General features: G+C 42.9%; 9 protein-coding genes, 1 long non-coding RNA gene and 4 other non-coding genes across 20 annotated transcripts in view; 5 read left to right on the top strand and 9 right to left on the bottom strand.

Annotated features, from left to right (window-relative positions):
- The first annotated feature begins 4,352 nt into the window (after nucleotides 1–4,352).
- LOC105902633 (fructose-1,6-bisphosphatase 1-like) lies at nucleotides 4,353–9,469 on the top strand. Its single transcript, XM_012830278.2, has 7 exons — nucleotides 4,353–4,655; nucleotides 5,909–6,071; nucleotides 6,774–6,866; nucleotides 7,182–7,322; nucleotides 7,464–7,601; nucleotides 8,268–8,387; nucleotides 8,979–9,469. The coding sequence occupies exons 1-7, from the start codon at nucleotides 4,486–4,488 to the stop codon at nucleotides 9,168–9,170; spliced, it is 1,017 nt and encodes a 338-aa protein (XP_012685732.1). The 5' UTR covers nucleotides 4,353–4,485; the 3' UTR covers nucleotides 9,171–9,469.
- A 1,413-nt stretch (nucleotides 9,470–10,882) lies between these two features.
- Nucleotides 10,883–16,902, bottom strand: LOC105902635 (procathepsin L-like). 3 transcript variants are annotated; one of them, XM_012830280.3, is made up of 8 exons: nucleotides 16,810–16,902; nucleotides 15,766–15,898; nucleotides 14,644–14,766; nucleotides 14,333–14,485; nucleotides 13,851–14,075; nucleotides 13,111–13,279; nucleotides 12,614–12,731; nucleotides 10,883–11,194 (listed from the first exon to the last, which is right to left on the bottom strand). In XM_012830280.3, the coding sequence occupies exons 2-8, from the start codon at nucleotides 15,883–15,885 to the stop codon at nucleotides 11,095–11,097; spliced, it is 1,008 nt and encodes a 335-aa protein (XP_012685734.1). In that variant the 5' UTR covers nucleotides 15,886–15,898; nucleotides 16,810–16,902; the 3' UTR covers nucleotides 10,883–11,094. The 3 variants fall into 3 exon arrangements, with proteins under 3 accessions (XP_012685734.1, XP_031433546.1, XP_031433547.1); XM_031577686.2 differs by lacking the exon at nucleotides 16,810–16,902 and adding an exon at nucleotides 16,726–16,770; XM_031577687.2 differs by lacking the exon at nucleotides 16,810–16,902 and adding an exon at nucleotides 16,601–16,704.
- Nucleotides 16,903–18,035: 1,133 nt separating this feature from the next.
- trnad-guc lies at nucleotides 18,036–18,107 on the bottom strand. The gene has a single exon. It is a non-coding gene; the product is annotated as a tRNA-Asp (tRNA).
- A 4,625-nt stretch (nucleotides 18,108–22,732) lies between these two features.
- Nucleotides 22,733–24,102, top strand: LOC116222889. The gene is made up of 3 exons (XM_031577969.1): nucleotides 22,733–23,693; nucleotides 23,828–23,899; nucleotides 24,008–24,102. Exons 1-3 carry the CDS (start codon nucleotides 23,003–23,005, stop codon nucleotides 24,100–24,102), a joined length of 858 nt encoding a protein of 285 aa, XP_031433829.1. The 5' UTR covers nucleotides 22,733–23,002.
- A 105-nt stretch (nucleotides 24,103–24,207) lies between these two features.
- LOC116222975 lies at nucleotides 24,208–27,646 on the top strand. Its single transcript, XM_042709449.1, has 4 exons — nucleotides 24,208–24,323; nucleotides 24,607–24,675; nucleotides 24,759–24,875; nucleotides 25,836–27,646. The coding sequence occupies exon 4, from the start codon at nucleotides 25,928–25,930 to the stop codon at nucleotides 26,957–26,959; it is 1,032 nt and encodes a 343-aa protein (XP_042565383.1). The 5' UTR covers nucleotides 24,208–24,323; nucleotides 24,607–24,675; nucleotides 24,759–24,875; nucleotides 25,836–25,927; the 3' UTR covers nucleotides 26,960–27,646.
- A 12,117-nt stretch (nucleotides 27,647–39,763) lies between these two features.
- Nucleotides 39,764–39,834, bottom strand: trnag-gcc. Its single transcript has one exon. It is a non-coding gene; the product is annotated as a tRNA-Gly (tRNA).
- Nucleotides 39,835–41,889: 2,055 nt separating this feature from the next.
- Nucleotides 41,890–41,960, bottom strand: trnag-gcc. Its single transcript has one exon. It is a non-coding gene; the product is annotated as a tRNA-Gly (tRNA).
- Nucleotides 41,961–42,402: 442 nt separating this feature from the next.
- On the bottom strand, nucleotides 42,403–42,474 carry trnad-guc. The gene has a single exon. It is a non-coding gene; the product is annotated as a tRNA-Asp (tRNA).
- LOC122133339 lies at nucleotides 42,403–48,933 on the bottom strand. The gene is made up of 2 exons (XR_006152697.1): nucleotides 48,019–48,933; nucleotides 42,403–47,105 (listed from the first exon to the last, which is right to left on the bottom strand). It is a non-coding gene; the product is annotated as an uncharacterized LOC122133339 (long non-coding RNA).
- A 5,052-nt stretch (nucleotides 48,934–53,985) lies between these two features.
- Nucleotides 53,986–74,234, bottom strand: snx30 (sorting nexin family member 30). The gene is made up of 9 exons (XM_012834115.3): nucleotides 73,956–74,234; nucleotides 69,582–69,770; nucleotides 67,067–67,177; nucleotides 65,536–65,694; nucleotides 63,918–64,113; nucleotides 61,963–62,162; nucleotides 60,300–60,386; nucleotides 59,696–59,848; nucleotides 53,986–58,617 (listed from the first exon to the last, which is right to left on the bottom strand). The coding sequence occupies exons 1-9, from the start codon at nucleotides 74,094–74,096 to the stop codon at nucleotides 58,543–58,545; spliced, it is 1,311 nt and encodes a 436-aa protein (XP_012689569.1). The 5' UTR covers nucleotides 74,097–74,234; the 3' UTR covers nucleotides 53,986–58,542.
- Nucleotides 74,235–74,428: 194 nt separating this feature from the next.
- On the top strand, nucleotides 74,429–76,065 carry LOC105906027 (ints3 and nabp interacting protein). Its single transcript, XM_012834116.3, has 4 exons — nucleotides 74,429–75,096; nucleotides 75,299–75,395; nucleotides 75,540–75,630; nucleotides 75,783–76,065. Exons 1-4 carry the CDS (start codon nucleotides 75,072–75,074, stop codon nucleotides 75,876–75,878), a joined length of 309 nt encoding a protein of 102 aa, XP_012689570.1. The 5' UTR covers nucleotides 74,429–75,071; the 3' UTR covers nucleotides 75,879–76,065.
- Nucleotides 76,066–76,416: 351 nt separating this feature from the next.
- LOC105906024 (uncharacterized protein KIAA1958) lies at nucleotides 76,417–90,332 on the bottom strand. 3 transcript variants are annotated; one of them, XM_031578300.1, is made up of 5 exons: nucleotides 89,906–90,332; nucleotides 88,195–89,242; nucleotides 80,700–80,879; nucleotides 80,158–80,358; nucleotides 78,904–79,923 (listed from the first exon to the last, which is right to left on the bottom strand). In XM_031578300.1, the coding sequence occupies exons 2-5, from the start codon at nucleotides 89,225–89,227 to the stop codon at nucleotides 79,616–79,618; spliced, it is 1,722 nt and encodes a 573-aa protein (XP_031434160.1). In that variant the 5' UTR covers nucleotides 89,228–89,242; nucleotides 89,906–90,332; the 3' UTR covers nucleotides 78,904–79,615. The 3 variants fall into 3 exon arrangements, with proteins under 3 accessions (XP_031434158.1, XP_031434160.1, XP_031434159.1); XM_031578299.1 differs by lacking the exons at nucleotides 78,904–79,923; nucleotides 80,158–80,358; nucleotides 80,700–80,879 and adding exons at nucleotides 82,188–82,950; nucleotides 83,162–83,584; nucleotides 83,852–83,977; XM_031578298.1 differs by lacking the exons at nucleotides 78,904–79,923; nucleotides 80,158–80,358; nucleotides 80,700–80,879 and adding an exon at nucleotides 76,417–78,528.
- A 209-nt stretch (nucleotides 90,333–90,541) lies between these two features.
- hsdl2 (hydroxysteroid dehydrogenase like 2) lies at nucleotides 90,542–96,774 on the bottom strand. Its single transcript, XM_012834136.3, has 11 exons — nucleotides 96,605–96,774; nucleotides 95,366–95,529; nucleotides 94,756–94,854; nucleotides 93,295–93,409; nucleotides 92,648–92,751; nucleotides 92,454–92,552; nucleotides 91,967–92,161; nucleotides 91,691–91,762; nucleotides 91,295–91,441; nucleotides 90,960–91,088; nucleotides 90,542–90,763 (listed from the first exon to the last, which is right to left on the bottom strand). The coding sequence occupies exons 1-11, from the start codon at nucleotides 96,619–96,621 to the stop codon at nucleotides 90,651–90,653; spliced, it is 1,254 nt and encodes a 417-aa protein (XP_012689590.1). The 5' UTR covers nucleotides 96,622–96,774; the 3' UTR covers nucleotides 90,542–90,650.
- A 1,403-nt stretch (nucleotides 96,775–98,177) lies between these two features.
- ptbp3 (polypyrimidine tract binding protein 3) overlaps nucleotides 98,178–123,889 on the top strand; it is a 56,817-nt gene continuing 31,105 nt past the window's right edge. For 2 of the 3 annotated variants that reach the window (XM_042709339.1, XM_031578365.2), the window contains exon 1: nucleotides 98,178–98,699. In XM_042709339.1, coding sequence (XP_042565273.1) covers nucleotides 98,696–98,699 — 4 coding nt within the window. In that variant the 5' untranslated portion in view covers nucleotides 98,178–98,695. Of the gene's footprint in view, nucleotides 98,700–115,691; nucleotides 116,142–123,889 lie in introns of those variants that run through there. The other variant, XM_042709338.1, reaches the window with a different exon arrangement.

Genomic DNA, 123,889 nt, shown 5'->3' with positions numbered 1-123,889 from the left:
GTTTCAACCGAACCAGGAGAAAAAATGCCTCTTCGCTCAATTGGTTACCTACAACCAATCAGAACAACGTAGTATGTGACCAGGGGCAGCTGATACATTACACTTTTACCGGATCCTGTAGGAAGGAAGGCAAAAACATCTTTTCGATTGACAAATGCCTTAATCGCGTTTCTCTATTCCTCTTTCAAAATGAATGCACTGTCAATGTCTAAATGGACTCGAATCTATACATTTCAGCTCTCCAGCGGCAGCCATGTTTGTTGAAAACGAATTCAACTTGTGTGTTGGTGACGTGGTTGGTTACGTTACTGTTGATCATCTGTCCATCATCGTATAAAGCCCGCCTTAACAATTTGATTGGTACGGCCAATATCTGTCCGCAGATAATTTCTTCCCAATGGAGTAATGCCAGACCGAACTTCCCAACCAAAAAATGTGTGGGCGGGGCTAAGTTCGGTCTGGTATCCAGGCTAATACATTTCAGTAGTTTGCATATATATGTAAAGAGGTAAACCTTGATAATCTTTGAACCATACATGATAGCACCATGGGGCTTGGACTATTGTCAATCTATTTGAATCTAAAGTGGAAGCAAAATGATTTCCTGAAGCATATCCTCATTATTTATGAAATGGTAAAATGTAAGCTAATAAGGTGACATGGTAACACAGACTGCGCGCACAGCGCACACATCTTTGAGCACCGAAGACCCATTTTGACCCAGGAAAAACCCTGATGGTGATTGTCTCTGGTAACATTTTATTTTCATAAACTGCCTGTACCCATCAAGCATTGCTCACCGCTGTCCTTCATACCTATGCTATCTGCTTCATATTCTTCAGTGCTGCATGTTGTTGTGCACTAATAGCTTTGATGTAATCAACCTGAGGGTTAAGTGAATTTCCCATTTCCTCTTATGCAAAGCTTTAAAGTGATTGATTTTACTGTGTCTCCACGTGTATATGCGCCAGATTACCCAATCCCCCGTCCTGTGTCTTGACAGGGAAGCTCTCTGGAAACATTGATTGGATGTTAAGGGTCTCTGTGTTTTGGTGGCTAGCAGCATGTCATCATTTATGTTAGCATCACATACCGATGGCTCTGTAGCTATTAGCAAGCTGCTGTGGTTCTGTTTAGAATGGCACATGGCTGTGGTTCTGTTTGTAATGGCATACAGTTATAGTGATGTTTTTAATGGTTCTGTTTGTAGTGGTATACTACTGGGTTTTGTCTGTAATGGCATACAGGTATAGTGATGTTTTTAATAGTTCTGTTTGTAGCTGTATACTACTGGGTTCTGTCTGTAATGGCATACTGGTGGTTATGGAGCTGTCAGAAAACACAGCTGTGTTTCTGTTGGTGGTGGTGTATTGCTGTGGTTCTGTAGTTCGTGGCTGATTCCACTCTAAACACACACAGTCAGATTTTTCCCACCTAGGGCACTATAATCTCTTTTTTTCTCCAAATTTAATCTTTGAATCCTCATTCCATGTGTTCCATTTGATTTGTGTCTGGATTTCTGTTTTATACGATGTAGTCCAATTGTATCATCAAGCATCAAAGCTTACGTCCTTTAATCACAACTTCTCAGCTATAATGCTGACTTATTGTCTCAGACATGCCTGCTTGCTTCACTCAAGGCAAGTGTGGACAAGAATGCAGAAGAAAGAGCACAGCATTTATGTCGAACATAGTCCTGTCCTGATTGCAGTAGGGTTTGGAGTTATGCTCGACTGTAAAGACTCCACTCGGATAAAAGACATCTCAGTTTCACTCAGGTTCTTTGCATTCAATACATTTGGGTTTATTTGGTCTAACTGTCGTCACTCCAGTGATCTATTTAATGCAGTTATCATTGTTTACAGTTATTATTAATGTGGGGTTTGCCGTTTATTATGTCAATAAACTGCTCAATCCTTCATCATTTAATAATGATTTCTGGTGTGTCAGACCGCAAACATGTAATGTCATGACTTGACTATAGAAATGACTATAGTGGTTGCTGATAAGTGACAGCATAATTTACTGGATTCAGATGTATTGTTTTCATATGAACTGACAAATTGTTGAGCCCTACCTACAATATCTACGTTGCTAACATAAGGCACACACACTTACACATATTTTGACCAGTTTATTAATAAAAAAGCCATAGCGAGAATTACATGGCAGACGAATATCCTGATTTATATACATGTCAGTATGTGCCAGTGCTGTCTTTTACTTTTTCTGCCCCCTTGTGGCAAAGATGTGAATTTTTTTCCCTTCCACGTGACAGGATGTCACATCACAGCTTCGAAATATTATAAACACTGAAATAGCAATGATGTATCAATTTCAACGTGTGTGCATTGTACTTATGGACATCGGATGTATGAAGACCCATTTTGATACTTGTGACTTTGTACTGTGATAAAAAAAGTGTTTTTCTGCCTGCTGTCCTGCCTGTACATGGTTATGATTATTTCGCAGACCTTTTGTCCATAATGTGATGTACGTAAATTACCTTAACATAATTGAACATAATGGGGAAAAACAGTCAAAGCTGCATGTTATATAGAACATAATGCATAATACAAATACAAGAAGTAGACATATATACATCAATACATCCATGTCTATTCAGAATTACATTTGCACTTGGTTTTCTTTTCTCCTGCCTACACCCTATTCCTCCTCTCACTTCTCAGGCACTCAGGCTCTCCTCCTTGTCCCTTGTCACTCAGCCCTTTCCCCTGGTCACTGGATCCACGGCTGGGTTCTGCTCAGGCAACTTCAGAAAGAAAGAATTGTTTATGGGTTTTCCTAAACAGATAACTTTTAAAGCATGAAGGTGCAGTCCTTGATTATCATCCATTACACTTTTTGTCGAATTCAGCAAAATTGTCTCGTCATACTCTATTCCAGCCAATCAACATGCTGCTCAGGAGCACAGAAGGTAGGGGTATCATTTGATCGACTGTTGAGCTCAAATATCAACAATCTTTCGCCAGAATGGAGGACTGTGACTTTAATTATAATGCACTTTTATTGGCCTGGCCAGTTAATATGTGATGATGGTGATATCTGCCCCAGTATTTCCCACATCTTTCATCTGTGAACATTGCCCCACAGCTCTGATAAGTTTGACTGTGTATTGTACAATCAATTGAGTTGAGTTGAGTTGACTGTTTGAAACTGTGATCTCATGCTTATCCTAAAGAGTTCAAAGTTGAACATTTAAGGTCTGATGTTGTGAAACCCCTTTGTGCTGTCTAAAGCAACCTCCTGTGGCTTGCGCAACACACAACGCAGGTCCTGTTGTTTGACTGTGCCTTCTGTCATCATGTTCGTCAACACATGACCTTTGAACTGAACTTTGTGCTGTGGGCATCACTAGGGGGGCATGCAGAGAGAGAGACAGACTGCAGTGACGGCAGGAAAACAGAGGTGCTGCAGGGCTGTTATGTAGAGTAGGCTTAATGTAATAAATCAGTAAACGAATGATTAACAAGTCCCAGATGTGCTTTAACAGGCTCACACAATCCCATGATAGTTGCGTATTTAGAAGAGGTTTCCATAGCTTGAGGGGCAGTTCCATTGCCTGTTGGTGTTGGCATTATTTCCTGCTTTTCATCAACTGAATCATTTGCTATATTCATTTTTGTTTCACAGGTTTTAATCAGTCTGCAGATGGTTCACACTGGTTGGCATGACAATAAGACAAATAGATGGCTTCTAGAACAATCAAAAAAGGCATCAGCACTTATTATCATTGAATGTAAATCATTAGATCCTACTCCACTGCCAGTGTCCCCTCCACTGTTTTGGACTGTACACAGAGCACAAATTCTCCTCTAACAACACTTCAGTACATCGGACAGCCTCAGTAATCTACACATGCTGGTTATTCATTTATATCAGTTGCTTTCCTTGCATCCTTGAACGCCCTGTACAATCTTCTACCAACTAGATTATGAATCTCCAAATGCACATGTAGTCTGTCAACACAATGAAAATGTGCATTTCAAACAGTCTGTAGTGTGCCACTGTGTGTGTATGTGAGTGTGTGTGTGTGTGTGTGTGTGTGTGTGTGTGTGTGTGTGTGTGTGTGTGTGTGTGTGTGTGTGTTTGTGTGTGTGTTTGTGTGCGTGTGCGTGTGTGTGTGTGTGTGTGTGTGTGTGTGTGTGTGTGTGTGTGTGTGTGTGTGTGTGTGTGTCTGTGTGTCTGTGTGTGTCTGTATCTGGACTTCGCCCCAAACCGACTGAAGTGTAAGCACATCCAATCCCATCAGTTTTACAAGGTAAACTCTGATTGGCTGGCCTCTTCTCACACCCCCCTGCTCCCCTCAAACTCTGAGTTTAAGTTCCTCGCCGGGCTTCACAGCAGCCTCCTCTCCTGCCGGTCTGTGTGAGTGACGTGCGTACACACAGACACACACACAGAAGTCACACACCGGCCTGGCCTCTCGTCTCTGGGACCTGACTCCACACCAGCAGCGGCATCATGTCTGACCGAGGCGCGTTCGACACCAACGTGATAACTCTCACCAGGTTCGTCCTGGAGGAGGGCCGCAGGGCCAAGGGGACAGGAGAGCTCACCACCCTGCTCAACTCCATGTGCACGGCCATCAAAGCCATCTCCACTGCTGTGCGGAAAGCAGGAATCGCCAATCTGTAAGTGCTGATTTTCTGTCATATACAACACCAGGCTAGAAGGAGAATAGGGACTATCAGTCATGTGGTTTTTGGTGGAGTATCACACAAATGGAGCCACTTCTGGTACAAGTGCCACATTTAGATTAAACCAACGTCCATGTTGTCCTGTTTGCCAGTGCAAAGCAGAGCCGTTTGACCCTTTGTAGTCACAGAGTTAATTAGTAATTGATTATCAGATGTCCCAACTCAAAACAAGTTGGTTGTAGTTTGTAAATTCTCCCCCCCCTCCCTCAATCCTAGACCTAAAGAAGTTTACTGTTAAAGACACTAAAGTAAAAGAAACTTTATTACTTTTAAAGAAAAACATATGATTTCCATAGATTCCATAGTGATAATGGCATACATGTTAGTATCTCTGCATGGAGACATTCTAGAGCTTGAAATGCTGCCTTAAATATGATTTAATGTATGTAATATGTAATGTGAATATGATGCCAGGACTTAGTATGGTATAATTCATACTTAATACTGCAGGTGGGCTCTTCAACATGGACATTCATTTTCAGATCTATGATTTCTCATGCAGAAACGAAAGTTTTTTGCAGAAACCATCAACAAAGATCGGGGTTCATTGTCAGGTTGAACCAAGCACACTAATACATTTCCACTTCTGTCAGTGTTGCCTTATACGTCACCTGGCCTTAAAGGGACACGGTGTCCTATCCTGAGAAAGTTACAAACATATATAATATACTACCTCTTTCATAGGCCAGCTGGGGACTGATACTCCCTTTAGAGTTGGGTTCTGATTAAGGTTAACTCCAGGTAAAGGGGGGTTCCTCCTTGTCACTGCTGCTATGGGTTTGCTCTTAGGGGGTTCAGTCCCCAGTGATGAGACAATGTAAAATATTAAAGGTACAGTCCATGATTGTAATCCAAGACAATACTTTGTAGAATTCAGCTAATGTATCCTCACTGTCCTCACTATAGCTGTCTTTTCTGTGTGTGTGTGTGCACTAAAAAAAAAACTCTGGTGTTCGTACACAGTTCTGGCTCTGTAAATAGGAAACAAACAAAGTGGCTCAGACTGAGCCATACACTATTCCAGCCAATCAACAATGGTGCTTCAGGAGCACTGAAGGGAGGCGTGCTATTTCACTGAAATAAAATGAAATTGAATGTCCCTAGCATGGCTGTCGTGATTTGAGCAGTTCCACATAAGGGAGATGCATATTTCAGACCACCAGTTTAACTTCAGCCAACCCCCACAGCTACGGCATTGCGGGGAGCACCAATGTGACAGGAGATCAGGTGAAGAAGCTGGACATCCTGTCCAATGACCTCGTCATCAACATGATCAAGTCTTCCTACACTTCCTGTGTGCTAGTGTCTGAGGAGGATGACAGGGCCCTCATCGTGGATCCAGATTCTAGGGTGAGTGTAACGGCTGATCCACGCTTCCACCAGAACAGTCTATAACACCCTTTGGGCCAGTTCTCTGGTAGAGGTCAGACAAGTCACTCAGAACCTAAATGATCGAAATGACTGTTCACCTCTAATGACAGATTAAATTCTAATCCAGGAGGGGGGAATTGCGGAGGGCCAAATGGTGGCCAAGTAATGGCAAACTGAGTCTGTTGCTTCTGTTATAAGTCAGTATATTTTGACTGAATATTGTATTGCAGATTCATTACATAACCTTGTAACAGCTGCAGGACTTCAGATACAATTACAAGGTCAATATCTAGAAGTTTAAAGAATTCTCTTATTCTGTTCATACTCGGAAAAATTATATTATATTACAAATGAGATATACATTTTCGTCAGAGTAGGTACTTACAGGGTATCGAACCAATGACTTTAGTGTTGTTAGTGGAGTGACACATGCCCTAGAGTAGATATGATACTGTGCGTTTGAGTTTATGAGCCTATGTTGTTAGTGTGTGTCGGGCTTTCAGCATGTTTGGGTGTATAACAGTGTCTTTGAATATCTGTACACATAATTTCCTGCTGCTGGGCCATCATTTTGAAAATATTCCCAAAAATGAAATGAACGTATGGGTGACTCACAATCAATCACATTAATTCCTGTGAAGGGGTAAGAAGATTCCAAATATTTGTGTCTGTCTCTTCCAGGGGAAGTATATTGTTTGCTTTGATCCTCTGGATGGCTCCTCAAATATTGACTGTCTTGCATCGATTGGAACCATATTTGGCGTCTACAGAAAGGTAGGAGTCAAGGTTACGGAGAAGCACACCTACATACCGCATACACCAGTGGTGCTCCTCTGACCCTTGGAGGAGCACCGTCACAGATATGTGATTAGAATGTTGCTAACTGAAGGTTGTATTTGACAATGTAATAATGAACAAAAGTGACTGTTTTTAAATGGCAGTCAATGTAAATTCTAGATCTACACGGTATAATTCTGGAATTACTTGCACATTTTTTTTTCTTCATTCCCGAGTGAGTGCAGACTTATGCACTCCAGAGAGGCGAGGAAGGTAACAGTGATGATGATGAAGGTGTTCTGTATGTTGCAGATGACAGATGATGAGCCCAATGAGAAGGATGCTCTGCAGTCAGGCAGACACCTTGTGGCTGCAGGCTATGCCCTCTATGGAAGCGCCACCGCGCTGGTGCTCTCCACAGGTCAAGGGGTCAACTGCTTCATGCTGGACCCGGTAAGCATCCGGTCAATACGGTTCAGACTTTCAGCATCACATTAAGTCGCAATTAGAAGCATTGTGCTGTTGTTAGGGTTAGTTTTTCGCAGTACGTTCAGGTTTCTGCGGTTAACTTGTTTTCCCCTGGTGTCCCTGAAGGCCATTGGGGAATTCATCCTGGTAGACCGTGACATCAAGATGAAGAAGAAGGGGAAGATTTACAGTCTGAATGAGGGCTACGCCCAGCACTTCTACCCAGACGTCACAGAGTACCTCCAAAAGAAGAAGTTTCCTCAGGTGAGCCTCACCTTTAACCTTTTGCCCACATGGCAGGGCCATGCAGGGATACTGCAGTCTCATGAGACTTAAAGGTAGGGCTGCAGCAATGTCCAAATGACCCTGCTGTATGTGTGTGTGATAGAGAGAAAAAATGTGTGTGTGTGTGTGCGTGTGTGTATGTGTGTATGTAGACTTCTGACTACTTACACAGCTTACCCACAGCTTAATAAGGGTCTGTTATCTTAACTGTATCCTCGACAGGAGTCCACAGAACTCTTGACACTACAATACACATTCATCCAAGCTTGTATTTAACCCACTCTAAATGAATACATGCAATGCATGCATAATACATGCATGTTTCTTTCATCAATTACCGTAAAAAGCTTTTTCTAAAACAAAGTGTTGGGTGATCATTTATAAATAAGGTGACCTAACAGAAGTGAGCATTTTGGATAACATAACTTTATATTAGTCGTCAGTATATTACAATGAAATCATTCATACACAGAATGTTTCTCGAGTCTTTCCTTGTTGTCACGTGTCACAGGTCAGAACTTTTATTTATTTATTCATCGTTGCGTAATTATATAAACACATTTATTATGACCTGTTTTATATGTGTGCACAGCCCTCATGCATCAGGCCCCTGTGGTCACCTGCTGTCTCTGTGCTTGCTTGCAGGATGGTAGCGCCCCCTATGGAGGACGATACGTGGGCTCCATGGTGGCAGATGTACACAGGACTCTGGTGTATGGAGGCATCTTCCTGTACCCTGCCAATGAAAAGAGTCCCAAGGGCAAGGTGAGAGAGCAGATGAGCTGAAGCAGAGTATAGGATATGATTAAGATCATATGCAAAGGTATATTATCGGCCCTTCAATTTGTGCTGGTAGTATATCAATATTGGAGCAAGGTCACTAGCAGCCAGTTGTTGTTGGGTGGATTTCATTTTTTTGTCAACAGCCTAGTGTCATTATGGTCCATTTCTAGTTATGTTAGTAAACTATGGATTCGTTTATTTTCATAGTTTATACCGTGGTAAGGCAATGAAAAAAATCAAGGAAAGTACTCTGAATTATAGCTAGTAAGTAAACCAAAACATGTTTTCCACCACTTTTCCTGTGTTCCATTTTGAGCAGATAGAATAGAATGTGCTACGCCAACTTTTACAGCACACTACTACTATTGTGTGCTGCTCCCTCAGGCTGTAGAAATAGGCACAGTAATGTAATGATCCCTCTTAGACTCTTAGTACTGATCATTCTCAGCACACAAAAACGTAATGATACATTTACATATGATCTTCATGATACACATAATGCCATTCAAATGGGAGTATATAACTGGTCGTGCAATGCTGATGAGAAGGATTGTTGTTTCTGATTGGCTGCAGCTGAGGCTGCTGTATGAGGGCAACCCTATGGCCTTCATCATGGAGCAGGCGGGTGGCATGGCAACCACGGGTAGCATGAACATTCTGGACATTCAACCACAGACAATCCACGAGCGCTGCCCTGTCGTAATGGGCTCGCCTGACGATGTACAGGAGTACATTTCCATCTTCAAGAAACACCACACCAAGTGAGGCGGAAGACAATCTCTTCCCAGTCCAAACACACCCTGGCATACACACACACACACACACACACAGTCATAAGCTGAGACAAAATACGTAAGATTAGACAGATACCTGCTTTGTAGTGTAAAGGCTCCTGACAGTGTGTGTGTGAGGCTGTTGTTTCACTCTAACATCTCAACAGGCTTGTCACCAAGGCTGTTATGAGCACTTTGCTGGCCTTGGTGTCCAGACAGCTTCTGTGTTCCTGTGCTTCTTACTCTCTAAATGAAAGATAGATGTTTTTCAAATAAAACCCATAAAAGTAACCTGGTCTGTTTAGCGCTGTTTATTAGAGTGCTGTATTAGAGTGGTGTTATCCATAATGTCCACCAGATGGTGCTGCTCTCATTGCGTGCTCACTAGAAAAGCTCAGACCGCCATTCATCAAGAAACCATGAGATTGAAGTGGTTTCATAACAGGTAACATTTTAGTTTTGATAGATATTCGGCCTTAAAGGGTATAGTCCTTTATCATCATTTGTTGTCAACTTCTGCAAAATTCTTCTCACATTCCTCTAGCTGGCTGTTGCAGTATGTGCACTCAAATCAACTCTAGTGTTTGTGCACAGTCCGGGCTCTGTAAATGGGAAACAAACAAAGTGGCTCAGACCGAGCAACACGCTATTACAGCCAATCAACAACATTGCTTCAGGAGCCCAGGATTGAGGGGTGCATTTGATTGGCAGTGGAACTCAAATATCAGCAGCAACATTTCGTGTCTCTCATATCATAACCATAAAGGTTGCTGCTTTGTGTGAGTGCAGGTGACATGTGGGGGACCCGGGATCCTGTATGAATGACTACAGTTAACAAATGGAAGCCAAAAGCACATGGATACGAGATGTGTGAATACATATGCCGATACACTCAGGTTCTGCTTCCCACCTGCCGCATAAAGCTGTTGCTCGGGTGGTTAAGGCAGCCAAGGTGACCTTCAGATCTGACCTGTGAACTGGAGTTTCATTTTGTGGTTTTCTTCTGGTCTCTCAGCGGGTCAGATCCTCTGTTAATGTCTGATTTAAGCATTCACACAACAGTCTACCACCACTACTCACCAGCAAAAGACTTACAAAGGTTCAAACTCACATAATTGGAGAATGTCCAATTAAGATTGCCAATGAGCTACATGATTTTTCAATGTTAAAGTCGGTGTAGTGTCTTCATATAAATCAGCACTGTAGTAATCAACCATTATTGCAATTATTCTATTACAACGCCAATTATGTTAAAAACTATAGATAGAAATAACCCATCACAAATCAAAGTAACCCTGACCCTCGGTACTCAAATTGTGTTCCTGTGGCCCAACTGGTTGAACAAGTAGAACACCAAGATCTAAGCTTATATAACAGAATTAATAGAATGATGCACACACATATATACAGTATGCACACACACACACACACACACACACACACACACACACACACACACACACACACACACACACACACACACACACACACACACACACACACACACACACACACACACACACACTGTTGCCAGGTGGGGAAGAAGGATGGAAGTTAATGACCAGACGGTGAATTCTTTTATATTTAATGTATAGAAACACAAATAGCTAAACAATCTTTGCTCAACAGACACACCAAGCAAGAACGAAATAGATAACATACTTATGAAGTTAACGTGTATGATTAATTTTTATAAAGCCACACTCTAATTTAAATATACCTTAAGTATGCCTAAAAGTCCACACGCAAATAACAGGTTTTATGCAGAAATGGTTCATTCCTTGTAACAGTGTTTGAATTGATCCACAGGAGTCCTCTGAATGTCATGACACTGTAAGGCAGCTCTCTTCTCATCTATGGTCTCTATATATATAAAATGTACCTAAAGCAACAATGGCAAAGATGGCAAAGCTGTGTCACACCAACGGGTAGCTGGCGGCCGTGGCGATGCCGCAGTGGTTCTTTCGGTCCTTGGCCATGTAGATGTAGCCTTTCATTCCCCACTTCTGACTCCAGCTGAAACACACAAGTGAACCTCCCTGAAGTTATGGTCACCACCTCAGAACCTTCCTTAAAGTGAGCACTAAATGACATGGCCGCCTCGCCTCATTACCTCTTTTCAGGGATGGATTAACGAACGGGCCTACCGGGCCCAGGCCCAGGGGCCCATGAGCTCAGGGGGCCCCTGGGCTAGAGCCTCTGTGTGAAGTCGCTGTTATGTATCTCTTATTTGTGGTTGAAAAAGGTGTATTTTATTAATTTGCTAATGGCTTTAATTGAGTGTACCTGTGCTGTGCTAGAAAAAGCTCGTTTAATGCGACAGTGATCAAGCATGACTTTTTTGGGACCACTGAGGATACCTTATGCTATTTATCCCCTCAAAATGGCAAACCTGTCTCTGTCATGGTTTTCATCATTTTTAGGGGGAAATAGCAATCTATAACAAAATTATATAGAAACTATTAAAAAACCGATTCAATTAAATGAATAATTTCTTATTTTCTTTGTTATTTTTGTCATATACAGATATGCAATGATGATTGCTGGGTAATATGTATCTTGTTGTCCAATGTCAAGTCTCTATTTGATCATGTGATGAGACGATACGATATAGCTAGTTTAGGCGCAGAATCTGAAAGTCAAGACCTACAAGCAGGCACAGTAGGCTACACCTGCCGAACGACGCCTTTCAAACATAAAAGTGGTGATGCATGATTTGATTTTTCAGTGGACAGGATAGCCAGCCCATTCAGCCTCTCCTGCCCCATGCTGTCCCTCAGGTAGGTCTTAATCAGTTTCAATTTGGAAAAGAATCACTCGGCTGTTGCCCTGTCACATGTAATGTCAGAAACAATAGCAGGGCAGTGCACACCTCACCGAAGGTGGATGTTACGGAGTAAACTTTGACCTGTTACAGTACAATAGCCAAAGTATCTACGTAATTCGACCGTAAAATCCAACACATTGGTTGTGTTTGTGTGTGCGTGTGCGTGCGTGCGTGTTTTGCGGGCGCACACATTTTTTTCCGCGGAGGGTGGGGGGGGGGGGGGGGGGGGGGGGGCCTTCAACATGTCCAGGCCCAGGGGCCCGTGGTTTCTTAATCCGTCCATGCCTCTTTTCAGTCACAGGCACCAACCCTCACTGAAGGCATTTCATTTCCAAACAGGAAGACCTTTGGCATAAACAGTACTTTAAATTGCATCTATGATATATGTAAGGTTAGTTGATTAAGGATATTTGTATTTACTCATGTTTATAACTATGTAGGCACTACGATCCCTAACCTAATGCAAATAAATGAAACGAAGACTAAGGTTTATTAGTAGATAGGTCGGTAAATAAGCCACCTCTACAAAGTGCACCTTGTCACAATTTTGCCTGGAATTACGGCTACTCTTAGTAAATCTGCCCTTACAGTTTTGTTTCCAAATTCACCTGTTCTTCACGATCCAGTACTTCTTGCCGTCGTCCTCTGCTTCCTCAAAGCCATAGCCCACCACCAGCATGCCATGATCCAGCTGTTCACTGCTGCAGTCCTTCTCATAGTAGATCCCTGAAGGCAAGGCAGAAGGCACTCAGTACCATACAGAACACAATAATAATAATAATGATGGTGATGATGGTGATGATGGTGATGATAATAATAATAAACTCACAATAATAAACACATCTATCTACATTACGGGGTGCATCAGTATACCAGTATGATGGTGTACCGTGATGATGACAAAAATGTGCATGACAAAAAAGGTATAAGTTATACACTTAAAGGAGGTGACTTCACCCATATCCATTACACTGAATGAGTTACAGTTTATGCTACATGTTATGAAATATATTTTAATAACACATACAATATATTACCGCTGACGCTTTCAGTTCAGACAGCAGAGAGAGAGACTGGCCAAGTAACCCTGACCTACAGAGCTCACCAGACTGATAGAACTGGAAGGACTCATGGCTGGCATCAATGGCCACAGACACAGGCCCCACCGCGGACACCGCCTTCATTAGGGCATGCTCCTTCCCGCCCGGAATGTCCACAAAGCCTGTGTCATTGGCAGAGTTGTAGTCTGGATCATAGTGGCAAGGTTGGTCATCCTGCCAAAGACATGTTGGACAGCAACTTGCATTACTGCTCTGGGTTGTCGTCAGTACTGCCATACAACTGCATAACAGCCTCCCACAAACTACCACAGTCTAAGATACTCTATTATGATTATTATTATTGATGTTAGTATTGATATTGTTAAGGAAAAATATTTTACTGCTATATAAAGAACTGCTTTATAAACTTAAAGCAGCAGAAAGATGTTTCTGTGGCACTGGCAACTCTGGGGCCACCATCGATGACCTACCACCAGCCCCAGATACTCCACACATCCTGATGTAGCCTTCCACCTGACTCTGAGTTGCCACAACGCATAAACCAAGTTTATAAAACGCCTTGAGACTATTTTATTGTTTTGGCGCTATATAAATCAAATTGAATTGAACTGAATAAAGCAGTTCTCTATAGAGATATAAAATATTAGCTTCCAAACCTCCTGGTTTTACCTAGGGAGTTTGGGTTGGGATATCCTTGTAGAGTAGCCTACCACCAGGTCCTAATGTGTCACTAATTAAGTAGGTGCAGAGTCTGGCCTTTGCCCATCCACCATTGTGACCTTACTGTGCCCAGGTAGGGGTAAGCATCCTCAGAGTCCAGCCCAGTGTTGTCCTTGATGTACTGGAAGGCCTGGTCCATCAGCCCTCCGTTGCAGCCCTGGTTCCCCTCAGCCCTGGAGCAGTCCACCAGCTGCTGCTCACTGAGGGACACCAGCCTCCCCGTCTTCCTGAAGTGCTGGCCTTCCAAGGCTCCTGTGGTGCTGAACGCCCAGCAGGACCCACACTCTCCCTGTGGTGCGACACAGAGGGAAAACACAGAGAACGGATCATCCTCTTCAACTCAGCTTGTCTGTAACGAGAATGACACCACCCTCAGCTAGTCTGTGACTGTAGTGATATAGCACTTAGCTGGTCTGTGACTGGAGTGATATAGCACTTAGCTGGTCTGTGACTGGAGTGATATAGCACTTAGCTAGTCTGTGACTGGAGTGATATAGCCTTTAACTGGTCTGTGACTGGACTGGCATTGCTCTCATTGAAGCTCACCTGGTCTTTGATTGGAGTGACATAGCCCTTCTCTCTCCAGTCCACCTGTTTAGGCACCAGAAGGAAGTTAGGCTCAATGAACAGTGAGCCTCTGACCCTTCTGTCAGGCCCGCGCTTATAGCCATTCAGCACTTGTCTGAATTCCTCATTTGTCTGTGGAACAAGATTGGGAAAGCATTAGACGTAGGAATGCGTAAAAATGGCACTTTCACATACTTGTCAAGTTTAGAAAAATGAAACATCTCACATGTTCTGTGTCTGTGTCTAAAGCTCACTGCACTCCTGCATGCCTTACCATCAAACACACTTACCATGTCACCAAAATGGTTCATGCCCAGGCGGTAGCTATGCTTGCCCAGAGTCTGCTCCAGATTGTGCAGCTCAATCTTCTTCAAATTCTTCTCCCACACCACCCTTCTCCAGCCTTCCTCTTTCTGATGAGTTTGAACATAGGTGGCAGTCACAGCAGTCATGTAAACTCCAACACAACAGATGGAGCCAGAACTCCATAATACCGGTACCCTAATCCAAATTACAAACTTGCTGACTCAGAGGCGTGTGCAACTATATATAAGATATAGATTTCAATATACTGAAATCATAAGTTATGGTTATGGTTATGGTTAAGGTATTTAGCAGACACTTTTGTCCAAAAGTAAATCTTACTACCAAGACAAGCAGGTCAAGTAGGTTTCAAACTAGGTTGAAAAACTACTTGCCTGAAGAGACCATCCTTCATTCACTGTACTCTAACTTGCCACATGCAACAAGAAAGCAACAGAGACTGTTAGCGCAGGAGACAAACTTCTAATTCTCATCTCATTTAATCACTAAGGGAGCGAGGGAACTAGGGTGTGACCTGGACTCCTCGAGTCTTTGACATGAAAACCTCCACAGCATGGACCAAAAACATGTTCCCCTTGCTTGAGCACATACCTGCCCATGCAGGCCCCACACAAGGAGTCAGTACAAAGAAAAACATGCATACATACATACATACTTACTACAAGAAGTAGTAAGAAACGAATACATACATACTTACTACAAGATGTAGAAACACTTATATACCCCTACTTCAAGTGATGTAGTTGGGCTAGTTATCAATTAAATAATTGCCCGTGTTTGGCTGAAAAGCAGTGTCATACTGGATGAAGCAATAACAACACTGATTGTCTGTTGTCATTAAAATTCAATTATGAATCTGTCAGAAATGCAGATAACCGAGCAAACATAATCATTCTTATCATTTCATTTTAATCTGACCTTTAACCAATGTTATATTAAACCTCTGCTATTATGTTACAACGATTCAGGGCGAGAAAAATCAACTGATTTACCTGTTTAATCGTTGGCCCAAGCTAAAAAAAACTTTAAATTTTTTTTGCCAAGCTGGTAAAAGTACACTTTTAAGACAATGTGATGTTGCTACTCACCGGATGGTAATCTTTACTGTGCCAGCTCTTCCATAGGTGCCACTGTTCGTCTAGTTGAGTGTCTGTGTTGGGACCAGCCAACACACTGGCGCTCAGTGTCAAGAGCAGGAGATACACCATAGTGACTGCACAGCTAAAAGCCAGAAAAACACACTATTAGTGGTATTTAGATGATAAGTGGGCTATAGGCACATCGTATCAGTCGAGAAATAGTGGAGGACACACTCAGGTGACACGAACAAACGCAAAGCAGATGGTGTGGAGACATGGATGACGAAGGCACCACTATAGAGGTATGTAGGCTACACGAAAAGACGGCCATGTGACTTCACTAATCGGACATGAACCGTACTCAGCCTTGTCACGAGTTGTCGGATTGCCCTGGAAAGCTGTTAGTTTGTCCCAAGGACATAAGTAACCCCGAAGGAACTCGGAAAAGAAAGTGGGGTAAACCAGTAAGTCCATAACCAGGTCGAAGTGCCACCCTGTCGCTCACGGCGCTGCTTCATTCTAGTGTGAAATATACCTAGCGTTGTCTGGCGTTCTGCCACCAAACATGACCTCGAACATAATTCAGTTATATTATATTTTCTTTAAAAAAAAATATATAGCGCCAATAACAACTGAAATTGTCTCAAGGTGCTGTACAGAGCCCAGAACCAGAAGACCCATAGAACAAGCACTAAGGCGATGGCGTAACAGACTACGGTACCTAAGTGCAAGCGGCGTGCAGTTAATCAGATGAAAACACAACAACAGAATTACTTTTAAATTATTCTAAATGAAAAGGCTACATAACAAATAAAATGCATAGCCAAATTTCGCGTGACTTTACCTAGACCTTCAGAGTGACTATATAGACCGTTATTCCTCTGGAATATAGGTTCAGTTGTTTTTTTGTGTTTAGGTTCAACTCTCGAATACAACTAGAAAATAGCACACTGCAGTAGCCTATATTACCCCACAAAAACGCAGAAGAGACGAGCACCTGGTTTGTTCCTAAAGCAAAGTTTACTAAAATGTTCATCGATTATTGTCACTTACCTCAACTTTATAGCGCTCGCTTGTCAGGCAGCAGTGGTCGGTGATTGGTTTAAATGAAGTAAGCCCGCCCCCAGTAAACATATCTTTAGTGGAATCCTTGTGATGGTTGACCACAGGTCACGCACAGATTCTGCAGGATGCTTGGGGACGCGCTGCAAGATGGAAAGTGTCGCACTGTATTGAAAGCGCAAGCCAACTGATTTTCAAACACAAGCGCGTTATCGCCCTATTACTTTCATGGCAAACATGCAACTCAATCATTTCTTAACGTTAAACTCTTGCTCCTACGTGATGGGCCGAACTGTTAATGCTGTGCAATTGGAGACATTGCAAAATACATTGCATTCCTTAAAGTGCATAGCATGACTTGCATTCCCAAACTTCACAAAGGCAGAGCTCAATTCATCACTGCATCATGCTCATAGAGTAGCCTCAGTATCAGGTTAATGTTGAAGCTTAATGCATTCACTTGAGAAAAAGTGCTCTGATAGGCTACTTGAAAGCTCAATTTTATGGACGCAGTCCGTGTCCTGCCTGTTCAGTTTCATCCAGTAGCTGAAGACAAATGTAGTAGAGTCAAAAGTACATTATCTCCCTCTGAAATGTAGTGGAGTTGTATACAATAAATACAAATACTCAAAGTGAAGTAAGTAAAGTACAAGTACCATACAATGATCATAAACATTTATTTTTCCTGCAGTTGTTATAGCAACCATGTTAACTCATTTTCTCACACTCTTTTTCTTTATATTTAGAGAGAACTGCAGGATGTTGTTAACCTTTGCCCATGCAGAAATGCTGTGTGGACGCTAACCCCGAACCAAAACTATTTTCAAACATTGCAAAATAACTTGTTGATGAAACTCCATGGCTGTCTATGTAGCTTTCTAAAATGACCCCAAAAAGGATATGTATTGATTTTTTTTTATTTGTATCACTTTCAGAGTACCCATTATATTTGGGTCAATATACCCTGAAGTTACTCCAATGTAGAACAAGCTATATGAGCTGCTCTGTCTCACTCAGTGTGCTATAAACGAATCAGCCCTTTCCCTCATACTCATAATTACCTGCTAGTTTGTAATAATAATAATTACCTGTTCATTTCAAGAGATGTAATTTAGCATGCTAGCTTACTAGCTACAGATTGTATTAATGTGTTCTATGATTCTGTTTGGAGACTGGTCTAATTCACCAGTCTCCAAACGGAGATCGTAAAATGTGACCTCCCCGTCGGGGAATTGAACCCCGGTCTCCCGCGTGACAGGCGGGGATACTATCCACTATACTAACGAGGATGAGCACGACGGTTCTTTGATCTTTGCTGATACACACTAATAGTTTAGCTAAACGGCCATAAACCGTTTCCCATTCATTCTCAATGGTAGTGCTAAACCACTACGGATGTAATATTCTTTTGGCCACTATTACCTTTTGACGCTGTGGCGAGTTTCTTTTTTAAAACTTTTATTTCAGGCAAACTTCTGTGGAAATGGGACAAATCACCAGCGACTGCTGAATTTCTTCACGCTAGTGTTCATTAAGATAAGTTGTTTTGGGTAAATGAAAAAATACAGGATACATTAACAGATATATCGCCAGATATTTCCATATTTCCATTAAAGTTAGCCTGCTTTGTGGTAACATTAATGTTCGCTGCTAACTCCCTTGGTTGATGTGAGAGTGTTGGCCGGTTTTCTCTCTCAGACAAAGTTGGGGGTAATGACGTGTTAAAAAATGAATGACCATGATATATATTTTTTGGTAATGTGTGTGGTTTACATGTATTTTTCATGGCACTCTTTAGAATCAGAATCAGAATCAGAATGGGATTTATTGCCAAGTAGATTTACACCTACTTGGAATTTTTTCTGGTGTGAAGGTGCATACAGTAAACATACAACATAAAAACTTAGAAACACAATAAGTACTACACATAACATAAAATCACAAATAAGTACTACACATAAGAAAAGTACTACACATAAGAACCAAAAAACACAATATATACGATACAAATATATAAACAATGAATATAAAAAAAAGTGGAAAGTAGAGTGCAAAAAGCAAAACAGGAGTGCAATGTGGATGAGCAATGTGCAATGTAATGTGTGTTAATGTAACACAGACTTAGGGTGTGGGGGTGGGATAAGAGTCCAGGTCAGGTGGGGGTCCCGGGCCTTGTTAATAAGGCCAACTGCAGCCGGGAAGAAGCTGGTTTTGTGGCGTGAGGTTTTGGTCCTGATGGACCGCATCCTCCTGAAGAACCTCAAAGAGTTTGTGACCCGGGTGGGAGGGATCGGCCACAATCTTACCTGCCCGCCTCAGGGTCCTAGAGGCGAACAGGTCCTGAAGAGATGGAAGATTGCAGCCAATCACCTTCTCGGCAGAACGGATGATACGCTGCAGTCTGCCTTTGTCATTGGCAGTGGCAGCAGCGTACCAGACGGTGATGGAGGAGGTGAGGATGGACTCGATGATGCAGGTGTAGAAGTGCACCATCATTGCCTTTGGCAGGTTGAACTTCTTCAGCTGCCGCAGGAAGTACATCCTCTGTTGAGCTCTTTTGGTGAGGGAGCTGATGTTCAGCTCCCACTTGAGGTCCTGGGAGATGATGGTGCCCAGAAAGTGGAAGGACTCCGCAGTGTCGACTGGGGAGTCTCTCAGGGTGATGGGGGTGGGTGGGGCTGGGTTCTTTCTAAAGTCTACAACCATCTCCACTGTTTTCAGAGCATTTAGCTCCAGGTTGTTCTGGTAACACCAGGTCACCAGATGGTCAATCTCCCACCTGTAAGCGGACTCATCCCCACCAGAGATAAGCCCAATGAGGGTGGTGTCATCCGCGAACTTGAGGAGTTTGACGGACTGGTGACTGGAGGTGCAGCTGTTTGTATACAGGGAGAAGAGTAGAAGGGAAAGAACGCAGCCTTGAGGGGAGCCGTTGCTTATGGTTCTGGACTCAGAGACATACTTCCCCAGCCTCACGTGTTGCCTCCTGTCAGACAGGAAGGGGAGACTGTTCCTGTGGTCACAATGGGCTGGCTACTGTCAATCCACCTGCACCTTTTGTGGAAGGCATCTTGGAGAAGCAGCAGCACCAGCCAGAACGGAAGACAAGACCGACAAAGACCTGTCTTGCCTGTGGACAGCCCAAGTCTCGATATGAGACTAATGGAACACTCACAGAATTTGCCCATGCAGAAATGCTGTGTGGACGCTAAATATTGTGTTTTAGTGAACCAAAACTATTTTCAAACATTGCAAAATAACCTGTTGATGAAACTCCATGGCTGTCTATGTAGCTTTTAAAATGACCCCAAAAATGATATTTATTTAAATTTTTTTTTTTTTATTCACTTTCAGTCTACCCATTATATTTGGGTCAATATACCCGGAAGTTACTCCAATGTAGAACAAGCTATATGAGCTGCTCTGTCTCACTCAGTGTGCTATAAACTAATCAGCCCTTTCCCTCATACTCATAATTACCTGCTAGTTTGTAATAATAATAATGACCTGTCCATTTCAATAGATGTAATTTAGCATGCTAGGTTACTAGAAACAGATTGTATCCATGTGTTCTATGATTTATGATTGGGATGAATTTATTTTTTAAATATGCTGAAATAGGAAATCCTAAATCACCAGTCTCCAAACGGAAGACGTAAAATGTGACCTCTCCATCGGGGAATTGAACCCTGGTCTCCCACGGCGCGGCAGCCGAGAATTCTTTAGCTAAACGGACCTAAACGATTTCCCATGCATTTCCAATGGTAGTGCTAAACCACTACGGATGTAATATTATGTTGGCCACTACGACTTTTTGGCGCTGTTCCGAGCGCTGTTCCGAGTTAAACCAATATGGATGTAATATTCTTTTGGCCACAACAACTTTTTGGCGCGGTTCCGAGCTTTTATAAAGACTCGCGGTCTTTGAAAAACGTTTCCTTCAGGCAAACTTCTGACAGGAGACTGTACAAGTCACCAGAGACTCGCTACATTTATTTCACGCTACTGTCCGCTGTTCCGAGCTTTTTTAAAGACGCGCGGTCTTTGAAAAACTTTCTTCAGGCAAACTTCTGGCAGGAGACGAGAGACTCGCTACATTTATTCAAGCTAGTGTCCATCTATCAAAGGTAAGATACGTTGTTTAGGGTGAATTTAAAACTACAGGACACATTACAGTTACAGTTATATCGCCAGATATTTCCATATTTCCATAAAAGTTAGCCTGCTTTGTGGTAACATTAGTGTTCGCTGCGAATTCCCTTCGTTGATACGAGAGAGCTGACGGGCTCTCTCACATCAGACAAGTTTGGGGTGATTATGTGCTAAATAATGAATGAACATCATAATATTTATTGGTATTGTGTGTGGTTTTCATGTTATTACATAATTATGTATTGTCAACGCGGTACTGACACTAATTCTGTGTCACCAATTGGCTAGCATCACTCGCTTGGTAACGATGAAGACCTGTGGTGAAATGACACGTAAAATTATGAATGGACATGATTGTTTTATATATTCATGTGTACAGTTTTCATGTCGTGAAGTTAAATAGTCCTGTCAGTCCGTTTCTGACTATGTTGTGTTGATAAGTTAACTATAACTCAGTATCGCTCGCTTGCTAAGACACTGACGGTACGGGCTTGTAGCTTGTGTTGTAATTACGTGATAAAATACAATCGTGTTCATTCATTATTATGTTGATGTTTGCGGGTTTTCATGTCGTGAGGTTAAATTATCTTTACACCATGGATCTGACTTGTAATGTGTCGATAATTCGTCAGTATCACTCCCTTGACTTGAGGTGTCTGACCAGTTACACATTGCACTTCTCCTAGTAGTGGCTTGACTACTAAGGGATTGATACCATCTCTCATTTTTTAACTTAACTTACGTTTGAAAAGTACAATTTTGTCAGGACTACAGTAGTACCAGAGCAGACTTTCAGATAATCAATTTAAATCTGTTTACAGTATTAATCAAATGTAATTTTGTACCCAGTCTTTGATCTATGTAACACCCTCTCTCCCTTCTCCTCCCATCTTGCTCTCTCACACACACACACACACACACACACACACACACACACACACACACACACACACACACACACACACACACACACACACACACACACAGAGTACTTCTTCTGCCCAGGCTCACAGAGTAGATAAGGATCAAAGAGGTGTGAGAAACTATTGTTTTCTTCACAGACACCTGCACGCGTGTAGAGGTGCACACACACACTGTGCTTTTCAACTCCTGCTGCTGCAAAGACCCTCCCACCCCCCTGTTGTTTTCACAGACACGTGCACGCGCGTAGATGTGGGCACACACACACACACACACACACACACACACACACACACACACACACACACACACACACACACACACACACACTGTGCTTTTCAACTCCTGCTGCTGCAAAGACCCTCCCACCCCCCTGTTGTTTTCACAGACACGTGCACGCGCGTAGATGTGGGCACACACACACACACACACACACACACACACACACACACACACACACACACACACACACACACACACACACACACACACACACACACACACACTGTGCTTTTCAACTCCTGCTGCTGCAAAGACCCTCCCACCCCCCTGTTGTTTTCACAGACACGTGCACGTGCGTGCACGCACACACACACACACACACACACACACACACACACACACACTGTACTTCTTCTGCCCAGGCTCACAGAGTAGATAAGGATCAAAGAGGTGTGAGAAACTATTGTTTTCTTGACCCTCTGAACTATTTGAGTGAAGTTCAGAGAGAAGATGTACAGCAGTAAGACCCTCCCACCCCCCTGTTGTTTTCACAGACACGTGCACGTGCACACACACACACACACACACACACACACACACACACACACACACACACTGTACTTCTTCTGCCCAGGCTCACAGAGTAGATAAGGATCAAAGAGGTGTGAGAAACTATTGTTTTCTTGACCCTCTGAACTATTTGAGTGAAGTTCAGAGAGAAGATGTACAGCAGTAAGATTTTTTACAGGCCGATTCTTTTTGAGTGAGGCTATTTAATGTTTTGTGAGAAATACCTACAATATCAGTATTTATTTGACAAGAATCTTCTGCATGCATCTTCTTAAAATAACCCAAACATATATTTTTACTTTATGGTAGATAGGTCAAGATGCAGAGAGTGGTGTTCTTCCCAGGGAAGGTAAGTGTTGTGTTCCGCAGGGGACCACTCGGATTTCTCAGACAGGACCCGTCTGTAGAAGCTAGACGGATTAAGGATGACCCCACTCGGCAGGACAAGTCTGCTCCTATGAGGGAGGACCTCGTGCGGCAGAATGCTCTGGCTGTGGTCCGTCAGAGAGGGGGGGATGCCTCAGACAGGACGGATGTGCTAGGAGACTACATCCTGCAGTTTGGAAAGTATAAAGGGAAGGCTTTCAGGTGGCTTTTGGAGAATGATGTAGGCTACACATCTTATCTTATCAAGAATCTCCGTAAGGAGGAGGCTGCAGGTATCTGTAGGGCCGAGGGGCATAGCAAGGATAGCCTACTGTCGTTTGTGAATTTTGCTCTCAGTTTTTCAGAGATCCAGTCTCTTCTCGCCTATGAGGCCAGTGGAGTGGGTGTTGTGGCAGCCTCATCAGAAGATGACCAGCTGGTTGGCTTTGGGACCCGGGCTAAGAGTACCTGGAAGGAGACATGGGACAGCAGATCTGATGGCTACGCAGCCTTCATCATGGGGAAGAGCTGCGTCCCAGGGACACGTATGTACAAGCTGCAGCAGTACCTACGGAAGAGGCAGCAATCCGCCTCTGCTTCCACACCTGCTGAGCCTGCCTCAAGAGCCCAAGCTAAACCCCTGAGTAAGTCACTTTAGTCCTATTTTTGTTCACATTTCTTGATGATGACAAATGTTTTTAATTCTAGTTCATTTTAGTCCTAAATCGGGCAAACTAATTGATGTTTTCATTCACTCTATTCCTTGTCTGTGCCACAGTGATGGATGAGGATGAAGAACTGGAGAGGGCGATGTTGAGCATCTCACCCTCTAAGCTACAACTGCAGAGCTGTAAGTATGCTCTTATTACACTGGTCGAATGTCAGAAGTAATGATGGCTATGTCCATTTTGTATCTGATGTCTTTCCTATTTATTTCTCTGTGTCTGTGTGTAACCAGTTGCTGTACCAGTAGCAGCAGCAACAGCAACAGCAACAGCAACAGCAGCAGCTGCCATACCAGGAGTGTCACCAGGAGCAAAGACAGGTTTTTAAATAACATGTTTCAAGACTGTACGATACTTTTACATGATGAATTGCCCTCCAAAACTGAACCTTAACATAAACTGTTATCATGTTCCAGCCATGTTCCTCTAACAATATGGTTGTATGCTGGCGTTATACTAACTGTCCTAAGGACTATGAATTGATCCCTGCTATGATGAACTGATCTATGATGAACTGATCTATGATGAACTGATCCATCTACAATGAGGGTAAGTATTCATTTTTATTCTCCATACAAAAAAAAACATTAGGCAGCATTGGATACTTGACACTTGAATGCATGCTTGTTCATTGAGTCATATTACTCCTCCTGCTTAGACTAGTGATTAGCAATTAGGATCATTTGTTTAGTGTGTGTGTGGGAATTAGACATTTAAAATTTGTGAAGCTATGAGAAGCAGGAGAAGTAAAGTATGGCTGTTTGAGTTCCTACTAATACTGAAACTTGCGTACATTGTGAATTCTGAAATGACTGATGATTTTCTCTTGTAGTTCCATCTGCGGCGCTGTCCAACCCCCCCCCTGACACAACTGTTCAACTGCAGGCATCACTAGTTTATGGTAATAACACTCTTATCCTGTTTATGTAATCAAATGTTGTGTTCATTTAAAACATTTAAAATGTTTTAATTACTTTTCCATAGCTCCAGCCTCACCAAGTGTGAAGAGGAGGACACCTGTTGCCCTTCCACCAGAGCTGGCATTCCTAGTAAAGGAGACACCTAATCTGATAAAACCAAAGAGGCCTGAGTCAACTCCAGGTATGTTTCCATTTTAGTGTTTAAATTACACATCTGCTTAATGCATAGCTGATTTAACTCAGTGTCATTTTCACAACCAAGTCACATTTTGCTATCATGCTTATAGCCTGTACAAGTGCAGGTCCCAGCACAAGTGCTGCTTACACCACTGCACGCAAAGTGCTTACTTTAGAGCATCGGTTCCCAAACTGGGGTACGCGAAGTGGTTCAGGGGGTACGCGGGGAGAAAATGTCCGCGATAACAGAAAACGGACGGAATTCGCAGAATGTACCGTTTGAAACAGAATTGCAACTTTCAGACGGAAACATAATTTTGTGCATCAAAATCGCCCAAATTCCCCTGTATTTTGTCCTGTAAGGCTGTATTTCTTTCTTATAAACACAACAACGATCGCAACGATGAACAAGCATTAATTAGAAAACATAACCACTGAGAAAATGTCACGTCTGTGCTGAACTCCGCTCCAGCCACGCCCCCCTATTCAACACAGACCTCCGTAGCCTGTCAAATGAATTCGCTCATCTTCCCAATCGCCTGCAAATAATGTTTTTTTTAGTCTTCTGTTCTGTTGATGGCTGGCAAACAACAACCTTAAGGTTTGGGTCACTTGTGGCACTTATTATTCACTCATTTTAAGCCATCAATCTAAAAAACTTCTAAGGAAGATTTATTTTTTTTTCAAACGAAGGGGGGGGGGGGGGGGGGGGGGGGGGTACGCAGCTGGAGATTAAATGTCTAAAGGGGTACGGGACTGTAAAAAGTTTGGGAACCACTGCTTTAGAGGACAGTGGTGAAGATGGTAAGAATGTACAGCATGTAGACAACCCCTCCATTTTCTGAGCTCCTGACACTAAGATGTTGTGTTAACACTGCTTTAATATCTTTCCACTACTAACTATGCAATCTATAATGATTAACAAGGCAGTAATGACTTTTTTGTCTTCCTTTTAAAATCCTAGTTCCCTCAGCTGAGGCACCCGTTCCTGTCCCTCTGCCTAGGCATGACCAAGACACAATAAACTGGAGCTGTTCTCAACACCAAAAGACGTGGATGAAGACAGAGCTTAAAGATCTCGGGCTGTGGCCTGGGTCTCGCGCAGTGCGTAACCCAGGGAACACAATTTCACTGTGGCGTCTTCCTCCACAGCCTGAGCTCATCAATACGGTGGCTGAGCTCCCATCCCCCAATTTCTTCCAGCTCCATCCATTTTTTATCTGGAAGCCTGAGAGTGACATCATGGCCAGGTTGAGAAACAATTACATCCTGCCATGTCTTCATAGCTGTCCTCATCCGCAGGTGGTCTCAGCTGGTGTGGGCAGGCCTCGGGTGATTGTTGGCACCAGTGGTCAATATTACATCTTGTCCTCACGACTCTGCTGCAAGGCTTGTCGCAGGAACTGGTTTGCTGACAGTCCGCGATGGCTGGAGAAGCTGCCCAAGCGCTTTTTCAACCTTCTGCCCGCATTTCTGACTTACAAAAAGGCCATCTGCAAGTCTGTGATGGATGAGCTGAGGCGCATTGGCAAGTCACCAAATGATATGGCAAACCAGGTGAATGAGGTCATGCATCTCAAGTATGAGCGAGCTCACCTGGCCTACCTACAAACCACAGAAAGTGTCATGAATGCGGAGGCTGGCGTGTATGGACAGAGGACCATTGGGCAGTTCCTGAGGAAGGAAAACCAGTCTCGTGCTTTTGGGCTATATGAAGATCCCAATGGCTGGTGTGGAGTCTCCGTGTCAAGTTACTATGTGAAGCACCTGGCAAAACTCATAAACACCAAATCATCTTTCAACACGAGCCAGGAAACACTTCTGCTGACACAACAGCTGTGGCACTCTTTAACAGAGGGGAGTGAGACGGTTAGTGTTCCTGTGGTCACTATGGGGCCGGCTATTAACAATCCACCTCCACCTGCATCTGCCCTGTCCACACCTCTGTCACAAGAATCGATAGACAAAATTGTGGAGGGCATCATGGAGCAGCTGCCAGCAGCAGCAACAACAGCAGCAGCAGCAACAGCAGAAGAAAAGGCAGACAAAGACCTGTCGTGCCTGTGGACAGCCCAAGTCTCAATATGAGACTGATGGATCCTCCATCCACTTCTTTCACCAGCAAGGGCCTGTGCGCTATTTTTATTGTTCTAGAAGGGTGCATCAGATTTATGCTGCTGAGGGACTCTCAGACCCCACAATGCCCTTTCAAGACTTTTCACAGACAGAGTTCTTCCAGAGGGAGCTGGAGGCCACCAGGAAACGGGTGGAGGATATGAAAGATAAAAAGAGGAAAAGACCAGAATCACAACATACAGGCCGCCTCTGCAGATTCTGCCACTTGGAACTGAAACAGGGACCAAACAGCCCACACATCCATACGGGCTTCCCTGGAGTGGCAGGGAAATATATTTACTGCCCATCGAAAGTGTACTCTCTATACCGAAATAAGGGCATGACCAAGGAGATGACCTGGACGGAGTTTCAGGAGTCTCCTTTCTATGAGGCTGAGAGACAAAGATGGGTGGAAGGAAAGAATAAATGATTTCCATGTATATGTTTTTTTATTTAATTATTGTTTTGGTTGTTTAAATAATATTTGACTAAATAAATACATTGTATATATGGTATGTAGGCTTCTGTATAGATGTAAATAGATTCTAAATAGATGTACATTTTTAAATATGAAAATAGATAGTAAATATGAAAATGTAATTTTGTTCAAGTGGAGTTGAAACTAACCAAGTATTTGTCTGTCAACCAATTTAAGAGCCTTTTAGATGCTAAGGATGTGCCTCAATGCTGTTGTTTTAAATGATTCTCTGATTTAATATTTTTACTTTATGTTATTTTTTTATATATACTTAATTTCTGAGTTGTTTAATGTGTTTTGTTTATTTATTTTGTCTGTTTTGTTTTGTTATGGTTTGTTTATTTATTGTTCTTCGGTATTATGTAGCCTCAATCAGGGCATTGCTGCAAAAGAGCCCTGTGCTCAGTCAATTCTCCCTGAATAAATAATAATGATGATGATGATATGTCTCTAGATGTAAAGGTTCTCTAGACTTTCTATATATATGTAAATAGATTCTGAAAAGTGGTAAAACAAAAAAAAACATGTACATATTCAATTTTTTCTTATTTTTTATTTATTTTACATGTGTATGAATGTATGAAATTGTACAAACTATATATTTTGCGCATAGTTTGGATTGTTTTGTTGTACTCATGTACTTAGTGCTCTGTTGTTTACAATCATTTGGATGTAAATATGTCTATGCTTCCGTCAACGCTTCTGTATCAATGAAAATAGATAGTAAATATGAAAATGTTCATATGTTATTATGTGAATTGTTCTGGATGTTTATATGTCTCTAGATGTTAAGGTTCTCTAGACTTTCTGTATAGATGTAAATAGATTCTGAATAGTTGTAAAAACATACATATTCCATTTTTTCTTATTTTTTATTTATTTTACATGTGTATGAATGTATGAAATTGTACATATGTCAGTATCTACAAACTATATCTTTTGCGCATAGTTTGGATTGTTTTTTTGTATACATGTACTGTTGTTTACAATCATTTGGATGTAAATATGTCTATGCTTCTGTCAAGGCTTCTGTATCAATGAAAATAGATAGTAAATATGGAAATGTTCATTGTGGATGTTTATATGTTCCATTTCTAAAATGCTTGTAATCTTTATGATTACAGTCCACGCTTTTACATTTGTTTAAAACGTGCAAACGTTCCAAATTGATAAATATATTTTGTTTGTTATAAATATGACTTTATCTTATGTTATATCTGTGTGATTAAGACTGTATGTTATTAACTGACATTAATGCATGGCCGGAAACATGTTTTACTTGTCATATTAACTAGCACTGTATGCACACTAACTTCTGTCCCCCTCTCCCTGTCCCCTTGATCAAGTTGCCTTCTTTTTAAACGGAAGTTTGTCCTTGTGAATAGTTGTTTGTTTGTCCTTTTCCTTTGTCATTGTATTGTGTATTTACTGTACGTCATTGTCATATTTATTTGTTGTTTAATTATCCATATTATTTCTAAATCACTTGTCTTTAATTACACACTATTCAATTTGTCATGTATACATTATTTCACATGTTGTCAATAAAACTATGATGACAAATAAAAAATGGAACTTATTTTGAAATATTACACACTGCCTTTTAGTCCTTCTTAAATGAAAACAATATAGCTTTTTCTCAGCTTAATTATACCATCTACAACAATAGGTTCTGTGTCATAAGAATGAATCCAAGTCTGCTGGTTCAGTTCATTTGAGCAGTAAAGGGGATATTAATGATAAACACACTTTGACAAACAAGGGAAGAACTAAACATTATTTATTACATTTCTACAAAGATACTGACAATCTGATGGAGTAGTAATTGTACTATGTTCAAAGTAGTAGCATTACTATACATTTGATATAAACTACAAAAAAAAACTAATTTTACATAGAAAGTTGTAATTATTTTGTAAACCCCAAGTATTTCCAATGCTTTCTACCCATATATTTCACATTCGATAACACATCAATGGGGATACGAACCGTCTATCTTGGGGAATTAAGCAATATAGTAGGCTACAAGTGCGAGTGGGGTAGGTAAGACTTTTCACAGCTAAAAGTCCGAGTTGGGATGTCCTGGGATATTCCAACTCATGGAACGTCTCTCGTCCAATCAGGAACAGCTAAATAATTCAATAGAACCCAATTGTTTTATAATCTAAAATAAATAATGAAATGCACGGACCCAGAAAAATGCTTCAATCCGATAGGCCGGTAATCCACTACAACTACCCACGGCGGTCCTTTAGCTAAACGGACCTAAACGGTTTCCCATGCATTTCCAATGGTAGTACTAAAGCACTACGGATGTTATATGATTTTGGCCACTACGATTTTTTTGGCGCTATTTCGAGTTTTTGACGCGCGGTCTTTAAAAAAACTTTTAGTTCAGGAAAACTTCTGACAGGATACTCGCTACATTTATTCACGCTAGTGTCGATCCATCAAAGGTAAGACACGTTGGTTGGGTTGAATGTAAATCTACAGGATACATTTACATCGCCAGAATTTGCCATAAAAGTTAGCCTGCTTTGTGGTAACATTCGTTTTCGCTGCTAATTCGCTAGGTTGATGTTAGAGAGCTGACAGGCTTTTCTCTCTCACATCAGACACGTTTGGGGTAATTATGTGCCAAAGAATGAATTAACATAATAACGTTTGTTTGTATTGTGTGTGGTTTTCATGCTGTTACATGATCATATGTTGCCAGCGCGGTACTGACACTCATTTTGTGTCACCAATTGGCTAGCATCGCTAGCTAGGTAACAATGAAGACTTGTGGTGAAATTACACGTCAAATTATGAGTGGACATGATCGTTTTATATAGTCATGTGTACAGTTTTCATGTCGTGACTTTAAATAGTCTTGTCAGTCCATTTTATGACAATGTTGTGTTAAGTTAACTAGCTATACCTCAGCATCACTCGTTGCTAAATGACTGACGCTACGACTTGGGTTGAAATTACGTAATATAATGAATGAACATGATTGTATTTTATATTTATGTGTACGGTTTTCATGTTGTGATGTTAACTCATCTGTACACCATGGATCTGACTTGTAATGTGTTGATAACTCGTCAGAATCGCTGGCTTGGTAAGAGACTACAGCTATTGGCTTAATACATTGCACCAACTAACAGCTTGACTACCAAGGGATTGATACCATCTCTCTTTTTACCAAAGTAATATTACAATATTACATACGTATAATGTACAAATAACGTTGTAAATACTATACTAGTACCACAGTAGACAACTGATCAACTGAAGTCTGTCTACCGTGTTAATCAAATGTAATGTAATTTTTCCTCCAGTCAACTGCTCAACTGCAGGCATCATCAGTTGATGGTAAACACACTGTCCTTTTTATGTAATCAAATGTGTTAATTTCAGTGACATAAAAATAAATATAGCTGCAAGCAGCGATGCGGATTCCTCCAAAGATTGCGAAACCAGGGGGAAATGTATATTCTTCACAATTTTGGAAAGAAGAGTAAAAGAAGGAAGGAAGAGTGGAAGAAGGAAAGAATAGAGGAAAGAAGAGTGTTGCTATAGGACGCTCCTACAGGGAATTGAACTAACAACCTTCTAATTACTAAACGCCTTCTCTACCCCTGCACCACTGACACCCAGCCTTATAGCTCAAAGATTTGCTTACATATTATCTCACTTCCTGTTTGGCGGCTTTTCTGCTGAATTTGAGTGGCTGTACCGGACAAACGGTTGTGAGGATCAAAATGGTAACTTTTGTGAGGCTTGGTCTGAAGATCATCTCTGGTGATTTTGAAGAAGATTTTACCAAAATTGTAGGAGGAGTAGGCTTTCAAAGGTACCTCATTTTTGAAAATCGGTCAAACGGTTCAAAAGTTGTGTGTGTTAACAAAAGTCCAACTTTGACCCGTTGGTGGCGCTAGCGTGGTCTAGTGGTGTGAGTAAAGAAGGGACTGTCCTTAATGAGTGTGCCAAATTTCAGAAAAAGTTACCATACGGTTCTAGGGGCTGCCATTGACTCCCATGGTACAAACATAATAATAAGAAAACCTACAATAACAATAGGTTTCCTCCTGACGGAGGAATCCTAATAATTGGTTTATTTACTTTCCCATAGCTCCAGCCTAACCAGATGTGAAGAGTTTAGCAGTGCACAAGAAGAGAGTGGATGGCCACTGAATTGTTCCAGGCCCAGGGCTGACCGGGGCAGCACAGTGGAACTACCAACGGGTGGTGGACCTTAAGCAGCCAGGTGTCATCCTCCCTGCTGTGTTTGATCCAGCTGTAATGGCTGAGTTGAAGTCTGCCTCCAAGAATCCGTTGTCCAGCCGCTCTCTGCTGGTCCACTGCTAAAGCAGGAGATGCCGCCAGACGACCACCAGGAACCTCTAGAAGTAATTGGTAAGTTAACATAAAGTTTTGGACGTACATTTTTGCATCATACTGTAATGTTACAACATGCGTGCGTCTGTGTGTCCGTCAAAGTCAAAGTCAAGTCAAAGTGTTTATTATCGCATACACCAAATTTCTTCAGCGCAGCGAAATTCTTACGACTTGGCAGCCAACATCTACGCAGTAGACGGCATACAACAGTTAACAAAAATAACATATACCAAAATAACATATACCAGAAATAACATATAACATATAACATATAACATATAACAAGTAACAACAGTTTGAAATACAAGAAGGGCAGTTTCCAGGGTGGGGAATATTAAATTAAATAAGATAAAAAAATATGTGCATATATATATGTAGCAAGTGTATTTGTATGGGTGTGAAGTACAAGGTGATGGCGACTGTTCAGTGTTGCTGATTCAGCAGCCTAACAGCCTGGGGGTAAAAACTGTTTGTGAGTCTGGTAGTCCGTGCTCGGATGCTCCGGTAGCGTCTACCAGACGGCAGCAGTGTGAATAGACCATAGCCTGGGTGGCTGTGGTCCTTGACAATGTTCCGTGCTTTTTTTAGGCATCGACTGTTGTAGATGCCCTGCACGGAAGGGAGATGGCCGCCGATGATACGCTCCGCTGTCTTCACCACCCTCTGCAGGGCCTTGCGATCGGCAGCGGAGCAGCTACCATACCAGGCAGTGATGCAGCCTGAGAGGATGCTCTCAATGGTGCATCTATAAAAGTTTTTCAGAGTTTTAGAAGACATGCCAAACTTCTTGAGTCTCCTCAAGAAGTAAAGCCGCTTCTGTGCAGTTTTGACCGCCGAGTCCGCTTGCATGGACCAGGTGAGGTCATCCTTGATGTACACACCGAGGAATTTGAAGTTGGAGACTCTCTCCACTGCAGCTCCCTCAATGTGTATGGTGTTGTGACCCCCCCTCTGTAGCTTCCTGAAATCCACAATCATCTCCTTGGTTTTGCAGATGTTTAGAGACAGGTTGTTGTCTTGGCACCATGCTGCCAAGCCCCTTACCTCATCTCTATAGGCGGTCTCATCGTTGTTAGAGATGAGACCCAGGATGGTAGTGTCGTCTGCAAACTTCAGGATGATGTTGGAACTGTGTGTTGCCACACAGTCCTGTGTGTACAGGGAGTACAGGAGGGGACTGAGTACGCAGCCCTGGGAGGCCCCGGTACTCAGGGTCAGTGAGGAGGAGGTGTGCTTGCCCATTCTCACCACCTGGGGTCTGCTCGTCAGGAAGTCCAGGATCCAGTTGCACAGGGGTGTTTTAAGACCCAGGCTCCTGAGCTTCAGGACGAGCTTGGCAGGCACAATGGTGTTGAATGCTGAGCTGTAATCCACAAACATCATACACACATATGTGTTACCCTTTTCCAGGTGGGAGAGAGTGGTGTGTGTTGCAAGGGCGATGGCATCATCTGTTGATCTGTTTGTGCGGTATGCAAACTGAAAGGGGTCCAGGGTGTTTGGAAGGGTGGAGCAGAAGCACTTCATGATGGTGGAGGTCAGTGCTACGGGGCGGTAGTCATTTAAGCAGGTGATGGATGATTTCTTTGGTATGGGGATGATGGTTGCCTGCTTGAAGCAGGTGGGGACTTCAGACAGATGTAGTGAGAGGTTGAATATGGAGGTGAATACCTCCACTAGCTGGTCGGCGCATCCCCTGAGGACGCGGCCAGGAACTCCATCGGGCCCGGATGACTTCCGAGGGTTCACCCTTTGGAGCTCTCGCCTCACAACAGCCACAGTCAGGGACAGAGTGCAGTCGTCTCGGTCCTCGGCCAGTTTTGCGGAAGGAAGGGGGTTGGTTGCCTCAAACCTTGCGTAAAAGGTGTTGAGGTCATCAGGTAGAGAGGCGGCAGGCTGATCATCACTTCTATTTCTCCCTTTATAGCCAGTGACGTTCCGCAGGCCACCCCACATGCGTCGGGGGTCGGAGCTGAGGTAGGTGGACTCCAGCTTGTCTCTGTATTCTCTCTTTCCATCTCTGATGGCCGTCCGTAGGTCACATCTGGACTTCCCCAAAGCCTCCGGATCACCAGAGTTGTGGGCAGAGGACCGTGCTCTGAGTTTGGCATGGACATTACCATTTACCCAGGGCTTTTGGTTTGGGAAAGTCCTAACACTGACCCAAGGGACGACATCATCGATACATTTGGAGATGTATGAAGAGACAGAGTCTGTGTATTCACTGATGTCCCCATCAGCTGCATCACAAAACATCTGCCAGTCTGTTGTCTCAAAGCAGTCCTGTAGAGTGCTAATGGATTCAGCACTCCAGCGTTGAACTGCCCGAAAAAAAGTTTTTTCCTGTTTTAGGCGTTGCCTGTAGGTGTTGCCGTGCCTGCCTGCGTTTGTCTGAGTGTGTGTGCGCACGTCTGTGTGTGCCTGCCTGCCTGCCTGTGTCTGTGCGTGCCTGCCTGCGTGCGTACGTCTGTGTGTGCGTGCGTCTGTGTGTGCCTGCCCACCTGCGCCTGCCTGCCTGCCTGCAGGTGTCTGCGTGCCTGCCTGCCTGCTAATCAAATGTGTTCATTCAGTGACATAATAATAATAACTGGTTTATTTTACTTTGCCATTGCTCCAGCCTAACCAGGTGTGAAGACTTTAGCAGTGCACAAGAAGAAAGCGGATGGGTGGCGGATAAAAGACCTGTCTTGCCTGTGAACAGCCCAAGTCTCGATACGAGACTGATGAAGGAGCTTTTTTTAATGTATTGTGTTCCAGAAATCTCACATGCTCTGCCCCTGATGCTGAGGTCTTCACCATAGCGAGAGTGCACATTCACATTTGTTGTACACACGCACATAGTACTCTTGTTTACAGTAATTTGGAGCACAGGGATGTATGTCTATGCTTGCCATTTTCATTTAGTCATTGTGAAAAGTTATATTTGAAAGCTGGCTTTAAATGTTCCATATCATTTCTGAAATGCTTATCTTATTATTACAATCCACACTACATTTGTATAAAACATGCAGTCCTATTTGATACATTTAATTTGATACATATATTTTGTCTGTTATAAATGTGACTTTCTTTTATCTGTGTAAATAAGACTGTATGTTAAACTGACCTCAATGCATCAGGCCAGCCAGACAGATGCTCCCTTTTGATCAAGTTTCCTTCTTTTTAAAGGAAAGTTTGACATTGACTAGCTGTTTGTTTGTCATTTTCCTTTGTCATTGTAAGCAGTTATATTTAATTGTTGGCCTTTAATGATCCATATTATTTATAAAACATGTATCTTTAATTACAGTCCACGCTATTCCATTTGTGTAAATACTGAGACAAGTATAAATTATTTCACATGTTGTCAATAGAACTAAGATCATAAATAAAAATGGAACTTATTTTGAAATATTACACACTGCCTTTTAGTCCTGCTTAAATGAAAACAATATAGCTTTTTCTCAGCTTAATTATACCATCTGCAACAATAGGTTCAGGGTCATAAGAATGAATCCAAGTCTGCTGGTTCAGTTCATTTGAGCAGTACAGGGGATATTAATGATAATTAAACACACTTTGACAAACAAGGGAAGAACTAAAAATCATTAATACATTTATACAACGATACTGACAAGCTGATGGAGTGAATGTGATGGATGTTCAAAGTAGTAGCATTACTATAAATTTGATATAAACTACAAAAAAACGAATTTTACATAGAAAGTTGTATTTCATTTTTAATCCCCAAGTATTTCCAATGCTTTCTACTCATGTATTTCACATTCGATAACACCTCAATGGGGATACGAACCCTCTATCTTGGGGAATCTAAAATAAATAATGAAATGCACGGACCCAGAAAAATGCTTCAATCCTATTGGCCGGTAATCCGCTACAACTATACGCGCCTGGCCCCCGCGTGACAGGCGGGGATACTATCCACTATACTAACGAGGATTGGCACAACACGGACATGAAAACATCCCTACTTACTCTTTGCTAGTACACAATAATAGTTTAGCTAAACGGCCCTAATCCGTTTCCCATTCATTCTAAATGGTAGTGTGAAACTATTACGGATGTAATATTTTTTTGCCCATTACTACCTTTTGGCGCTGTGAGAAAAAAAAAAAAAAAAAACTTTTATTTCAGGTAAACTTCTCTGGAGATGGGACAAATCACCAGCAACTGGTACATTTAGCGACGGTAGTGTACATTGGTCAAAAGTAAGATACGTTGTTTTGGGTAAATGTAAAACTACAGGATACATTTACAGATATACCGCCAGATATTTCCATAAAACTTAGCCTGCTTTGTGGTAACATTAGTGTTCGCTACTAATTCCCTTGGCTGATGTGAGTGTGAGAGAGTTGGCCGGCTTTTCTCTCCAGGTGGACAACCAGTGATGATGTACACCCTACCCAATCTCTTTGGTGATAGGGAATACCTTAAAGAGGTATCTCAACAGAAGATACAGGCTTGCAGAGAGGAATGCCTTTAGAGAGGACCATATCCCTGTGATAATGCTGTATTTTATTTGTTGCCTTGCCATGAATGTGAGCACCCACCCACAGCCAGAATCACAATAAACTGTAATTGCAGTTTTCCAAGAGTGGAAAATGTTATGGACTGTGAATTTCACTGTAAGTGGTTGACAGATGTATTGTGTTTAATAATTTATGTCTTTCCTCTGAGCTTCAGATCATCTCTTCTTTTCATTTATCATTATGGAGAAATATACATCTCAACCACAAAACTGGGGAGAGTCCTGCAAGTGTGTATGAAATGCTGCATCTCATGTTATCATGGTGAAAAAATGCAAATTTGCAAAAATGCAAAAAAAAATGCAAATGTTGTCTGACATACTTTAGGCTCATTGCAGACATGAGTACTACATGAGGTTGGGATGGTCTTGCATTATCATCAATAAATGAAACTTTATAAAGGTTATAGTATCTTGTTTTATGGGCTGAAACTTCCAAACAAAGAGCATTTCTGGCCAAAGTCCAGTGATGTTTACTCGGGTGTTTTGATGTTGCTTACCATCTCTACTGGTCGAGCATATTCTGCCTCTACTGCACAGATGGTCGCACATAGACTCATGCTGCATTTTAAATATTTTCATCCACACTGAAAGAATAAGGACTTGAAAAGGGTATGCCTTTAGATTAGATTAGATTCAACTTTATTGTCATTTCACAGAGTACTGAGACAACGAAATGCAGTTAAGCATCAGAATCAGAATCAGAATCAGAAAGGTTTTTACTGCCAAGTAGGTTTTCACCTACGAGGAATTTTTTGTGGTACGTTGGTGCAAACAATAAACATACACAATAAACAATACACATATTAAGTTACAGCAGGAGTGTGCAAAAAAGGGATTAGAGTCCGTGTTGGGGGGCGGGGGTCCTGGGCCTTGTTGATGAGGCCGACGGGAAGAAGCTGCTCAGGTGGCGTGAGGTTTTGGTCCTGATGGACCGCAGCCTTCTGCCGGAGGGGAGTGGCACAAGGAGTTTGTGTCCAGGGTGGGAGGGATCAGCCATAATCTTCCCTGCACGCCTCAGGGTCCTGGATGCATACAAATCCTGGAGAGATGGCAAATTGCAGCCAATCACCTTCTCCGCAGAACGAATGACACGCTGCAGTCTGCTTTTGTCTTTGGCAGTGGCAGCAGCGTACCAGATGGTGATGGAGGAGGTGAGGATGGACTCAATGATGGAGGTGTAAAAGTTCACAATCATTGCCTTTGGCAGGTTGAATTTCTTCAGCTGCCGCAGGAAGTACATCCTCTGATGTGCCTTTTTGGTGAGGGAGATGATGTTTAGCTCCCACTTGAGGTCCTGGGAGATGATAGTGGATAGACTCCACACTGTCAACTGGGACGTCACTCAGGGTGATGGGGTTGGGAGGGGCTGGGTTCTTCCTGAAATCGACAACCATCTCCACTGTTTTCAGCGCGTTGAGCTCCAGATTGTTCTGTCCACACCAGGTCACCAGATGGTCAATCTCCCACCTAACCAGAAGTGCCAAAAAGCAGTAAAAGTGCAGAGTATGTGCATATGTAAAGTGGAATATGGAAATAAATAGGATATGTAGAGTAAGAAATAGATATGGAATATGAACAGTATTGATAGAAGACTAGCAGTATTAGAAGTAGGTCCATCTGTCTCCTCAGATTCTGGTGAACTTCTACCGCTGCACCATCGAGAGCATCTTCATCAACTACATCTCAGTCATGGCAGCTGCTCTGTTGCGGACCGCAAAACACTCCACAGGGTAGTGAAAACTGCCCAACGCATTACTGGTTCCTCACTCCCCACCATCGAGGCTGTCCAGCGCAAAAGATGTCTGCGGAAGGCGCGCAGCATTGTGAAGGACCGCTCCCATCCCAACCACAGACTGTTTGTCCTCCTTCCCTCGGGGAGGCGCTACAGGGCCCTCCGTTCCCGGACCAGCAGGCTCAGGAACAGCTTCTTCCCTGCGGCTGTCACCCTGCTGAACTCTGCACCACGGTGATAGCCCCCCTGGCTACCCCCTCACACACCTCCCTCCAGCCACTGAACATTTGCAGTAATTGTTGTATAACTACTGTACATTTCTCACATATAGTGGACTCATATCTATATCTATTTATTTTTAAAGTGTTGTCCATATTCATCGTATTTATATCATAGCATGCCTCCTACCTCATTTATAACTTCTACTTCTATCTATTTTTACATTACCACTATACATATGCACATATTCTGCACTCTTCTGCTTTTGCACTTCTGGTTAGATGCTAACTGCTTTTCGTTGCCACAGTACGTGTACTCTGTGCAATGACAATAAAGTTGAATCTAATCTAATCTAAGGTAGTGTGGATATGATAAGAATATAGAAAGTGCAGGTCGGTGTAAGTATAAGTGGTGGTAGTACGTCAAATAGTAGTACGTGCTTTACCAAAGCCTGAAGGATCTTGTGCTTTGAGCTGTAAGGCCTAAGAATATCCCTCTGAATGTTTCTGTATGATCATTTACCAACAGGGCAGGTAATATGTAACTGTACTTGATAAGACTGAAGTATAATAATAATTAAGACCTTTGTCAGGTTTTTAATGACACACTGGAACACACACGTGCACATATGGAGGCGACACAGGACACACACACACACGCAGGTAGGCCTGAGGTCGCGGTGAATTTATTTTCTGCTTTTTCCCCATCCTGGACCGTCCTTCCTCAAGGACCCCCCAGGAGCAGTGGGCAGCTTGTAGTATCGTCCTGTCCACTGTCATCATTCTACATGTTAGAAATCAGTAGTATCTGAGCAGAGCAGTGCAACATTCTTTCTCTCCTGTTTGATTTAGTGTTTATGTTGCATGTTGTAATATGATTAATGATGTGTTAGGTGAGGTTATGCGTCATGTTGCATGTTGTAATATGATTGATGATGTATAAGGTGAGGTTATGTGTCATGTTGCATGTTGTAATATGATTAATGATGTATTATGTGAGGTTATGTGTCATGATGCATGTTGTAATATGATTAATGATGTATGAGGTGAGGTTATATTTTTGGCCAGTACAACTTCATGGCGCTGTTCCGAAGCTCAGTCTCTGTGTCAATCAAGCCATATCTGTGGCACGCTCACCCAAACAATTTTAAATGTTAGACTGTTTCATACTGCACATATGATGGTGAGACAAGTTATATAAACCCTCAAAAAGGGATGTTGCATTCGCCAGGAATCGAACCCATACCTCCTGCGTCAGAGCCAAGAATGGTTACGCGAAACGGTCCTATATCGTTTCCTGTTCTTCTCTGTTGCTAAACCACTTAATCTCTGTGTCAATCAAAACCATTTCTGTGGCACTCTCACCCAAAGCATAGAGAGGCAAAACTAATGTACAGACATTGGTGAGCAAAGAATACAAACCATCAAAAGGTAATGTTGCATTGGCCGGGAATCGAACCCGGGCCTCCCGCGTGGCAGGCGAGAATTCTACCACTGAACCACCAATGCCTACGAGACTGCCTCGAAGATTGGACTTTCTTTAAAACAACGTATCTGCCCTGTTCTTCTCTGTTTGTGAACTGCACAGTAGGACAAGCAGTTTGCCCCTTCCATATTCATTTGATTCGGACAGGCCACTGTACGAATGTTTGCCTTTGTGCTTTCTGTACATTGACCAGGTTTGGCAGATTATGTCAAGGATTACGTCACTATGGCATATTATTATTTAATATCATATGCAATTAATCTATTGACCTACGGCACACTGGTTGCAGTGGCGTCTCCTAGACTAGAGGACGCTAGGGGAAGCCTGGACCTGGACTAAATACCTTCCCCTTGTTCTTCTCCGTGTTTCGGACTGAAGAACCGCCTGGGAACTGAAAAATGGGCCTACTTCTATGGTGTAATTTCACAATGTCACATTTTTCATACATCATACACATCTGTCTCAATTAAAACCATTCATCGTTACCGACGCGAGCGACACTAGCCAATTGGTGCCACAAAATGAGTGTCAGTACCACGCCGACAAGATATGATCATGTAACAACATGAAATCCACACACATTACAAAAAATGTTACCCCAAACTTGTCTGAGAGAGCAAAGCCGACCAGCTCCCTCACATCAACCAAGCGAATTAGCAGCGAACACTAATGTTACCACAAAGCGGGCTAACTGGACAAATCTGTCGATATGCATGTACATGTATCCTGTGGTTTTAGATTTACCCTAAACAACATACCTTACTTTTGATTAATACAGTCTAGCGTGAGTAAATGTAGCGAGACGCTGGTGACTTGTCCAGTATCCACAGAAGTTTACCTGGAATGTTCAGTCTTTAAAAAAAACTCGGAACAACGCCACAAGGTCGTAGTGACCAAAAATACATTACATCCGTAGTGGTTTACCATAGAGCAGGGGTTTTCAACTGGTTTTGTCCCAGGGACCACCATTCTTCGCTGAATATAGGTCTACATCAGTATTTTGGGCAATGCGACTTGGCTATTCAGACATAAATATGTCGACGGGCCCAGGTATATTTATAAAAAAAAAAAAAGTCAATGGGGAACTGATCAACATAGGCTCATGTCGCGGACCCCCTGCAATGCCGTCGCGGAACACCAGGGCACCACGGACCCCTGATTGAAAACCCCTGCCATAGATAATGAATGGGTAACGGTTAGGGGCCGTATAACTAAACTTTCGGTTGAACAGAGATGAACAGCATAATTGGTTTGAGTGAAATCCTTACCTGATCTTCTCTGGTCCCGTAGGCATTGGTGGTTCAGTCTTTATAGAATAAGATCTTGTTTTACTTTTGAAAACCGAATGGAAATAGTGCAATCAACAATTTTGTCAGTTCTTGACTATGGTGACATTGTTTACATGTATGCTGCACCCTCTACCTTAAAACTCCTGGACTCTGTTTACCATAGTGCTATTCGCTTTGTTACAGGAGACGCTTTCAGGACCCACCACTGTAACTTATACAAGAATGTTGGTTGGTCCCCTCTAGCAGACAGGAGGGAAAAACACTGTCTTTTATTTGTTTATAAAGCCTTAGTGGGAAAACTGCCTAATTATCTCATGTCACTTTTAAAATTAAAATCCATCTGTCATAATACACGGTCACAGAGCCTCATCTCCCTTGAAATCCCCCTTACAAAAACTAATATAGGTAAAATAGCTTTTAAGTTCTTTGCTTCCCATAAATGGAACACTATTCAAGTGGAGTTGAAATTAACCAAGTATTTGTCTGTCAACCAATTTAAGAGCCTTTTAGATAATAAGGATGTGCCTCAATGCTGTTGTTTTGAATGATTCTCTGATTTAATTTTTTTACTTTATGTTATTTTATTTATTTATTTTTTATGCTTAATTTCTGAGTTGTTTGGTGTGTTTTTTTTTAAATATATTTTGTCTGTTTCGTTTTGTTGTGGTTTGTTTATGTATTGTTCTTCTGTACTATGTGGCCTCAATCAGGGCATTGCTGCAAAAGAGCCCTGTGCTCAGTCAATTTCTCCCTGAATAAACAATGATGATGATGATGAAAAGGTTACGATGCATTGGCCGGGAATCGAACCCGGGCCTCCCGCGTGGCAGGCGAGAATTCTACCACTGAACCACCAATGCCTACGAGACCTTCTCGAAGATCGGACATTTTTTTAAAACAACCCTCCTGCCTTGTTGTTCTCTGTTTCTGAACTGCACTGTCGTTTTCCCCTATTTGTTTGATTCGGACAGGCCACTGTACGAATGTTTGCCTTTCATACTGTTCTTCTCTGTTCAACCAAAATGTGTTATACGGCCCCTAACTGTTTCCCATTCATTGACTGAACCACCAATGCTTACGTGTACAGAGAACATTGACAATCTTCTCTGTTTTTCTCTGTCCACTCTACGATTGTACCAGGTCCTAACTCCGGCTCGTATAAGCTGCTTTCTTACCTTACACTATGCTAAGAAGTGATCATCTTTAATGATTTGTTGTAGTATGCAAGTGGCATTTAAGACACGGCAAGCGGGTTCACTTAATTCAGGTGCAAGTTAGGATACATTTATTCAAAAACTTGAACTCCCCGTCGGGGAATTGAACCCCGGTCTCCCGCGTGACAGGCGGGGATACTCACCACTATACTAACGAGGAAGAGCATTGGCTGGAAAGCAACAACGTTGGAATTTGTTCTTCGCTGTTGTAGACAGTCACTCCTAAAACAATACATCTTATTCGAGCCTCGTTTCACACCATATAAACCCAATTCCTAGTCGTTTGTGTTCTGTGGTCTGCGTTTAAACCCTTGACTTCCGCGCAGGAGCCGATAATGATTCAGCTAAACGGTCCTATAGCATTTCCCATTCTTCTCTGCTGCTAAACCACTACGGATGTAATATATTTTTGCCCACTACGACTTCATAGCGCTGTTTAGACACTGTCTCTATCAAAACCATTCACCGTAAAATTGCAAATCTAAAAATCCTATTTACTGTATGATTATTTCATGATGATTTTGGAGAAAAATGCAAGTAGGGCATGCATAGTATGCCAATGTTATTGTACCTACACTTCAGTGAAAATTATATTATGTGTGTAATGGGATACTACATTTCTTCAAATGCCAGATACTTATTTGCTTTTAGTTCATGTTGTATGCATGGCACTGCAAGGATAATGAGATTATATTTTTAAAAAAACATGCATTGCTGCTCTTGTTGTTTAGGCAAGTACATCTGGACAGTGTGCTAGCTAGGGTACATCTTGTGGCCTGCCAGACGGATCCACCAAAGATGTGCACAGTTGGCATGTAGCTTTCTGTGAAACCCCCACAACCTTACTAAAAAAAGTACAGGTTTGTTTACCCTCGGTTACTTCATAAAGTCATTCATCTCTGATTTAGTTGTAAGAGCTTCTCATTTTTTTATTTGGTAAATTAAAATTCCTAAGTCAAAACAATGTACAAACAGCTCTTATACAACAAGTGAAACCTAAACATAAATGAACTGCTCTCTTTAAATGGCCTTCACAATAAATATAATAATATAATTAGAAAATAAATTACAAAAAGAAAATATAAATACAAAAAAAGTGCAAAATGTGCAACATTGTAACAGGGTTGGATTATATATATATATATATATAAAAAAGGTACAATCTTTTTTTTTGTATTACAGACTACGTGGATAACCTGTTGGACCTCATCTTTCACAAGGTTTTTAGGACCCGGCCCCTTATGTGAATGAAGTAATGAAGATCCCCATACCCGAGGATCTCTCTGCCAAGTATGAGAAACCTAACAAGCGGGAAGTTATAGCCAGCTATGTGTCGAGGTTCAATCAAGGGCAGGTCTGAACCCTGTATACCTTCCTCGAGCATCAGGGAACTCTCTGCGTATCTGGAGCACCAGGCAGGACAACCCTGATTCTCCGTCCCAGAAAGCCCCAAAACCAGCTAACAAAGCTTTTGTACGTCAAATACCTGTAACGGCTGAGCAAAGTTTACATTGTTTTTAGAGAATAAATGGTAACACACATCTATAAAGTGTTCCTTTGTTTACAGTATGGCTACTGATGGCACAAAGTGTAATTTTGATATTTAAACCCTACCTGCCCTCGGTAGTCATGGGGAATGTGAGATCGCCAACAAGACGGACGAACTACCAGCCCTGGTAAAATACAAAGGTGAGTACTGGGAGTCCAGCATGTTGTGCTTCCCGGAGACATGGCTAAATGGGAATATACCAGACTGTTTAGTGGACTCGACGGCTTCACGGTGGTGCAAGCCAACAGGGATAAACAGAGTGATAAGTCGAAAGGTGGAGGGCTGGCTGTCTTTGTTAACTCCAGATGGTGTAATCCCGGATATATAACTGTTAAAGAACGTATCCGTTTTCCAGACATAGAACTGTTTTAGGCCATACTATATGCCACGAGAATTCACATGCCCTCGCTGTTATTGTGTGGCGGCACAAGCGAGTGACATCATCCACTCCACTGTCACAAGATTACAGACATAGCACCCCAGGATGCCTGGAAGACTACCCTTTCTGTTGTTGCTGGAGCCACCTCTGAACTGCTGGCAAATGCTTTCGCCTCACGGTCACATTACAACACCAACATCGTTGTGAAACTGGACTTGTTCCACTGCTTGAGGCGTTTTTCACGGGAGTGCACCTCTGAGCATCACCCTTTGTACAGCACTTTCTGCCAGCTCCTCTCCGCTGCCTTCTCTGTGGTGGATCAGGAGGACTTAAAGAGGTTCCAGGACGCCTTTGAGTTCTGTGGTATTCATCCAGCCAATCCCACCAAACAACATTCACGAGAGCACTGTAGGACCAAGATACCACAACCCACAGAGCTGCTGGACAGAGTGGAGAAAGTCCTGAAACATTTTCACTTAGCTACGGACCCCAACAATGTCCCACTCTTTAAGCCATCTATGCTGAAGTTATGGCGCATACAGAGAGTGCACATTCTCCGTGGTTGCCTCAGTGACCCTGAACTCTCAGAGGGTATAATGTACCGGTATGGTGGAACTCTTCAGCTGAACCATGCTCCTGGTGAAGGTGCCAAAGTTCCGATATGGATCCCTGTCAGAGGTACATCAAAGCAGGAGGGGTACCATTTCCACCAGGCCCAGTGGATCACGGGGACTCATGTCTCCACCGAATTGTTCCAGGCCCAGGGTATGACCGGGGTGGCACGGTGGAATTACCAACGGCTGGTGGACCTTAAGCAGCCAGGTGTCATCCTCCCTGCTGTTTTTGATCCAGCTTTAATAGTGGAGTTGAACTCTGCCTCTAAGAGAGTGACTGGGCAAGACAAGTACCTTGCACTCCACCTCTCTGACAGACACCGGAGAGAGGTTTGGCCTAGAGTACCAAGAACCAGGCTGCTGTCCAGTCCCTCTGGATTGAGACAAACATAGAACCCAAAAGAGAGATGAACTTGCTGCTCTTGTGCCTCCGTCCAGTGTGCATGCACCCGGTCCTGCCCAAGCCCTAGAAGCAACACCCCCCTCCAGCTGGACACCGCCGCCTGGCACACCATCCCCTGGACCAGCACCATCCATTGGTGGTCCAACTGCGTATAAGTATGTCATACAGCTTTGATTAAGTCACATTCCGTCAAGATGGCTAGCGTTCAGTAAAACAACTCAAGTCTCTCTTTGAAAGAAACTCCTTTTAGTTGGCGTACTAATGATGATAAATTGGCAACAAAACAATTTGGACCTCCTAGACGAAATGTATCCATTCAACAGATTTCTACAAGGGGGGGGGGACGACGACCTACACCCAAGGGTTTTCCAAGAATTGGTACGAAAGAAAATCGTGGCTAGCAGGCTGTGAAGTGGCTAACACGGACTGTATTTCTATATACCACTACTACTACCGCTACTTGCACTAACACCCGAGTTATTTTCTATGTGATAACTTATTTTGCTTTTGTAAGCCAATACTTTCAAGATCAGTCAAAAAATATTGTTGGATTTGACTTATGTTGCTCCCTTTTTTATATTGTTAGTGGACATATCAATTGTAATGTGAGTAATGTGAATAATGAATAAGTGGGATAATGTATTGTGGAGCCACATTTTTGCTTATGAAGGCTCCTGGATGCAACTTACTTCCATAGCTTTCCACCTGTAACGTATGTAGCTAGAAGGGACAGCTTTCTGTTGTGTGCGTCCATCAAGTGGACAAAAAGGTATTGCTGTATGAGTTAATCAGCTAACAACAAATTGATACAATTGTGTTGCTTAATGCATCTACTAAATGGGCTGCCTAATCATTATCAGAAATATTGCCCCGCCTGAGAATTCTCAGGAGACGCCACCGTTCTACACAGAGATAAGGGCATGGCCAAGGAGATGAACTGGAAGGCGTTTCAGGAGTCTCCTTTCTACGAGGCAGAGAAACAAAGATGGGTGTAAGAAAGGAATAAACTATCTATATTCATCTATATCCATGTCTATATACGTGAATATATTCTGAAGGTTTAATGTTCTCTAGGCTACTAGGTATAAATTCAAATAGATTCTGAATATATGAAAATGTACATATGTACAAAAAAACATGGATTATTTTGTTGTACACATGTATATAGTGCACTTCTGTTCACAGTCATTTGGAGCACAGGGATACACGTGTCTATGCCTGTCATTTTAATTTAGTCAATATAAAGACTTATATTTGAATGCTGCCCTTAAAATGTTCCATATTATTTCTAAAATGTTTATCTTTATTACAGTACACACTGTAATAGGCACCGGCAGGGAGAGTTTAGATCCAGAACTAAGTCAACCACACCATGGTAGGGGCCTTTATTCAGCACGTCGTCTGCGTTTCGCTTCCCCCCCCAGTGGTCGTCAGCGACGGTGGGGAGGGACTCTGTCCTGGTGAATGAGCTTTAGCTACGTTGACAGTTATTTGGTGGGTCCAACGTCTACGTCTTGTCTCCTCCCAGTGGCCGTCAAATCACTGGCAAGGAAAGGTTTGACCCTGATGACCTCAACCCTGACTGATCCTGGGGGTCTCTAGATTAACCTGACGCTGCGTGTTCAGCTCCTTCAAGTTTACCGACAGCCCCCCCAGAAACCCAGGCTGAAAGATCACTCTCTTTGCATACCCGTGAGGATCCCCACCCCTCACCTGGCGCTGCGTGTTCAGCTCCTCCAGATTTAGGGTGGCTCACCCCAGGAGCACGGCACAGACTTCACCTGTGGGTAATGGAAATGGGCCTTTGGAATGATGAAGCCAGCAGAGATCAATCTTCTTGAAGACCCTTGAGTTAAAGAAAAAATAAAACATGCATGTTGACAATGCATGTGCTTATGAAAATTAAACATGCACAGAATGACAAGATGTAGGCCCTACTACACAAGAGATAGTTGTGTCCTTCCTAAATAGGTATGCTAACAAGGATGATCATGTCTGTACACAAGTAAATGGGTGAAGTGAACGTTTGCAGTTTGTCCTGCCGTGCCTTCCCTGCACAACCTGTGCTTTATGGATAGTGATAAGGAGCCATCAGACAAGTTATTATTTAAATATATTGAACAGTTAAGGTTTCCATGACATCAGAACAATTGAAAGGATTTTAGTGCTACACATCACAAAGTTATCCTACTAGGAACACTTCTCCCACATGAATTCTCAGTTCTGCATTTTGTAAAAGTTGTCAAAATAATTTCACAATGAGGCTAGCTGGTGATGCCTCTTTGAAACGTAACTAGATGGTGACAACTGCCAGAAAACATGCTAACTAACTAGCTTGCTAATGTTGTCCCATACAACTGAATGGCTGTACTTAGCTTGTTAACTTACAGGCCATCAATAAGGCAATATGTTCCGTTACAAACAAACACACAATTAAAACATGCTTCAAAGATATCTCAACAAAATTGTCAGTGAAAACATATCATGACCATTATGCGACACATTTATATTCACTGATGAAGTAGCGAGAAACCACTGCTATTGTTTGCCACTTTCCCAAAAGTTTGGGAAAATCGCGTTGCATCGAGGGTTGCAGTAACCGACAAAGTGAGTATTGAAAATCCAGCATTCAAAGCACACAATTAAGTCACTAATAAAACGCTCCTGTATAGTTCTTCTGGTGTAGTATACTTAATCTGAAGATATAAAATATCAGAGTATAAATATTGAAGTATTAGTGCTTATTAGTGTATACATACAGTACACTGAAGTACTTCTGAGGTAGACATGTGCCCGACACCAGCGCAACCGTCAGAAACTACTGAAAGGTTGGAGAGGTTGGTGCCGGATATCGCTGGCCCGCTAACACCCTCCTGTATTTTCTCTCCCTCGGTAGTCCAGCCTATGTCGGGTCGCGTCCTCTGCTCCAGGCAATTTGCCATCCTCGTGGCTTAGTTAGACGACAGGCGGAGGTTTTTACCATCTCGCTTCTTGACGCCAGTGTGGCATCGTGGAACTTTTTCCCAAGGAAGCGGAGACCGGAGGTATATGTTTTTTAGGTTTACCTGTCAATGTACAGCCTAGACAACGGGCAGTAGGAAGTGTCTCTAAATAAAACCACAAACTACTGAACACTACTTAGAATTAACTCTACGATTTAATAATAAATAAATAAAAACAAGTTAAATAAATACACTCGCTCTAAGTTCAACACTACTCTTCTCAGCTCTCTGACAAGACAAACGCTGTAGAGCTCACTCTCGTGACCCCACCCCTAATCATTAACTGACCTATCTAATTCCCTGATCATTCCCTCCCGGACACCTCCCCCCAATCAAAAACCCATCATAACTGATTGACATCATTAACTGACATTCCAAGACATAATTGAAATCCTCAAAACACCGAGGCAGGTGAAGCTAATAGACAGACTCTAGGTGAAGTGCCTCCCTAGTAGTCCAGGCAAACTAACCCCTTTTGGAGCCAAAAGTAGAATAAATTGTAAAATAATTTTTTGAAGCTTAGATTATTTCTCTGAGGTGTCCAGAACAACATATTAAAAGTCCTAAGAAATCCTAGTTGAGGAAATATGTTAAATTCTCATCAATCCGAGATGTGTGCCAATAAGGCCAGGGAACATTACACCCCAATGGGGCTATTTTCTTCCTTTACTCCTAACACAATTGCGATTGCGATTGCAATTGCAATTGCGATTTCAGTCCGACTAAGGCAGTTATTCGAATCCATGTAACCACGGTCAATGAAGCTACCCATGAAAAGTAAAAAAAATTATATTACAAGTTTCTTAATTTTAATATGCAAATGAGCTATACACTAATCGAATATGTCCAAAATACACTCAAATATGCTTAATTTTTTCCTTTACTCCTACCACAATAAAACTTTACATATTAAAAGTATACATGAAAAGTAACTTTTTTTGTATTACAAGTTTCTTTTGAAATGAATTTGAATATGCACATGAGCTCTATAAACAATAAAATACCCCACTCAACTGCGTCGGACAGGTGCTACTCCCGGTGTGACTGTACACTTCTCTGGTGACATGATCATCCAATCCAAAAAGGACCAGTTCCTTGACAATAAGGAAAACAAACAACGGTTCTTGGTTTATGTCAGTGCTGAACTTGAGAAGGCTGGGTGTATCACAGACCATGCAAAGCACGATGCAGATGTGCTCATTGTCCAAACTGCCATTGCCTCTGCCAGAACAAAAGACACAGGCTGTGTCTATTACCGAACACTTTACGAAGTACACTGCAATACAGTGCACTTACATCTGTAGTGCACTCCGTCGCTGATTAGTGCTGTCTCAAATGGAACACTTACGTTAACCACTTGGCGGAAGTGACGGACGCAAATCTGCTCACGACACCCGCGAAACTTAACCTGCCAAAAAAAAAAAAAAGAAGAATCTAAACCTGCCGGTATTTCTGAAAATAAACGTGCTTTTTGTCCATTTACTGTTTACCCCTTTCTCCACCCCATGTGGAAACTATGACACACTTCTGTTTTTTTATTTGTTTTGATATTTAATTGTGATTTAATTGTACAGCACTTTGGTCAGCGTGAGTTCTTTTTTAATGTGCTTTATAAATACATTTGACTTGACCTCCGAAATCGTGGCAGGATCCTCCGCCTTCTGGCTGAACGCGAGCTGGTATGTACATTTGATTGTGATTTTGCCTTACCTTCACAGCCTAGCCTTATGTAGTAGTTGCAATGAGATTCTCAATTATCTGTCAGAAGTAGCCTACTTCTTTGCAATCCACATACACACCATATGGAAATAAAACATGACAAATCTGTATGTATGTCCCTAGATTTCAATTAGTTTTAAGAATTATCAACTGAAATAATAGGCATCATCTGCTTGAATTCACACAGCAATAGGCCTACCTTGACTGACTGTACTTTTATACACATCTCTGTTGTAGTTAAGTTTACCCTGATACAGGAATCAATTAGCAATGGAACACACAGGCATATTAATTGTTGTTACAAACATGCATCAATTCTAATATACCAGAAAAGGCAATACAAAAAACTACAAAAAACCTCAATGATACAACATTTTATTGATTAAGTGACTTACATATTAATATATTAATGTAATCTTCCCTCCCCCTCCCCACACACTCTACAGCAGCCACCCAGCCCCAGGCGGCAATGCCAAATCAATCTCTCGATGCCACTGCTGGCATTGTACTTTGACGGCCACAGTGACCTGAGGGTCGACTTCAGGCTCTCCAGGGAGTCCTTCAATGCCCTCATGGCTGTGCTGGGCACTGAGTGTGACCACAGTTGGGGCCCAGAGATCTCCACTTTGGTGTTTTTTTTCTAGCTTGCCAGCGCCACCTCCTATCGGGTGGTGGCCAGGGCCTTCGACATGCCCCGGGCCACCGTTCACCGGCTGGTGCACAGGATGAGTGGGCAGATCGCTGCGCTCCTGTACACCGTTGTTCGCCACCCTACAGGAGAGGAACTCCCACGCCTAGGTGCCCGCTTCGCCCGTCTAGCTGGGTCAGCAGCCTTCAGCAGAGTGGTGGGGGCTATTGATGGCTGCCACATCCGAGTGAAGCCCCCAGCGGAGGATGCTGCCTGCTATTTCAACAGGAAGCTTTTTCACTCCATCCAGCTGCAGGCCATCTGTGATAAGTGCAAATTCATATATGTGTGTGTGGGCTACCCAGGCTCAGTGCATGATGCCAGGGTCCTAAAAAACAGCCCCATCTTCTATGAGCAGTCATACCCTCCACCAGGATACTGTATCCTTGGGGATGGTGGCTACCCCAGCCTGTCCCAACCCATCTGCCTCATGACCCCCTTCAGGCAGCCTGTCCGCAACCACCTCCAAGCACGCTACAACTGCTGCCTGTCAAAGGCGAGGTGTGTTGTGGAGAGGTCCTTTGGGATACTGAAGACGCGATGGCGGTCCATCTTCTTAAAGGCCCTGGAGGTGGATGTGAGGTTTGTGCCAGAGGTCATTGTGTGCTGCACTATGCTCCACAACATCTGCCTCACCAACGGTGACCTGCTGGAGCCAGATGCAGATGTCGGGAGGGCGGCAGCGGACCAGCCAGCACCAGAACCAGCACCAGCACCTCCAGGAAACGTCTCTGGGGCAGAAAACAGAGAAAGGATAGCCATTCAGTGCTATGTCCCAGACCATGATTACATTTAAATTAATACATAAAATTTTTATAGGGGGTTCTGAACACCAGAATTCCCCTATAATTGGCAAACAATTTATGAGTTTGTAATATTTCACCATCACCATTTCACTTGTTAAGCAAATTATTTTGTCAATATGCCTCTAAAATTCCACAAGAAACTACTTTTCAAATGTATGCAGTTTAAAACTAAAATATAAATAAGCATTTTATAAGAAGAATATTAACCCGTTATTAAACTGAGCATATCCATTATTAAAATTGCTATTTCGATTGTTTAACAGAACAGGTGTTGTTTAACACTGTCCGATGACTGACATAGCTATCTGTCGTCGGACTGGCCGTTGGAGCAAGCGCCTGGAGCCCGCCACCTGCCCCCGCTCGTCAAGCTAAAAGTGTCCGATAAAAGTGCACCTTCGTCGGACTGGCAAGAGGACCGGGTGGTGGATTAGCCAGCTAGCTTATCATAACTGCCATGCAGATCCAATGGCATCTAATGCTACCTAGCTAGCTAGCTAGGTATGCTAACAGTCGGTATACATCATATACATCGTTAACGCCACCAAATACTCATGTCGCTGGCTTTAATCTGAGAATGGCATGTTAGTAGCACATTTTAATATCAGTACAATGTTTAATTACCGCAGATACTTACATTTACGGTCTGTAGCTTCGTGGTCTACCGCTTGTGCTACCGTAGCCATCTCGTCCGCCATTGTTTTAGAAATAAAATGAAAAGCTGGCGAGAGGGCTCCTCCTCTTCCGCTACGTAGCCAAGATGGCGCCCGTTTAGGGCCAGTAGTGTCCATCGTTTCACACTGCATTTTTTGCCCGTTTGCAGTGCGCCATCCGGGTACTTTTAGTGCACTGAATTCTGCTGGTTTTGTCAGTGTGGCGCCCTAAGCACTGAAAGTCAGTGCTCGAAGTGCTCAAGTGTCCGGTAGTAGACACGCTCACAGTCTTAGTAGGTGATGACACAGATTTGTTAGTACTCTTGTTGCATCATGCTGATCTGAATGCACAGGAGCTGTTTCTGGCACCAGAACCAAAGAAAGCTACAAAAACAAGACGGATATGGTGCATAAAGCAGACGAAGGAGTTACTTGGTCCCAAGGTGTGTGACAAATCTCCTCTTTATCCATGCCATTTTAGGCTGTGATTCTACGTCTTGTCTATTTGGCATAGGAAAGGGAATGGCACTGAAAAAAGTAAAGAATGACACTAGCTTTCTCGAACAAGCTAAGGTGTTCAACCAGTCACAGGAAAATGTGGGAAAAGGCATCATCATTGCAGCAGGTATAAAGCTCTAGTATCACTGTTTCGGGGCGAAAAAGATGAATCACTGGATATGCTGAGATACAGGCGATTCTGTGATAAAGTCACTCAGAACTCATCTCCAGTGGAACCTCAAACTCTCCCTCCAACGTCAACAGCTGCAAAGTTCCATAGTCTTCGGGTCATTTACTAAATGATGGAGTGGAAAGGGGGAAGTGAACGTATGGACCCAAAAGACTGGGGGTGGCATGTTTTGGATGGGAGATTTATGCCTATAATGACCGATCAGCCTGCGGCACCACCAGAAATACTAGATGTTGTCCGCTGTAGTTGCAGGAAAGACTGCAGCACAAAGAGATGCACATGCAAAAAACATGGACTCCCTTGCACTGCCATTTGCGGAGAATGTCGTGGTACTAGCTGCACAAACTCACAGTTGCCTGATTTATCAGATGAATATGACCCAGAGGGGAAGAATTAAGCAAAAAACAAACCCGGAACTGATATAGGGGGTGCCAGAACCAAGAGCAAAAGGGTTGAGGATCCAGGCTGGATTAGAGGCCAGTCTAAAAGCAGCATTGCCATCACCCATTGGCAGTAGGATGATTGGATGAAGATTGGGCCGATGTATTTGTTATACATATGAATGGTGTTTCTGCCTATGCAAATTAGGACGTATTCAATAAGTGTGGAGCTCATATGCATATTCAAATTAATTTCAAAAGAAACTTGTAATACAAAAAAAGTTACTTTTCATGTATACTTTTAATATGTAAAGTTTTATTGTGGTAGGAGTAAAGGAAAAAATTAAGCCTATTTGGGTGTATTTTGGGCATATTCGATTAGTGTATAGCTCATTTGCATATTAAAATATTTTTCAAAGAAACTTGTAATACAAAAAATTTTACTTTTCATGGGTAGTTTCATTGAGTAAAGTTTCATTTTGGGTGTAATGTTGCCTGGCCTTATTGGCACACATCTCGGATTGATGAGAATTTAAAATATTTCCTCAACTAGGATTTCTTAGGACTTTTAGTATGTTGTTCTGGACACCTCAGAGAAATGATCTAAGTTGCAAAATTTGTCTGTCGAAAAACGCTACTTTGCCTGGTCTATAGGCCTTAATTGGTAGGCTGTTTTTTTTGTTGCGCAAAGCTAGCACTTTAGTTCATATTGATGTCTCAAAGGTAACGGCTGACGATTTTCTCCCCAATTCTATTGAAATAAGTGAATTAGTGAAATAATCAGAAAACGACGTCCCTAGTACATTCCATTTTATTGGTCCAATATAATTAAATCATTTGAGGTAAAGGTAACAGCATCAAAACAACATAGATGTACAGGGTGTCCTTCAAACCTCTCAAACTATTTTAAACATCAAAATTATTCATTTTTATGAAGTCAACAGTAAACAATTCACACCAAAATGGGAACAGTGGGATAACTGTAAAATAAACTGTATTTGTCTTATAAACATTTAGGTTCAAAAATACAAAAAAGAGAGCTCTTTCAAAGGTGCCCTGTCAGTTGAACTTTTTCTCAAAGATGTTCTGCCAAATCATGTAAACAGAAACACGTTTGCAGTGAATTCACTGCGGACGACTGCATCTAAAATAAATAAAAAATATGCCAAGATTGGTTGTAAAGTAAACATCGGATGTATTTCGATAGCCTATACCGCCATGATCATGATGATGGGGAAAACTATTCTGTTGCAGTAGGCTAGAGACAATTACCCCCAAATAACTTAATTGAAATTTCTATTGTTTAATTTAACACGGCAGCAACATATGCATTCTCCCATGCGGAAATAAAGCTAAGGCGATGTGTTTGAGCAAAAAAAAAAAAAAGGTGAAGGAAAGACAATAGGCCAGTACAAATACCGGTATACTAATTTCCCCACTGATCCCAAGACAGATTACTTTGGTGTTGGGCCTCTAAATGTTGCTACAAAACTTCACACTTGAGTTTCACTTTGTTTGCCACAAGGGGGCGGGGTTTACACCGAGTGATATTTACCTATCGTGAACAAAGTCTCATTCTATATTGTTTAACGTTACATTAGTTTCATAAAATTAAGAGATCACTTTTGGGGGGTATTTCTAGTAGTAGTCAACAGTATACATGGATTTCAATGAGGCCGCCCTTTATAGTATTTGAATTTGTATTCCTTTTTCAGAGATTGAATAACATTGCAAAATGTCTTTTCTATTGCTGTGCTACAGGCTTTGTATATGTGTGTAGCCCATTTATCGCAATAATAATATCTGAATCTGAATCAGAGGCAACACAACCTTTTCTTTCATAGTCACACAAAGGCAATTATTTAAAACATAAAGACAAAATAAAAAGAACATTTACAAAATGCTAGGAGCTTCACCTTTAACTCAAACTTAAGAAGAACAGAACATAATGTACAGCTTTTCAGATTCTTTCAATGTAGACATTAACCAATGCTTCATCTACTTTAAATCAACATTCCAATAGTATGGACACATACCTCCGCTCTCTGAGTAAACTAAACTGATTGTTATGTTTAGATTTCCATACAGCTTACAATGAAAGGTGCCTGCTTGAACAAGGCTACATGGACATCTGGTGAATGAAAAACACCCTGGGTGGGTTAAGAGGAAAGTAGTAGAGGTACACAGGAATACACAACCCACCCTCATGTCAAAAGCACTTTCTTCTAGGCACACCTCAATGCTGGTGACCTCACGGTCTCTGTCATAGCTGTGACTGCAGTAGGCCTAGCTCCTGTCTCTCGGTTATACATAGCTGTGACAAGAGAGCCTTGACTGCCGAAGGCCTATCGTCAGTTATCAGTCTTCCGCAGTGCAAAGCAAAAGGCTAAGGCTGATTGTCACAAGGCTGAAAGAGAATAATTAACCCACACAAGGGTGAGCTGATCACAGCCTGGCAATCTTAACCTATAAGGCCTGACTAGACTGAGGCTGTTAAGCACAAGACGGAGTCATCATTTACCTGTTTTGTTTTGCAGTTTCAGAAAGGGTGACAGATAGGGTAGGCACCACACATCAGACATGGGTTAGACACACATCCACTTAATGAGATGCATAATACCTTCCATTTATTTCCAAAACATTGCCACATGAACATAACACATCTCTGAGGTTTATGGGCTAACAGTGGTTTATAAGTGATGGCTGCATCAATCAGAAACAAACAATAAAGCTTTTTTTGCGCTGGTGTGCCACAGGAGAGGAGACATACTGAAGAGGGAACATGAGCACAAGCCAATTCTGATGGACTCTAGTCTCGAATAACCAGAGTTATGATGACAACAGTCTGGAATCATAGTAGAACGTCACGTCATTATTGCACCTCACTGGCTGGGTTTGGGGGTAGGAATGAGTGGGTGGTGGAGTAGCGAGACCGAGGATAGTGGGTACAGATGAGAGGTGAAGTTATTCTTACTAGCAACTAGCCCCATCCAGTCATTGCTGAATAACCATACAGTAACACTCAACACACAGTAAAGTTCATTCAATAACTGGTTTAACAACTGAAGTCAACTTAGGTTATGCTGTCGCCTGTGTTTACAAGGCCTTATTGACTATCTAGTTATTAAGGTTATTTCAACCTGCCCACCACCTAACTACATACACACTGTGGCTAACCTAGCTCATCAGTACCAACAGAGAGGATTTATCCTTCTCTCACACCAGTATATCCTTGAAAAAAGTGAGGCTGAACATAGCGCCACACATCACATGTATAGGCTTGGACTGGAACAGAGCTAGAGGACTGTGGAGAGAGACAATAGACGTACTGTACAGCCAAGGCCCAATGTGACTGAGAGAACAGGAGCACCATGAATAAAACCAATTCACACACACAGATGTAGTGGCATTGTGTACACACTCTGAGCTGCCCCTAGCCCTGCTTCCCAGACAAAGTCAAAACAGGAAATAGGCATAGAAAAACACAGGACGGGATGATTATAATGCATTACAGGGGAGCCTCCTCCTCATTTTCATGTGGTATATCTGTTTCTAGGATTGCTGGGAGAGCTTCCTAGTAGTGCCAGCCCATTGTATTGCAAATTTAAATGATCAGGTTTGCCCATGCACACTGAGCACTTGCAATAAAGCTACGTTTATAGCATATGGTATGGATGGACCACAAAGGTTCAATGTACAGAGGGAGAGATAGATAGGGAGGGAGAGACAGAGAGAGCAAGAAAATGAGAGTGGAGAGAAAGAGAAGGAAGTGAGTGAGAGAGCAAATGGGGCAGAGAAAGACAAAGAGAGAGAGAGAATGTGTGAGATATAGCAAGAGAAGACAGAAATTCAGAGAGACAACAAGACATAGACAGTATTTCTGTGCAGTCTGAACACAAACTCCTACTCTGACTGAAAATCATACGCTGTGCGTAGCCAAATTATAGGTCAGGATCCGCCGGGAGCGTCCAGTCACAACAGCTACAAACAGCAACCAAACAAACAGACCTCAACGCCAACAGAAAGCGTAAATCGCTTAAATGAGACGCTGTTAAACGCAACCTGATGATGCTGCCAAAATAAAAAATAAAAAAATTCACACACACACACATTTCCACACATTTGACATGGGAGGGTTACTTGGCTTCATACATATGTAAAGGATGAGTCTTCAGCAGGATGAACTAGATACACAACAGGGCCACTATTCCTTCAATTTTGCAATTGCATCAACTTTGTGGGAAATAGCAAAAAAACGTTTGCCTCAGAAAACTTGTGAGCGACCACAAGGTGACCAAAATGTGACGATCCCTTCACACGACACCTGGGCTCACTGTGAAGCTTGGCTCAGCCAGGCATAGATGTTCCACAACACACAACGTCCTTCATCAGCGAGCTAGTGGTCACCTTGGGGCAGATTCCACATGAATATTCAGTGAGAGGTCAAACCAGGGGAGACGGGTACAACCTTCAAAAAGATGCAGGCGTCAAACAGAGCAGCGCCCTGAACAAGGGCTAGGGGAGGTGGGGTCAACTCAACATGGCTGAGCTCAGTCGTATAACTCTACAACCACCAGGTTCTAGTGGGGTTCTAAGACTTCAGTACCAGACTTGAGGATACGTCTTCATCTTTGGCCAGTACAAACTCTGGGCAGACCTTCAACAGTCTTTTCTTGGATTGAAGGATGAACCGCAACAAAAAGAAAGAGTCAAAAGAGACAAAAAAAGAAACAAATATAAAAAAAGAAAACAAAAAAATACCGCTATATCTCCCGCAACATACAGTATTGAAACAACAAAACAAGAGAACCAGCATAAGTTATAAAAGGATTGGCAACCGTTTGCCTTAAAACTACAAATTATCTCTAAAGTCTCTGTCTCATACACACACACACACACACAAAACAAAAACTGTACATGTTAGCTTCCATGATGCCCCCTCCATGTCCGTCCATCTCACAGTCCTCTGGGAGAGCCTGTCGGAGAGCTTCTTCCGGGCCTGTGGCTTAGCCGATATGGTGTGCTTATGGCGTACACTTTAAAGAATGAGAGTGAGCTGTTGTACCGTACTCTAACCCCCAGGCAGGGCCATCGGTGGAGGACATCACAAATAGACATACATAAGGGAGCAGGAGGAGGAGGAATGGGACCGAAAACTATAATTATAATAATAATACTTGCAGTCTTTATCAAGTCTGTGAACCCCTCCCCACACATGGCTCTAAGGGCAGACCCCAACCAATCAGGGGATCCCCACACAGGTCATGTGAGCGCTCCAAGCGACACAATTGGGCCGTGGGGTGGGGCTGGGGCTTGAGAGGCGGAGCATATTGCGACAGGTGATATCAGCTCAGCTTGTTTCCGTTTTGGTGTTTTCCTGTCTGTCCTGTAACAACGGTATGATGGACTCCCAAGCTGCAAGGCACTGAAAACACACACACACGCACCCACGCACAAAACAAAACATCATCAAAAAGTGTTCACTCTCAACCTTAAACATAAACAAAGCTGTGCTAGTAGACAGGTCTTAAAAAATGAAATTGTTTTATATCTGTAGAGCAACACTCACAACATTGGTCTCCAAATCGGAGCAACATTAACGTTGTTGTGAGGGTAACATTAGAGTACTGGATTAGAGGACAGAGTTAATCTAATGAGCGGTTGAGCCATAATGGATTCTAGGAAGACATAAAAGTCTGCGGCCGCACCGCTCTTTTCATAGCAGAACAAGATGGATGATGCTGCAACCGGTTTCTAAACCCCAATCCCTGCTTTTCTCCTCTCGCTCTGGCTGGACTCTCCCCAGTTGGCAGTGGCGGCTGGAATTTTGCAGGGCTGTGTCGATGTTTGGCACGGTGACTCAGTACTAAAAGGTGAGATAATTCCACCGGAGGTTCCCAGTTAAAGACAGGCCTGGTTGCAGCACTGAACCAGGCTTTCGTGTGTGTGTTTGTTTGTTGGTGGTTAGTGTGAAACTCAAACAAGTTAGTGAGTATGTGTCTGTGGTCTAAAACTATTGTGTAGATTTCACGTTTGGCTGCATCTTGCTGAGAGAGCAAACATGCCAGGACTTGGCCACTATTGCTCTGCTCTCATTGTCCTCTCTGTCCCCTTCCCCTGTCCACTTTCAATCCCAAACCTTTCTCTTTCTCTTTACCGCTGTCTTTTCCTACCTTGCACTTTTTTTCCCCACTGACAGTCTACAATAGCCTCTCCTCCGACATGTTCTCTCACTCTTTTTCTCTCTCCCCTTCACTCAAGCTTTCTCTCTCTTTGTCTCTCTCATTGACTTTCCCTTTTTCACGTACTTCTCTCTTTACTCTCTCTCGCTCTTTCTCTTTCTTCTCTCTCTCCCTCCCTCACCTTCTCGTAGTACTATATGTTTAATACAATGCCGGTAAGTTCTTCCTTGTTATTCTCTGACGTCTTCTCCCCTCCCTCCATCTATCTCTCTCCATCTCCCTCTCTTTCTCTCTCTTTCTCTCTCTGTCCCCCTCTCTCACCTTCTCGTAGTACTGGATGTTTTTGTCGGCCGTGCCGGTGAGCAGCTGCCTGAAGTCCTGTCTCTTGTTGTTCTGCCAGCGGTCCCAGTCAGCCTTCAGGTCGGCGTTGAAGCACTCCGCGCGGTCCTGGCACTTCTCCACGTCTGTCGGGGTCTGCCACGGGCACAGAGGGCACTCAGGATGACACACACACATACACAGGCACACAGAGGGCACTGGCCATGGCTGGCAAGCACACGCACACACACCCTGCCAAGCTCTTCCTGCGCCAAGCCTTGGCAAAGCACAGCACATACGCCCCTGACGCCACAAGAGGAAAAAGTTGCTCTCCACTTTGACTTTTACCCAGGGAGAGCTTCTCCAAAACAGGCCACAACATATGTGGACTACACACAGCTAGTCTATCTATCAAGGGTTTCTATTTATGCTGAGACAAGTAACAGGGATAACACCGGAAGAATGGCTTCAAATCAGAACACGAATTGTCATAATTAGAGTAAGCCTGTTCCCCATAATGGCGGATCGATGCTAAATGCCAAAAAGAGAAAAATCATCAGTTGTTTTAACATCAGAAATGCAACTCTCATTGGATTTGCAGACTTACCGCCGTTCTCTCTTCTTTGCGGAAGGCCACGGCTTCCAGCTTGCCCTCATACTCAGCTTGCACCTGATCTCGCTTCTTCAGGACGGTCTGTGGGAGAGAAGCAACGCTTACTGGCACACAGAGAATAAACATGCAGACACTACACACTTGTCTTGATTGACTCTTACCCTTTTGCTCAACCAACTACTTTATTTTCTTCTGTCCTCTTCCTAGGCCTGCTACATTGTCGCTCTCTGTCGCCCTCTCGCTCCCCCTCTCTCCCTCTCTCCCTCTCTCTCCCTCTCTCCCTCTCTCTTCCTCTCTCTCTCTCTCCCTCTCTCTTCCTCTCTCTCCCTCTCTCTCTCTCTCTCACTCCATCTCTCTCTCTCCCTCCTCCTCCCCATCTCCCCCTCTCTCTCTCAAACATCTCCTCCTCCTGGGCTGGTGGCCCGGCGGCTGAAGAGTGATGGGGCGTGCAATACGAGGTGTTTGCTGGCTGGTGTTTTGCGTGCCGTCAGCGCAGGGAGAAACTGCTGAGTCTCTTCATCTCTCCTCATTATAGAAATAGCAAAGCTTCCAAGCCTCCGCCAACTCCAGGGCCAGTAACTGGGACTGGCGCTAACTGGCGCTACCGAGCAGCGCCAAAACAGAGACAACCCACAATGCAAAGCTGTGTTTTCGGTAGTAGCATATTATCTGGTTATATTAGAAGATCTCGGAAGCTCTCATTCATTTCAAAGTTATTGTGATCGCCTTCGTTTTTTAATTCCATCTTATTGACTGTCATATTAACTATGTGCTATGAGAGGAGAGAGAAAAGAAAATACAATTAAAGTTCAAAATGGAAAGTCTTGGGCCAATTACTTTTATGAGCAATCAACTCTCGCACAATAACAGGATGGTTGTGTGCGTGAGTGTTTAGATAATTAGCATACCAAGCCGGATAAGTATGAAAAACAAAGTCAAAACAAAAATGAAAATGGTCTCTCATTACTAAAGAGAATGAACGAGGTGCGAAAACAATCTTCTCCACAGGGAAGAGCGATTCCCCTGAATAGCCAGGCTTGTGAGGCGAGCAAGCAGTAGCTGTCCCTGAGGTGTCTCTCCAGTGGAGGGAAGGGCAGGTTCCGCAAGGCAGCTTCCCTCCTGCATGATGCAGCAAAACACAAGAACCAGGGCTAGAGCAGCCGCTAACCACACAGACAGGGGACACAAGGCCTGTGGCACTGACGGAAAAGATTATGTGTGTGTGTGTGTGTGTGTGTGTGGTGGATAAGAGAGGGAATGTGTCTGTATCATTGTGCGCCTGTGTGAAAGAGAAGGAGGAGCAATGACTTCCTCCAACTAACTTCCTCATGAAAGTGAAATTTGCCACTTTTGAGCAACAGACTCATTGAATGTTGCACATTTGTATATAGTACAGCTTTGTTTTTCAGTTCCAGCTAAATCTGCGTTGTCCTGTTTCTGCCCGACTGTCATCATGTTCCAGGCTGTTGAATGACCCTTTCCTGGGACTAATTAAGGACCAACTCACCAGGAGACCCACACCGAACAGGAGAGCCAGGCCCACCTCCTGCCTCCCAAAGGCTCTGAACCCCCCCCCCTGCTAGCATACCCCCATCCCATATCTGAGGGTGTGTGACTTTGCTTCAGACAACACAGGTTAAGGCATGTGTTTGCTCACCTTCATAGACTCGATGTAGAGGACGTACTCTTTGAGCACGGGCAGGAAGTCGTCGCTCATGTCCTCGGTGAGCTCCTCCAACGCTCCCGCGCAGTTGGCCACGCAGCCTGACACGCCCTCCAGCGGCTCCTGCAGCGAGCCCTCGAAGCCCGCCCAGCTGGAGTACACCGGCCCATATTCCCTCAGCTCCACCAGGTACTCTGGGAGTGGGAAGAGAGAGAGATAGAGAGAGGGAGAAGGAGAGGGAGAGGGAGAGAGAGACAGTTGACAAGCTCAATTGTTAATGCCACTTTATAAATAGAAAAAATGGAACTGAATTAGTTCAATTCAGAGAGAGAGAGAGAGAGAAAAAAAAAAGAGAGAGTGTTGGATAGGGAGATAAAGAGAAAAAGGGAAGAGAGGTTGGTGAGAGAGAGTCATTGTTAGAGTGATAGAGAGATGGGGGAGGCAGAGAGAGAGAGAGGGGGAGAGAGAGAGACAGAGTGGTGGTTAGAACAAGATGGAAAGAAGTAGGCAGGCAGAGAGAGTAATGGAGAAAACCGACTTAAGCCTAAGATCGGAACAGAGACGGAGTGGTTAGAGGGATGGAGAGAAACAGAGTGACACAGAGTGTAGTGGAGGAGTGAGAGTGAAAGGGAAAATCAAAGAGAGATAAATGAGTGAGATGAGGATTAAGAGGGTGAGAAAAAAAGAGGAATAGAAAGCTGAGAGGAAATTATAGAATGATGGTAACAAGTAGAAGAGAGGAGGGAAGAACAATGAGACAGAAAGGGAAAGAAATCATGATGAAGGGATGAACAGAGACAAAGCAAGAGGGATGACTACACAGACAGAGTGGAGATAGTAACAAAGATGAGCACACTCCGAAACACTTACACTGACGTTCGGAAGTTTTGAATCACTGAGAAATGTCCTTGTTTTTTAAAGAAAATCACTTAATCAATTAAAATAGCCCAATATCGATCATCAATCTAGCGCCGACATTGTTAATGTAAATGACTATTACAACAGGAATGAAATATCCACATAGGTGTAAAAAGGCACATTTTATGCCACCATTACTCCTGTTTTAATGGCACTCGTTATGTTATATTAGCTGGTCTTACATAATCATGTTTAAAAGGCCAATTCGTCATTAGACAACCCTTAAGCAATTATGTCTGTTTGGCTGAAAACTCTGCTGTTTCAGGAAGCGATAAAACCACCCTGCTTTGGTTTACTCCTCTGGAGTGTCACTACTGCAACTCGTCAGGCTATTACCACCCAAGAAATTGGCAAGAGATGAAGAAATCTGAAAAAGGTGTGGATTTTACCAGGACAGAAAGACAAGCTCGAGGCCCTGGTGCACAACTGTGCAGGTGGATAAAAAGGTCAGAATCTCTAATTGGAGAAACAGATGCCTCACAGACTCTCTGCTGGCAGCGTTCTTAAATAAAGTAAATAGAACTCATAAAACCCCAGTCTCATCTTAACAGTGGAGAGGCTCTGGAATGCTGTTTCAAAGAAAGTTTCAAAGAAACAGCCATATCCGAGGCTGGCCAATGAAAGGAAAAGACTTCAGCTACAACAAGACAGTTACCCAAAACACTACAAGTCCTATTTATGGAAGAGTCAGTCAAGCTGTAATGGTGCAAAGTTCATAATAGCTGCAAATAAAGGATTTTTTAATAAAGGCAAATATTCAAGAGCAACAATGTAATTTCAAGCTGAAATGATTATTAATAGTTCTGTCAATGTCTTGACTGTATTTTCTCTTTCCTGGAAAACATGTCCTTTTCTGGGTGATTCTAAACTTTTGAACGATAGTGTTGCTGAACAAAGTCTGTTGTAAAAAAATTAATAGTCAGAAGGTAAACCCTGGACAGAGAAGTACACTTCCTCTGAGCCCCATTTTTCTAAGTGCGTACTTGAGGGATATCAACACATACATACATGCTCACCCATAGACTGCTTACCTGTTTGCTCTTTGATGATTCTCTGTGCTATCCTGTCAATGGTGCCCAGCTTCTGCGTGAACACGTCTAGATAGTCACCCATGGCGGCAAACTCCAGCGGCCGTCCCCTCAGCTTGTAGCCGCCCGTCACGTACTTCACCGACTCCCCCATCTTGGTCAGCAGGGCCAGGCCTTGCTTCTTATATGCGTTCAGGTCCTGAGCAACACAGATGAAAGTCCTTACGACAGGTAAGATTTCCACCTACACATATATGTCAACTCTTACAGGCATATACATCAAATCTGATTTTTGTTTTAAAATGTATTGTATGCTTCTTGTTTTGACAACAATAAAATAACGCATGAACACACACTACGGTATATAAAGAACGTCAACCGGATGCTTGATCCCCCAAAGGATTTTATGGAACTATAGAACTGATTTTTCCAATGATACAGATGGCCATCCAAAAGGGTTTTATGCCTGCAGGTTTATTTCTATCAATTGTTACTGTAAATACAATACGAACTTATAAATTCGTTTTTATGAAGGCAATAAAGGTTTAAAAACCGGTGGACCCCAAACTCCTCAACACAAAGCTACATTTCTCAGCTGCGTTCTGTAGATCCTTACAGTTTAAGTAGCCTTGTCTAATGTAGCAGATAGGAAATATAGCCCGCCTAGGCTGTTACCTATGCTTTCAGACATGGCCCGTGAACCACGGACAACAGTGGCTTGGCTTGGCTAAACCAAATGCTCCCAGAGAAGCTCCAAACATATTCGATGTATGCGTCATGGCCAGCTGACTGATGGCGTACGGTCTCTGACAGATAGCAGAAGAACGACTAATCATTCAACATCCCACTGGCTGGGATTCCACAGTTTTAGCTGAGGGTGCAAACGCTATTGACAAGCAGCGAGGTGTGAAAAAGATGATTCCCAGCCAATAAACAACAGTGAAAAAAATATCAAGGGTCTGTGGGCATGGCTGTGCAGCTCTTATTAATAACTGCTGTCGGCCATCTTTTAAGTGTCTCCCTAAATAATTACCCCCCTTGGCCTTTTATAACGGGATCGATAATGAAACGTCCATTAAAACTGACCTGATAAATCTCAACCTGGGCACCCACACCATCTGCCCTCAGGCAGACACGACTAGCTTGGAGAAAATGACTGCTCCTTTATGACTACAACGCACAGAACACACTCTGGCTTTAAACTAATTTAGGTCATAATGTACTGTGCCTTTATGACAGGAGTGTACATAATCTAACTCACATTTATGACCAAGTCATCCATGAACCAGGCTACCTTTATCATATCGCATGTCCCCGTGGATGCATCACGTGCAATTCACTGTCTATATGGAGGCTGTTGTTCATGGCCTGAAATATACTTATTTACTTCCTTTATAATGTAATTTTATAAATACAGGATTATAATCATTATGATAGTGTTTTCTTTCAATTAAATATATAAATATATATATAGGGAGAGAGAAATGTATGTGGGTCACATAGCTCTATGATATTGTTCTACCAGGGGCTGAAGAAGTAAGAAGGTAAGAAATTGTTCTGGAAATGTGCGGAGTGAAATTGGAGGTTAGAGTGTGTTTCCTGCGAGAGCAGAGCCGCTTACTTTAGCAGAGAGGAAGACGTTGAAGTGTTCATTGAAGGACAGCACCGGGTGGTCTGCGACCCTTTTGAGGAACTTGTCCAGCGCTTTTCGCCTCACCTCGACAAACTCTTCCGAAAACCGATCCACAACTCCCTTCATCACAAACTTCTCTGGCAGGGGCTGGGGGGCAGGGAAGAGGAGAGAGGGAGAGGGAGAGTGAGAGAGATTGAGAGGGGAGAAAGAGAGAGAGGGTGAGTGAGAAAGAGAGGTACAATTAATAAAGGCACATACACAGAGAGACTTAGAGAAAGGGGTTTCCATGGGGACAGGTTGAAATAGAGCATGCATTTCCGCAAGAAAATGTGAATGTGATTAAGCTGCAGCAGCAGTCCGCCGTTGCATACCGTAACCCGTTGCCCTACGAGAGGAAAGGTCTGACTCTCCTACCTATTGGATGAGCAATATGTAACATCTGGCAAGGAGCAGGGCAGTGATTCTCTAACAGCATTGACTCACTGACATTCTGGCACACATAGGCAGACAACACACACTCTGCTTTTAAAATATGAATTACTCAATGTTCAAAAGGACTTGATGGTCTACATTCATTGTGTGCAATGCATCGTGATCTTGAAGAAATCAGTGCCAGTTCAAATGATCTGACTAACATTACTTTCATGAACAATATTGCAAACTCAAATCTGATTTGGGATTTAAACCATACCGGTAACCACCTATGACGAGGTCATTTTTTTGACGCTAAATACAACTGAATGAAAAATACACCAATTGAGCATTTGTCATCCAGGTGTCTGCATGTACATCTTGCATGTGAGAAATGAGAGAGGACACGGGTGCGCAGCCCCTCCCTCCAAATACTTAATGTCGTCGGAACTTAAACCGACAACAGTTCAAATTTTGGAGGCACAAAGGCAGTAGGTGGATTGCTCGTAAGATGGCAGCATACCGCATTTGGTACGACCAAAAGCAATGACTGACATGACTTTACCTGTAAGAAATAGAATCCTGGTACCACATCTAGAAGCTACAGTATGAAACATCTTACATATGCGAACACTGGTTACAATGAAGAGTAGGCTATCGTCATTCATTGCAGCACAAAAAAAGGCAAGACATACTGTAAATTGCCTATGAAACCATCCCTCTGCATGAATTCTCTGCATTTCAGTCCGACCATTTTGCAAAAGAGTTAATGGGTATCATGAGGTGTAAGATGTGCACTGAACCAATGGGGGGGGGGGGGCATTATGGGTTTCTGGGTTCTGGTTTTATGCTACTGAGAGGGAGGGCTCCCACTACCTAACTCTCTGCTCTGAGGAGAGAGAGTCTCCTCTCCTCTTAGAAAGAGGATACTCAGTGGTGTACAGTGTTTACGGTTCTGCTGCTGTAGTGGGGGAGAGCTCCCACTAACTACTGCTATGACGAGAGTATGTTTCCTCTCCACTCAATTCTCTCCAACTTCTCAGTCAGGGACTGAGAGGATATTTCATGGGTGATGTATGGCTCTGTGGTGTTTGGGAGGGCTACCTACTGGTATGAGGTGAGTGGGCTGAGTCTCCTCCAGCTTGAGCCGCAACCAGTCAAAGTCCTGGTAGCGCCGCCTCAATGAGTACTCCGGCAGGTCAAACTCCACCCTGGTCGTCTAGAGAGGGAGGGGGGAGGAGAGGTGGAAGGAGAGAAAGGGATGTGGTGGAGAAAGAGAAGGGGGATTGGGGGAAAGAAACAGAGAAAGGGAGAGAGAGATGTGAAGGAAAGGAGGAAAGATTTTGCTGACATTTTGAACGTACTCTTTGCTTACAGGGGTGGACAAATCATGACTTCTTCAGCTAAACCACACTGAAAGACTACTTGTCAAGATGATTACTCCATTTTATGCTTGCCTGGAATCTGCCACGGACAAAGCTTCCTGTTTTTACCCCCATTAGTCTCCAAAGAAGAAGGCAAAAACACTCAGATGGACACAGTTAATTAGTTAATGGGTAACTCAGTAAGAAAGCATGGCAACCATCACAGGGACAGTGCTGAGGTTGGAACATAATACTTTTAACCGCACAAATCCTTTTGATTCCATGCCATTGTGCAGATGGTTATGCATGTTTGCTATTTTTTGCTGAGCTTTCTGGTGTAAGTCTATTTTTTCTCTCTGATGTGCTCTGATGTTTCCTTGATGCGCTGTGGTTAATGGATCACAGAGACTTTGCCAGTCTTGAGAGTCTGAATTTGAGCAGAAAGCTGAGGTGGCCATTTGCCGGCCAGGGGGCCTATTTGAACATCTCCATTAGAAGACTGAATTACGACCCTGACTGTCAAGCTTCCAGTTTAACAGCAAGATGAATGACAGAATCACATAGAGCGATGTTTAACTCATTTCTGCACACAAACTAGTGAAAGCACAATCAATGCCACAATTATATACACTTTTAGGGCAGCGCGCGCGCGCGCGCGAGAGTGTGTGTGTGTGTGTGTGTGTGTGTGTGTTTGTCAGGCCCTGTTTAAAACAGGGACACTAATAGCAAGGGCAGTCATGCATGCGTTATCAGAGACAGATAAGGCCTGGTTGCTGTGATACATCACACATTGGCAAGCTCAAACTCTCTTCTCAGTCATGTCTGTGGTAAGAAAGAGAACCAACAAAATAAAGAAACTGAAAAACATTTTCAACAACATTCTTTCCCCTCTGCATGACAGGTCCAATAGGGAGTGCATGGCACAATGAAAGTGGTGGCAGAGTGTGAAGTAAGTGTGTGTGTATTTGTATGGGTGGGTATTTGTTGAGGGGTGTGTGTGTGTGTGTGTGTGTGTGTGTGTGTGTGTGTGTGTGTGTGTGTGTGTGTAGACGCGGGGGTGGGGGTTGTTTTGCTGTTTAATTTCTATTTCAATTAGCACATCAAGCTTCCACTGACAGCCTGCACTGACTCGCTGTTAGGTTTAGCAGAGGCAGCCCAGGACATTAACAGTTCTGTCTGAATGGACGTTTCTTCATCGCCACTCCGTTTAGACATTCCCCAGCTCAGCAGATGACTTGTCTTAAGTCTGCTATAGCTCATCACCACGGATTTTTTGCAAGGCATCTCACACATGGAAATGACCTGAGCAATTTTCATTTACATCTACGCTTATTCATTTACATTTTACAAGATGCTTTCATCCAAAGCTGCTCACAAGTAAGTTACAACAATCAAAGTACAGATGAGGGTAAGCATCAGATACCTGAACCTCGCTTGTAAGTTGCAATTTTGGATACAAGTGAGATCCATTCAGTTGGGCCAAGCTGTGTGTTGATATTCAGAAATGATTGCCCATTTCATAAATCACAGTCTAACCTTGGGAGCCTGTGTATTGCCTATCAGTCTGGAGACAACGGTGTATGTATGTGTAAGTATTTGTCTTAAGTGTGCGTGGTAGCCCATCATAATGTTACATAGTTTCTCTATGGGGGGGCGATCTTCTTCAGAAGCATTTTATTCATGGAATTGGTCATGAGGCGAGATTTTAAGCAACTCATTGTGAAAACAGAGTTCTAGACAGGAAGCAATTACTCAAGGAAAAACTGAAAAATCAGCAGTTTGAAGAGAGTGCGTGCAGTGAGGCGCTGGGACACAGAGGAGGCAGAAGGATGTGTGTGTGTCTCTTGTTCTTCCCCTTTTCCGGCTCCCATTGTGACATTTTCACAAGACCACAACCGCTCTCCTAGGGGCCATCTGCAAAGCTACAGTTCTAAATACAAACATCATCAACTCAGAGATAATCACTCTATGCAGACCCTCTCTGGGTTCTCTCAGCGGTTCTCAAAACAGCTGAAAACCTAAGAACCTAAATCTAACCTATTTAATGTCAAATATTAAGTTCTTAGTCATTCCAAAAGGTCTTCAATGGGCTCTTTACAAAACTAAGGTTCTAAACAATAACATTACCTACCAAATGCAGTTACTTTCTGCAGACCCTCTCTACTTTTAAGAAGGCTCTTAACAAAGCTAGGGCTCTACAGGCAAATAATCACCCAGGCAACCCACAGCTGATGTTAACGTCACAGTTGATTCCCTGACCTTTGTTGAGACTCGGTACGTGATATACGTCTCCATGGTGGACACGTGCTTCTTGGGGTCGTCAACAGTGACGAAGAGGTCACGGGTTTCGCCGTCCAGGTCATCGTCCAGCTGCAGCCGATTCAAAAGGGAGGAGGAAGAGGCGGGGCTAGACGTGTCCACTGGCGTCCCATTGGGTAGGCTGAGATCCTGGGAAGAGGGGCAAATCAAAATGTTACTCCAAAGGAAATGGCATCACTAATATATATTTAAAAGAGTGGAAAACTACTATGAACAAGGAAGACTGCGGCCACTGTTTTTTGTAATGCAGACTGTGCTTAGCAGCAGGATTTATCTAACAGGAAAACAAGAACAACCAGTCCAACAAGAAAAAAAGAAATCCCCAATGATCATTTGCTTCCTGCAATCTGACACTGGCCATATATTCAGTCAAAATCAAGCCCAGAGTTATTGTTTTCAACAGGTCTCCCAGGCAACAGGCAATGGAAAAGCCAATCAAATATCTTGGACTATTCAGCTACTTTTGACAACACCAGAAGACGGACCACACACAGCCTGTTAGAGGATCACTAGAAGAGAGCCCAAGAGTGACAAAGAGCACCAAGTGGAGGAACAGTCTTCAGACAAACACATGTCTGACTTTGAATGCAGAAATATAAACAGGGCAGATATGGCTAGCTTTACTACAAAGTATAAACTATTTCATATAGGCTCATAGATACAAGCATACAAAAACTCCTCCTATAGACACACAAACAAATGATAAAGCAGCAGACACAACGGACGTATGACATTAATCACAGATATAAACATCAAGTACAAAGAAACATAGACAGTAAACCTACACATGTACAGCTACAAACCCATACACAAAGCACTTCTGACTGGGCCTGTAGCCAAGCTAACGACCGATGGCAAAGAGCAGAGGACAGCTAGAGTACAGTATTGTACTACAGGAGACGAGCTAAGGGGAGCCCAGGCATGGGATGGGGTAAAAGGACGGGCGCAACACGGGGCGGACAAGTGATGCCAGTGGACGGGGGACCACAGTATGGGTCACTCTCCCTCACACAGATGATGGATTGATGATTTATGGTTACTGATGATGATTGATGATGATGATGATGATGCCGCTGCGTAGTGTGGAGCTAATAAAAGCCGTTGCGAGTGTTCCAGTCTTCAGTGTTACACTGGCCCACTGAAAGTCAACGGGACAGGGTGAAACTGATGGTAGGCAGATGGCAGTATATGTCTGTGAGAAGTGGGTGGCTGATTGTTTTCTTTTTTATTCTAGTGCGGAAATAATGTGTTCACTAACAAGGTATGTGTGATTGTTTTGATGACTATGCTGTGACTTCCGCTCTGTCCTGAATGTGAGAGCATAGTAAATGTTCCTAATCATAATCATCTGAGTGCGTGTCCACATGCAATTGAGCTGCAACGCAACCCCAGAGCGTCCGCCGCACCAAAAATAACCAACTACAACTACAACTGCAATTTTTATCTCGCACAGTCCTTCTTTGCCGTTTGTTGCTGAAGAGCCACTCAAATTGTGGAATTTCTTCTCAAGGATCTTTTTGACTGGCTCCTCTTCTTTGAAAGTGATGAAGACAAACCCTCTCCTTTTGTTTGACTTTGGGTCCAAAGGGACCCATATATATATATATATATATATATGTGTGTGTGTGTGTGTGTGTGTGTGTTGCAGGTGTTTGACCGAGGGCGAGCCTGCCACAGTGAGGGGTGAAGGACACAGATCTGTTTATGAGGCCAGCCTGCTGCAGTCTCTCCACACATCTGCACCCTTATACACTTCACTGCCGGCCTCACACTCCCACGGCAGGGAACCCAACCAACCACACACAAACACACACACACACAAACACACACACACACCAGCAGTCAGCAGACGGAACCAGCTTAGCAGAGAGGGGGGGGGGGGTAAAGAGTCTAGAAAGGGGGTGGAATGAGTGATTAAAGGGAAATATTGCGAGAGAGAAAGACAAAGAGGGTGAAAGAGAAAAAGACAGAGGGAGCGAGAAGAGAGAGAAGACAGAAACATATGCAAGTGGAAAAGGAGAGAGGAAGACAGAGGAAGGGAAAAAAATGTCTATGTTCAAATTTTAGGGCTTTTTCTTCCTCTGAAATTGGGTTTAGCCTCTGATGTTTTCAATGAGGTAACTATGTCACTTCTACATTCTTCCTTGTAGGTGCTTGTGCACCACATAGCTCTGTCATTAAGTAACACACATGGCTGTTTGGCTAGATCCGCATCATCCTTGTGTCAACTCTGGAGCCAATTTCTGCTTGGCTGCTTACAAAGCAGTGAAGAACAAATAGTGGGGGACAGAGTCTGTAAACAAGTCATTAAGTGCATCCTTGCAAAGGGAGACAGAGAGACATACTGTATACTCTGTTAACCTGGTTCATGCACATTCAATAGAAACACAAATAAACCAACAACAGCCATGACAAACATATTGCTCGGAAGGAGGAGTTAGCATACGCAGAAAAAGGAGTTAGGACATTACACCATCACCATACAAAGAAAAAAACATTGAAACTATGTAGGCTAATTATTCCCGGTTGGCTATACCTCATTAAATAATAGTAATAATAAAACTGAACATTTTACTGATTCAGACATGACACTGCTGTTCCTCTTCTCTCCTTATATCTATATAGATCTAAAGAACAGGGTGATGAATGGTGCTGGGAAACGAAAAGCTGGTTATCACTAAAGGAAAGTCGACCCTGGGTTTAGAATATCTATCAGAACAAGGTCGGAATCCCTGATAAAGTGTAATGTAGCATAACGTGCACATTTTTTCAAAGTGCCTGAGGTAGTAAGTTAAAGCTCCAGGCTTCCACCAAAGTTTCTAGACTCTTGCTTGAGCCAGTCATAGGCTATTCAACGCAGACATCATGTGATGGTCCATTTGGCAGAGGGTAGCTGCCAAATACCTGCAGGCATGTCAGACAACAGGCAGTGGTGAGGAGAGAAGAATGCCCTCTTACTGAGCACTAGTTGGTGAAATCAGCCAAACTAAGACTGAAAGTGCACAACCATCTGTCAAGTCTTTCCTTCAAGGAGGACAACTCTGCGTCCAAAGGTCCACATTGGCTGTCTTGTGGACCTTAGATCACACTATCACAAAAATAAGGGCTATCCTTCCTCACGATAACAAATTACGACTGACCCACACAGCCCTGGGTATAGGCTTTAGCCGAGATACTAACAGCAAGCAAGTCAGACCGCTCCCCAGTCATGCTATGTGCACAGACAAAGGAAGCATTTTATTATAGGACTGGTAAGGTTTTATTTTAAAGGAACAGTTCATTTTCTTAGCAAATGTCCTATAGCTAAGTAAAAACATGCAGTGACAACAAATTAAAATGAGTTGTTATCTTGGTGATGAATAAACACAGTATTCAATTTTTAAATGTTTAAATGTACTGCCAATGTGATGTCACAGGCAGGACACAGGGTCATTGTATTTCGGGGGAGAGAGGGGGAGGGAAAAGTACAGTGATTGTAAGATCAAGTAGCCTACTGCGTCTACACACACATTTCCATCTGATAAAGCAATTTTGTTTCTCATAACATGGAAAAAACTTTTTTTAAGGGCTTATGGATAAAAAAAATACAGCCCCCATTTGACCTCATTGCTGGTAGACTGAAAAATAAACACAGAATGTATTTGAACTAAAAGATAGGAAGATATCAAAAAGATCATAGTAAGCTTGCCACCAACTACTTCCACGAATGGCCACAGGATACATTTAGAGTGGGTTCAAATGCACTAACAAGTTTTCAATAAAGGATATTTTTTTTGTTCTGCTATTGATTGCCCCACCCATTGAAGTGTAGCTCATATACAGTGTATCAAAATGTTGAGACAGTTACCAGCATGTTTTTATTTAAAAAATTCTATCACAGACACAAACCAACTCTTCAACTGTATTGCAGAATGGTAAATATTTCACAAAAGGTAATGAACTGTGAATTATTTGCGATCACAACAGAAATGCTTAGGTTGGTTTCACATCACTCACACTGGGGTTAACACCTTTTGAAGTCACTCTCACTGCGATTTCATATTACTCAGATTAATAACACAAGTGTATTGTGTGGGCTGAGGATAACCATCACATAGGAAACGTGTCTATAAAACACCTTTGCAAAGCCTCTGTTCAAACGTGTTAAGATCACATTTGTTTAGATGTGCATCATCCTGGAGCCCTCGGCGAACTTTGTTTGTTTGATGGAATCAGGATTGCGCATTTGGGATACCGTGACCATTGGGGTGCATCCGGTCAGTCAGTGGTACTCTGATCAACGTAAACAATGTGAAATGATGAGCTGCCACTTACCTTCTCTCCGATGCTGCCAGTGGTGTTGCCTACATCTGGGCTTGGGGTGCGAACAGACTCCTCCGCAGAGAGAGGGTGGCAAATGTCTAGGATGGATTTCGGTCCTGACGTTGGGAGCGTTTTCGGGGTGCTAGCACTCATGGTGCAAGCGAAGAGGACAAGTGAAAGGACTGTTCCGCAACACTCCCCGATCCTTAATTGCCCTCAAGTGATGTAAATGTTTGTGCTTCCAGCAAAGCCGTGTACACTGGACCTGCACACATCTGTCAGCTGACCTGCACTGCGCAGTTCCGGAAGTGTAATGACAAGACCGGAAATAATAAAAATGATGATAATCACATGACCAAATTGTCCGTCGATAGGTGTCTGTTAGTGTTACTTAGGGGAATTTGTAAACTGATCTATGCATCATGCGTTGGGTGCAACAAATTGCTAGTCGAAATCGTGCCAACTAACGTTATAAGGGACCAAGATAATCAGTTGTATGTCCCAATCTGTGTAAATGATTTCCAACGCAAGATATGGCCCGGTTACAAGGTGCATAGACAAATTATGACTAACTACTAATAAAACAACCTACCAATACCGCCAGTTATCATAATACCACGTGTATGAAAATAAATTGCAGGTAGAGCACGTCATTAATTGAAGCAGGCTAGTCATGAAATCAGATTTGTAGAACAAGTAAACAAAGAATTACGGTAATGCTCTGCGCAATTTGATGACGTTTATTTTGTGCGCAGGTTAAAGCAGTACTGTTGAATCCAACGTTTGTGTATTGTTTATCTGCAGAATATCAACCGCCCGGTTGCATTGTCGATTATTCCATATGTTGTGAGACCAGACCATTAAACGGCGCACCTTCCGTTCAATGTCACACATTCCCTTCAATGCACCAATGATTCTGGAAAAGAGCTAGAAGCTGTTTAGAGTCAGATACCCGCACTGGTAGTAACAATAAGTTTCTCAATCATCGAATCATCGAAGCTTTTCGTTTTGGTGCCATATTCGTTTTTTTGAGTGTGTAGACAACTACTATATAAATCTGCATCAGTGGTGTCGACGTCTGATAGTTTGCAAGTTTATCTTAAACGGCGATATCACAAGTCTGCAGTTATGGCTGCGAATCCACCTGGACAAGGTAGGAGTATTACTGCTTGGCTTGGATGGCAATCAATTATATGCTGAATGTGAATAGATCTTATAAATATCTGGGCTTTCAATGCAGTTGGTAAAGATGGGATTTATATTTCATTCAGTTTCTTAACTGTATTTACTGTTGAACAGCGTTTCTTCCAAATGCTTCAAAATACAAAAGCCAAGTTACTCTTGCTCATCCACAGGATTCCAGAACAAGAACAGAGCTGCTATTTTAGCAGATCTTGAAAAAGAAAAGAGACGATTGATACAAAGCCAATCCATGAACAGCCCAGGAGCAAGGTAACTTTTTTCCCCCTCTTTACATCAGCTACCCAGTCTCAAGGATGCAGTATACTGAATGGGGAATTCTGTGTTTGGAAACAAAATTGTATTATGTAAGAATAATTATGAAGAAAAATAACTGTTGTGCATGTTTTTAACCAGCATCCCTCTGGCAAGGCCATCAGTAAATAACGTAGTCCGAGACCATGCAGAGCAACAGCATATCGCTGCCCAGCAGAAAGCAGCTTTGCAGGTAGGTTATCTTCTCTCACAGGGAAGATGCCTATGCTATTCGAAACGTATAACATTAACATAACAACTTCATATTGTGAGTAGCAGACCAGTGTTTACCATTGCCTCATGCATGTTGGGTGTGTATTCCCCCCCCCCCCCCCTGTGTTTCAGCATGCCCATACTCACTCCTCTGGCTTCTTCATCACTCAAGACTCTTCCTTTGGAAACCTCATACTTCCTGTTCTGCCACGGCTGGATCCAGAGTAAAGGGAGTTCTATGGACAAGCCCACATTCTGTACATGGACTGAGTTGAGTTGTAAAACTGATCTCTTGGCTCAGGATTTTTCAGCTTCAGACTAAATAAGGGTCATAAAACTATTTTGGTTAATTGTGTGTTGACATTCAATTTCCAATTTTTGTATTCTAAAGTTTTAAATAAATTGTGTATAAGTACATGCATCCACAGTGGTCATTGCCTTGTTCATTCAAACTGAATGAGCAGTCTCTGAAATGTCATAGCCCATTAACCTTGATCAATAGAACAAGTCTTAAACAATATCTTCAAATTTACAAATAAATTCTGTATATATTTTGTAATTTAAAAAAGCTGTCAGCATGCCATCACCCTGACACAACCGGAGAAAACAAATCCAAAAACATTACAGATGTCCTGCCACATGAAGTTTTTAATGTTTTCCATTGCATTCCATAACACATTTTAGAACAGTGCTGTCATGGCAAAGAGAGAGTCCGGCATAGTCTGGACATCCATATTTGCTATAGTTACACACGTGTATAACGTGTATATTGAATAATACTTTGTTGTAGTAATGCACATTTTTTTAATCAATTTGCGCAGGCAATGTTGTCCGTAAATCACTTGATATAAATGCACTTAAGAAATTGGGCAAAAAGGCAAAGCATTTATAACAGTGCTATTTCAGTAAATACAAAAACATATAACACTTAACATGAAGACAAAGTACAAGTGGATTACACATAGTGTATACATCAGCCCTTCCAAGATCTTGCAAAATGTTGCACAATGTTTCTCAAACATTCCCAAAATTGCGATGATTTTGAGTGTTGTTGTTCAACTTCCTGCAGGAATCCCTAAAAATTGTGATCCAGCCAGGATCTTGTGAAAACTTTGCGGCCAAAAGTAACTGTATTTGTGGCGGGAATTCTCAAAAGTTGCGGTTGAAATTGCGCCCAATAATACAGATTCCATGTATTTGTTCTTTTTTTTTGTGGCAATAAGAGAAAACTGCAATCTGTAATTGTGCAAAATCCTTGCAATATACGTGAATTTGATGCAAAATCCTGGAGGGACTGATACATACTGCATATGCATTGTCACTAGTTAGCACCAAAATAGGATTCTTTCATTTATATGCTCAAGGAGTGCAACAACAACATGAAAGAGACTTCAAGGTACAGTATGCGATTCTGGCGAAAGGTTGATGATATTTGAGCTCAAGAGCCAATCAAATTACATCCGTCCCTCCAGGGCTCCCATAGCAAAGTGTTGATTGGCTGGAATAGCGTATGGCTCACTCTGAGCCACTTTGTTTGTTTCATATTTACAGAACCAGGACTGTATACGACCACTTGAGTTTTTTTGAGAGCACACACATAACAGACAGTTAGATGACCATGAGGAGCAATTCCCTGAATTTGACAGAAAGCGCACTGGATTAGAATTACGGACTGCGCCTTTCAATGTCAAATATGTCAATGGAGCATAACATTGTCGGAGGACAACAACATGGAAGATGACCAAGGCTAACCTAAGATTTTCTGCTTTCTCTCCCCTTGGACCTCATAAATCACAGTGCTTTCTGACCGCTGGTCAGTCTCCCCCTTTCAGGGCCGACTACATGGCATCGGCAGGGTCGAAGGATCCGGCAATGACGAAGTTAGTGGTGCCGGCATGGCTGCCCATGGACTGACCGCCCTGTTGGCTGAGGTTGTTGCAGATGAGCACCAGCTGATTGCTCTGGGCCTCAGACAGAGTGCTGCAGCTCTGGTACACGCTGAAGTTGGTCCTCCTCCCCGGGATGTTGCCCTTCTCGCACATGGTCTTCACCATCTTGGCCAGCTTGTTCTTGCCCAGCGCCTGGCAGTTGAACCAGTGCAGCGCAGCCAGGTTCACCACGGGCTTGATTGACAGGTAGAAGGGGGCGTCCTCGTACAGCATGGCTTGGGGCCTCCGCTGTGCGTACTCCTTGTAGTCCTGCACGGGGCAAGTCTGGGGGTTCTGCAGCGTGGCGTAGATGCGGCACTCGGTGCCTGAGCGCCGGGTCTTGTTATTGATATCGCTCAGATCCTGGTAGGTCCATTCCAGGCACTCGAGTCCCGACTCGGAGGAGATGAGCCGAATGTCGCCCCATTTCAGCGTGGAGCTGTGGAAACCTGTGCAGTGCCCAAATGCCTTGGTGTTGTTGAGCCACACCAAGTTGAGCAGCCCCTCGGGGTTGTACCGGCTCAGCAGACCCCTCTTCCTGAGCAGCAGCTCATCAGCCACTGTCAGCTTCATCGACTTGTGAGGTTTGTTGCCCTTCCCCTTGAATTTCAGCTCCAGCTGCTTCTGCTTCAGGGCCTCCTGTGACCGCCTGAACTCCTTGTCTCGTGTGATGCTGTAGTTGTAGCGCTGCTCCTTCAGGTAGCGCTCCAGGCCGCACTGGTAGTTGGCCAGGCTGTTGGGCTCGTACTCTGAGCCGTCCTTCTGTCGGGCATCCACGAAGAAGGAGGACAGATAGGCGTCCAACTCCTCGGGCGGGATGCAGTAGATCTCCCGGGTCTCTGTGGGATACTTGGAGATCAGGAAATCGCGGAAGTTGCGGAGGGCCGTCTGGGTGCTGCGGATGGTCTTCTCATTCTGCTCACGGTTAGCTTCTGAACGGTCCTCCATATCTGTGGAAAAAGAAAAAGATGCATTTTTCTCCTATGTAATGGTAGTAATAAAGTATTATGGTCACTCCTCTAAACAGATGGACAAAGTAACAGTATTTTGAAAAGGTTTTTTGGCCTAATGGGAGGGATGGCAAGAAGACTTTCCTATGACAAATCTGAGACACAATGATCAGTTGTAATGAAAACCACTCTGTCTGTGGGAACTACGATTCCAACACAGCACTATAGGAGACTCAAATTCGTCTACCTCAGTGTAATTTACAGCCTTATTTTGCCTTAAAAAAAGGCAATAATTAGTTTTGAGACCTGCTCGTTATTGCCGTTTGAAGATGATTATATGAAGAAACACATTAATGACAACACAGAGAGTTGGCATGGTTTCCAAATAAATGTTTTATTAGTGATATTTGATTTTTGTTTCTGAAATGATTCAGAGATTTACTGATGCAAATCACCACACACATGTCAAGTCACAGAAGTAATATCACAGGGGCCTCCAAGAAAAGAGAACTATATTATTCCACAAAAATCAACAAAAATGTTTCTGCATTATCTGGATCTTTTTAAAATTGTATTGACCATATCATAAATAGATACTGAGTAATTGTTCCCCGAATCAGAAACACTGCACCTGACAAACATACTAAGATGACACATAATTTCAGATATGAGTTGACAGGGAACAGGGCTTCACAGACAGATGTGTAATTTGCACGAAGGTGAGCTTCAAATATGATCTGAAAACCAAAGAGTTGTGGACACTGGAGTCAGCACTGGTTGAGGAAAGAGAAACTGCTGTAAGTTCTCAACAACATGGACCAACACAAGAAAACATCCAAATCAACCATTAGTGAGCACAACTATCATTCAAATGGTGTAAGTGTTCTGACATACGAGTGTTCTGCCTACAGTAGTTTATCAGTGACAGACAAAGGCTGGGAGAGAGAAGTTGACGAGCACATCTGGGAATGAGGTGATTAGGACAAAAGGCCAAAAGAAAAGAAAGAAAAAAGATAACACTCAGTCCCATCCATCACTGGGAGTGAAAAGGGTGTGATTGTTGGGGGGCGGCTGATCTAAAGGCCTCTCATTTGCTGACGATTGGCAGAAGCTCCCCCTTGGCTTTCATGGCTTTGATCTTGGCTTTGATGTTGTCGTCCATGGCCTGTCGGCAGCGGACGGCATAGCGAGCAAGCGTCTCCTCCTTCTCGTCCCACGGGGGCAGTGCGTGGAAGACCTCGGGGGCGGCCAGGCTGAGCTCGGCGATGGCCGCCGTGCGGGAGATGGTGTTGCGGTCCACGCCGATGCGGTCGAAGGCCACCTTCATGGAGACGCTGCGGCGGAACTCCTGCAGCGCTGCCATGTACCGCGCAATCACGCCCACCACGTTTTTCACTGCAGCAAGAGAATACACTCGTTAGCTTTAGTGCCTCACACACACACACTCCTTCAATGACTGTAGTGACTGGATCACTATATGGTTTCTCGCATATTTTTCCTAGTGTTTTTGTGAAAAAATGCCATGTTTTGAGAAAAAGCCATGTTTTAGAATCAGAATAAATAAATAAATAGATGACCAGTCTGACTAAGCGACAGATATTTATTTTGGTTGTGCTGTGGTGAACTTACTGCGCACTCGTGTGTTCTCCCCCTCTCTACATCTCTTGGAGATCTTGATCCTCTGTCTGTCCAGAGGGTGCAGCTCCACCTCCTCGAAAGAGTCAAAGAGGGCAGGGGACTCAAACTGCCCACCCTCCTCAGGGTAGGTGTTGATTAGCTGATGAGAGCTTCCTGGTTCCATCTGATTGGACGAATGAGCCCTCCTTTTTTCTATCAGATAACACGGTGAAGAATACACAACATGAACATACTACTACCTTGCAGAAATGAATGACTCAGCCCAAAGCACAGGAGTACACACAACCTAAGCCTCTATAGATATCCCTTTCTCCCAAAACAAACAAAAATATATAAAAAACGTTTCTTAGTTCTACTTCTCTACATAGTTCTACGTATTTATTTTATAGAACCAATTAAAGGTTCTTCATTGTTTTGCATGAAAGGTGCTATACAAATAAAGTTTATTCTTATTATATTATTGTTATTCTTATTCCCTGTACTGTACTACCTGTAAAATGCCTGTTTCATTTGCCTCCACAGAGAGCCCTCACCTGGTCGAAGCTGGTCCTGCAGGAAGTCACAGATGAGCTCAGCCTTCTTGGTGAGCTCCTGCTGCAGCAGCTCCTTGTCCTGCTTCAGGCTGGTGATGGTGTCACCCATCAGATCGATCTTGCTCTTCTCTGCCTGCAGCAGGGCTTTCAGTCGCTCAATCTCGTACAGGGCCGGAGACACTGTGCAAAAGAAGAGACATGCCACTTGTTAGGCAACGTGTGATTTTTATGTCAGCATTTTGAAAAAAGTAATTAAAGAATGCTGTAAAGACAGAGCGAACATGCCATGTATACAGAGGCATGGAGAAATGAACTTGTTTGTAAATTAAAACATTTCAAACCTATGGTAATGCACTGAAAATGGAAAAGAAAAGGCACCATCACAAAAAGGAAAAAGGAAGGAATTATTTTTGGAATTATTACTTCCTTGTGAAAACGTAACTGCAACTTGGAAACTATTGACCAGTGTAATGACAGGTTTCAAGCTCATCTGACCATTTGACAAATTCACATTTCCTAAATTCCCTGATCTAACATCATCTGGATATGACAGGGCCTCATTTAAATGAATTAAGAACATCTACACATACTGAGGCGGTGGCATATGTAAATATGCAGGCCCAGAAGATTCAGATTGGTAACTCGTTTTTTTCAGTTATTTTTTTTTTTAAAGAATGGAGCAAATAGTCACATAATATACAAATCTGATTTGTGTACAATACATGCATGCTTTATTATATGTCAATACAAATAAACTTTTTTGCTAATAACAAAAATAGCAAATTCAAAATAAATAACAATGCAATTTCACTAGACTACATCTAGTTTAAGCATGAGACCTAACTGCGTAGAACCGGTAAAACTTCTAAAATAGTTCCCACAAAACTCTAAAATGCAAGATGGTAGTAAATAAAAGTTGGTCAGGCCAAAAATACATTATACATATACATTTATCAAGGTAATTAGATCCAAGAGAGACTTAGACCCACCTGCTAACCTGCTACTACGGTGGTTTATGTTCCTTTCCCTGTCTTCAACTGCACAGTTGATCTTGGTTATTATGTAATTACTTTACTTTAACTAGCAAATAAATGTACTGGATGTATGTATGCATTTGAAGCATTGTGTTAACTGAATGTACATGATAATTCTGAATCAGCACCTACCTAGAAATGTATTGAAAACTAACTGTAATTCATTATGAGTAGTTTACTTGTCATGTTATGTATTTTATTCATCATTCCAATCTCAGTAGCACGGTAAGTAGTTTACGCCCTGTCCGTTACTGCACAAAAGTGAAAGAGAAACCTGAGGGGACCGATCTTAAAATCAGCGACAGTTTATACTCAGACATTTAGAGCACAATTTAGATTTTAAAAGTTGTTGACAACCATTCCCATCCAAGAGCTGAGTTGGTAACTCTCATTATGGTTAATCTTTCCGAAGGAACAAGTTAAGAGATTCAGTCTTGAAGAATTGAGACAGTCATTTAGATTTTTTTTTTTAATTCCCACATTAAATAACAAAAGAGTGATGATAAGCAAAATATCTTAGTTCAACATTCATGATGGAAATGTACGGGAATTAATCAAGCTTTATATACATTCATATGAAAATAAATACTACTTTACCTTTAACCGTACTGAAAATGAAACTGAAAAGAGATCTTAACATTTCCTACAATTAGTGAACATAGATGCCACCCCCTGTTGAGTTTCATTAAACCCAAAATCCTTTTAATGAAATCTCTTCATCTTCATGTCTCTCTGTTTGTTTTGTATTGTATTGTATTGTGTTGTAATGTATATTTTGTGTAAGCACACTGAGAGTCACTTTACCAAGTCAAATTCCTTGTTTGTGCAAACTTACTTGGCCAATAAAACCTGATTCTGATGTGACAATTGTGTTATTCACTACCTACTTCTGTTTGTTTGTTCATTTTGTCATTACTGTGGCGACAGTCACTAAAATCTTTTTACACATCCCACACGTTCCCTAATTTGGTTGTCCCTCTTGTTGCCGTTAATATATGGTCATCTGTGTCTTTTCTCTGTGTCAGTTCAAAAGTCATCAGGTGACTGCTGTAGGTAAGAAGGCCCCATCATGTAGTGCTCTGGGCTGAAGAAGGGTACTTGGCCTAGCCTTCGCCTTTGGCTCATCCTCATTCTGCACTTGTTGATGCAAGCTTTCTTCAGCTTGGAGGAGTCCACTGACGTCCAGCCATCCAGTGTAGAGCAACGGAGAACATACGCTGTGAATAAATAGTGTTGGTGAATGTGTGCAAGACTAGGCCTATATGCGAGTCACAACATCTTCCTGAAATAAATTACTTCAGATACATGACAAATGCAAAAAAGAGTCTGAACTACAAACATATCATTTATTGAATTACATACTGAGCCATTTTCCACTGAAGATGATTTTTTACCCAGTACAATCAACTAGTCCCTAGTTATACTCACTGATAATCCCGTCAACAATCCTTCTGTCCAAAACCTTCTTGCCGTTGGGCACTTTGCCCCTCTTCCCGAACGCCACGGCCCCTACGAGATCGTCCTCGCTGAAGAAGTGCTCGAAGAGCTGGTGGAACAGACGCATGCAGTCCTGCCTGGACTCCTGGTGCATGGCGGCCAGGCGCACCGTGGGCAGGTACACCTCCGAACCCGGGTAGAGCTCCTGCTGGCCCGGCCCGGGAGAACTGTGACCCACCTGCACCTGATCTTCAACCAGGGGGCTCTCCTCCTCAATCTGTTCCAGGGAGGGGGGAGGGTGGGGCGGGTGGTGTGGACGAGGAGGCCGTGTTACCCGCTGTTGGGTAGGCTCTTCCTCGCGGAAAGAGAGGATTTTACCAATGACCGTCTGCAGGCTTCTAAGAGTGCTGGGATCTGTGCAACAGAACAATCGTAGGTATTTCAGCCACGAAAAGAGAACACCACATGCTCTATCAGGTTCGGAGAGAAAAATTGTTAGATCACAGGAGCTATTTGATAGGTGAAATCAACCTGCTAAAACTATAACTGTAAGAAGAACATGGCTAGGATGTTGATTCTCTAGAGCCTTACTAATCAACTCCATTCTTGACAAAAATTGAAGAATAGGAAGGACCCCATAAAACTACTTCGCCATGAGAGAGGGATGACATCTCATCTCACCTATACTCGCAACAAATTCCTCGAGCTGCCATTTGCCTTGGAAAGACTGCTCATTAGTGGAGTTACATAAAAACGACATGGACCCCTCTGCTGTGCCTCTCGTTTTGGGCAAGTAACCCAAACAGCCTGCAATGAAAACAGGGTAGATTTAGAGGAATGCTTAGAAAACATTAATATTGAATGATTTGGTGAAATAACCAGTTTTTGTGGTAATTTTCTTTGTACACAAAGAACTTATAAGAGTTATAAGGATGAGCCTATTTGCAGGTGCAAATACAAAAGCCTCGATCTTCCCATTGCAGGAAAGCCATCTCATTGGCAACAGTATAAGCAAGTACTCAAATTGTGACTTTAATTGATGGAAATACTATTTTACAACACTTCTTGGAGCCCATTAATACACATGATATTAAATAGCAAAATACCTTCAGCAACCATTCAAGTCACTACGATTTAAATCCCAGAAATATATTTCACTGATTGGAAAGGCAAATGAAAACATAACATAATCAGGTGGGTATTATACTTTTTATTTTATAAAATTAAACCTAGTGAGGACAGAATTCTATGAGCACAGAAAACCTTATTACTCGTGTTACACCTTTCTTACACACATAATCTGTCAACCATGCTACCTGAGGCTATGTGCAACATGAAAGAAAAAAAGAAAAAGAAAAAAGGACAAACACATTCATAACTACAAGACTGTTTTACTAAGTACCAAATACAGGCAAACTAACCATTGTATAAAAAGGATGGCATCCCACTCTCTCCATATTCCATCTTCTTTCATGTTTGGCAGATCTGTAAGTGGGGATCATAAACTTGTTCATGCCTTGAAATCAATATATGGTGACCAAAACAGCTATTAAAAATATAAGCACAGAACTAGTCACTGAACTGGTCAACTGACTATTTTCAGTATTTACAGTCACTGGGCCAACTAACTGGCTAAGACAATTTTAAGATGTAATTTTAAGATAGCAGTCTAACTTGGCACACAAAGAGAACATTATAAAAAATAAAAATAAAAACACATGAAGAACTCACCTGCACTGTGATAGGTTATGATCGCGGTGAAAATCAAATATGGCCTCAAGTGTTCCCTTCTCAACTGAAACGCCAAAAAATATTTACAGTACATGACTGTGCGGTCTGACAAAAAGAAAGCAGTGATCTAGGCATAATTCCATGTTAATTGTCGTCACAGGAATAATCCACATATATTGCATTCAGCAAAAATAAATCTGATGATAAAAGTTCAAATATAATTTGCATATATTATATTCGATCATATTGTTTTATATTATATTGAGATGAAAGGGACAATGTGAACTGGAAGGGAATTTTGAATTGAAAGCAGAGGGCTTTACCATGAGCTAAACTGATGTTGCCTATTTCACAGACTTAAAAGAACATTTGTAGGAGAATGAATACATGCACCAAATTTCTTTTTTCAAACACATGAAACGACCAATCCATTCCAAAAATCAATTTTTTGTTGTTGTTGTGAGTTTTGTTGTCGTTTTGTTGTTGTTGTGTTTGGCTAAACTGGTTGAATGCATCTTCAGTCTTTTAAGAGGAGTAACCTGTGTGGCAGATCTGCCTTGATAACCTCATACAGCAAGGTTTGCATACATTTTGACCAGCACTGATGACAGAAGTGAACAGCTAACACATGTGAAACATGATTGGGCTGGTAAGACCAGTAGAGCAAGCCTAAATGGTGTGATAAAATACATAAAGTATAAACGCTAAATGCATGGTACCCTTTGTTAAAGGCTAATTAAACAGGTTTGATGGAATAGTACTGGATGCTGGTGTTGTTGTTGTTGAACTTTAAGACTGAATCAGAGACTGAATATGAGATCACTTTTAGACGAGTGAGTCAGTATAATTAAACAGATATCTTTGATAGGCTATCTAAATACATCATCTCACTTCATAAACCACAGTAGGCAACATTAAACCAACATGGCTGCATTTTGAGTGTGTGTGTGTGTGTGTGTGTGTGTGTGTGTGTGTGTGTGTACACGCATGCGTATGAGCGAGTGAGTGAGTGGGAGAGAGAGAGAGTGTGTGTGTGTGTGTGTGTGTGTGTGTTTGTGTGACTGTGTGTTAATTGAAAGTGACTACTCCCTCACGCCATCAAATCTGAACACAGCCTCATCTGGGTGATGTACCAAATGCTGCATCTCATTACTGCGCCGCCCCCTCCACCCCCCTCCGTCACTGACACTGACAGCACGGTTCTGGGCCTGCTTCACTGCCTCGACGATTGACAGCTCTCAACCCCTCTTCTGCCTCCACAGCCACCACCCCCTCCTCCATCAGCAGACAGGGCGATGGGGGTGGGAGGGTGGAGGTATGCGATGTCTGAGCACAGACAGGGGAGAAGATGAAGGAATGGAAGGGAACAGGAAGGGGGAGGGGGTCCGTCTTCAGCACTGCAGCATGATAAATCTAATATACAGTCCTGACGGCACGCCCCCGACCGCCACGTAAATGTTATTAAATGAATAAATCAGAACAAAGGCTGCCGTAGCTTGGAAGAAGGGACGGCAATATGAGAACTAATATGTACGCTGACCCGCCACATGCTGTGTGGTCCTGCTGTCCCTTACTACACCGCAACATGGGCAAACGCTCTATGGGACTCAGTGCCCTTTTGTGTGTGACATCCAAATTTGAACCTCTCCAGTGGGTCTGTTTTAAAATGTGAAATAGGTCATTGACATTCATATCATTCATATCATGTTTTCAACTGCTGAACAGCCTTACATGGTCCACTGCAAATGTCCTTGAACAAATAGGCCTAATTAATGGACTTGCTAATCACCTTGCTCGATTTGCATGAGATTAACATAAGTGGATTCCCTGTAGTTGGCATACTTTAGTCTGAAAAACAAGTCACAGGTCTAGCAAAGGCCCTTGGTATTTGTTGTTGTCAGTTTTTGAGAAATATGGTAAACAGACTGCCTCAACCAGCAATAAAATTGAAGTAGGTTAGAACACAATATCATGAAATAAAACAAAAAATATATATATTAGCAATGATCTTCTACAGTAATAATGTGTTTTTTTAAATAAAATAATAACTAAAAACATATATATATTTTTTTAAAACACTCATACTAACCTAAAGTCAGGAGCAAAAAAAATAGTTAGAGGAACGTGAGGAGAAATTCACTGAATTTGGCAAAAAGTCTACTCGATTATAATAGACGACACAACTCTGGTGGGTCTCATCACCAAGAACGATGAGACCCACTACAGGAAGGAGGTCAACCTTTTGACCACGTGGTGCAGAGACAACAACCTCCTGCTGAATGTCAGCAAAACAAAGGAGATTGTGGTTCACTTCAGGAAAAGCCACACTGAACACCCACCACTGACCATCGATGGTGCTGCTATGGAGCGTGTGAGCAGCACCAAATTCCTAGGGGTGCACATCAGTGAGGACCTCTCCTGGGCCACCAACTCTGCATCACTGGCGAAGAAAGCCCAGCGGCGCCTCTACTTCCTCCGCAAGCTCAAGCGAGTGAAAGCTCCCATACCCATCCTGAACGCATTCTACCGGGGCACCATTGAAAGCATCCTGTCCAGCTGCATCACTGTGTGGGGCAGTAGCTGTACTGAACACAGCAGGAAAGCACTGCAACGCATAGTGAACACAGCTGGTAAGATCATTGGTGCCCCACTCCCACTCCCTTCCCTGCAAGACATATACACCACCCGCCTCACCCGGAAAGCTACCTCGATTGCGAGTGACACCAGCCACCCCGCACACAGTCTGTTCAGCCTCCCACCCTCTGGAAGAAGGTATAGGAGCCTCCGTTGCCGCACCACCAGACTCAGAAATAGCTTCATACACCAAGCTGTCAGGAAGCTAAATTTTCTCCCCCCCCCCCCCCCTAAAAATCACTCAGGACTCTGCAACAAAACTGTCCCTTGCACTTTTATCACTTCACCACTTACTGTTATACTTGCACTGCCAATGTAACAAATACATCTCACAGGATGTCTTTTTGCTGCCTTTTTTTGCACTACCATAACCTCACTTTAAAGTAAACTTATGCTGCTGTACATGTATCTGTATGTTTATAACTATATCTATATGTATATCTATATGTCTTGTCTTATCTGTTGTTGTGCGTGTGCACTTTATATGTTTCACCGTGGGAGAGTGGGAAACGTTTTTTCGATTCCTTTGTATGTCTTAACATGCAAAGTAATTGACAATGAAGCTACTTTGACTTTGACTTGACTTTGAATAGAGGACTGTACCTTTAAAGTCAGGTCAAAGAACAAAAAGACTGAAAAAAAGAGGCGTAAGACTTTACCCGAGGCATCTGCTCTGGAGTCTGCATTTAAGGTCTGTGCTGCCATCAGGTCCAGGTCTGTGTTTATCGCTGTGCCCAGGTCTCCATAGGGCACCGAGGACTTGGCCAACTCATCCCCCGGCATCCTGTCCAGAAGCTCACTCTTGCTGGGCAGGTGTAAGGCTCCGGCAGGGGCGCTCGAACTCTGACTGGGCGCTTTGCTCTGGGCACTGTGGAGAGGGGCACGCATGGGTCGGACCATGGACTGGGGGTGCGGGGAAGAGCTGCTGCCCGTGGGCAAGGGCGAGACCCCCAGGGAGTCTCCATCCATCGACGATGGTTTGTGGGACAGAGAGGAGAGGGACGAGGGACGCGTATGGGAGCTTGGCCGTGGCGACTGAGAGACGACTGTAGATGAGGGGCCTCCTTCGGAGCCCGCAGCTAGCTGGGCATTGGCCACTGTGTAGTAGTCCTCCGATGTCTCCTGCTTGATCTTCTTAATGGCGGGGTCCCCGGCACGCTCCTCTGCCGCTCCTACCCCGGGGATTGTCCTCTTGCGAAGTGGCGCATGCTGCTGGTGGGGCTCGGAGTCACCATCCTCGTCCGTGGCGGACGACTCGCAGACGATGTCGAACAGGCTGCTGTTATACTCCTCCACATTGTCGTCCGCCTCCGAGGGCTCGCTGCAGTTAGAGAAGTCACATGAGTCGCCCGCCTGTCCGCAATTCCCCTTCCCCTTGCTGGCATGCTCCAGAAATCGCTCCCTCTGGCTGCCTGAGCCACCTGTGGTGCCCTGCATAAGGTTCTCCGCATTGATGCTCCGGCTGTTCGGGTAACAGACTCGCTCCTTCTGGCTGCTCTTACAGGTGGCAGTCAGTGGCCAGTGGTAGGCGTGGCCTGCGCTGCAACCCCAGAGCGCGGTGAGGTTGCCGTGGGCACCCTCGGTAAGCAGGTGCTTGAGACTGGGGATGAGCGTGCAGATGGTTCCATGGCTGTGTGCCCACTTGACCAGCTTGGCCAGGTTGTCCGACGAGGTGTGCAAACAGTCTTCCATGTTGAGCTGCCTCCCCTAATAAAAGGACACCTCAGAGTTGACAATGATTCACGTAGTGCTTATAACGAGTAACAAAAATAAGTTATCAAATAAGTGATAAAATGAAATAGGTAGTAAATCAAGTTTTTATAGTCACGATGGTTACTCGCAATAATGGCAACTGACCCCGAATCACATAGTTCGGTAACAACCTACGCAACAGCGTAGGTTTATAACCTTATGTTATAACCACAGCAAAAGACCTATACAGGTTAAAGCCGTTCAAAGTTGATCGTATGTGGCCATTTGGCCTATATCAAAAAGTAACGCTCAGTACATATTGGCTAAAAACTATTTAGTTGGCTATAAATTGGCAAAGTTGGCCAACGTAACGGTAAATATCGATTAGCGTCGTTCCCTGCTCGCGACTGTTAACATTTGCATTGTCACAATGCAAGCTATTCGCAAGCTACAAGGTCCATTATTAATTTGGTAAGCTGTTATCAACATACGGGAGAAGTATTGGATGTAAACAAGGTGTAGCATAGTGGGATGGTCAACTGAAAGAAATGTTAATAAATTACCCAGGCATTAGCATCTGAAGCTAGCTGTCGATGTCCCGAACAGACGTATGCATTCGGCTGGTGACAAGCCATCATATTGGAACAAAGACATCAAGAGCAAAACATTTGGCCATACCTTAGTGTAGGAGAATCCTCTTGGCGTTATAACCACTCACATGTAGAAGGTTAACGTTCCGGCCTCAGAGGGTCTCATGTGCGACTCTTCTCCATTAAAGTAAATATATGTTGTCGCGCATATAGATGTTTTTTTTAACACAATAAAATGAACCTCGCACCTGCGCACTTGGGTACTTCCGCGTAGACAGGAAACGCGTAATAAGTCACTTGTCTGTCAGCTGGTGTGATTACAATAATACTTTGAGTTTAACTGTTCTTGCATTGGCCAAAAAAAATGTATAGGCTAATAATATTATAGGTACCAAATTGGTGAGTTAGTTTTACTGATATTTTACTTGAATTAAAAGTCTTCCCAAGCAATCGCTTCACTAAATATTTGTAGAGAATCAGATATTTCCGCAGGCGAATCTTAATTTACTTGTTTATTTTATTTCTATTTTGTTACGTTCATATTTCATTGAAATAGTTTTAACATATTTTTGATTTCAATGAATTCACAGATAACAGATGTATTTGTAAAAACACTAAATAATAATACCATTATATTTACAAATTACAAAGGAGTGCATTTTACTTCCATGCACAATAACTAATATTGACACTTCTTGATTTTGAATATAAACTCCCAAACATATTAAATTAGCAGCATCTTAGCAGTATGTTTATTAGAAAAAAAAACGGAACAATTTGTCAACACACATTGAGAGAGAGACGTGCAAATCCGTTAAGGCATTTCATTGTATTTACAGTCTGGGTTTCATCAAGCCCATCATTTTCTCCATTTTAAGGGCGAGAGTCATATCCCCCTTGATCTTCAGTTTTCCTGACATGAAGGCCATTGTTGGTTTCATTTTTCCTGTTGAGGTAGAGAATGTAACTGGTAAACCTATTTTATTAACACATGCCATGTATTTTTCCAACACTTCGCAACCTATTAAAAAATATATATCAACAACCTCAGCAGCTTGGGTAGTCGACAGGTTAAACATGTTTTGATTGTTCCTCTTAAATTGATGCTGGTAGAAGTTAAACAACATTTTTCTCTGCCTCACCTGTAAACATCTTGATGAAGTCTGCACTGTCCATGCTCATAACGACATCTGCTTTGACTGGCGGCTCCCCGCTACCTGCACTTCCTACATCGCTCTTCAGGTCAATGTACCAAATTCCAGGATGCTCCCCTGAAAACCAATACAGAATGCCATTCAATGCTGTCCATCCCTAATGGACATGCTAAAATCATTCCACAGGTCTAAACACTCAACTTTCAGTGACACCGTGACAAATACATTGAGGAGAATACAACTTGTCTTAACTGTATATTGAGCAGGATGTAAAGACAACACACCCACACACACAGAGCATGTATGCTGAACTTAAAAAATACCTGAAAGGTCAAATTTGTATACTCCTTTAGTGCTCTTGACCACATCTGGACTGATGATTCCCTTGATGGCCTTGAAGGTGTCTGCAATAGGACTACCGACTACAGCATCTCCACTGGCACTCCCAGTCTTGAAAGCAGGAGTAGCACCTACACATGCAGTTTTGATTCTGTGAGTACATCTCCATTTTTACATGTCAAAGAGTCTAGCACTTTGCACAGTCCTCCACCTCTAAAAGGTTCTGCGCCACACATTAACCTGGTCAAAAATCATCAAATGTAAATGACCCAACATATTAAGTAGAATGTGGCCCAGGGCCATACAATGCCTTGGTTACTTCCTCCTTTGCATGTGAAACAAAACAAGAGTGGCAGTACGGATTATCCATTATTTCTAACCATGATCCTCCATGTGCTTCACCAGATTCTCAGGCTCTTCATCCAGGAAGAAGTCAGGCAGCAGAGGATGACCTGGTAAAAACATAAAATGGTTATGACACGCCCTCCTTTACAGAGCCGGGGTGTTCTGTATCACAGGCCATTCAAGTCCATAACTGCAGTCTGTTCTCACACTATGATCTTAGAAGTATTATATGCTGTAATGAACAGTAAGTTCAGTTTGATAACTATACAGTACTGCATGAGATTGTGAAGATGGAAGTCTTACACACTAACCTGGCACAACTGCATATGTTTCAAAGTCCTTGATCCCCGCCTTCTTCAGAATGTCCTCGTCGATGACAAAGTTCCCCGTGAAGCTGGTGGGCTGGTTGAAAATTTCGTAGGCTGCATCAGCCATGATCTCCACCTTCCTGCACTGGTTCCCTATTTCTGAGCCTCCCAGCATGTCCATAGCTGCAGTCTGGATGGCTGGAAAAGAGCATAGGGACATTCAGAATTAAATACCACATTTAAAATGACTATAAGATCAGTGCAAGATAACAATATCAGATAAATGGAATGTTTTCTGAAATGCATTGCATGTTTTTTTGCATAGAAGTAACACCCACATCATATGTGTGAATGTATGTATATATGTGTCTATATAATATGGGTCTATTTTCAAGAATGAAACATTCTCACATAATGTGAGAGTAAGCTATGGCACTCTAAAAAAAAACCAGCAATGCTGAAAATGCTCATTAACTAATGATCAACGTACCTGTCTTAGGCCATAAGGCATTAACGGCAATGGATCCTCTGAATTCTTCCGCCATTCCAAGCACACACATGGACATTCCATATTTGGCCATTGTGTATGCTAAATTGTGTGCAACAAGACGGACACATAATTACTTACACGCATGTAAACGGTCAAATGCATTATTTTGGTTTAATAAACTACTTCAGTCCTACCAGTGTGGTTTTTGAACCAGATGGGGTTAAGGTTTAGTGGAGGACTGAGATTTAGGATGTGAGGATTTTTACTCTTCAGAAGGTGTGGGATACACAGTTTTGACCTGATAGAGGGAAAAGAAAAACAAACATAAAAATGCTTTTGTCTGTGAGCAGGAGCCTTCTTACTCCTTTTTTTAGAACAACTACCGACATTTACAAAAGGGAACTGAAAATGGAGCAGTGAAATAAGGCCATAGACCACTGTGAAGGGCACCACTCTTACACAGCACCCCTAGAGCTCTGGCCTTGTTCACCTCCACCACCTAGCTCAAGGGCAATGAGTATAGTAATGAATATTACTATGCTTGTACAAGAGCATGTGTGTGTGTTTGTGTGTGTATGTAGTAAAAAAGTAATTAAGGGATGAAATAGTAGTACAGTTCTATATTTGGAAAGCATGATTATTGTTTCAGGATGCGGTGATGACATCTACTGGACAATACATCAAACTACAACCTTACAGAAACAATGCTGTAAAAATAATGTGAGAGTAGCTTGGACCGTGGGTACACTTTGTTTTCAAATTTGTATTCTGCTTTTTAGGTTACCGAATCTGAAGAATTAAACATTTCTAATATCTCATCATCCTGCTCTGTAATGCTTACGTGAGGTAGGTTCCTCTAAGGTTAACACCCATCATAAGGTCCACTTTCTTCATGGAGGTCTCCAAAGTACCGGTCAGGTTGATTGCACTGGCGTTGTTCACAAGAATGTCAATTCCTGTAAAAATCCACAACAGAAGGGGGGAAACCATCAGTGTGGACAGGAAGACATGTTTATATGGGTTTTGGTGTTTGGTGTGTTGTGTTGATAACCTTCACAAGTTTTGTGATAGTCTTGTAAAGTTGACCACTAGGGGTGTAAAAAACAAAACGATACGTATCGATATCCGTTTTTAGCGTGTAAGATACGACTACATCGATGCGTGAAGTCCCGTATCGGTATTAAAATGGCATAAACCGGTCTTTGCCCCGATTTAAAATGTATGAACCGGTTCACAAGCGTTTCACAAGCGTTTGTCTTTGCTACACAAAACACTGGCTGACCTGTTGCATTTGATCTCAGTCAGAACAATGACAGCCTGTCATTGGCCAAAGCCCGCATAGCATAAACCAATCAGGCTGTATTCTCACAAATAACGCCAAGACCTTGAGAGAATGACAGATTACAACTCCCATTCATTTCAACAGCCAATGCTATGCTAGTTACGCTATTCATTTCAATGGCCAATGCTATGCTAGCTACTTCAGCCAAGGAAGATACATCGTTGTTGATTGCGTGATTCTATAGACATCCTCGGATTTAAATAATTATAATAATAATCAATAGGAGAATATTTGTATCATTAACAATTATGTTTAACATTTATAGTCATGATTCATCGTGATGTCCTAACATAAATAAAAGCATGAACACTGGAAATGGCAGTGAATAAATAAATAACCACTAAACTCAATCACGTGGATATAGCCATAGTGGAATAGAATGGACATATCTACATTCTGTAACAGTACCTCCACCTCTGCCCTGGTGAAATTAGGTCTGGGTTTACCGGTGCTTGCTTTGAAATTATTTTGATCAGTCTCTGAAGTTGCTTTCGCGTTGCCTGTGGAGTGTGCGCACTGCACACGTTGCAATAGCATGCCCTTATAAGGAGCTGGCGGGGCGTTTCTGTATGCAAGTTCAGGTGCATGAGAAAGCGCGTTCAATTAGGAACACATTTCCAGGCGTTCATGAATCCAGCTGAGATCTTTTCTGAAGTCTTTCGAGGTTGGTAAGAAGATATTTAATAAGACAAGTAAGAAAATGTTTCGAGAATGAGGTCCATTGTTTCCTCACAACTCAGTGTTTCCAATTATTGAACTGCATCGAATCACATCGAATTGAACTGAATCGTTTTTTATCAACATGCATCTTTTCTTGTATCGTATCATGCCCATGTATCGAGATACGAATCGGATCGTCTTTGTCATGAGAGATTTATACCCCTATTGACCACCCAATATCAAGTAGGTTACACTAGTGATGATAGTGTGTGAAATATGACATAGTATTATGTGACTCACCTCCAAACTTCTCCACAGCTTTTGCCACTGCATCATTAATCTGATTTTCATCTCGTACGTCTACGATACAGGGCAAGGCTTTCCCTCCAATTGCCTCAACTATAAGAAAAAATAAATAAACATTACTTCCACCAGCCAATTTGGGGCATCAACATAATTAATGATAACTACATCTTCCCCAGAGGTTCTCTTAATTAACAACTTCTACAAAGGTAAAGGTCGGGTATTTAGCAGAAAACCTGCAGCGATCGGGAATCAAACGCCAGTCAACCACAGTCAAAACGATAACCACTGCACCACTACAACTGTACAAAACTTACAAGGCAGATAAGTATGGGTTGTTAGTCCAACAAAAAAGACCAGGCCAAACTGTCTTATCAAAAAAGCTATATTATAAGACAAGCTTTTGAAATTTTACTTTTGTTAAACTGTCTATATAAAACTGTACATCTTGATTCCTCTCCCCCCAATTTCTTTGAAAAAGCACGATCTTTTTTTTATTTAATACAACTCATATGAATAACATAATACTCAATGAAAACCAAAACTTCAACAAAGCCTTCATCTTTTGTAATATTCAAGGTCATTGTTCTGACACTGGAGGACATACTTTCTTCAGCGGCTGTGTAGATGGTCCCTGGGAGTTTTGGGTGGGCCTGTGCAGTTTTGGCAGCGATGACAACATTGGCACCATCCTTGGCAGCTTTAAGGGCAATCGCTTTCCCGATGCCTCTGCTTGCCCCTGTGATGAACAAGGTGCAACCAGCCAACTTTCTGAAAGCAAAACAACTGTACTGCTCAGTCTCTGCTCTTCATTGGAAATTGTATTACACAGAAACTTTTGCAGATTAGGTGTGCATAAAACCTTCTGAAAAAAACTTAACTACTAAAACTACTTAGTATCAGTAAGTCATTAAAGGATTACATATATTCAAGTTATAATGGAGTACCAACATCTCAGGACAACTTCTTTGTTCCAACTTCAGAAATGGACGTCACTTGAACGCTTTATTAGCTAGGTTTCGATTAATCTGACACTAGGTTACTGCTTCATATTTAACTGTAAAATTAACGTGTAATACATTGTACAATAGGAACAATGCAAATTTGACCTCAAAGAGGTTGAACATCTGGGTGAAAGGTCAATAGTCGCTTGCCTTAATCACGTTAGAGCTATGTTTATTTAATGTCCAGTCGCATTACTTGACCCATGGTTACAAGTGGTATCAATGCTCTATCACTTAATAGTTAAGCAAGAAGCAAAGCTACACTGTAATTAGATACCATATTAACCGTATTAGCTAGCTAGCTAGCTAAACAACTAGTCCAATGTTTGCTGAATTCAAAACCAATGACAGAAGTTAGTTAAATTGTAGCTCCTTATTTATACTCTTAAATTGGTTAAGTACTCACACCATATCTAACCTACAACACAATACGTTTACGCGTTGTCAATATTATCTGTCAAAGTTGAGAACTCCCTAGCTAACGAACTCCGATAGAACTCTTTTCAGCTGTCAATGTAGCTAAACAGGTTAGCATACAACTCGATAGCCTTGCGGATTAAACTTTGTATACAAGTTCAAACGAATGCAATGACTTAACTGTCAGTTTTATAACACAGACATGATGTTGGCTTACTTAAGGAACTACACGTCTTTTTGACTAACACTACGCAAGTGCATATTGCCTAGCTAATTGGCATGAAGGACATCTAGACTGTAGATATGCTGGCCTGCAATAACTAGCTAGCCAACCAACTGATTTAACAATTAACATTAGCTTGCTAGCTTCAAACAACTTTAACAATTCGCTAGTCGCTTGCTAGCTTTCGAAAATACTAACTCACCCTGTATTTTGCAGCATTGTGTTGGATCTTCAGTAGAGGTGAGACTAGTCAAGGCAGCGACTGTGATATAATGAATGACAGTGGTGGCAAGCAACTTTAGCGTATTCAACACAACAGCCGACAGCCTTGCCCTTTAGCCTACAAAGACCCACCAGGACCAAGAAGTGACACTCGCCGCTGGTTATGAAAGCAGCGGCCACAATATTGTGTTTCGCAAGCTCATTGTTGTTTCTTTATGGTTAATTTGTATCTGTAATCTTCCAGTATTTCTACCCGTCATTACATTGAATCTATTTGTGTAGGCTAACATGCGTGACAGGTATTTTTCCAGAATCGGCATACTTTCATGAACAGAAACGTTATTCAACATAATACTCAAAACTTATTTTTAATTATGTATCTCATTATCGTGTTTTATCGTAATGATATTTTGTTTTTATCAGAGTAGGCTACATCCTTTCCCGCTGTAAAAGCATGCAATGCATGGACTACTTTACAATGAGGTAGACTATCTTGAATGAAGTATCATCTTGTCCCTGTATCAATTTTTAAAACGAGTAGCTATCTATGACAGCAGTTATGATGCAGGCCAATTACGATCATAGTATGCAAACAAATGCGACTAAACATCTGAAACCATTATGACTGTTCATTTTAGGTCTCTATGGTTTTAGCATCTTCGAACAGCAGGCAGTGGCATTGTAGACCTATTGACTATAATCTATTCAACAACTTAAAGCTGTTTCGTTAACAAAGATTTTACAGGAATGCATTGGTCCTTTAGATCAATGTTGCCTCGGCATAAATATTGAAAGTTAGGCTAGTTTGATCTGCATTTGGTAGCATTGTTCAACTCCGCTTCAGTAGGCTATCTTGTGTGGCATAGGCATGACGCTTATTTTAGCCTAGGTCTAGTTTTTGTCTCTATAGGCTGCGCTACCCCAAGTAAGGTTCAATACATTCAAATATCCTCAAAACAAAACAGGCCGATTTCAAAGAAACATAACAGGCCTGTTACCATTCTTAAACGACATTAATGTTACTTTATGATGTTTTCATATTTCACATTTGACTTTGGTATGGACATAATGCACTTTGGTATGGTGTTAGGTGCATTATCATTGTGTACCGTTGTGGAGGCTCATATAAGCTATTCAATATTCAATACCATGTCAAAGTTAATTATTCAATCGGGTATCAGTGTATTTAGGCACGAGGGTGGCTGCCTGCATAACTCCGATTAAGGCAGGAAACACACATTGCAAGTGTTTACAATGTGTACGGTAAAACAGGTTTGTCTGGAGCAACAAGTTTGCACATGTTGTAGGCGCAGAGATAACATCTAAACAAAGCAAACTCTTCTCTGACACTGCAAATAACACCGTTGTAACATCAGGGTACAGTTACGTTTTGTATAAGCACTTGGCTGAATAGGCATATAACTGTGGTTTAAGGTGTATCCTTACTCAAAACTTAGCCTACCAGAAACAACTGCTTGCATATCATATCGCATTTTTATTACAGCCTACTGCGGCTCCGTGTGATATCTGAAAATCACAGACCAATACATAGCCCATATACAGTCGCAACTCGGACCCCATTGTTTGGTGCGTCTTTAAGTCATGCTTTGTATCCAGCCATTCTGATCCTTTAAGTTAATTCATTACTTAATTAATTCTACCCACTGACGAAGATTAGGCCAATTAACCCGTGTACAACAGTCATACATTATGTCACACAAATCCAACATAGCCTAATTAATGGATCTGACAGTGTTGTTGATATCTTATATGTTTTGCGCCTTTGAACACGTGGTTGCACACATCCAGTACCGATGCATATCTCATTTTACGTTTTGCAATTCTTCAAAGGTGTGTCTTTCTGGTAGGGGAGGCCATTTTGTATGGTGAGACGTCTGTACATGCCTGTGTACTGTGTGTTCACGTCAGGAGCAGGAAGTGTGCCTTTGTGCCTATGAGAGTGAAATTGTGCTGGAGACTCGAGCTGTTGTAACAACACCCGAACCGATTTCTTCATTTTCCTGAGCCAACACTATCGTTTCATTTCGCCACCGTTTCCTCTGTGCAATGGATGGGTATGTGACTTATTTTATTTGTATACCTCTGTTAGCTTCTTAAACGCGTGTCGTGTGACTGATTAACATTAGACATTATGCTGGTTTTAAGTGTGCTTATTATGGGGGGCGGTAATAATGGCTCACCATGAAACAGAATGAATAGCTCACAGTGGAGAGCAACACTTCAACTGTTTCTGCCCTGCCGCTGCTCGTTTTTGAGATTCGAAAAATGCTTGTTTTATTTGAATACACTAAACTACTTGTTAGCCTATGTCTTTCGCTGTTAAAGGCCAGTATTTAGACATTTTTAAGCATGTCTAGACCTTCATTTTGCACGGATCTCCTCTGGCTAAGGATGAATGTTTGTAATTAAAGTTGGTTCAAGGAAGTGATTCTAGAAAGACATTTCAAAGTCAATAGTTATAGGACTTCATTTTTATTAATGCAGCAAATATATGTATGGTCCTTGTTATGCATTTGAATTAATGAATTACCAACAATAGGCAATAATGGTCCATTTAAAGCACAACGTTACCTTCTTGTGCTGCCATTTTAAGATCATTAATGGGCGTTTCTATTAAAACCTTTTGCTTACGAAAAGAATGCTCGCAAAAAGCCTAAACCTGTGTAACCCTAGTTATTCGACAAAGTAGCCTACAGCAAGAACTTCTGTAGGAAACTGTGTGCCACGATTCATTTCCTCAATTGTTAGATTTATTGTACGATTGTGGAACTGGATCATTGTTTACAACTCGTGTGCGTGGGAAGAGCGGAGGGATGGTGGGCGGGGGGCTGCTTCAGTTTGCACATGAGAGGTAGTCTACAAGTAAATTCAAACGTTTTATCGCTTTTCATTAACGATCGAGATGAGTTGATACAGCTTCCTGAAATTGTTGGTTTGTAAAAGTCTCTGCAAGCGCGGTCGAAAGTGCATGTAATGGCGTAGATCGTCGAGTTAAAGGTAGTGAAGGCAGGAAGGACCGCAAGCAGCCCCGATGTCAAATTGCAGTAGTTTTGAATGAAGTTGGACGTGTTATTGATAATGTCAACAACACATCACCGTTTGTATATGGTGATCGGGGGAATTATTCCCGAAAAAATGTCACGGTAATTAGCAAACTTGAGTATTGTGTCACGCTGGTCTTACAGAACAAAAGACAGTATAACAGCCCCCTTTGCCATGGTCCATCGCTGACCTTTTCGATTGTCCACGTTTAAAGTGGGCTACATGTTGCAAGCACCTACCTGTCGACGGACATTGATGCTACACATAGGCTATAGTAACCTAAATTATGCAACACATAAACAAGGCGTAATTGAACATAAGGAGTAGGCTAGGAGCGGGAATGAAAGCTGTAGATGTGCGAGGCTGTGCTTTGCCCCAGGGGATTTCCATGTCAGCCAACCTCACATGGACACTAGCAGACTGGCGTATGTGTAATAATCAGCTTTGGGAAGAATTAGCTTTCTTTGTGGTGCGTTTAAATAAGCGACATTTAACTGAAACTTCGAGGTATCAGACTTGGGTGGCTGGAGAGAATAAATTAGAATACCGTACTGAAACATAGGCGACTGCGGACACTGTATCATGGGGAAGGCCTGCAAAGCTTCAAAGTTATTGGACATTTTTATAATCTTGTAGCTCTTGACAGATCAAATTTTATAGAGGATAAAAATAACCACAGAGACATATTTAGTCATGTGGAGGAGTCTTACAGCGCATTCAGAAAGTAGGCAGACCCCTTCATGCAGCCTTATGCTGAAATAATTTAAATGAATTGTGCCCCCTCATCAATCTACACTCAATACCCTGTAAAGACAAAGCAAAAACAGAATTTTAGATTTTTGTATTTAAAAGGAAAAACTGAAATATCGCATTGCCTTTTGAAGTATTCAGACCCTTTGTTATGACACTTGAAATTTAGCTCAGGTGCCTCCCATTTCTCTCGATCATCTTTGAGATGTTTCTACACCTTGATTGGAGTCCACTTGTGGTAAATTCAATTGATTAGACATGATTTGGAAAGGCACTCACCTGTCTTTATAAGGTCTCACAGCTGATAATGCATATCAGAGCAAAAACAGGCCATGATGTCGAAGGAACTTCCTGCAGTGTTGAGGCACAGATCTGGAGAAGGCTAAAAAAATTATCTGTGGCATTGAAGGTTCTGAGGAGCACAGTGGCCATCATAATTCTTAAATGAAAGAAGTTTGGAACAACCAAGACTCTTTCTAGACAGACACAGGAAAGTCCACTTGGACTAAAATAGTACCTAAAGGACTCTCAGGACTGTGAGGAACAAGATTCTGGTCTGATGATGCCAAGATTGAACCTGCAAATTGCAGAGATAACGAAAACCTGGTCCAGAGCACTCGGGACCTCGGACTAGGCTGAAGGCTCACCTTCCAAAAAGACAATGGCCCTAAGCACACAGCAAAGAAAATGCAGGAGTGACTTTGGGACAACTCTGTAAAACGTCTTGAGTGGCTCAGCCAGAGGCCTGACTTAAACTCAATTGAACATCTCTGGAGAGACCTGAAAATGGTTGTCCACAAACAGTCCCCATACAAACTGACTGAGCGTGAAAGGATCTGCAATGAGGAATGACAGAAAATCCCCAAAGCAGGTGTGCTTTGAGACTTGACTTGAGGCTGTAATCGCTACCAAAGGTGTGCTTCAACTAAATATTGGGTAAAGGGTCTGAATACCTATTTCAGTGTGATGTTTCAGTTTTTCCTCTTTAATAAATTTGCAAAAAATTCTAAAATCCTGTTTTCACTTTGTCTTTATGGGGTATTGGGTGTAGATTAATAATTAATTTAAAAACATTTTAGTAAGGCTTCAACCTAACAAAATGTGGAAGTGAAGGGGTCTGCTTTCTGAATGCACTGTACACGAAACAAATAATTTGTTCCAGTGCATTTTCTTTTTTAAATGATCAGTTAGTGGACCAAGTATACTCATAACATGATCTGTAGAGTATGTGTAGCAACCAAATGCTATGAATGTTCTATAGGTCTTTTATGTGGTGGCCATAGGGTTGGGCTGCATTTCCAAAACAATGCATACCTATCAACCTAATGCAACAGAAACCTCCATAAAATTGTACCTTTGTGTGAGAGTTTGGAGCTATTAGCCTGACTTGTTATGCCAGTCTGAGCCAGGACAGTATCTTAGCCAGGGGTGAGTGGGTCGTATCACATGTTTGCAGAACTCACCAGCAAGCCGCCATGTCTGTTTAGGAAAAGCGAGCACATCAGGCAACATTTGTCTTGTTATTCTTAACTTGGTAGCGTGCTCGAGAACATACATATGGTATTCCTGCTATTAATTTGTAATTAAGTATAACGTGTTCTCTCTTTGCTCGGAATACTGTGGACATAATAGATGTCCGACAGACACTCTACACAACCCCAGAACCAACTTTGCTAGCATTGCTAAGATATTGAAACCCAGTACTAGTCATCTGTCTTGAAATGCATACTATATATTTTTTTGCTGAATTTGACATTTAAACAGACTGTCGAGTGGCCACAGGCCACAAGCCTTGTGTGTGTATATGTATGTGTGTGTGTTTCTCTTCCTCAAATCCAGTGGTAAGCCAAGTCTGTAGGTGGGTTTCCACTGCAGTTTTGCGCAACATTAAAGCGATAGTTTCCAGTCAGTGATGTTATGCGATTTAAAAGTGAGTTTTCTCCTCTCGTGATAGTCATTCCAGTTAGGCATGACAACAGACCTCCAAGATCTGATAAGCTTTGGCACTTTAATTTTGATTGCATCCACTAATAGCCGTGGTAGTGATTCATCAAAGGCGACAAGATCGAGGGCATGTGATGCACACAATGATGATTTAAAGGCAAACCCCTTTTACATGCCAGCAGCCACGTATCAGAAACTTCTTAGAGATCATTGTGCAAATTGGTCCTTATAAATATTTGCATTTTGTTATTGCTTGTTATCTAGAGTAATTTAATAGCACTAATTTCTTTATGTGCTTTATTTATTTACTTTAACCAACTGTAAGAATCCTTCTGTCTCATTGTCAGACTACATGAACTGCGCCATGTTTTTGAATGTGTAGTGTCATGTGGAAATTCCGTAAATATTGTTTTGTCGATTCATCTGAAAAACCACCTTATGGGAGCATTTACACTTTTTTGCGATATTTGAGAGATTTTTTTTTTAACTACTTGCTTTTTAGTTTGCAATTTCAAATTGTGCATTAAGCAGGTTAATGGAAATGCGCCTTGGATGTCTCGGCTCTTATCGTTTTTTTGAAACACTGAAACACTGAGATGTCTACACATGTGACTAATGAGACTTGCAAAACAACCGGCCTCTTTATTATTTATGTTCACAAATGAGAGCATGTCGTTTTTTAAATAGCACAACTCAGCCCAAAGAAAAATAGAGCTGCCTTGTCTCCAGTTGAAACTAAATTGGTGGGTTTTTCTTTTCAGAATCGTCAACGCTCTCATATCTCTCTTCATCACAATCCACTGGGCTCTTGTTAATTACATGACCGAGATTGAGCTTCGCAAAGAGCTTTTTTTAATGGCACTTGAAGGCAATTTTTTTCTTTGAATTTGACTAGAGAAAGGGAGGAAATGTATATTGCCTGTTAGAAACAGAGCTGTGATAGGTTGGTTGCTGTGCCATCGTGAAATGATGTAGGCCTCTGTTGTCTTAACAAAAGACAAGAGGTGAGCTCACAGGGCGTTCTTGGAGGTTTTCTTTCTCCATTATAAGGCCAGTGGGGATTGCCCACTAATAAGGGGATAAGTACATTCCTGGGTGGGGGGGGGGGGTCAGAGGCTAGGGGCTTGAGGGAACAGAGTTTGTGTGCGTGTGTGTGTGTGTTGGAGGGGAGGGGGTCCCTCTGATTTCCTATCCTGTTGGTCCATGAGGAATTACATCATTTAAACAGATAGACCCCCCCACCCCACACACAGACACACATATTGCCATCACCAACAACACTTCTTCACTTCATTCGCTGCAAGGTTCTCTGTATCCATCGTGCTTCCTTTTTCTTCTGTCTTGCCATCTCGTATCATCTCATGTGCCAGCTACTGCTGTCTGTGTGGCATGACACAGACTCTCCGTTTTCTCTCCGTCTGCCTCAGGGGTAGCCATCGTGTGGAGGCTGCTTTGAAATCAAGACAACTTGCACTCAAATGTCTCACCTTACAAAGATGGAGACAGTGGAATACGTAGTGTGGTTAAATGTTGATTAGGTTGGTTTGTGGCATTGCTGCAAATTGCAGTTGAAGGTGAGCCAACCAGGTTTGCAAATTACAATCAATAATTGTTTTTTTTTCTGGTTCATGATGACTGAAAAGACTACAAAGCTAACAGTATACATGCTGTTCTTGATTCGGATTAAAATGACAAAATATTTATTTAATGTGCTTAAAAATGTAACTTAATATGGACACGAGTCCTCAACAATGTGTCTATGCCAGACTCACTGAACAGCCTCGTTCGGATTACACAGATATTCCCCTCTAAAGTTTCAGAGTTAGCCTTGGTCTTTATCCAATCAAACCCAAATCAGGGATTGGCCGTCTGGGATGTCTGTGAACTGCTTGAAGGAAGGGAGATGGGCAGAGTGGTTTGTCCCAAAAACTCTTTGCAGCAGCTTTGTTTGCATATTGCACTGTGATGGAACCTGTAACCTCAATCACATGAGGCTGGCCTGCTAAGGAAGCTAAGGCCCATAGATGGTAGTGGCAATCACTAACAAGTGAGGATTAGACGTTGAACAGCGCGGTAACTGCTTGCCACCAATACACCTATAACCTTCAAAACAGGCATTGAATAATGCCTTCTGGACCAAATAATTCATCCTGGGAATCCAGAATTCTGGTTTGGTCAGGGATGCTGTTGTGCCGAACGGCCAATTTAGTCCCTCTCCCCTTGCATACTGGGGCTATTGTAAGACGTCTGTCACCATCTGACTCTTAGTAGGTTAGCTGGATAGAAATAGACACAGTGCAATGTCCTCACCCCTGACAACACACCTCATCACCACTGTTGGCTTGTGTGTTTGGGACTTTCCTCAAAGGGCCTATTGTCAAAATAAAACGAAAAAATAAAAGAGCACTAGTCTTTTAGTAGGCAAGTCAATCCCAGTTTAGCTCATTTGAAAGAAGGGGAGGGTTAAAGTTGCAGTCAGCAATTGTAATCCCATACACTTTTGGTCAGATTCAGTGAATTGCTCCTCCTAGCTGTCCGTTCAGTGTTAGCGGTAAAAAACAGTTTTTATACACTCCTGGCTCAGTAAATGGGAAACAAACATAGTGGCATGGATCAAGACATAAACAATCCCACCCAATGAACACACATACTTCGGGAGCACAGAAGGGAGGGGTGTAATCTGACGCAAATATCAACCTTTCCCGAAACCGAATTGCCGACTGCATCTGTAAAGAGTTAGCAGTATAGCTTCTTATTTAGGCTAATACATCTTTTCAACAGGCCTAATGCTTCCCTAGATACTAGCTTACTAAGACCAGGACCAGCACCAGGTCTGTACTGCACCAGGGCCACCTGTGTGTAGCGCCTGGGCCAGATGGATGGGTGTGTCATTCAGACTTTGCAAAGGCAAAATATCTGCGAAAATGTTTAAAGCGAATGTTTACATTCTTTGTAATAATTGACCTTCAGTCTTATGTAATGTGATAGTGCCCTTCCTCAATGCAAGAACAAACACAAATGTGAAGGCACATGTACCTTTTCCTAGGGTAACAGACAACTGCTTTAGGATTTCAGGGAAGGAAATGCATTTTTCTTTGCTCAAATCTTTTTTTATTAAGGCCCAGGGCTACAAAGAGCAAAACATGTTCATGTGATGTCTACTCCTCGCACGGCTCGCAGATCTCCTAAAGGATTTATTTTCAGCATAGGCAACAGGGTTGTATTCAGGAGTCTTTATTCTGTGTTGCGAAGTTGTACCAGTTTTTAAAATTTTATTTCTCAGTGGTATTTTTGTTCAATGTCAGGACACTTCTAAAATCTCTCCTCCCCGCTTCTCTTAGAAATAAAAATAAGTCCTTGATCAACAATAGCCATAGAGACCTTTCACTGTAATAACATTTTAAAAAGAAACATGTTTTAAAAGTGGAATTCCAGAGGGATGTTTGTTTATGCTATAGGAGTGATCTCTCATAATAGGTCAGCTGATGTGGTTCACCAGAAATAAGCCAAAACACTCAGGAGCATCGTAGTTGGCCATCCTTGTTCCTACTTCCTTGTAGCAACAGCTCCAATATGTCTATCTCTCCCCCTGATCTTGTGATTTGCCCTTTTTCACTCCAAAAATACCCCTGGTTAAGCCTATTCGGCTCCCTTTGGGTACACCCCCTAATTCGGTGTTTGGAATGGATCCAGGATTCTGAATTACTGCCATACTACCATCTTTTCTAAAGTTTACTTCATTTCGTGTGGGCAAGATAAATGCAATTCTTGGGAGATTTTTTCGCGCTGACTTTTTTTTTTTTTCATAACACAAACCTTTCAATGCCATGAGAATATTAGCTTTTAAAGCTGAGCAAAGCTTGGCTCAAGGCAATCAAAGCGGCCTTATTTATGAGCTAGAGCGCTATTTTTCGATACGTGTTCAGTAAGTTACTCACCACTTGCGTCCTCCCCGTGTTAGAGTCTTGCACCAAAGAAAGAACACAGAACCCATGTGTATACCGCACGGGGAACCACTCCCTCCCTCCAACTCTCCCCCCCCTCATGGGTGAAGCTTTTGATCTGGTTGTGTATCAGGAATATGAAACACACTGAGAGACTGTGTGTGTGTGTGTGTGTGTGTGTGTGTGTGTGTGTGTGTGTGTGTGTGTGTGTGTGTGTGTGTGTGTGTGTGTGTGTGTGTGTGTGTGTGTGTGTGTGTGTGTGTGTGTGTGTGAGTGAGAGTACGTAGTTCTCTGCCTCTTTTACCCTTCATTGCTTTGTCTAATTGTCATGCCCTTGATCATGGACCGTTTGAACTGTACAGATTTTTCTCTCTCTCTCTCATAAAACATCCCAAACATAAATCTGGCTAAGAGGTCAGGGAGTCGGGCAGTACTGCCTGTGCAAACCCACAGTGAAACTCCCGAAGCTTTGCCCCGGATAATCCTGAACAGGGCATCAGGTGGGCTGCAGGAAGGAGGGCGCCGGAGATATTAGCTGAAAGCATTCTGCCAGGTAGGGCATGCTTTCAGAGGGAGAACACACTCTTACTGGCATTGAGAGGAAAAGAGAAATTGGCAAAGGGAGAGTATGGTTTTATTTGGAGTAGTGTGTTGGCTATACTGGTTTGCACACGTCCCTGTCTTCAGGTCTGTGGTTATCTGTCTCAGATGTTTTGCACATGTGTTAATATCAAAATTCAGATATAACAAAACAAATCAATGTAATTTTAATAGCACTTGACATTTCAGTGCACAGAGTTAATTAAGTATTGATAACAAAATGCTTGATATGCTTGATTTTAATTCTATTTGCAGTCACAGTTGGCACAGGAAACTGCTTTGACTGTTTCCTGGTTTCCCCCTCATGTCACTTCCTGCTGTACAGCCAGTAAGCCAAGCCTGGAATGTGGTTCCACTGACCATGTCTGTGAGCACAAGTGAGTCATTTTTAGCCACCTTCCTGTTCTCCCCCTCGGGCCATTTTTCCTTGTTGTTCATTGTGAAAAGAAAGCGACAGTTGGTGCTTGTGTTCATGTTTTTCCTGAATGCCCCTCAAATAAAGACTTGAATAAAGACACTTTTCAAAGATGGCAAACAAACAAACAAGGGGGGGGCGAAACTTTGAGAGCTTTCAGTGCATTTTCCTTCCATGGTCTGGGTTCACACATGCTATGGAGGTGACTGGGCCTGTGGCTATAGCCATTTTTTAATGGCACTGCTCTCTGCTGTAAGCGTCTTTCCTCACGCAAACTTTCAGAGAGACAGCAACTCCTCTTTCCCTCAGCTACACACCCAGTGGTTTTGATCACCATGACACAAAAATCTGCTGATACATCTTAAGGCTTCCCTTCCGCAGTTGCCTCTTCTAAACCCAGTGAGGTGCCATTTTGAAGCGACGGCTGAGAGAGCATTTCCCTGCCCGGTGTGATGCCGCCCTTTTAAAACTGTCCAGACACGGGAGAAGGCTGCCATTTTTTTTATTGTTGTGCCTCGTTATTTTTTTATCTCAAGTGTTTTAAAAATGCCACTATTTGGCACTTCCAGCCTCTGTATTCACACTACTAGATTGTAGTCACATTTATTTAGGCTAGTGCACAAGGCCATGGGGAGAAAGGGAGAAAAACCTTTGACTTCTGTTGGTCACCTCCTCCTTTTAAGAGTTGACCAAATATAGATAGAAAGTCCATATCCTTTCCCATGAAATGCCTTTTCTGGCATCAGTCAATCTCCTGGACTGTTATAGATCAAAATGACAACATCAGAAGTCAATGGCTTTCGATGAAATGTGTGTTGAACACAATCACTAGTTTGTTTTTATGTACACGCACACACACGGTGCCCCTTGGCTGTAAAAAGCACACAGAACAGTCCTCCCACATCCCTGCAGCCCTGGGAAACAGCCATTCTCTGTTTAACTAACAACACCGCTCTGGTCGCTGCCCTACCGCCTGCAGCCCTGCAGCTCAGTGTCCAGGAGGAGAAAAACAGTGTGACTGTGTGTCTACCAGGCGGACACAGTGTCTCAATGGTGAAATGTGAAATGTTCTACACTAGTTCCTTAAATAGTATTAGTGGCAAATGGTAGTAAAGCTTAGGTGATGCACTACGATGTACATGCAATCTTTCCCCTCCCTCCCTATCTCTCTCCTTTTATGTCTTTCCCTCTTTTCTCTCTCTTTCTCGTCCCCATGTCTATCTTCTGGGTGATATTTCGGAGTGTTTTGCGGTAAAATAGTGTCTTCCAGTGAAAAACACGTCTGTGCCCCCTGGCAGAATCCCTTTACTTCCTGTCATTCACTCGCGTCCACACGGAAGCGTGTGTTTAAAAGATTCCTTCCTACACGGCCGCAAGGTACGCCATTGATAACGATGCACGTTTTTAGCGTGAACGACATCGCTTCCTGTCCAGTATGCCAGCATGCAGCACAGTGATAGGCAAGCCACAAAGAGTGAGAGTAGGCCTACGCTCCAAGATGAATGGTGATAATGTAAACAGAAGACTGTTGTTATTTAACGCACTCCTTCATTCTGGCTGAGCTGTGTTTTTGCTCTGTTGAAAAGGCAACACGGTCGTTGAAGTGTACACCCTTAAGAAATGGCTCTGTCAAGCACTGTTTGGAGGTATTACTTGAAACCACATGAAGAGGGTTTTTCTGGGAAGACAAGTGATCTCACCCTCTGAGACCCCACTGAAAAGAGTGAATGTTGCAGTCTTTACCTTTTAGGACATACTTAAAAGGAGGATGCAAACAAATACTTGTTTCAATTTGAGAATTTTTTTTTAATTATTAACAAGTTAATGAAGTTTACCAACTAGCAGTAATGCTAAATTGAGGTGGATTAGACGCCTGATTTGTGTGTGTCCCCCCCCCCCCCCCCCCCCCCTAAAAGGTACTAATTTTAAGCTTGCCTTTTACTGGAAATGATTTGGAAATTATGCTTTCTAAAAGAAGGGTTTATTTTAAGCTACATGTTTTATCTTAATTCACCACACACAGTTGAGATATTGTTCTTTGGAAAAAAGCCATTGCACAGATGCCGTTCTCAAAGAATAGCCTACACTCACAGATATCAAGGAGACGTTGGAGTTGTTTTGTGGCGATTGGATAAAAACAAACCACCATCATTCATATGTGGGTGTGCCATCGCTGCCGCCATCTGCTCCAAGTTATTGAGTGAATGTCCCTCTTTTGCTTTATCCCTCTTTTAAAGTGGAACCACCATCTCGTCTCGGCCCCAGTTTGCACAGGACTAAGTGATTCAGAGCGCATTGACAGGGAAGAGAGGCAAGCCAATGCTCGGGCACGTTGCTAAACACAAGCATGTAACGTAACCTCAGTGTAAATAACAGGCCTGGATTTAGAGGGAAGCCACACCAACCCCTCTTTCCTACACCCTCGCCCCTCCCCCCCCCCCCCCCCCCCCCCCCCCTCCAACTCCAGGCCCTCCAGACTCGGCATGGCTTAAGAGAACAGATGCTACTTTGTTGACCGTAGCTTCATGTGTGATCCCTCAAACAGGCGCTCGAGTTACAGCGAGCTTTGTACGCATCGCGCTTTTCAACTCGCAGAATTAAATATTGATGTCACGTGTGTCTCCTCCTCTTCATCGCTCTCTCTTTCTGTCTCTCTTTCGCTATCTCTTTCTCTCTCTTACTCCTCTTTCTGTCCCTCCCCATCTCTCTCTCTCCCTCTCCCTCTCCTGGGTCCCACGCCCAAGTCCAGTAAAAGAAAAGAAAAGAAAAGAAAAGAGATTTCTCCCAACCATGTTTTTGTCAGAGGTTTGTTTTGGTAATTAATGGCAGCTCCTATTGGACAGTGCTGTCTCTTCCTGTGTTTGCTAGCGGGGTTGGTGTGGGTGTGGCAGTGCTTGGTACCACTTTTTGGTTTTGATAGCTTGCCGACAGAGCACAGTATATAGATGAGAGAGACAATGACTGCACCCTGCAGGAATTTGTGGTAGTTCAGAAAAAACTGAACCAAGGGGCATTCACATGGTGTTGATGCCATTAGATTTGCCCAGACAGGATCTCTCTCTCTCTCTCTCTCTCTCTCTGTCTCTCGTTTTGTCTCTGTCTGTCTCTCTGCCGAGGCTTCCATACATGGCAGGCTCCTATCTCAGTCTGGAGCCTCGTCTTCAATCTGGGGAGGGGTACCCCCATAAGATGGTCTAAGGCATAAGTACTCACGTCTGTTTCCAGCCGTGTTTTCCCTCCTCCAGGATATATCTCTTCCAGGGGGAGCTGATTCCCCCCTTTTCACCACCTCCTCCCTCTCCTCCCCCCTTCTCTCTCTCTCTCTGTCTCACAGTCTCGCTCTCTCTCTCGTGACCATTTCCTTTTAGTATTGGGCTAATGCTGCAAAGAATGCCACAATCATATGACTATGAAATCCTGTTTTTTTTTTTTTGCCACTCACACCCCACCATAGCTAAGGTTCCCACAGTGTTTCTGACCCCTTCCCAATCCACTGCAATCCATCTCCAGTTGCAAATAAACCACTCACTCAGTTATTGCCGCAGTTAAAACCACTTTACAAATGAAGGCATTTCCCTCTGCTTCTCTCTGTGCTAGAAATCTCTCTGTGTTTGTTAGCATTTAGTTCAATGATGTGCAATAGTGCAATAACACCAGTGCTCTGTGTCTAGTATAGCCTAGTGGTGTCCATTTAGATTTTTACACAGCACTCTATATCTTGGCATATAATACCGAGTCCTGAGTTGCTGTGAGTAGGCATTTGAATGACCACATATGCCCACAAAATATACAGAAAAATGGCACAAAAAAACATGCATTTAGGTGAAGGTCGCCTTGTTCAGTGCTACTGAAAACGATTTAACCAGATTCGCGACAACCAGCCTGTGGATTTGTATTTTTGTTTTGTTTTGTTTTGTTTCACTATGTTGACCAATCCTACAGCAGCAGAGTTGGTGGCGTGGCGTGGCCGGTCCTGGGCCTGTTCTGGTTAGGTTCTGCTCCACACAGCATGGTAGCGTGGCGTGGCGGGCTGAAAATGCGGCAGTGTTGAGACTCCCAAGCCCGGCGTATTTTGACTGGCCCGCGTTGTTAGCGCTCTTCTGGTACACCAAGCTTGGCTTACTGGCTGTGCCTGGGAGCAGAGCTGGGGGGGCCATTGTTCTTCTACTGTACTGCTGCGCTTCATTCATTTACACACCACACCACCCCAACACACACACTGCTCTCTCTTGCTGTCTCTCTCCTTCTGTCTGTCTGTCACTTTCTTTCTTTTCTCCACGACTCTTTTGTTCTCTCTTTCTGCCTTTTTCTTTAGTCTCTCTTTTTCGGTATTCTCTCTCTTTTTCCCTCTCTCTCTCTCTCTCTCTCTCTCTCCCTCCCCCCCGTCCCTATGAGGAATGATAACTATGTGGTGTGGCCGGTACAGAACTGAAGGACCACACCACTGCCCCCCCTCTCCCTCTCCGTGTTCAGCTCACTGACTAGAGCAGACTGTGCGAACACACCCTTCTGTTTCCAAAATGGAGGTCTGATCGGGGAAAAAACAATGATGATGTGGATTTTTGAGAAACTATTGAGCCCTCATGGGTGTCCTTGTACAGTGTTAAGCTACACTAACGCATGTGTTATACATTGGCTTAAAACTGAACGCTGGGGTTTTTACATTTTCTCTCGCCCTCATGATTTAAGTGGTTTGTTCATGACATATCTTTTCGTGATCACTCGCCTGCCGAGACTTGTGTTAACCATCACACGGGCATTCACATCATAGAGCCATTAGGTAATGATTCGCCTGGAGCCATATGCATTATTGAAACACTCAGTTATGCTGGTTATGCAACTCGGGGAAAGAATGCTTCTCTTTTGTTTCCTCCTCCTACTCCACCCGACCCTCCCCCCCACCACCACCACCACCACCACAACCACGCTTGGTCTGAATTAATCTGAGTGGAACTTTAATTAACTTACTTGAGTTATTAGAAGGATTGACATAAAGATATGGCCGATATATAATGAGACATAGTATTATATATATATATATATGCATATTTTAACAAGGCTGTTTATGGATTGTGTTGACACTCATTGCTATGCTCCTTATTTAGGGATTTGTAGTTCTTGTAGCAACTAAACCCGATGATGTGGTCACTCAGCAGAAATGCAATTTGCACTTTTGGAAAACAGAAAGTTTGTAAACAACCAAGATGGTGGATGCATAGTTTATTGTTTCCTATGAGACTGAGTGGTAAGAGGACTGTAAGACACTACACTACCCAGAATTCAGGAAAGCAGATTTGAATAGTCTGAGTTGGCAGCTAAGACATGTCAGGAAAATATGGAGAGTTGTGTGTGTGTGTGTGTGTGTGTGTGTGTGTTGAGGGGACAACCTATTATTGAACAACATGGAGAAGAGAGGCAACAATCTTTGTGACAGTTCCATCTCCACTGCAGAGCACTGAGCTGTGTGTGTGAGCATTGTCACATCCCCTCCTTTCAGATGCTCCATCACAAGGCCCGTGGCCAGCCGGTAATGAGGTGTCGGCGAGTCCAGCCAGCCCCTCGTTCCAGTGTTTGGGTTTCCTCCTTTTTCCTCAGACAAAGCGGACCTTGGGCTGCTACCGTATGCAGTGCCGCGGCCCGGGATCGCATGGCCGTGGGTCCGATCCAAACTGATTGCGAGGCGGGTTGGTTTCAGTTCACTCTTCTTCATTACCCCGCTAGAATATTTACAGGAAATGGACACCAGGCCGGGCCCTTCCCCCGCCGTAACCCGAGCGACAGGGCCAGTTCCTCTTTCGGGCCCTTTTGTGAGACGGCTTTATCAGGGCCCCTTGGAACGGCTCGGTCGGGGTAGCTGCGACCAAGGCGACGTGGCGCGACGCAACCTGTTTCCACTTCCCCCATCGACCACTGGGTCATTTGTTTATTTGTTCTTACAGACTCAGTTCACAGTTGGTCTGAGAGTCGTTTTGGGGGCCTCATTGTTTTTTTTTTTCATAGTATTTTTTTAATATATTTTAAAAGTGTGTTGTGATGTAGATTGTAAAGTGAGTTACAGGAATTCTCCCATCTTCCCCTCCCTGTGCATTTAACAGTGGACTGGCCTGTAAGCATGAGTCAAGCCCATTCCACTTTTCCTCCCTCCCTCCCTCCCTTCCCATCTCCCTCTATGTCTCTTCCTCTATCTCTCTCGCTCTGCCTCCTCTCTCTCCTTCCCTCCACCCTCTCCTCCTTCTCTGGCTCCTCCTCGCTCCACCCTCCCCTCCCTCACTCCCATCATCCTTTACTCGTATATTCTTACCCTCTGTCTCTTTCTCTCACTGTCCCCCTCCTTCTTCCTTGCTATCTCCGACTCTCTCTCTCCCCCCCCCCCCTTCTCGCCCTCCTTCAGTGGAACCCCCCCTCCCCCCCGGGAAACAGCAGGAGCAGGAAAAGGGTGTGGGCCAACGTGGCATGTGGCCATGAACCTGTTTGGTCAGGGGTGGCACTCCCTGGCATAGCTGCCAGTGTTATTCCCAAAACATTCTCACCTGGATCCTCTTGAAAAAAAAAAGAAGGGAAGAAAAGGAGAAGTAGCTAGTTCGCCTGTCTAATTTCATTTCTGGGTGTGGCGCATCGGAAGGAGGCTTCGACTGACTCCCTGTAGGGTCTTCATGCAGTGTGTGAGAGAGAGGCAGAGTGAGTGTAATTGTACCCTTGTGTAAGTGCAAGTCTAATTTCATTATTGCAAGGGGAGGAAGCAGAAAATATCCCTTGTGTATGTGAGTTTGTAAGTGTGTGTGTGTGTGAGTGCGTTTGAAAGAGTGGGTGTGTGTGCCTGAAGGTTTTTTTTCTGCCAAGGCACAATGTAAGATAAACTGGCAGGTATTGACTCTGTAATGACATGCCATCAGTCATCCGTGTGTAAACGTTGTGACGGAGTGGTAACTGTGATTCCATGCTCCTGTTGCCCCCTCATCTAGCCATTTAGAGGGGCAGGAAGGGGCAGCACACTGTTGCACTTTTCAAGCTGCCGCCTCTGATAAAGGAGTGAGCGCTGGCCGCGCACACACACACACACACACACACACACACACACACTACTACCGACCTCCCTGATGCGCCCTTTAGAAAACGCCAGACCACTGAGGGAGAAAAGACCGGCTCCTGCTCTCCTCACCCTCATCCACACCCGACCCATCTCTTCTCCTTTCCTCTGTTCTCTCTCATCTCCTGCTAATTCTCTCTACCTCTTCTTCTTCTTCTTCTCCACCTACCCCTCCCTCCCTCGTTCAGGGCTCGGTGTTGCTAGCCGGAGCCTTTCAGCGAGCGCTGCCTAATTGGAGTGTGCTGCTGGCTTTGTTTGACCACACGCATCCGGTTACTGATGAGGGGGAGACGGCCTCAATAATACATATCACAGACAATGGAGCCGCCACATGCACACGCTGGCCCCACCTTCCTGACCCTCCAGACACACACATGCAAATACACACACCCACACACACACACACCCACACGCCCACACACACAATACAAACACACACACACACACATGCAAACAAAAACACATAGATTTCCACACTACACACGCAAACATACATACATACACACACATGCAAACAGCAAACACATACACACAGACATGCGTGCACACACAAACACACCAATATACACACAGTCATACAAACTCAACGACATAATGGCACACACATTCCCTGTTTCCCAACCCCAGATGTGGCCCTGTTCTGGCCCAGATTCGATTGTTGTCTGGCAGTGAGGGCCGGAGAGGCAGGGCGCTCGGGGCAGCTGTCACCCCCCCCTCCCCACCCCACCCCGTGTTCAACAGCAACGCCGCTCCCGTTTCTAGGGAGATCTCCTATCAACCTGTTGACCCATCTCTTTTCCATGCTCTCCCCCTCCCTCTCTATAGCTCTTTCTTTCCCACCACTGTCCATTTTTAATTTTCCTCCAATTTCCCCTCGTTCTCTCCTTCTCTCCATTCTCTTTCATCTTCCCCTGGCTCTTTTGTCTCTCCATCTCTATCTGAAGCTGTACTTCTCTGCCCCACTCCCACCCACTCTTTGTGATTGCGCTCAAAGCCTTTCGACTGGGGTATGTGACTGCTCTTTTACAATGACCTGTTGTTTGCCTAGGGTTAATTTGTGTGCATACACAAGTAACAGCCTCCTACCTAAGTTGATTTGTAACACTCAGCACTCAGCTCAAAGCCAGGTCTGTATCGAGTTTATTTGTGTGTGCGCGTGTCTGTTTGTGTGAGAGAGTGTCTGTGTGTGTGAAAGAGAGAGAGAGTATGTGTGTGTTTGTGTGCATGCGCGCGCAGATGCTCCCCTGCACACTGAAACACACCCTCTCGTTCTCCCCCGCCCTCATCACTCCTCACATCCTCGAGTATATCTCTCCCTCTCCCTCTCTCTCTCTCTCTCCCGCTCTCCCTCCCTCTTTCACTCACTCACTCACTCGCCCGCTAGCTCGCTCAGTTACTCGCTCACTCGTTCTTCCTCTTTTCTCACTCTTGAATTCTCTCTGTCTGTCTCTCACTGTTGCACTTGTCTCTCCTCAGCTCTATCCCCCCTTACTCCTCAGTGCCCCTTCGGTTTTGCTCTCTTTTGTTTTCCCTTTTTTTTTGCTCTCCTCCCTCTCTCCCTCGCCCTCGTTGTTTGGCCGCCCGTGCTCTTTTCCCTCGCTCTCTCTCTCTCTCTCTCTCTCTCTCTCTCTCGCTCCTCGTCTCTCCTCTCTGCTCTGCTAGTCATCATGCCGATTACAGTGGACTAGGCTGACATGCCGCCAATCACTTTCAGGTATGCTGCGCCACTGTTTTGGCTTTTGATGTGCTCCTGTCTTGTTTTGTTTACAATGTGAACTTTTCCCCTTTTTTTGGGAGCAGAAATGATCATTCCATGGCTCATTCAGTGTGAGAATCTCATGTCAGGTTTGCACAAGGAAATGGTTTCACTTTTGGATTAGGCTCTTATGTGTTGAAAAGAATTGTAAACGATGGCACAACAGTGTTCTTTCAGTCTAATGTGTAGGCTTCATTGATTTAGTTTGGTGATTTGTTAATGAGACGTGCTTTTCTCAGTCAGCGATGTACAGGTGTAATAGTCTGTGAAAATACTTAAGCACTGGGCTGGGTGTGTAAATATAAACTTTTACAGCACTTTGATGTTCTAAGTGGGAGCAAAAGGGCATTTGAGGGAAATACTTTTCTGTGAACAGTCTTATGGGGGTTGAGGTCTGTCTTGCGTGGAGTTGATTGAGGCGCCTCCTGAATTTTTTTTTATTCAGCACAAACTCAAATCAATCTCTTTTGCTCTGTTTTTTTTTCAGTGCTGCGCCAATGTTTGTGTGTGCTATTGGTTTGTATTCTAGAAACATGTGTGTTTTAGATGTGATGGTCCAAAGGCAGTATGTTTTTTTTTTTTTTTTTTTCTCTCCTTTTCTACTTGTCCCACTTGCAATACTGAGGATTTATTTGCATGGCCATTTAAAATGGCTGCTCCTTTGAGCACAAGGTCGTCCATGACAAACATCAACCTGTTGCTAGGGTTGAAAAACCTGCTCAGTGGGCACTGTCATCAAACAACAATAAAAAAAAAACTTAAAAGCAATGAACTCATTTGACTTGAATAAGATGTGCTGCTCTCTTGATGTGGCAGGAACTGTTTCCTGCATATTTAGGGTATGATTGAGAAGGGTGCTCTGTGTCTGGTTGTGTCACACAAGCTGGTTTGATGTGGTGTATGGTTACTCAGGCATGATGATAAGCTGTAATACAGGAGAACTGGTCTGACCACCCAGGCAGTGTGAGGAAGTCCTGAGAAAACAAAACCAAAATGATGGCAAGGTAAAGAAAGCAGGTTTTTGTTATTGGGACAATATAAAGCTCAACTCACCTAGAGCCCTGCATGGATCATGAAAAAATTCTGTTACATTTTCCTATTTTATTTATGTGCAAAATCCTTAAAAAGGTCCCCCCAATAGTTTTTCTGTTAAAAAGTTGGTGCCCTTTGCCAAAACCTGAGCCATTTTTGCTGCTCTGAATTCACATATGTTTATGTACCAATACCAATGTAATGTACTTAACTTGATTTATTTTTTACCAAGCCTTCAAAATAGCATAACTAGTGTATGCCTAGAAGCAGTTTTGCACCTTAAAGTTCTAAATTAATAATTGTGCTTCCTTTGTCTGAGGTACGGTCGGTGCAGATGGTGGAGAAGTGAGAGTATAGGTAGTTCATATGGCACGGTCATGGTATGCTGCTTCAGACTGGCAAAGTCACTGGCACACCAGTTCATACGGGCACAGTCACAAATGGCACAGTCATGGCACACTAGTTCTTCCTGGCACCATCTTGGCTCCCTGTGACTTTTTATACCCAGTTTTGTAGCCTCCCTCATGTTCCTGTGTGCAGGTACACTGACCGGTCCAGTACTGCGAGTCTCTCTCTTTCTCTCTTTCTCTCTCTCTCTATATCTGCTACTCTATCAGTCTCTCTCTCTATCAATGTCTCTATCTATCTACCTATCTATCTATCTATCGTCTCTATCTATCGTCTCTATCTATCTATCTATCTATCTATCTATCTATCTGTCTTTATATGTATTGTCTCTGTCATGTCTTCTGTCATGGATGTATTCTTGTAAGGGTTAGTGATGGCAGCTTACACACAAGAGGCCATAGCGCACATTTTTGCACTTGCCCGAACATGTAGAATTGATTTAAGCATCCAACAGCTTTGGAATGAGTAATCCAGTCTGCAGGGACAAAACAAAAAAACAACAGTGGTGTCAGAGAGCTTTCTTATCCACGAGACATTGTTTGCAGATTGCCTAATACCTAGCCTCAGTGAAGGAAGGGCTGGTGAGATGAAGTCAGTTTCGCAATTGTTGTCAATGTGAGAGAACTTGTAGGCCTACTCTCATACATCCCATTGCTTTATTCGTCTCGATCTCGTGCGCTAAGCAGAAACGTTGAGGTGGTAGTGGCATCCATGGAGGTAGCTGCACTTAAGCAGTTATTGTTGATTCAATGACAGGAGCAGCTGTGGGAAGGTTGATAAGCGCTAAAGGGATAATTTATGCGGTGGCAAATTTTCAGACCTCTCCTTTTTTTCCCTCTTTTCTCTGAGAGAACATTGTGCGGCACAAATTCAGCGTTTCAATTTAACTTCAGAGAAAATGTTATCCTCCAACAGAACCCATGGTAACCAGACAATTCTACTCGACAACAGGGTAGTAATAACCTGGGGGGGGGGGGTTGGCTGGCTTTGGGGGTCTGAGTATTGATTTGTTAGCTGTCAGGTTGATAATATTTGTGTCTGGAGAGGTGGAGGGTTGTGTGCTGCTCTCGCACAGGTATTTGCAGCTTACAGGACAATCCATCAGAACAGGAAACGCAAACCGTTTAAAGCGGGGGGATCAGGGAGGTAGGGATTCAGGACTGACGGAAAAGCATCTTCAGCCTGACAGGCTTGCAGACGTAAAAGCTCTGGATAAACATTAACCTCGGCAGGTCCGTTTAGTTTCCTCTCCGTGTTCGCTTCAGACTGGTCTTAATGGTGTGGAAACCCTTGAAATGGGGCTAAACCTGCTGTCCGCCGCCCATAAAATATTCAGTATTGTGTATGAATGGAAGATGTATCAGAGATTAATTGTTTACCTGATGTTACATGCTCATCTGTAGGTTTCCCTTAAGGCTCCAGCACGTTCAATAGCCTCCCAGATCAACCATCAGGGCTCTACCCGGAGGAGAGTGACCATATTTAGGAAATCTTTCACTTCTAGAAGGTCTCGCAGGCAGTCCTCGCGGTCCATAACACGTCATGATCCAAGCGAAACAGTGGAGCCGGGATCAATAATCTATTCATCAGGAGATAGAAATGATAAAGAGGGGAGGCAAAACACATAGCTTTCCCCTGGTCTGTTTCCATGGAAATGTGTCCTGGGTTGGCAGCTGTTCCATCTATAGTGTGTATGATTAGCTGCTCCTCGGAGCACGAAGCCACCATATGGAGACTGGCTACATCGATACAGCACGCTTCCTCTCACAACACCTGCACATTTGACAAAGGTTGGTCTTATCGCCCTGTATCCCTTTCATACACTGACATGAAGCGCCTTGATACTTTTTTTCCTTTCCTTTCAGTTACGAGGTGGTAAACTGATTTGGGTTGTGTTTGAAGTGTTGGACTCGACATGTAAACACCTATACAGGCACATACAGGTAACCTCTGGACGGTTAATGCTTTGACAAAAACACAATGGCAAGTTGAACAGTGAGAGAGTCATGCACTGATATTGAATTATTAGCTGATTTTGATTTCCCCTGTTTGTGTTAATTATATAAGACCCTCAGGCAAAAACAAGGTCCATTAGACTATTATTAACTGAGAAAGCACAGTTCCCCTGCTCACTTTCAGTCCTCAGATCAGATGTAATTTCACAACATCCACCTTGCATTCAGAACAAGGTTTGTCGTTTATTTTGTTTTTTTGGCCTTGTTACACAGCGCGCAATGTCTACCAACAGGTCAGCTGCCCTCACTTGCTTGTGTCTTTAAAAACGTAATTCATGCTGACAGCAAGCTGCAGGGTTGTTACGGCTACCTGTCAGTCCCATTCATTTATCAAAGTGATTCATTTCAGTGAGACTGGGAGGATGCCTCCGGACAGACAGGCTTCCAATGGGCTCAGCCGCGTCAAAGACACGTTCACCAACTGTGGCGCTAAAAAAGGCGGATTACCTACTCTTCCTCTCTATCAGTATCCTTCGATTTGTTGTGTTGTGGAGAGGGGGTGAAGACTTTTTTTTTTAACAGTATAGTGGTACATGACGATAGGAAAAAAAACATTTGTTTAGAGACTTGGAGCTTTGATGTTTTCTCATTCTATTGATCTTAAAAGATGAAACCTTCAAAGGGGCAAGTTGCCTCTCAAGTTCAGGGTGCTATATTCACATGTGTGAAGCTTCAAGTTTCACTTAAGGCAGTTCATTTATTAAAAAACACATATTCAGTAGAACACTGGCAGCTAAGTAATTTTAAAGTCTGAAGGTATTAACACAGATGGGAGGAGTAGGATACATTTAAAATATTCTTCCCAGTGTCGCTTTGAAACCTTAGTAAGTAATGGTAATCCTCTTTCCCAGGAGCTGGATAATGATTGTTTTTATGGTCATACCTTAAAGTCATCCTCCTACTGGAAGACTCTTTTTAAATGTAATTTTTCCCACATTTTCTCATCACATTACTATCTGATGCAATGTCTCTGTCATTTCGATAATTCGCTTTGGCTGCATCCCTCTTGCAGTATTTTCGCTCTGCCTGCGGAGGCAGGAGTTGATGGGACGCGAGGGTCACCAATGAGGCTAATTGCAATCAGTCGTTGGCCGGGCGCTAATTGAAGGCACTTAGGCGTAATGGCGGAGGAGGACGAAATGACACTGTGGCTGCTCAGAGTGTGTGCCCCCACTACGGGTGTCACGACCCTGCGACCCCTCGGGGTGGGGTTCTCAGGGAGTTGGAGTTGTCAGGGAGAGAGGTTGTGAAATTAAGTTGTGGGTCTGAAGGGTGGGAAGGTACGTGAATGTGTGTTTGTGTGTGAATGCATAAACAGATGTGTGCTTGAGTGAATGTGTGTATGTGTGTGCCTGACTCTTTGTCTAATGTGTTTGTGTGTTTGTTTGTGTGTGTGTGTGCAGTGTGTATAGTGTCATTAAAAGCCCAGCTCCTTGCCGGAGGTCAGAGCAGGATCCCTGTGCGCATGCATTTTTCACTCCGCCAACAAAATGTCAAAGGCATCAGGGAAGGGCTTAACTGGAAAGGGTAAAGAGATTGTATCTTTCATTTCTCTCTCTATTCTCTCTCTCCCATCTTCTTTCTTTTTTTGCATATGCACACTGCTCTGATGCTGATTTTAATATCGTCTAAAAAAAGAAAATGATAAGCCCTCTGTTCTTCCCTGCCAGGCAAAGGCGAAATGACAGGTTGGAAGGTGAATATGAGTTGAATTATCCAGCTCTAGAGCCAGCTCTCTGTCTGTCTGTCTGTCTGTCTGTCTGTCTCTCCCTTTCTGTCTCTCTCTCCCTCTCCCTCTCCCTTTCTGTCTCTCTCTCCCTCCTACTCTGTCCATTCGCCCGAAGAAAAGCTAATGGGTCGAAACTGCACTTTAAAAATAAAAAAGCCAATAAACATTTATCCTTTTTTTATCACTGGTTGGCCATCTCTCTCTTCCGCCCATCCCCTGGCTCAGAGGGGTATCATGCGCTGTGGCACCATAACACCCAGCTGGCTCCCAGCCCCTCTGGCAGGTCCTCAGTGTTACTGCTTTATTGGGAAGCAACTCCAACTTCATGTTAAACTCACATTCATTTATCACCCAGCCAGTCTTAGGGAGTTATTCAAAAGAGAGGCAGAGAGGGCAGTGTGACAGATATATTAAGCTTTGGAAAGTGTTGGGAAGATGGCTGCTGTAGGCGTGGCAGTAGTTTGTGTGTGTGTGTGTGTGTGTGTGTGTGTGTGTGTGTGTGTGTGTGTGTGTTTTTGAGTCTCTGTGTTGTCTGTGGATAAACCCCCTTTTCACTCCGATTTAGCTGGTTTTGCTGTGGATTTACTGTGATTACAGCATCTAGAATATGGTGTGTCTGGGTGTCAAACGTGGCAGAACAAACACAAATCTGGTAAACAGTTGTAAATGGTATTCAGGTCTTATATTTAAACACCTACTTAAAAGACTACTTTAGATCTTTGACAATAAATGGCTCTATAATAGTCTATAAACGTAATTTAATTAAAAAGAACTGATTCTTACCTCCTAACATGAACTCATAATATTCGATTCTTAGCTAAATCTTATATTAGATATTCTTAATTAATTGAAGTATTTCAGTACTCCCTTGGTTTTCTCAAAATGAAGCACTAAGGTGACGGTGGCAAGGGAAAACATCCTCTTAACAGGAAGAAACCTTGTGCAGATAGCCAGCTCATCAAGGGGGTGCAGAAGGGAAGGCAGTCAGCCTCTTCCCATCCAGGAAGTGAATACAGTGATTGTTAGGTTGTTGAGTGTTCATATGGACACAAGCACTTTGGCTCGTTTTCTATCGTGTTTCTGCTCATCGTTGTGGTGAAGCCTTGTCTGCTGGTGTCGTCTTTGTTATGAGAGAGAGAGAGAGAAAATAAAAAGTCTTTCATTGGAGTTGGTGTGGGAGTTGTCTGTCTCTGGTGTTTGACCTTGTGAGCTGTGTGCTCCAGGCACTGTTTTTTTTTCTCTCTCTCTCTCCTGTGGCCATTTTATAGGCTGATCTGAAACGTACAGAAAACACACAGACAGAGTAGAGCATAGTTGAGCTTAGTGCTCCTGTTGCTTCCAGTCAGATCTGCAGAGCATTTACATTCGGGCGAGGCCATCATCACACACGCATGGCTACACACACACACATGCATATACTCACGTACACACACAAAGACACACATGCACACACACACAACATATTTTCCATATTTACAAATACACACTCCCTCACACATCCACATACATTTGCGCACACACACACAGATTCATATACATACACAAGTGCCTACACGCACTACATGTGTACACGCACTATATGTGTACACACAGACACTTTCCAGACATTTAAGCCCCCCCCCCCCCTGGCCCTTAAAAAAGAGAGACTAAAATTAGCAACAGAGAGTGAGGAAGTCAATTAGTCAGGTAGTCCCAGTGGTCCAGGGGTCCACTCTGAGGAAATGAAGCCCAAACAGAGGCATTTCCTACCAGCCATCTTGTAGCAGAACAAACAGATCTGCGTCTCGATCTGCCCATCGCTTCAACTGTTTCCTGCTAGAACGCGTGATGACTTGTCACATAGACACACACACACACACACACACACACACATAAACAAGAGCGTGAAGACATGCTCACACATACACACACACATTCATAAACAAACACACTGACACTCACTCACTCACACAGGCCTGTCAGATGGACCCTCCAGAGAGGGGTAAAATTTGGCAGATTTCGCAAACCTCAAAAGAATCTCTTGAAAGAAACACCACAAACACACGCATATTTCTTCCCCCAAGCATCCTTGCTGGCTTCTCGTTCTTCATGTTCTCTATCACTCACTTGATAATTTACAAAATAAATTCTAATCTCTAATCTCTAAATAGCTGAAATTGTTCTCTAAGTTTCTCAAATGACCTGTGACCTGTGAATGATATCTACATTCAGATGCAAGGTGCAGATTCAGTATTGCACTTACAAAACTTGTATATTATGCACTTCCGAAATGAGACAAAGACAGAAAATAAGATGTAGTTACGTTGTGAAATACGTGGTTGATAGCTAGATTCAGATGTGAGGTTTTGCTCATTGCCCATTTTATGCACTTTCGGAACTCCCAGAACTAAGACAAAAACAAAAGAGGTCCCTGTAAATCACCTGACACAGCGTGTTCAGTGCCAGCATGCCCTCATCACCTCGCCCAGCGTGTGTTAAATGTAAACGTCACTTTGTTTATCATGAGCTTCTCAGGTCAGTTT

The sequence above is a fragment of the Clupea harengus genome, chromosome 12, assembly GCF_900700415.2.
Source record: "Clupea harengus chromosome 12, Ch_v2.0.2, whole genome shotgun sequence".
In the NCBI taxonomy this organism is placed as follows: Eukaryota; Metazoa; Chordata; class Actinopteri; order Clupeiformes; family Clupeidae; genus Clupea; species Clupea harengus.
Note: the sequence above shows the minus strand (reverse complement) of the source record. Positions and strands in the feature narration are given on the sequence as shown.

Bases quoted from the DNA above. Each gene is read 5' to 3' on its own strand.
- LOC116222889 (XM_031577969.1), top strand. From the start codon at position 23,003: ATGCAGAGAGTGGTGTTCTTCCCAGGGAAGGTAAGTGTTGTGTTCCGC. The intron at 23,694-23,827 runs GTAAGTCACTTT...TCTGTGCCACAG, and splicing joins AGCCCAAGCTAAACCCCTGA to TGATGGATGAGGATGAAGAA. The intron at 23,900-24,007 runs GTAAGTATGCTC...GTGTGTAACCAG, and splicing joins TAAGCTACAACTGCAGAGCT to TTGCTGTACCAGTAGCAGCA.
- LOC116222975 (XM_042709449.1), top strand. From the start codon at position 25,928: ATGAAGACAGAGCTTAAAGATCTCGGGCTGTGGCCTGGGTCTCGCGCA.
- LOC105906027 (XM_012834116.3), top strand. From the start codon at position 75,072: ATGGCTGCGAATCCACCTGGACAAG. The intron at 75,097-75,298 runs GTAGGAGTATTA...GCTCATCCACAG, and splicing joins TGCGAATCCACCTGGACAAG to GATTCCAGAACAAGAACAGA. The intron at 75,631-75,782 runs GTAGGTTATCTT...CCTGTGTTTCAG, and splicing joins AGCAGAAAGCAGCTTTGCAG to CATGCCCATACTCACTCCTC.
- LOC105902633 (XM_012830278.2), top strand. From the start codon at position 4,486: ATGTCTGACCGAGGCGCGTTCGACACCAACGTGATAACTCTCACCAGG. The intron at 4,656-5,908 runs GTAAGTGCTGAT...CAACCCCCACAG, and splicing joins AAAGCAGGAATCGCCAATCT to CTACGGCATTGCGGGGAGCA. The intron at 7,323-7,463 runs GTAAGCATCCGG...GTGTCCCTGAAG, and splicing joins ACTGCTTCATGCTGGACCCG to GCCATTGGGGAATTCATCCT.
- LOC105902635 (XM_012830280.3), bottom strand. From the start codon at position 15,885: ATGGTGTATCTCCTGCTCTTGACACTGAGCGCCAGTGTGTTGGCTGGT. The intron at 14,486-14,643 runs GTAAGTGTGTTT...CTTGTTCCACAG, and splicing joins TGAACCATTTTGGTGACATG to ACAAATGAGGAATTCAGACA. The intron at 14,076-14,332 runs GTGAGCTTCAAT...GTCGCACCACAG, and splicing joins TCACTCCAATCAAAGACCAG to GGAGAGTGTGGGTCCTGCTG.
- hsdl2 (XM_012834136.3), bottom strand. The intron at 93,410-94,755 runs GTGAGTCACATA...GGATTTTTACAG, and splicing joins AGCTGTGGAGAAGTTTGGAG to GAATTGACATTCTTGTGAAC. The intron at 92,752-93,294 runs GTAAGCATTACA...TCCCTCTATCAG, and splicing joins CTTAGAGGAACCTACCTCAC to GTCAAAACTGTGTATCCCAC.
- snx30 (XM_012834115.3), bottom strand. From the start codon at position 74,096: ATGAGTGCTAGCACCCCGAAAACGCTCCCAACGTCAGGACCGAAATCC. The intron at 69,771-73,955 runs GTAAGTGGCAGC...CCCTCTTCCCAG, and splicing joins CTGGCAGCATCGGAGAGAAG to GATCTCAGCCTACCCAATGG. The intron at 58,618-59,695 runs GTGAGAGAGGGG...GTGTGTTTTCAG, and splicing joins ACATCCAGTACTACGAGAAG to TGCCTTGCAGCTTGGGAGTC.
- LOC105906024 (XM_031578298.1), bottom strand. From the start codon at position 89,227: ATGGAAGACTGTTTGCACACCTCGTCGGACAACCTGGCCAAGCTGGTC. The intron at 78,529-88,194 runs GTAAAGTCTTAC...CTTTTTCCACAG, and splicing joins CTCCAGAGCAGATGCCTCGG to ATATGGAGGACCGTTCAGAA.